The following is a 141,808-nucleotide window of genomic DNA, read 5'->3' on the forward strand; positions in this document are numbered from 1 at the left end:
ACAGACAACAATTTAAGAGAAACAGGAACAACAGTGACACAGAAGAGAGGTAATGCATTAGCAGTCATGTACAGCATGTCTTACTTGGTTTTGCTTTTAAGCCATTTCTAAGCATAAAGTACATATTGCAGAATTATGGATGAGGAAATTAAGTTCTACCTGGATCATGGACTTCCAAATCTGTGTCTGTTCATTGCCTAAAATTTTGAAGGACCTGAACATCTGCAAGCTGGTTTAAAGCATGTTGCAGGTTAACCACCACTGTCAATTAATTGGTACATAAATCACTCAAGATATGTATATCATTTTTAAAACGTCTCAAAAATGTTCTTAAAGACCAGTTTTTTACATTTTTGGTATTAATGTTTTTTTTTTTTTTTATGCAATTCGGTGATGACGTTATGTTGGGGAGAAGTGGAGAAAAGGTAGCCTCAGTCTAGTATTAGAACAATGGCGACTGACTGGGATAAGAAGAGGTGGCGAGAGCCAACATGTATGATGGCCCACAGTTATATCATTTCAAACCTGCCAGACGGGAGAGGGCAAATGAGGAATTGTCAAGAACTGATGACCATCAAAGCCAATTAAATGCATGGTCTGAGGAGAATGAGTGGAGAGTTGGTGAAGTGTCCTGTTGAGTTGCTATCATTTAGCAACGCAGCAATGAGTCACTGAATAGCACCGAGTGAAAAATCTATGTTTTCCTTATATCTAGAGGCAGTGACCATGACATTAGTTCAGATAAGTACCGGTAACCTTTGTCATAGTGTCGTAGTATTGGTAAACTTTGTCTTTGTCATCTAGAAATAGAAGGCATCATCCTAGCTATATGGGCATTTATAAGCGTTTATCTCTTCCTCCGGTGAAAATGTTGTTGCAAATGTAGCCGCGTGTCTGTTGCTGTGTTTGGCAGGTGCTTATGTGGGCATGCTGTCCCATGGAAACGGTGTTGGAAAGCTTGTGCTGTAGGGAAGTGAGTGCGTTTTGGTCTATCTATCTATCTATCTATCTATCTATCTATCTATCTATCTATCTATCTATCTATCTATCTATCTATCTATCTATCTATGTATTTATCTATGTATTTATCTATTTATCTATAATCTGCGCTATCTGAATACTATCGTCTACTACACGTCTCTCTAGTCACTCTCAATGCTCTCAAGGCGGGCTTTGGTAAATTCTCTCTCCAAGGTGACGTAATGCAATGCATTGTGGGGGAAAGGAGAATCGTTGCAAATTGCTGTAAGATAGTACCTTTTTTTTCATATTATATTCCATTTTTTCAAACCCAACAACATAAAATTCAATGGATAACAGTTTAAATGTTTATTACCAACAAGCAAATTACACAAATTCATTGAAAAATTAACCCTGCAACATGGCCTTTAAGTGATTGAGATTAAATGGCTTGCAAGGATGGGAATTGGGTCTATCCCGTGGATGTTAATTGGGTGGCAGATCTGAATTTGCAGTCAGTTGAGTTTGCAGTCAGTTGTAGAAAGGGGAGGGGTTTATGCAGTCAAAATTATTGGATAGGTCTTTTTTTGTTTAAGTATCAGCTTCTGATACTATCCTTACATATAAAATATGCATGAGATTTTGAAGCAAAATAAAGTGCATAAGTCCATCATAAAAATTTGCTACGGAGGGGTGAATAAAGGCCTCCTGAAGTGAATCCGTGCATGTGATATCCATACTTAAAACTTTATAAACAATAATCTCTAGCTTCCACTAACTGCTGCTAACGAGAGAGTGGGTGTAAGTCATATACACCGGAGTAAATCATGAGGCAATTTTAATTTTGGGGCATTTCACCATTCGAATTATTCATAATATGATTTCTGGATTAATACTTTCAGCATTAGCCTAACAAGCAAGAGATTCAATAAAACCAATAGACCATTTTTTGTTGTTATGCACTCTTTACAATGGTTAACCAACGCACATTCTCTAAACAATCTCTGGCTACACTAGTGCAATACTTGGGTGAGACACATTAGCACTAAAAATAAACTTGGACAAACCAGTTTTCAGGCCTCTGATGGACTTCTCACTGATGAAAACAACTAACTAGTTTTTTTGCCAGGGTTAATGACCTATAACATAGAGATGAAAGAAGCACTGTTTGATCAAGCCATTTCCAAGTTATTTGGCCACGTCTGAGTTGCTTCAAATAATCTGGATCATTATGGTCAATCATGTGTGTTCTGTCATCAGCGATGAACACTGTATCCAGAGAGAAGTTTGCTTGTCCTTCCCGGGTCGCGCAAACGAATGGAACAAAAGTAGCACAGGATTTTTCGCCTGGGAAAATGTGAAGAGCTCACTGAGCACTCAGGCTTCTATACAGACTCTTTTGGGGGCCTCTACTGCTGGCTGTGCTGCCAAAAAAACTGGAATAAAAAGCTCATTCTGCCTCTCACAAACAACCATGGAGGGCCTCCTCTTTCCTCAGAGCCCCTTTAAAGCCTGGCAAATCAAAGTATTTCGCTTTATGAAAAGGCATCAGACTCCAAAGCGTGTTTGGCTCCGTAGACGATGGTTAAAGTTATTAACCAGGCTAATATGCTGGTAAGTATTGTGAGCCATTTAGCATGTTTTTAGCTTTGAAATTGCAGTAACACCTCGCCATATTGCATCTGACACCTTGCCATATCTCTAAAACACCTGAATGAATATTATTAATATAAAACATAATATCTATGATACAACACAGCAATTTCTTACATATTAAAATAAATAAACAGGCTTTGACAATAAGAAAGAACTGATTGACATTACAAAAAAACTATACATCATATAGTTGGAAAAGCTTTGAGAATCATGGCAACTGACTCAGTTAAAGTGCCATTTATCTTCATGCTCAAATTTTTATATAATTTATCACAGCTGAACACTGAGCTTGTCTGGCTGTTTTCAATTCAGTTTATTTGCTCATTGTTCAGTGGAACTCAATCTATAGAATAAATAATCGAGGTTTTAAAGGGGCATAATAAAGTGGTCTAATTGGTAATGAACTGTATGACCTGCCTTATTTGTTTTCCTGGAATTCACCTCTGCTGGAGCGAGATGTCTGGCTTCGTAGAAGAGCTACACAAGACTAGACGGATATTAGACTGACATTGACCTGTCAATTACCACAAGAACACTCTGAACTCTCTGGGGAAAAAAAAAAAAACTGGTTGTTTCTGCTTACTGAGAACGTTCCGCATCTGGCTTTTAGGTTTCCTAAATACATAATATGTATTTAAAATTACAGCTTAAATGCAAATAATTTTATTTATTTATTTTTTACCTTTTTTTTATCTCAAGCATGCTCTTTTGCTCTTTGTATGCAGACTTTATGGATTAAAACATTTTGGATGTGAGACACATAAAATATTAATATAATTAAAATTAATATATAAATAATAATATAAACTGAATATATAATAAATTGTTATTATGTATGAAAGACACATTTATAATAATAAAAATGTAATATACATTTGAACCCTAAACCCCCATTTAAAACTAAAATACATGAATACACACTCATTCACTCACTCACTCGCTCTCTCTCTCTCTCTCTCTCTCTCTCTCTCTCTCTCTCTCTCTCTCTCTCTCTCTCTCTCTCTCTCTCTCTCTCTCTCTCTCTAGAAGTGAACACTAAAGGGACCCTTGAAAATCAGAACAGAGCTACTGTCTCTTTTTCAGAACAGGTTGCAGGGGTGCGACGCACGACTCCCATAGGCCCCTGTATTTAGCCGCTTGTAAAGCCCTGTTAGCCGGACATGCCATTTAGACTGGCATGCTAATTGAAAACAGCACCATTCTCCGGTTCCTAGATTTTAGCCCCCTCCAGAAGTCCCACAACACACGCTGTAATATGCTAACAGCCTGAGAACAGCATTGTTATGTACTGTATGCAGTAAACTTGTACTTTATATCCAATTAAGAACTTTTATATATAGAACCTTGGTGAATTCCCCAACCTCACAGTATTCCATTAGTCTATTGTATGTGACAGGTAGAGGGAATGAATGCAGAACGTATTTGCCAGAATCCCATTTCTTTTAACAGTCTGATTATTTGGTGCTCATATTTAAATGCTGCTGAGGTCTGCCAGCACATTGCACCTTTTTGCCCTTCCAAACTGGAAAGTGACACTAGAATTACATTTCCGAAAATAACCATTACTCTTCATTGCAGCAATGCATATTCCAAATCCAATTGAGACAACCTCCCTGGTGCTTGTGAAATGATGCTATATAAAATAATCTTTGTATTTACCTTAAGGGACCTTTTTAGAAACGTTATATTTGTGAATCGTATTGTCATGCATCCACCCATTTCTGCAAATTCTCTTGTTTCATTTCATTTTATGGGCTGTTTTGTAATCACTTTGAGTTATGACAGAGTCTTACCTCTAAATTTCATATCGATATACAACTATACTAATGCATGCCACTTGATTTAATTTAAATAACATATTTAATAAAAAAGTACATTATTTACATATCTGATCTGTTTAATATAAATTTGTGCAATTAATGATGCATAATGAAAGCCAAAAGTAAAGTTACGCCAGAAGTGTAGTGTCTAATCCTTGGAATATCTGAATGCATCACACATGGTATAAACAGTTTGAGAACTACTGATCTAAACAACTTTGAGAATATCTGAAAACATAAACAGGTAAACACTGAGCCATACTGTATGTGATTATTCAAATGTTCCGTTGTGCCGCTCCAACTCTAGTTTGGTTTGTTTGCCTCTTTCAACGAACAAACTAATCCAATTTTCACTGGTTTATAAAGGTAGCATTTTCAGGTTTACAATAAACATTTTTTCTTTCATCTGGGGACCGCAGTTTCGGTTCCATCTCATCACACACAAACACATGTTGTCGCTCAACTTTTCAGTGTTTAAACCATTGCATTCCTCAAACATCCCTCAAACATGGTGCTGGGGAGTTGTAATGCTTTTCTTTAGCCATTCAGTCTATCATGTGACACATGGGAACCGTTTTTACTGCTGCGGAATAAATGTATTTCCTGTTAGAGGTTGTTGGGTTTGAAAATGCTCAAATCAGCACTCTTAGCTCAGGTGGAGAGATTTCTACTGGTGCTGGTGTTCTCCAGGTGTTGATGACATAGTCAATGAAAAATGGGCTGTTGTTATTCCAATTATGTCACCCATGCTGGATCTACGTATGCAAAAGTTCCATACAGGGTTCAGAAACGTAACCTTTATCTGGACCTTTGTAGAACTAAATGGGGCATACACAAGCAAACATGTTGAAAAAAATGCATTCTTTTGCCTGATTAGATTGGCTGGTAAATGTAAGGACATTTTAGTACAGTATATATCCAATGCTTAGTGTAAATTAGTACATAACATTTTAAACAATATCTCAATGAACTCAAAAACCATTTCCAAAACGTTGACAAGACTACATTTTATATAACATCTGTTTAACTTATAACTTAGAGATTAAATTTGCATGGTGCCTACAGTGAAAAATGGTGGTGGCAGTCTCCTTATGTGGGGCTGCATGATTGCTGCTGGTGTTGGGGAGCTGCATTTTATTGATGGCATCATGAATTCACAGATCTACTGCTTTGTACTGAAAGAGAAGGTGCTACCATCACTCCATCTCCTTGGTCGTTGTGCACTTTTCCAACTAGACAATGATCCTAAACACACATCTAAGGCCACTGGTAGATTTCTGAAGAAGAACAGGGTGAAAGTGATTTAGTGGTCTCCTGATCAAACCCAATCGACAAGTTGAGCATCACTCTCCATCCAGCATCAAGTCTCTAAAGAGGTCATTTTTGAAGAATGGAGAAAGATAGATGTTGCAAAATTTTGCCAACTTGTTCATTCCATGCCTAGAAAACTTGGTGCTGTCATTAAAAATCATGGAGGACATACAAAGTACTATATGTAATCTTTTTTTTTTTTTTTTAGTGGGGTTTACTCATTTTTGCATCACCCTAATTTGAGTAAAACTGAAAAATTTGTAATCCAAGTTATAAGTTTCACACAATTATGGTTTTATATAAAATTTAAATGTGCATATTAAGTTGCAAAAATGAAAAATGGACTGGTTCTGGCTTATGCATTGAACAGTAACACTTTTTTTTTAACTGACTAAACCGAGAGAACATCTTGGCCAACAAAAAAAGAACTAAAGAGCTGACATACAACATTTCAATGCAAACTGCAACCCTGCATTTAATGAAGGGTATCATTTTAGGTCAGGGTTTCCAATAAGTCTGGTTAGAAGACATGCATGTGTCCCAGATGAAGCAGATTTATTCCGTGATTTGTGGTTGTTTGTGATTTGTAAATCAATGTCGCGGTTAGCGCTACAGGAAATGCTAGAAGCTCAAAACCTCCACCGGCTCATTTCCCATGGGAAGTTTGAGCCCTCAGCCTTTTATTGAGGCATACGCAATACCATCAAACCACAATACAAAAGACGCAAAGGCAATCGAAGACCACATACAATGTCAGATACTTTCATTTAATATTCAATCCTTCAGTTTAACCACCTTTTCTTAGAATTGGGCACTCATTTGTTCTATTGTGTCACTGTACAACCTCTTTAGTTTGAGGACATGTTAGGATTTTACGTTTAGAGAATGCTCAAGTGTTATTCGCTCACTGGCCCAAGTCAGACTTCCATTGTCTCGGGCCGCAGTGGCATGCTGACAAAGCACTTGTAGAAGAAAAAGGCCTTCAGTCAAGCAGCTGCAGCCTTGCACGGAGGAAGCACTCAGCCCAAGTCGCCTTTCATTCCCCTCCTGGGAGAACGTTCTCCAGGAGGCAAGAGCATGGCAGGAAATCCGTGCACACTGCCACTCTCTCCCACGCTAGGCACTTCCAGCCGTCTGGGCCTCGGAGTTGCCGAGCTGAAGTCAAATGAATCTGTCATCAGTTCCCTGAGCTGCGAGGCAGCAGCTACAATCTCTAAAGAACATCTCATAATTGCCTGCAGAAGCTAGCAGGGCTTACGTACCAAGGCATCCCCGGGCAGGTTAACGTTTAGCATACATCTCAGTAACTTTCAGAGTTTGTATTTGCCTAATGCCCACAGAAAACTCATGAGTGGGAAGTGATTAATTCTGTTATTGTGATCTTTGCATTTAATCATCACGTAGATGGAGTTTTTTGAAGGTCAACTGGCAGAGAATTTATTCTTCCAACAAGTGAATCACGAACCTATTAAAACAAGCATGGCCTGTTTCTCCATGATGAACAGGATGAGGTTGAATAAGTGGGCGTTTGAACAGGATAAGCTTCTACAAACAATCTTCTGAACTGGGCACCCGTTTAAATCTTTCCTTTGGTGCTTACGGAGACAATGGTCTTACTCTGACAGCTTTCTGTTTGGGTCTCATATAGGCAGATAATAATGGATTTCATGTTAGCCTAAAATACATAGTCAGCAATTTTGAGAAAGGGTCTATCAAGCAGTTCACTAACTCTTTTCTTGCCGTCATGTGACATCTGGAAGCCATGGGGTCCCTTCACATGAACCTCACTCAGGACTGGACCCATCTAGGTTATCACACCTTTTATTTGGGCCAAAGGTTAGTGGAGCTAGAAGAAAGCAACAGTTCAGTATGCATGCTTTAACCCTCGTTTCTCTCATCCTCCCTTTCTTTAGACAGGAAGAGGAGCGAGTGACTAAGGATGTCTTTCTCTTGGTAAAGACACGCGGCCGCCCCTCCCTTTCCACCACTCTAGAATCAAGTCACCAGGAAGCTGACCACATATTCTTCCTCAGGTTATGCACACTCACTCCGTCATCTAAGCTTGGTCTCTCAATTCCAGGAAACTATTCCTTTCTCATGTTTAAAAGCTGGAACCACATTATAACTCAACATTTGTAATAAGATATTCTATCATTCTGTAACAGTATTAAATATAAAATACAATAATAGAAACGCATGCATTTCTATTAATATAATTAATAAAACATAAAATGAAATTAAATTCTGTCATTCTACAATAAAACACACGATCAAAGGATCAAATATCAAGTGAAATTTTATTCCATAATTTAAAATACAATAAAAGTAAAAACAAAAATGAAATATATAATTCTACAATAAAACAACAAGAACAAAGTTAAAACAAAATTTTAAAGAAAACAAAATTCTATATTTCATAATATAAAATATAACAAACTAATGAAGGATATAATTATTCAATAAAATAATTAGATCTCACTTATTAAATAAAATAAATGAAATATAAAATATGTTAATATAAAATGTATACAATTTGATAATAAAATAGAAAATACAACTAATGGAATCTATAATTCATTATAGATCTCATTAAGATCTCATAATTCTAAAATAAAATAAATATGATTATATACAATAAAATAAAATTGTATGATTCTACAATAGAAATGAAATATAATTTAAAAATACAACAAACAATAAAAATAATAAAATCTATAATTCAATAATAAAATAATAATATAAATTAGAATATGATGACCATGATGAAAATATAATGGCTGACTTTAGTTATAAAATATGTTAAAACATAAAATTATGTCAAACAAAAAGCTCTAATTTCATAATATGAAATACAACAGTGAACTAATGAAATGTATAATTCTTTAATAAAATAATGAGATCCCATAATTCTAAAATAAAATGAATGAAATATAAAATATGATAATATAAAATGAAATAAAATTCTAGAATGCCATAATAAAATTTAAAATACAACTAGGAACTAATGGAATCTATAATTCATCATAGATATCATTAAGATTTCATGATTCTAAAATTAAATACATTAAATATAAACAAATTTAATTCTATAATTCTATGATCAAATAAAATAAAACAATAAAAATAATGAAATCTATAATTCTATAATAAAAATCAATTAATATAACATGACCATGATGAAAGTATAATGGACAGATTTTACTTCTCAAATTTTGAATCGTTATATTCGAAAACATAAGGTGTTCGGACTCTGGACTGTCTGGAATGCAGAATCCCTTTAAACACACCATGAAATAACTAAATTACTTGTGTACATAACTGGATGATTACAGTGGAGCCAGTGCAGTGTTGATTTTCTGATTCTGGTAAGTAAACACAGAACAGGCGAATGTGTGGAGGGCCAGTTTCAATGGTACGGGCAAGCAGTGTTCAAATGGGCAAGGCAAAAAAAAAAAATCCCTGAGAGACACTTGATTTCCGTAGTATTTCATTAAGTACCCTAGGGGAACTGCAAACCAATCTGCTAGTATAATGCATGAAGGAAAAGTCTTCAAGAGTTGGTTGTAAATCTGTCCCTAAAAATTGCTGTAAATAGACTCTTAAGATTCTTACAAAATAATGAAAGATATAACCTATTAAAGTTATGCTTCTGTACTCCTAGGATGAACTGTGCAGATACTTCCAAACTTTCAGGGACTCAAAACAAGAGAATCTGAAGGTCTCATGTCACTCTGCCCTCTACCGCATGTCGCAAACATTGCAAGCTGTAATGGTGGGACAAGAATCTGAGGCAATCATCAGAGGGCATTGCATATACATGCTCTTACACTGAAAGAGGCTGACCGTGACCACAATTATTGCAAAATGCCACTCATTTGTGATAACAATCACAAGGCCATAAAGCATCTCAATAATGTCAAAACAGTTGTACAAAGAAAGCATCAGATAAAAATGTCTTTTTTTTTTTTTTTTTGCAGCATCTCATGCTTCTTACAAGTGATCATGTGATGTCTGAAATTAAATCTTGACTAATGCTGTAAATTTCGACCAGTGCAAGTTAGTTAGGATGTCTACAATGTTTAGATCCATGCAGGCCCAATAACGCCCCTAATTCCTTTCACTCAGTTCTGAATCACACGTTTCAGATCAGGGTGTCCGTGAGGGCAAGACAAACCCATTGTGACCTATAAATCTTCCACAGTTAGATTAGCACCAATGTGTTGTAATCAGATAGTGTAGAAGTTTTGTTTATGTTTAGGAACCTTGGTAGCTATTTTCTGAGAGCACTTTATATACATATATTAAAATGTATTCTAGTTATTTCAAAAATGTCCTTGTATCGAATAAGCAGCTGTGAAATGGCAATTATTTCATATTTTACTAATAAAATAAGTGCACTGAGTTTCTGTGCACAGCCAACATCAGGGATAAAAACATATTAAACGCTAACCACTTGACAATATCATCACAGTAATGGCATCTAATCAGTGTCATGCTTTTGTTATTTGATTTAAAAGGTCAGACTAAAAGCTGTCCCACCCTGCAACGCTAATCATCAAACTGGCAAGGATTTACAGGAATTGAGCTAAATACTTTTTTGTGAGGCAACATCTTAAGCTAAGTCTAACGTCTGTTGGCAGTTACTCTGATTGTGCACCATGATAACAACTTTTATGGGTAGGTTGCTAAGCATTTCAAACATACAGTTACATCACACACTTTATTAAAAACTAATAATATATATTATATATATATCAATTTTTAACAACCTTGACATTCCTACAAAACATAGCATAAAATAGAACCTTAATTAATAGAAACGTATTTTTGTTTCAATAAGAAATATGCCAAAAACAGCTAAGAAAACTGCACTTTTTAAGTGATTTCAGCAGGCCACTTTAAAGTACCCAAGTTAAATGCAACCAACACCAAGATGATTTTATGTTAGGGAATGTAGGGATATAAAAATACTCTAAATTTCTCTAAAAGAAACACTGTGGTTGACCACATTAAATTGAATTATTAGAGTCATTTAAATGCTTGAAATGGAATCTTTTCCCATTTGCTTCATAATGTCAAATACTTTCACTAAACTGAAGCTGAACTTGACAAATAGCAATTCCAGGGTAGCTCTAGTCATAATCTACTTTTACAAAACAACACAGAAATTTAGCTTACCTGTGTTGAGGTCAACTGCAGCATATCAGATGTCAAGTCAGATGTTTAGCAGCTCATACTTGGCCACTTCAGTCACACACACAAAAAAAGGGGGCAAGCATTAGCATGATTAAAAAATAAAAAATAAAGTAAAATAAAAACTGCAAGGTAGTGCAAATATATAATCAATCAATCACATTAAAGCAACTCAATTCAGTATTGATGTAGACATGGTCAAGGATCTGCTGAAGTTCAAACAAAGCATCGGAATAGAGCATGGCAATAGTTGTTGGTGCCAGACTGGCTGGTTTGAATATTTCAGAAATTGCTGATCTACACAGATTTTTATGCACAACCATTTGCTTGGTCTGGTTTATCTTGATTTCGGGGTTTAGATGGTCGGGTATAAATTCTGGTGGAGCTGATGGTTGTGTAATGGAGTGGGAGATATTTCTTGCCACGCTTTGGGCCAAAAAACCTGAAATCCTGAGAAAATGTTTGGCGTCATTTGTTTGCAGTTGCTACTTGGTTTGATTTTTTATGCAATGGCATTCTTAAACTTACAAGTTATGCTTAAGTGCCCTAAAGCATCAAAACCTTTTTGGGGACCACCAAACAAACTAAATCAAGCGCATTAATAAAAACAAATGTATTTTACAAAGCAGTACACAGAAGTACACTTACTCTACATGACATATCGCACCAACAGAAAAAGCAGTCCTGGTTGATTTAGCTCAGACAAATCTGTTCATCATCATCTACTTGGACCATGTCTAGCTCAGCCTAAACGAATTTCCAGTCAAGTCGAATTGCATGACAGTTCTCCGGCACATTAGTCTCCTAATGAGTTCCGTTTCATGTTGGGGAACACAACGTGATGCAAATCAAACAAACATGGTGCATTCTTGACCCTCAATAACCAGAGTGGGATATCAGAGAGGAAAGTGTGTTGTAGGTCGCTCAACAAGCAGCCAGACAAACCTCTTCGACCCCGATACAGCAGGCAAAAACATGAGAGCTGTGTTTGTTTTCACTCAAAATGAGAGGAAGAGAGAGAGTTCAGTGCCGCAGTTCACTGCCACGCCATACGCCAGCTGCCCAGATGTTAACACTTCCTGTTCCATACTCTATGACTTCGTAGGGACCCACCGCTAATACACCTCTATTAGCCAAATTGTTTGGTGGGAGGAACTTGAAAGTAGTTGCATTTGCATGCGATATCAATGCAGCATGTTTGAACCTGATAACACTGAGGGGGTACTACGCAATAGAATATAATGATAAAGATTATATTTAAAGAAATAACTGCAACTGCAACATCCAGGAGCGGAAATCAGCAGGAATATTTGGTTGCATGCATTTCTTACTCTTTGCCATCATTTGATCATCAGTCAATGAACCACGATCAAAATAAAATGATACTGAACCATGTTCAAAAATGAAATTTTCACCCACTTTGTGCAGACAGTAACAGAGTAACATTAATTGTAGCGGCCAAATAGTGCTTTTGCAAAATATAATTGATGGAAATTAGTCTGATTTACATAATGTAAAATAGTAGCGTGTTTGTACTTTGTTCACCAAATTTAAACACAATGCATCTGTAGTGTACAGTAATTGTGAATTGTGGTGGCCAAGTATGTTAGCCCCCCCCCCCCCTTCCCATTTAAATACAGTGCATCTGTAGCTTATTGTAAATGTTAACTGTTGCGGCCAAATAGTGCTTTGGCTAACAAAGTGAAATCAAATTCACAAAGACATTTAGCCTAATTTACATACTGTACAGGAAAAGCATGTCTGCACTTTTTTTTTTGCATCTGTAGTGTAATTGTGGTGGCCAAATAGTGTTTGCAAACAAAGTCTGAACTAAATTTGCCAAATTTACATAAATGTAGAATGGAAGCAGTTTTTGTAACAAAATTTCACTCTTAATTTACACCAACTTTAAATACAGTGCATCTGTAGTGCAATTGTTAAATGTGGCAGCCAAATAGTGCTGTTGTGAACAAAACAAAACCTAATTTACGCACTGTTGTACAGAAGCGTGTTTGCACTTTCACTGAATTTAAATACAGGGCATCTGTAGAGTATCAGATGAACAATGCCTGTTATATTTCTCTCTCCATGTCTGTTTGGATGTACCCGATTTCACTCACACATGATATGAATCGTGCTGCCGTGCGATGCGAACCCTCACCACCCTAAAAGCGGTTAGTCATCTGGAGAATGCAGATATTTAAAAACACATGTTGCGAACAGGACAGCGCACTGGTCCAACAATCTGTCATTCCCACTCCAACTCACGTCATGCAGTTCCGACCTGTGCTCTTAACAAACAACACATCACTCGATCAATCTATCACTGGAATAATTATCGCCTGAGAAGGACGGCCGCGCATTTGAGCTGAGTGTTTACATCCAGTCGTGCTAGATTCCGCTCCCCTCCTTCCTCGACCTCCAGTATCGAATAATTCGTCTCGCACACTTGAGTTTCAAAGGGACAGATGTTTAATCATACACACTAGCACGGGGCCAGAAGCAGAGTTTTCATTGAAAAGTCTGTAGCCGGGAGGAAAACACCAGCGAACGATCCGTAAACATTAACGCTGGGAGCGCAGAGTTGTTTGAAAAAGACTGATGCACGACATCGCTATTCAAATAGCCTGTCGTCGCGGGGCCAAAACACATTATTTGCCCCATCGGTAATCCAGAGAGCGTTCGGGCATGTGGAATATGCAGCACCTCTAGGAGCTCTACAAAGAGGCCGGATCGCTTGTCACCACATTCGAGATTGGGCCGCAGCCTCTGTTTGTGTGTGTTCCATGGTGATGCTTCCTCAGGGACGAAATCTAGGGGTGTAACATAATGATTAAGAAAATGACAAATGGACCTGATCTATCGCTCTCAGGCGATGTCCCAGGAACATCTGTGCTTGAAACCAGGCAGAAAGGGCGCAGAGTTCATACAGTACCATCCAAATGGAAAGTGACCCGCCCAGGGTCAGAGTTGAGGGGCTCGACTCACTCGCCTCCCCCACCCCTACAGTCTTCTACACGTGTAAACATTTACATATCTGTCTGTGCAAAACACGGGCTAGGAAATAAACAAGACGATTGGCCTTTTCAGAACATTGCACCTCGGCTCTGGTGTCAATTTGTCCCTGTTGGCTTCATGGTGAACTGCATCTTGTACTGGCTGCGCCCAATTGACCATAGCGAAGCGGACTATTTTCAGTGCTCTCTGCGCAAATCCATGTCAGTGGTATGTCCCCCTGGAAAGCATCTTATCCTCTTTGTTTTGAATTATTTCAAGTTTTATGGCTCGGAACCTACGCACATCATTGAAAACACACTGAAAGGAAATGGAACAAAGCAAAGGTGCGTGTGAGAAACTGTAAACGGTGCTAACGCAAACTAATTTGGCCAACATCATCAAAAGCAAATAATGTTGTCGAAAGTGATTACAGATGGACATCAACTCTAAACTCAGTAAAAACTCTTGCGTTATTATTCGAACGCTTGTCTCGATGGGGAAAAAAGGTAGATGGGATAAATAGATGTCAGATTCAATTCCTCAGCTAGGCTCCGAGTTCTGTCTGCTTCGCCCAACATCTGTACAACACATGATAATGTGAGGTATTTCAACACCTCCAACACATTTCTTTTAAAAGGCGGGAGAAAACACACTGAAAATTTGTTTGGAGAGAAAAAATGTCTGAGAGCAATGTCCCAGAATATTTAGCATGTCTAGAGAGGTTGCAAAGTGCATTCCCTCCCCTTCTCTTTAACTTTTATCAGGACTTTCCTCTCACTAAAAGCCAAACTTTGTAGGTGAGTGAATTTTCAATCAGGCTTGATTTACATAGACTGCATCTAAATTAAGCCCAGCTATGCTTAGCATGAAGGTGAGAGATGCTTGGCCCTTGGTGTGATGTGCAGTTATGTGCCATGGTGAAGTGAAGTTAGTGAACACTGGAGGAAATCACTCCACACTCCATTGCATTTGTGCATCAAGGGCTGAATCAAACAGAATACAAAAAGAGGCATTCTTTACTTTGTCATGTTGCTCCAACCCGTATGACTTCCATTCTTTCGTGGAAACCAAAGGGAGAACTTTTGAAGAATACTTGTAGCTCCATGCAGTTATAAAGAATGGGGACTGAGGTTTCATAAAGGATATTGAAAGTATGTGATCAAATGCTACATTCTTTGAGTTTTCAAGACATACCAAAGCTTTGAGAGGGGAACAAATCAAAAAGTTGCTGTTTGTTATTAATCTTCCCCTCCAGAGAGCTGACTCAATGATTCCAACTCAAGAACCAGATCACTTGCAAATGAATCATTCTTTTGTGTATTGAATCAAGTGTTTCGCTGAAAAGTTCTGACACAAATGATTTGTTCACATATCAGGCATTGCTACTTATGTCATGAACATAGAGTGTGCTACAACTTTATATTTTTGTGAACTGTCTCATTAAAAAGTTCTGACTCAAATGATTCGTTCCCGCTGCTAATTTGGGCGCTACAACAGTTTCGGTCTGTTCCTCACAGAAAACTATTGTTTGTCTTAACAAGATTTGGAATACAGTGCACAACTCATATTGACTTTTTGATGCTTTTGATTAGCAACTCTTCCTCAGAATTTCTCTGGTTATGTTTCATGGAAAAAAGAAAGTAAAGTGGGTTTGGAACAATTAGTATTGAAGTCAGTATTTTTGGGTGAATGGTTAATTCTTTTAACAAACTAATGAACAAGAACTGATAAACTGTTTAAACAAAGCACAAAATGTAAACTTGTTTTACCCCATTTATTTCAAGTTTGGAATATGATCTGCCAATGCATTTGAATTTGTTTGAATTTGCACCACTGAGAATGTATACAATCAGAGCGCTGGTGCATATCACAATTTTTAAGTTGTTCTGTACATTTACATTTTACTCAGTCCTGAGTTTTTGCAAAAAAGGAATCTACTTCCTATTCAATTCAATACAACAGTATACTTTTTTCCTACAATTTAATAAGCATTGCTCAAATCATTAGTGAAGATCTCAGTGGGATTTGACAAAGCATGTCGAAAGTGTATCCCAATTATAGTCCATATAATGAAAAGCAGGCCCCCAAACTGTGTTTTCTAAAAATACTAAAAGCACATTCACATTTCCTGCTGGTTCATTATCTACTTATCCACTTACTAAACCTCATGTAATGGGCAAAGGGATGTGCTCTAAAATTAATGAGTGGCGTCTTGGGTTGCATCCCTCTACTTAGAATAAACCATCGCACAAGGCAGCGTGGTGAGCGAAATCGGGATGCGGGATACAGCGAGGCCTGTGTTTGTGCACACAGGCTGCATATTAAAAAGGAAGGACACGCCACACAGGCCAAATTATCTGATTAAAGGAGAGGTGGAACAAGGACAGATGGTCCACAGGCTCAGCTGTCTGGGAAAAATTACCATCAGAGTCAAGAACCACAGAGAACTTGGACAAACAAGACTGTCCTCAGATACTTGCGTGGGGGACAAATATTAGCCTTGATGTCAGTTCACTGAGGAATTCACAAACTGTCCCTGAACTCGTCCGAGAAGAAGCGCAACAGTCATTTGTATGCGCAAAGCCTACGCCTGCAGTCAGCTCTCCTGCTTTTGCAGAGGTTCTTTCGGTTGGATGGTACAGAGACATTTATGTCAGAAGGAAACAAAACATGACTGGACTGACAATAATGACTTTCTTCTTCCTTTCTATTGTGCTGCTGAGGTCCATTTGAAAGTAATGGCTGAAATGCCATCAAACTCCCAGCAAACAAACTCTCTCTCCCTCCTTCTCGCTTCGCTCTGTTAGTCCCAGAGTTAAACCAACCCTGCCTGCCTGAAACGTTGTCTTTGAACTGCGATGCTGGATCTACTCTGAATCATATAATAGCTTATATAACATTCAAAGTCCGCAACTGTAATGCTTAGGAACAGGTGCACAACATCTGAAGGCCTGTCAATGTACATGCAGCACTAAATGAAGTGTGTATTTTTGCAATGTTAAAATAATTCTCCTATATCTCAGCTTAATATGGAAAGACATACGATGACTGCTCACAGAGTGCAAACACTTTCAACATTACTCTGTTTGTGTGAGCAATCCAACAATCCAACCAATGGCGTACTTTTGGGGCAATATTGGGGCATATTAGTACCTCAAGTGTACATATTAGTACCTTTTGAAAGCGGACAGCTTTTGGTTACACTTTATTTTAAAGTGTCCTTGTTGAAGTGTAATTATACATTTAAGTACTGAGTAATATTAATTAACTACATGTACTTACTATATGGTAAGGGTTTGGCTTAGGGCTACTTGCATGTAATTATGCAGAATTTATTGTTATTGTAATAGTAATAGTTTTGACTTGGGGCAATTAGCAACAGCCTAAAGCCTCGTATACACGTGTACTCAGCTTAATATGGATGAATATCGTGCATGCTTATCGTCAAAGTTTTTCGGCGCATATTTTGTGTTCGTAACCAAACGATTTTCACTGGCGATGAGTCGAGTGAATGTACAAATTAGATGGCGCTTAATGAAAAACAGAAATACTCATCGAAATTCCTCTTCTCGAGATTTTTGTAGTCGCGGTCACGTTTGTCATGAAGCCCAGACACCAATGAGAACAGCAGCTCTTAATTAATCTTTCCTCAATGTATCTTCTTGGTCTACTTCATCTTTGTCGTTAGGTATCAAGTGTGCTCGGCAGGACTGTTTTGAGCTTGCGAGCCACCAAGGCGCTAAACTTCAGTGATAATTGCATGCAATATTCATGCCGGTGTGAACAAACCTCAACTTTGGCCTTTTAACAACTTTGGACACTTTAACAACATCACCTGTCAATCATTAAGAATCTTAGCAAACACTGGGAAAAGTTGTCTGAATAGCTCCAACTTGCATCAGAGGTTGATTTGAGTTGCTGTGTCAGGCAGGTTGGGATGCTTTAACAAGCAGGACAGAGTTTTGAACGGTAGTCTGTTAACACTGAAAAAAACGACACACTCTTTAAGCCCCAAAAGGTCTAGACGAAAAGAAATTGAGTGAAAGTGCTGCCATGCCACCTAACTGGCAGTTAAGAACCAATACTAATTTATCCCAGTTCACACTTTCCAGGGACCTTCATGCCCTCCATTTATCTTCTGAACCATGTGAGACTGCTTAACATTTTTCAAGCCGCAGACACATACCTCTGGAAATCCACCATGTGATTAGTCACAAGAGGTAATGTGTGTTTTATTTAACACTATGATCATTTGCTTATTTTAGATTTTTGGCCATTCAATGTATCCTTTTTCTAAAAATAGCAACCTTGGTCCAAGTGATCCCAGTTCCCAAACCAGATTTATAGAAAACTTGTAGCGCAGGTGTAAGAAGAATTCAGCCCTAAATCCAAAGGACTGTCCATCAAGACCCATCATGGTCTGCATCAAAACCTTCAAATTAACTAACAAACACAGCCTTTTCTTTTTCAAATTAGTGTAACTATGTGCATGTGTGGCAGAAAATGTTTTATCCTCTGTCATGGAAAAAGTCGGGGCTTTTTTCTCTGTGTGTATCAGGTTTTTGTTGTTATTTGAATGAATTTCATATGGCTGAAATGGAGCATTTTTTATTACATCTCTCATAGCTATTTCTGGTATGGGGTCAGGTTCACAAGTGGCACGCATGCAACCCTTATAAAATCACCATCAGTGTTGCACCAATAAGTGTCACCATCGCAGTTTTTTAGAGCTCCCCTTAGGCCTTTTCACATAAACACACTGCCAAAGAATGTTTTTTTTTAAATAATAATATATATATGTATGTATATGTATATGTGTGTGTGTGTGTATATATATATATGTGTGTGTGTCTGTGTGTGTGTGTGTGTGTGTGTGTAAACAATACAAATCTTCAACTTTTTTCCTATCCTATAAGCTTTTTTTTTTTTTTAAATTAACACAACACAAAAAAAGAATAATACAATCTAATATTTTTTATATTTTTACTGGAAACAAGATTAAAACCTGCATAAAAACGTTTCAGTGTATCAGGACATGTTGTTCTAATTGTTACATGAGCTTTCCTCTCCTATGAATGGGCCGAGAGCGAGAGACCACCCGCTAAACTGCCCCCAGCTGCAGCGTTTTTCTCACTGTGTTGAGGTCAGATGTGAGTGGCACATGGAGTAAAGTTTTAAAGAGGTCACCGGGCTGACACACAGCTTTTACTCTGTGAACGAGCCACATTGAATCACTCAGTATTTTCTTTTATGCCAGCCTTTTTTGCAAAGAGCCAAACCCTCAGCTTTCTGCCGCACAGCTTCACCGGTGACCACATCGATTTTATAGTATTTCTTGGCTGACTCTAGAACACCAGTCATTTGGTGATGCAGTGCACTAAAGCTTCTCTCATGCCTTATCATCGTAAAGCATCTCCACTACGCTGCACAAACAGGAGCAGGCGGCCAAACCACAGAGGGCCTCTCAAATTAAACGCTTATTTAAATCAAAGTGAAAAGTGAGCGCCGAGCTTTGTTGTTCTGAAAATGAAAAAAGGGAACTTCAGAAATATGTGATGCTGCAGAAAAGGGGGGCTTTCAACACAGACTGCTGCTACACATGTAATGCAGAGCAATAGTATCTTGTAAATGGTATAGAATACCTGTAGAAAGAAAGATCAGAAGAAATCCCATTCATCCTTATGATCAGCTGGTTTGCCATGGCCCGTGGGCACTTCATTCCAGGTTTTTGAACCAATCACCTGAGCTGTGAATGTGTGTGACTAATCATTTTGAAGCTGTAAAAAAAAATAAAACACAACCAATACCATGAGACAATAACCCTGATTTGCTGGTGGCACCACAAAAACAAGGTCGCAAAACTCTTCACTAGCAATTACTGAAAGTGAAAATCATGACATTTTGCCAAGTATGGTAACCCATATTCGGAATTGGTGCTCTGCATTTAACCTATCCAAGTGCACACACACACACAGCAGTGAGAAGTGAACACACCGTGGACACACACCCAGAGCAGTGGGCAGCTATAGATCCAGCACCCGGGGAGCAACTGGGGGTTCAGTGCCTTGATCAAGGGCACTTCAGCCATGGGTATTGAGGGTGGAATAGAGCACTGTTCATTAATTTCATTAAGTTCATTAACACTGTTCACTACTGCCAGCACCAAGACTCGAACCTGCAACCTTCGGGTTACAAATCCAACTCTCTAACCATTAGGCCACAGCTGCCCCACAATTAGGCTTTGCTTTGACATCAAAGGCAACAGACTCATTCAGTACGTGTCAGTAATTCTTTACTTTTTTATTATTATTATTATTATTATTATACAAAGAGGATGCAATAAATTATAAAAAGCGACAGTAAAGACATTCTAAAATAAATGCTGTTCTTTTGAACTTTATTTTTTGTAAATAAATAAATAAAATTAACAACCGTCTTCAACAATTATAATAACAACAAATGTTTCAGCACAGAAATAAATAACTTTTAAGTAAAAAAATTTAAGTATAATATAAGTTGTTTTTCACTGTATTTTTGATCAAATAAATGAAGCCTTGGTAAGCATTAGAAATTAAAAAAATTACAAAACTTCTGACTTCTTTATTTAATTTAAGTGTATTACTTTCAAAGCAGTGCCAAATTATGTTTGCTTGTATAAAGTCATGCAAAATAAAAAAACTTGTGAATTTTTCCTTATCAGGTAATAGTTAACAAAAAATAAAAATACATTTTGGGGGCAGTACACATAAAATCATGTCTGACATTATCAAAAAAATTAAAAAATAAAAAATAATAAATAAATAAATAAATAAATAAATAAATAAATAAAAAACATACAGAGATTTCCATTACCTTTACATTTTGTTTTCTTGTCGATAACATGAATAAAAAGAGAAAAATTGAGCACATGGGCTTTTAACTGTCTCACTTTTACTGTTAATCTGTTGTTGTATAACACCTACAAGGTACCAGGTACCTACAAGGTTTTTTTTTTTTTTTTTAAACAACCGGAACAGTATGTTGGCTCTGCAATAAAACTTTGATTCCAGTAACTGCAAATACATCCAGACCCTGAGCTATAAAATGCAGTGGGCATAATAAAATTGATTCAGTGATTAATTATTGAGCTATTCACAATTTTACAAGAGAACACCAGGTTCTTTTACTGAGCCCTTGCTTATTTCATGTAAGGCCAAAATTCCCACATTTGCACTCCGAACAATACATGATTTCATATAAGAATTTTGCACACATGATGGGAACTAGTAAAAGTGTGCTATTCTTAGACTTTCATTTAAATGAGTTTTGTCAACTACTAACAACAAACATTACCAGAAGAAACTTGATGGGTACTACAATGCAAATGATGGAAACTTGATGAGTACTATTGCAAAGTTTAAAAGCAGTAATAATGCAATGATAAGACAGAGAAGTGGTGAAATGTAAAAATACTAAAGAGTCATTTGAATTACCTCACAAATGTTTCACAACCAATCAGATTCTATATTCAAATGCCCCATATTTTATTTTTGAAAGTGTTTAAAACTTGGACTAAAAAAATGCAATCATAGGTAGGTAATTTTTGTAAATCCATCCTCTTTCTTCTATGCTCCAGTGTAATTTTTGTTAATTTTACAATTAGTGTTTAATAAGTATAATATTTACCTCTAGTCAGTGCCAGACCCTGGTGGACTTATAACAGACTAAAACATGTTATTAGTTGTGTGGAAGTCATGGCCTAAGAGAGTTTAACTCTTAAGGTTGTGGGTTCGAATCTCGGGCTGGCAATACCATGACTTAGGTGCCCTTGAGCAAGGCACTGAATCCCCAACTGCTCCCCGGGCGCTGCGGCTGCCCACTGCCCACTGCTCCTGGTGTGTGTGTGTTCACTGCTCTTTGTGTGTGCACTTTGGATGGGTTAAATGCAGAGCACGGATTCTGAGTATGGGTCACCATACTTGGCTGTATGTCATCTCACTTTATATCATGTCAAGGCCACCAGAATCACCACCATGTTCATCCGACTTCCAAAACACCAATTTAACCCCTGAAAAAGCAGTGCAACACTTTCATTATATTTAAGCGCTGTCCTAAACAGGGAGCGGATTCCATATCAGCTATAAAACAGTTTTGGGATTTATTACCCATGAGCCCTTTCATTCCAGCTCTCATCTGACGTACATGGTGTCATGAGGTTCAGTCAAGGATGGAATGTTGGAAACTTTGCTTTGTTTTTCCAGGATGAATTTTCCATTTCATACTGAATTTGTGTTATTGTTATTATTATTATTATTATTATTATTCAATTATACGCTGTATAAAATGTGAACCACCTGCCGCAGAGCCTTCGGGGGGAGAAGGGATACGTCTGTTCTCAAGGAACGGATTGATGCCCGTTCCCTCCTCCAGCTCCCAACTAAACCCAGACCTCCTTCTTCAGTACAGCCCTGTTAATCATTTGGAATCCATACTAATAAATGCCTTATGTTTGCTAGGGCCTGTCCAGAGACATAAAGGCCTCTGTTTGTGTGGCCTGATACAATTCCAATGATACCCTCAATAAAAAGAGATAAACCTTGCTTTTCCCAAGAGTTGACGGCATCACTCTGCAGGAGGCCCTTTGCTGCCGTTTCTTGCCACATTTATGTGAAATGTCCTAATCAGAAACGGCCATTAGTGGATAACACGAGACCTCTAAAATCTGATGGACCACCTGAGCATTCAGACAACTCTACCAGGTCATAACCACATCCATTGTTTTCTGTTCCAGTTTTACTAGGATCAATGTGGGTCTGAGCTGAATATCGCTCTGGAAGCAATTTGTAGAACTCACACATGACTAATGCTATTACACATCATCATTGTCCATCATCTCAGTAGGCTACAAAAACAATTTCAAAGGCAGATGAAGGAATCGATTATAAGCATTTGCAGATTATGAATCAAAGATGCAGTATCTGATCACTGAGGTTTAGGTCATTGAGTGAAACACAAGCGGAAAAGTTTGGATGCATAACGATTAAGAAGACAGCCGTCCAAAAAACACAGTGTCTACACCACTATAAACAAACTTTTACAATCTATACTGGACAGGGAATTGTTATGTTACAGTATATCTCAGGTCTGATTTCTATGAAAGCCCTTCACAGAGAGCTCACACAAATATAGGAACGTTTGAAAGCAGCTGCTTATCACCGGTTGACCCAGTGATCTGGTATGGTTATATTTGAAAGATTTCACTAATGACTTGGTAGCAAATGACTTTATATAAGGCTATAGACGGTTTCATCGGGCGCACGCGCCTGGACCTAAGTAAATTTCCGGTCTGTGTTGTGTATATCGGTCTGGCTGCGGTGCCATCTACAAACGCAGTTAAAGTCAAGGTGATTAGTAAACTGAAGTTGGGCTCAGGTGGTTGTGCTGCGCTGGATGTGTTTCCCATACATTTATTTATTTTTGGAGACTCGCCACAATTTTAAAACTGATCGATTTTCAAAAAGGCTTCGTTAAATAAACATGAGTAACATAACGTTATGTACTGCACGTTTAATAATAAGAATTCCTTACATTTATGTTTAAATATCAAAACGAGGCACGGGTGTTTTTATATCGCTATATTTCTGAAGAAAGACTTGCATGTTATATGCCTGATACAGCTGTTACTGGGGAAACCTCTATTTCTCGCGCTTTATGTCTATGCTTTAAAACATCTCCTGCTGCAAAGAATTAATTTGCATTTTCATTAAGTCCGCCTGATCCACGCAGCAAACATATTTTGTAAGTTATCAAAAAATATCTACTCTAGAGGGACTTGGCTGTTGTTATTGATTCTATTTGGAGTCTACCGGAAGTTAAGTTAGGTCCACAAAAGCGCACACGCGCAGTAACGTTTGTTTATGTTGATGCTGTTGAAACAGTCTATATATAAAGGTTATACAAAGGCTGAATAAAGAGACATTAAAATGTTTGTTTTCATAAATAAAAGACAAACAAATGTGTTGCTTTCATTATAAAAAAAAGTTCTTATTGCAAAATAAAAATTATTGCAAAAAAATCTGTGCACTGTGCAATGGTGACATCTGAATAGTAATATTCATTTTTCATTTCATCTGAAAATATTGGAAAAATATGTTTAATATGCTTTCACATTTTCATGAAAAGCACTCTGCTTGTGATATATATATATATATATATATATTAACATTTGAAAAAAAAGGGGGGCACAAGTTTTTTTCCATGCTCTATTTTCTTTTTTCATTCGTCTCCATGCATGGAAATGAATAAAATTTAATTCTATACTTTTCCATATACTGCATAGGAACCCTGGAATTATTTCTGACACAGCAGACTGGAGTAATGGCTGCTGAAAAATTAAGCTTAGCCATCACAGAAATAAATTCTATTTATTAAAATAGAAAAGTGGTCATTTTAAATTGTAATAATAATTGAACAATATTACTGTATTTTCTATCAAAAAAATGCAGGCTTGGTAAGCATAAGAGACTTCTTTTAAAACATTACATAATCCTTACCGACCCCAAACTTTTGAACGGTAGTGAACATGTCCCTATGATATCAGGTAATCATCTTTATCCCTATGGCAATACATTCCACCAGCCACTGCCAAAATAAGCTAAGGTGCTATTGCCAACTATTGGGAAATTATGAGACCCTTGGCCTGACTTCACAGGGATTGTTGTTGCCAGATTTTCACCAAAGTAACTGGATATCTTGCTTCACAAATGCACAAGACATGAACAAATAACTTCAAAAAGCTCCTTGAAGACCTCTTCTGTTGTCAGACCAAGGGTGTGAAGCTGTCCCTGTACCCTTTACTCCTGAAAGTTCACTACGTTCTTTTGTTAAAGACCTTTTCACATGACAAAACATAACAAACACAATGTAGCCCAGGTGTCTGGTCTTATCGGATCTGAACAATGTGAAACAAAAGGTCACCAAAGAGGTCTCGGTCTATAAACTGATGTAAAACAGCCCAACAATGACTTAATGTCTGCATGATTTAATACGATTGCTGATTAATAGAGGAGCAGTAATCAGTTTAGCAACGTTTACTTTATATTAAAGTTTGATATTCTGTTGGTTTAGACTCATGTTTATCGTGTGCTTTCTATCCTAATCAAGATTATTTTATGAAGTAACCAACTGTCTTCTCCAAGTAACATCACTGCTTGATTTGTGTCCTGTGTGCTGCAGAGATTTACACTTGATTACAGAATAAATACACGCGTGTCTGACATCATCATCGTTTAGTTCATTTAGACATTTGTATATGCTTCAAAGCACAATGAAGTCCTTCATTAGACATGCATCACCCATATTACTTCAACTAATGGCTGGATTTAATGCCCTGGGAGATGTTTAACACTATTCCTGTGGTTTTGCCCCAGTTCTCAGTAATCTCAATTCATCAGGTAAGCGATTTCCACATGACTCATGATCCACATGAGGTAGAGCAGATGAAGCCCAGGTGATGATTAGTTGGGGGGATTTTAAGCGGATTTTGCCTGGAAACAGCCAGTTGCTTCTGGCTCTATTTATACGTGTGATGCTTAACATCCATCTCAGATGATAAATTCACAAATGCTCAGACAAGATCATGGTTTACACCTGGTAGTAACCAAGGGGTAAAGACTGGACTAGTTAGCATGGTCCGGTTAGCCCTTGCTATAAAATAAGTTACAGATATACTACTGTTCAAAAGTTTTAGGGAGGGATATTTGTATTTTTGGGTCCCCAAGACTGTATTTATTTGATTGAAAATACAGTAAAACAGCAATTTTGCAATTTATTACTCCAATTATTTTCTGGTTTCATATATTTTTAAATGTAATTTCTTCCTGAGATGGAAAAGCTGAATTTTCAGCAGACATTATGCCACTTTTCTGTGTCACATAATCCTTCTAATATCCGTATAATATGTTGATTTGGTGCTCAAGAAACATTTATTTATATTATCGATGTTGAGAACAGTTGTGTCTCCTAGTATTTTTATGAATACTGATTTTTCTGGATTCTTTGATGAATAGAAAGTTCCAAAGTCTAGCCTTCATTTGAAATATAGATCTTTTTTGTCTTGTCAAATACATTTTAATGAATTCCAGTGCAATCGAACTATTAATTTATTTTCAAATAAAATCTTAGGTACCCCAAACTTTTGTATTTCATTGCATTATAGTACGGATTGGTTCACATGAGACAAATATTAATACAGGAGATAAAACAACGTAACATGATTTACTGATCTGTGACTAAAAATGATCAGAAACGATGGGGGAGAAGAAAGTCTGGTTACAATTAAAAAAAAAAAAAAAAAAGTAGCAAGTAATACTCCCTTCAAGTCCTTCTGGAAAGTTCCTACTTTAAAGTTAAGAAGGTGTATAAAACAATGTGATTTTGGTTAGAATAAACAGACACTGAAAACAGAAGCTTGGTGCTACTGTCTGCAATGAAATCAACAGTGAAAGATGGACAGCGGATGTGCATTTGATTGCTAGCCTGTGTACTTAATCATTCTCATGCCACCACGGTGAATTACGGTAAGTGTAGTTGTATCACGCAAGCCTGTCAGCTCATTAACTGGCTAAATAGCTAATATTTCTTTTCTTTATCAACAAAATGCATGCAAACTAATCTGTCAGAATGTACAAATACAACCTAATGTGATCAATGCCACTTCTGTAATGAATCTGGAATTAACACATCCCCAAATCAGAAAGTTGTGGTGTGGTGTAAGCTAGCAACTATGCTAGCATCATAAGCTAACTTTTTGAGCGTGTTTTAAATGCCAATATTAAACTCCATATGTTGCTTGTGCAAAACATATGCTTGCCTGAGACTGAAGAAGGTTCCTGTAAAATGCTCCTTTTGTGACACATTGATCCATCTTTGCCAACTCAGACCACCTTGATTAAAGAGAAGGGTCAAAACATGGTCACACGCCCGTTCCTCGCAGAGATTTGGATCCAGCTCCCCTTTTCTGCTTCTTTATGCATGGTCCACAGAGGCTTTAGTCCTCACAACACATAATGATGGTTTTCTAGCAACAGGCCAAAACAGTGTTATAAAGCTGGGCAGACCAGAGGTACGCTCTTGCATGTTGAGAGAGTCTCCAGCGGAGGGCCGGAGAACAGTTAGCGCATTTCTGTGTGTGGGGAAGGCCTGAGCTTAGCAACAGCTTTGTCCTCTGCAAAAAAAAATCTACCAGTAAGAAACTTTTTCATGAATTAAACATGTGGAACACAAGGTGCCAGAAATATACAAACATTATTTACTGATGCTGTGTTATATAACCTTAGACGAAAGGCACTCTAATGAAGCTGAAATTCTGCCAAAAACAATAACACAAAGTAAAGACCATAAAAAAAAATCATTTTACTTTGGTAATATCACATCGGACAGATAAACAGCACACCTAGATATTAATATATACGTATGTCTGGAACACAAATTTTACTCAAAAGGCACAACTGTGTGTGTGATACTATTTTTATACCAGAGATCTACAAATTATATATTGCATAATATACATTTGAGAGAATAACATCAATGACTGCTGTGCAACCTCAGTAGTGGAAGTCAATGTCTATCTGCTTCATAAAGTCGTCAAATCAATGTTTTTGTTGTTGAGGCATGCAAACCTACCCTCTGGTTTGATTACCCTTCCTTTTTGAATGTGGCAGCTTTGATGTTTGTCACGCAGGGTTATTTTGCGGTTATTACATTTGTGAGGAATCCCTGCATGGTCCCCGACAGGAAATTAAAAAGCAGGTACCCACAGGAATCCATGGGCTCAAGGAATTTTGTAGAACATGGCAACTTCACAGAAGAACATCACAATGGATCATCCATTTATGAGTTTTCCTGTCACGGTTAAAGACAATAATACTGTTTTCAGTTTACTGTGTTCAGGAATTCATTTATGAAAACAGTGCCCCACACTGCCAAAAAAATACATTGTATGGGTCAAAATTATTGATTTTTCTTTTACACCAAAAATCATTAGGACATTAAGAAAAAGATCATGCTCCATGAGGTTATCTGGTAAATATCCTACTTTAAATATATCAAAACTTAATTTTTGCTTAGTAATATCCATTGCTAAGAACTTCATTTGGACAACTTTAAAGGCGATTTTCTTAGTATTTAGATTTTTGTGCACCCTCAGATTCCAGATTTTCAAATAGTTGTATCTCGGCCAGATATTGTCAGATCACAACAAACTATACATCAATGGAAAGCTTTTCTATTCAGTTGATGTATAATTTTGAACAACTGACCCTTGTATGACTGGTTTTGTGGTCCTTGGTCACATATTTGGTCATTGCATTATTACACATTTCTTAAAATGCTAAACATACTCCATCACGGTGAACACTTTTGCATTAGTCTGCATTAGGATTGTCAAAATATTAGGACAGGATTAAAAATTTGCTAAATATTTGGTGGATGCTGCTGAAATATTCTTTATGAAGCACCATTGGTCCTTTATGGCCTATTAGTGCCTGCTCTCATCTGATGCGGAAAAATGCATACATACATGCATTCATTCAACAAACAAAGATCTTATGAAGGGCAGATGGATAGAACATGTGTTTGTGCCTTCTAATGTGGTATAAAGCGATGTGCCCAAGTCCACAATAAAGCACTGAAGCAGTTTGTCCCAACACATGGCAACCTGTCACAATAAAACTGATAAAAGAAGGACCTCTGCTGGAAGCTCCACATTTTCATCCACATCCTGACAGACCTTTACAACATGGAAACAGGGAGTTGCTTCAGGACATTCTCGACTTGGACATCACAAATAGCGTGTGACAAATAGCAAACACCTGACGCTGTCTATCGTGATGTTTGCAAGATCTCACATTTTGCTTTGTGCCAGTTCTAACTGTTCTCATATGAGATCAAAAGGTTAGCTATACACGACAAGTTTTGGAATGCAAATGACTTTCCAGTAACAGCTTATTTCAATTTGAGAGCAGATGATATTTAGCATTGTGATGCTTAGCATATGAATATTAATACAACCTGTGCTTTCAGCCTTTGAATGAGTCCTAAATGCCATTTTAGGCCCCATTTATCCCTCTGGCTATCACAGGGTGATGTTTTACTGTTGAAATTGTCCAAGACCTCCAAACGCTACGGAGAAGCCAGATGACTGTGTCTCTGAGTGACAATCTTCTAACAGTGCCGTTTTATTTTTCATTAATTTGCAGAACGGTTTTGTCGTAGTTCTGCGCACAAGCTATTTCACTTTTATCAGCAGTTTGGTTAATACAAGCGACGTGCGAGGGTGGTAGAAATGTGGGCCTTCAGAAACAAACATGGTCAAAGCTGCGACTGTATTTAAGCAAAACATCCTTGATTATAATCTCGAGATCTAAACTCCATAAAGAGACAATTCTCTCTCTGAAAGTAGCTTCAAATTACACCTTTGTCAAGAGGCACAACAGTGAGGTGGGCCAGAGTCGTATGCCATTGTCCAAAATATCACTTTAAAGTGTAGACCTGTCATTGGGATGCAATGAAAACGTGGAATTTAGTGTGGTCCCACAACCATGTTTGGGGTTTCCCCACTGTTCGAAATTGCAAGTTAAATATGTTTTGTCCTCTAAGGATGCAGCCAGTGCATAATTAACATTCCCTGGCTGTTTACTGTTGATTATTTCACTCGGTGGTTTTCCCTTGGAGCTGGTGATTATGCTGCTGCTGGACTACTAATAAAGAAATCCCTTTGAAAGTCTAGGCTCATATCAGAGACATTTGGTGGAGAGGAACCAGTTATTAAGACGGAGCCCAAAAAATCAGCACCATCCTCACATTCAGCTTAGTGAAGTGAAGCTAAATTGATCATTGGCACTGTAAAACCACATTAAAAAAGATATTATGTTGCATCTCAAAAATGTTATCAGGAGTTTGGTATCGATTGTGGAAAAGTGAATGAGGACAACCAGAAATCTAAAAGTTGAGATAGACAGACAGACAGACTGACAGACAGACAGACAGACAGACAGACAGACAGACAGACAAAACACACAAGACAAGACGAGACAGACAGACACATACATAGAGCCTCCTAACGCTATCTGGCCTCACATAAAGACCGTTTTACAGTTTGGTTGAAGTGTCTATATGTCAAAACATTATCACATCCAGATACAGAAATCTTAAGCTGAGCAGCTTGTAGTCTCATGTTCGCTCTCCCCACAGTCTTGCCACATGAATATACAGGCTTGCTTGCCAGTGTTTACAATTCGATAAGTGCACACAAGTTAAAGGTTTGTGCACATATCTGCTTGTTGGTATAAAACAAGCAAACCACACACAAAACTAAACAGGCACATAGTGCTACTTTTTGCCAGGAACATGCAATTACTTGTAGTTTTCAGATCCAAGCACTTCCTTTTTTTACACATTTTCTTTTCCTCTTTGAGAATCCCATTTGGAGGAATAACCACGTTGCACTGGAAGTGTCTCAAATGTGGTGATGGGAACACAGCAGATGAACCATTAAAATTCCTCTGGGATTGTATGGTTGTTATACACAAAAGCCTTAAGGATCAGTGTCAGTTTTCTTTAAGAGGTACAGTACATGTTGTGTGGACTTCTGAACCAGGAGTCTTGGACACTTTCAACCAGTGTACCAAAAACCATCCAGAGCCACTTCAGTTCCTTCTATTCTATTTAAATCACTTTTTTGTATTATTTTTTTTATTACTATTTATATTATTCATATATTTATTGGTCATACCAGCACTATTCTTCAAAAGTTCTTATGGTTTTGTAAGAGTGATTTTGAGAAATGTGAACTTTTATTAAGCAAGGGTGCATTGAATTGATCAAAAGTGACAGCAAATAATGTTAAAAAAAAAAATCAAATGTTAAATAAAAAAATAAACTTTCAAATAAACTTTCTATTCATGATCCTGAGAAAATGTGTCAGTTTCCACCAAAATATTAATCAACATAATATTTCTTTTCAACATTGATATTTAATATTACGAAATGTGTCAGCAGCAAATCAGCATGATTTCTGAAGTATCGATGCTGAAAATTCAGCTTTGACATCACATGAATAAATTAAATACATTTACAAAACAGCTATTTGAAATTGTAATAATAATCTAATAGTATTCCTTTTTTAAGATTTAATATGTCATAACAGTAAGGAAACAACCAAAACATCCTAGCAACATACTAAAACATCTTAAAGCACCCTAGCAACCCCACTCCAATGTGCTACAACCACCCAGAACACCCTAGCAACCCAAAAGTAAGCTTTTCATGGACAAGTGACAAGCAAACAGGTAAAGAAGAGGCTAGTCTATGAGTTGATTCTAACATGAGAAAGATCATATTTTGATGAATGTGGTCATTTCATTACTCATCAAAAAAAAAAAAAAAAGAGAGAGAGGAGAAATGGGAAAGTTTTTATTCATAGCCAATGCAGTAACAGAAAAAAGTGTCCCAGTGTTGTGAAGCCACATAGGGACAACTTTAGAAATAACAAGCTCAAAATAGACTAGATAATATGTATACACCAACTGCACTTACAATACAGTACAGACCAAAAGTTTGGACACACCTTCTCATTCAAAGAGTTTTCTTTATTTTCATGACTATGAAAATTGTAGAGTCACACTGAAGGCATCAAGGGCTATTTGACCAAGAAGGAGAGTGATGGGGTGCTGCGCCAGATGACCTGGCCTCCACAGTCACCGGACCTGAACCCAATCCAGATGGTTTAGGGGTGAGCTGGACCGCAGACAGAAGGCAAAAGGGCCAACAAGTGCTAAGCATCTCTCGGGGAACTCCTTCAAGACTGTTGGAAGACCATTTCTCCTCTTGAAGCTCATCAAGAGAATGCCAAGAGCGTGCAAAGCAGTAATCAAAGCAAAAGGTGGCTACTTTGAAGAACCTACAATATGACATATTTTCAGTTGTTTCACACTTTTTTGTTATGTATATAATTCCACATATAATTCCACATGTGTTAATTCATAGTCTTAATGCCTTCAGTGTGAATCTACAATTTTCATAGTCATGAAAATAAAGAAAACTCTTTGAATTAGAAGGTGTGTCCAAACTTTTGGTCTGTACTGTATGTACACAGGATTTTGATTCCCTTTGACCGCTTTTAAGGATGTTTAAACAACAAATCACAATTATTTGATGTGCATCAATGACATTTCAAAGCGTCAACAAGTTCCCAGAAGAAGGTTGTAATTAACACAAGCTTGATTTCAGATGCCATGGAATCAAAGCCATTTATGTGAAATCACACTTGGAGAACAGACACGGTTTATTTTTGCCATCTGGCAAACACTGTGCTTTTGATACGACCAACAAAGTAAAAATGCAGCGGGACTGATGGAAGCCATTGAGTTCATCATGAATTATATAATTTCCCCACTTATGGTGGATGAAAGACTTGAGTGTGAATAAAAAAAAAAAAAAGCTATCATGCATGTGACATGTGTAGAGTTTACTTGCTGTTTCTGGCATCCCCTAATTTAATCCAGAAAATTAAATCTCTTAGTCTATTTCATTACCTTCAGATCTCTTGACACTCAATTTGACAGACTACCCATTGCATAACTGAATATAATCTTGCCTTCAAAATGTAGATGTTTGTTCCTTCATCAAAACAAATTTTAAGAAATTTAGCATTACATTTGCATACCACTGCAGTCAATAAATGCCGTCAGAATGGGAGTCTACAATCCATAATAACGCTTCCTCCAGTGGTAAATATATCCCTTGTTGTTTTCTCTCATCAAAAACTATCTACATATTTGTTTACAAATCTTTAAGACTGTTCAATTGTAACCGATGCTTGTCCATATTTCTCTCCTGATTCCGATGAGTCATGGTTTTGGCTTAACAAGACATTTATTAATGGATTGGAGTCATGTGGATTATTGTGATGGTTTTTTATCAGCTGTACTCTCATTCTGACGGCACCCATTCACTCCTGAGCAGCTGATGTAAAGATAAGATTCTCCAAATCTGGTCCGGTGAAGAAACAGACTCATCAGCCTTCCTGATAACGTTAATGGTTCAGACACACTCTCTCTGTTTAAATCTAGATTAAAGACACATCTCTTTGGTCAAGCATTCAAATAATGCATCTCATAATCTTGTACTGCAGTTATATCTGATCAAATGTGCATTATTATTCTTTAGCTTGGGTTAAACTAATTCATTTTCCTTGGTTGGAACAGCAGCTACGCTAATTACGTCTCTATTTGTTTCTCTGTTTTTAAACAAGCTTCAGTCTGGGTCCAGAACACCTGAGAAGAGATGATGCCAACCCTGAAATAACATACAGAACTACCAAATTTTGCTATAAGTTTGATTGCATAATAATAATTGCTGTTAATAGTGTTCGTTGTCTGTTTGATTATGTCTTTAATTGATTTTTCTGTACATTTCTGCCATATGTACATAAACTGAGTCACCACTGGTAAGCTACTAAATATTATAGAAACATAAATTTTCTGTAAAGTTGCTTTGCAATTAATTTTTGATTGAACTAATTCTTTAAAGCTAGTAAAATACTACAATATCTTATCACTGGAGACTGACCAGTCAGAATCAATTCCTGAAACTATTTCATACTGTATATTCCTAAAAGGCACGCTAAAACTGGATGGCCACATTTTATGTCATTTAGGCAAATATTTCCTATTTAAGTGCAGTTCTAGAGCAGAAAAAGCTGCAAAGGACCATGCAGAAATCTGGCTGTTTGAAACTAGTTGTTCATCATTATAAGTAGGTCATTGATTCAAACATTTTATGGGATAACCGGTCAAACATATAACACACCATTTCTAATTTGTCACCATGTCATCTAATAAAGATCATGATGAGAAGAATGAATGACCATTTCTGTTTCAGCACACAACTGTGGCAGTAAATACTCACTGCTCAATACCACATGCTTTGAAATTCTTGACACCCTGTGATTTATATAAGCGCTTGGCTCCAAAGCACATATCTTTGAATTTGGGACCAATTTTCTTTTCGTTTAAAAGAGCATTGTTTGACATCAGCTGGCTCTTCTGACAAATACCAGATAATTGTCAAGCATTTTTGACATTTCTCCAAAAGGGCAAAAACAAGTCATCAAGTCAGGGTGAATCATAGCTATTGACTCATAAGCTCCGCTTCAGCATGATGTGGGCTGAAAGTTAAGCATGTTGGATGGTGAAGGATCTTCACAAGGGGAGAACATGGGAAAGAACACTGAGAGATTAGAGCACACAGCTTATTTGCTTCTTTAACCTCAGTGCACCAGAAATCAAGGTCACACTTGCCAGAGAAACCCTTGTCAGGAAAAGCTGATAACAGGGAAAAGCTGGATAAGACCACCTGTGAGTTTATACAAGATATCAGAAGGACATGCTGATGTGTCACTATAAACAGTATGAGTTTATTTGCATTGCCAGTTGTTACTGTGCAATGGGGAAGTCATGATAATTATTGGCTTAACTGAATTACTTTAATTACACAGCTCTCTGGAACACTTGATTCTGATTGGTCGATTGCATCATTCTGCTGTCAGATACTTTTGTATAATGATGATTAACAGTGTAATTGTTATTGTTTCCAACATAGCTGTGCTAGTTATATGTCTACTGTATCACCCTACAGCCTCTTTCAACCTGGACAACACAAGTATTACAGCTTAAAATCAGTATTTAAGACCCTTTCAGTTGTATTTTATTTTTTGTAAGAAATAAGCCCCTTATAGAAGACATTTTTCCATGAAAAAACTACTGAAACCATAACAAATCATTACTTATCAAATAAAATAAACATTTAATTGAACTGAATATTAAAAATATATTTTTTTATTTCAGTAGGTTTCAAGGCAACAATTTTCATTTAGTTTATGTGCTAAATTAGTTTAAATTAATTACTGTATAACTTAAACTTAAACACTGTAAAAAAAATACAAAACAGCAATTAATTATAACTTTATCTTAAATGAAAACAAAATATAAAAATAAAATCTTTAATACTATGAACTATACAAATATATCAATGATAAAGCAGCACTGCATATAATAATTGAAAATATTAATAATCGTACATGAAAAGTGCAACATCAACATTCTGCGAAATTTCCCTTTCTTGTTTATTCTTTTAAGATGTATGTTTAATTTTGTCAAGAAGAGGAAGTACTGATTTAAAAAAAAAAAAAAAAATCTTAGGCCTCTAACATGTTTTATTTTCACTATTTCAAACAAAGAAAAATTAGAGGGAAATTATAGGGTCAACAAGAGTTTCAGCAGTAATTTATTGCAGAAGAAGAACTGATGAGCTCAACGCTACATTATGAAAAGGCTTCTGTCTTTCTATCTGTAATCACACAAAGAAGCCATGAAGAACAACTTCAGCTGTATCCGATTGTCATTCTTTTTCTAAGATAATAGCAAACAGCTACAAAGCAGATAATAAAAGGACAAAGAACATCATTATTGAAATATCCATACCTAATTCACACAGGCTCACCTGCAAGACTGCGTCTGTACAAATATGAATGTCAGATATTAAAGATAAACTGACAATATCAACATCATTTGAAACATGATCTTTAACAAGAATACATTTTTTTTTTTAATTTGTGACATTGTACTACAATGAATAACTTTTAATGACATTCATTAAAAAAATTGTTTTTATTGTTCTTATTTATTGGCAATAACCTGAACTATAGCATCATGAGAAGACCAGCTGAAAATTATGATATTATGAAGAAGAAGAAAAAAATGCTGACTGTCTGATAGCACCATAATATTTGTCATAATAAATATGTCACCATATTTGTGACATTGCTTGTAACAATTAAAATCAGCCAGAAAAATACACAGTAACTTTTGGATAACTGCAGAAAAAAGTTGTTTTATACATATATATAATTTGCAAATTTTTTAATAAGTTTTGCTACCAAATAAAACAGCATATACCATTCAAAATTTTGGGGCCAGTAGTATTTTTTATGTCTTAATTAATGCATTTATTTGGCAAGGACACATTAAATTGATCATAAGTGACAGTAAAGAAAACTGACAAGCCTAAAGAGAGAAAAAAAAAAAACTAAATTGCGGAGTAAAATTCAAAATACATGTAACGAAATAACCTTAAATTCTGTCACATTAATATGGTACATTAACAACAAAACCAGTCATAAGGGTACATTTTTTTAAAATTGAGATTTATACATGATTGAATAAGCTTTCTATTGATGTGGTTTGTTAGGATATGATAATATTTGGTTGAGAAACAAATATTTGAATATCTGGAATCTGAGAGTGCAAAAAAAAATCATAATATTTAGAAAATCACCTTTAAATTATCTAAATGAAGTTCTTAGCAATGTATGTTACTCAAAAATGTAAATTGTTTTTATTTATGGTAGGAAATTTACTAAATATCTTCATGGGACTTGATGTTCACTTAATATCTTAATATAATTTAAAACACCTTTTGACCCATAATGTATTGCTGGCTATTGCTACAAACGTTCCCCTGCTACTTATGACTTGTTTTGTAGTACAGGGTCACATATGGACTAATTTAGAATCATAAAACTAATAATGATATGGATGGCCCCAAATGACTAAAACACTAAAAAGTTGTTCACTAGAATAGATACTGGGTCTGAATGGGTTAACAAATCTAAAGGTCCAGTGCTAAAAACTGGCTGGTTTTATACCTTCACTTTCAGCAGTGGCTGTATTTCTTCTAAACCTAGAGGACACCCAAGTCGATGCCTTTAAAATGGTCACACTCCGTGTCATCTGCCAAAACAAGTCGTGGACCACGGGGGATAGAGTTGGATGTCAAATAGCCTGTATTAAAAACAGCTTTGCTTAGAAAGTAAATCCAGACAGTGGGTGGAGGACCAGACTTGCCCAGAGCAAGTGGCTGGAGCGTAACAACTCATTCCTGAACGAAAAGCATAAAACCTTCAAATGCTTGAAAAACATGTAGTTCTTCATGCTGGATATGATAATGTAAACTCCAAAGGGTGGTTAAAATGTTAGCTAGGTGACTGTACACATTTGCACACTAACCAGCCCCTGCCATGCAGCTGTAATTGTATCTACTGTAGTGTCCAAAAAATGCAATGTGAAGATCAAACAGGCAGCTATTTAGTTTATTTCCATTTTAGGCCCTGGATTTTTAAATTACTTTCTCAGTGGAACAGTTGTTAGTTCATTTTAGCTAAATGTCATACAATGTTAGTGTTAGATTAACAACAGAAAAGCAATCCCGTTTTGGTTTCTAAAGCAATTAAGACTAAGACAACAAGGATGTTCTGTATTAACTTGCAAGAGCAATCCACAATTGTCTTCACAATTTTCTACACGTTGCTGTCTAAGCATTATCGTACTCCTTTCATACACATGAAATATTGTCCGTCCTTACTTTTTTTTCACCATAAGATGCTACCAAGCAGTCGGGGTTCAGACTATTTTGCCCCTTGTGACAAGTGCTGTAATTACACACTCAATCAAGCAAAAAACATCTTTCTCCAATGATTCCTCTTTTTAAAAAAAATGCTAGGTATTTTGACTAAAATAAAAATGTCAATGTCTAATTTCAACAGTTTGCTACCAAAGATCTCATTGGTTGTAATGGCACATAAAAACATAAAAAAAAGTATCACATTGTCTTGTGTGCACTTGTGTTTACTATAATGCTAATATAATACTATTTAACTACTAAACATCATAACTTAATTGTAATAATTTATTCGATCTGAAATTTTTTTCTAATTTCGGATATTAACAATATCTTAAAAATTAGCTTGTGTTTTACTCACCCTCGAAGCATCCTAGGTGTATATGACTTTCTTCTTTCAGACGAATCCAGTTGGAGTCATGTAAAAAACATATCCTGGCTATTCCAAGCTATATTGTTGAAGTCATGAGGGGTTCTGCAGTTGAACAGTCCACAAGTCTTCAAATAAAGCATGCGCATTCATAATAAAAACCTGTCGCAGGTGGCTCCTGGGCTGAATAAAAGTCCCGTGTAGTGAATCCATGCGTTTTTGCAATAAAACGATCCACTTTCCTCTCACCTCCACTGACAGTCATACACTGAAGCATTTCCGGCAGATGGCGTAAGATGTACAGCGTTGCGTGATTAATGACAAATGCAGAGAGAGAACAAAATGCAAGTGACAAATTAGAAAAACAAACCGAGGATTTGTAAAGAAAAATGTCAGAGGATTTCGATATAAGCAAAGGGGAGACTGGTTTTCCTTTGCTAAAGTAAGGAAACTTTGCTTCTTTTGCTCCTATATATACAAACTCACGAGACTAGCATATCTCAGAGGAGTACTCGCTGCGCTTATTATGTGCTGCATCATCCACCCGAACGGTGAGAGGTGAGAGAAAAGTGTTTATTACTTTTGAAACATGGATGTTTTTCTTACAAATGTGGATTCGGTACAGGGGGCCTTTATACTTTTATACCTTATAGGTAACGCAAAATGAGCAAGCTTTATTTGACAACATGTGGACTGTTCAACTGCAACACCTGCTGACTACAGCTTGGAATAATTTGTAATATAACTCCGACTTGATTCGTCTGAAAGAAGAAAGTCATATACACCTGGGATGCTTCAAGGGTGAGTAAAACACAAGCTAATTTTCATTTTTGGGTGAACTTACCCTTTAAGTCATTTTGCTTCTCAAATATGTACTTGATTTCAGAAAGTATAGATATTAGTACTGGAAAACAAGACAAAGATGCTGAGAAAGATTTTTTCTTTCTTTCTTTTGCAGTTCATGGAATCAATAAACTACTATCCTGTTACATGCAGTGCGCATTATTAAATGGATTTTCGGAAAGGCATGAGAAGTTTGAAGCCTCTGAAATCTCACACCCTCGGGCAGATCGTTTTAAATTGTAATTCCCATGTAAAGTCATTTTCAGCACATACAGCTCGCCGAACCTCCTGGTTTGTGGTCTGCCAGGGATATTTTAGTGGTTACAACTTGTACACAGTTGGCTGTTCCTCTGTATTTACAGCCTCTGTGTTTATGGGGAAGTGCTGAATATGCATATGAGACACAACGGGAGTCTTAAACCTGGCATCATCAAATACCTCCCTCTCAATCCACTCTTTGTACTAGGTCTTTCAATGAAAAGGGATTCACGTTACTTGACTTTAACCAAAATGAAAAACACCTGGCAAGGTAAAGTTTCATAATGTGCTCTCTTAAGGGTAGTTAGCACTCCATCTGTCCAACATTTAAGCCTAATGAGCTGACTTGATGCCTTCTAAGGCAGCATCCTAAACAATGTGGAACATAGGTGGCATGTCACAATGCATTGTGGGATTGTCTTCTCTGTAAAGAATGGATGTCCCCGTGGCCTAATGACACAGTGCTAAGCATTTTCTGAGCAATAAAGCACAAAAAAATGTTAATACTGAAGCATATAAATGTACATGCCAGGTGGTTCTGAGAGCTTGGCTGCATTATTTATCTCTTTACTTTTATGACACTTGGCATGCTATGATAACCCCCGATGGAGTGAAAACAGAATCCATGCTGACTAAATTGCTTCATTATCATGGAGGTGAATCAGGAAAGAAATTTCGAGAGAAGTGAAGCTATTTAAATGGAAACCAGGATTGTCAGGCGTACAAATTGTAATAGATTAGAGATTTCAAACAAAGGCCTGAAAGGCTTCAAGTTATGTAATGAGCCTACAAAACTGAAGAAACAAAGGCCAGATGTGAACATCTTCCCCTTTTCAATAGTGACTAATGTGTTAATGAGGTAGCAGGAGAGCTGAGTGCACTGGAAAAAGACTAATATCATATTTATTGTGAGATATCACACCTTTTGGTGTTCAATTTATTTCGACTTAATACTATCAAATGATTCAAAATCAATTGCTTATCAGAAAAACACAAAAAATATTTAAGTAGACATTAAAAAAGCACTATTTTTAAAAGCATTCCATTTTATAACACTAAAAAGTAAATGCATATAGCCCTTTTTCATTATTTAATTATTTATCCATTCTATATTTAACAAGTATAGCAGAGTGTATGGTAATGAAAATGCTTGTGTCTTTAAAATCTCTCTTATTTGCAAAATAAAAAATAAAAAAAAAAGATTTCTTCACCTAATTTAACCTTTGATTCGGAGCTTCGTGAGGTCATACGTGGCGACGTTTCCTCTCAAACCTAAGACTCCTTGATGTTGAGGCTAAATGTGAAAACGTACCTTTTACTGCCTCTGGCTAGCATATCGTCTATAAGCATTTCCAAGTCTCACCGAGCTGAAAGAAAAGAAATGGATTTTATGTTCTCTTTAAAAAGAACTTCCTCAAAGTGAAGAAAAAGTTTTTCTCCCTGACATCCAACTGGTAAGGTGTGTTTTATTGTTGCAGTTTAAAACGTTGGCTCTAGAACAGCAACTAGTTGCACGATGAGATCATCTGATTTCAATTCGTGTGGTGGAATATGGAAATACTGCACCAATTAATACAGAGAGGCATAACCATTTAGCTTCACTCAATCAAAGATGTTTCGAACAGCAATAAAATGGTCTCTGGCATAATCTAAACTTATCTATTCATTAGGAAAAAAATAAATCTGCTGAGCTCAGCACTAATATATTTTTCTCCGTTTCATTTTGGTTCTCTTAGACTTCAGGATTAATCAAATAATGAGAGGGAACAACAACTATAAAACAGAGGTCCAAGTTCTACATCCAATGGAAAATATCAATTCCTTCCAGGCTTTTTTGGTCCAACTCTGCTGGAAAAAAAACAAAAGAAAATGAAAGACAAAAAGAGAGGGCAAGGGAGAGTGAGTGCACTGCTTCACATCCAGTACCTACCTGAAGACATCAGGCCTGTCCAAGCAAACGGGTTAAGTGAAAAAGTGTGTCAGTCAACCTCGGGTGACTCATACATCTGTTGTTTTTGATTGTTTGTTTGTTTACAGTATGAGCATGTCATGAACCTCACATTCCTGCAGTTCTGCATAATGCTATGTTCACACATGACAAAATATCCAACATAATGTGGCATTTCCAATGCTTTTAAAAGGCTTCACTTTGAACGCTATAACATTATCATCTATCGAAGATTACTATTGATGTATGATTATTAATAAACCCTTCTGGTGCATTGTTATGTTTGAGTATCCTGACCAGACTGACACAACAATAGTGGCTCAACCAATAGCAGGATTGTGTACAAAAAAATAAATAAATAAATAAAGGAATTAATTAATTCATATATATATATATATATATATATATATATATATATATATATATATATATATATATATATATATATATATATATATATAGGTTACTCTCTTATAGCTTTAACTTTAAAGTGAATTGCACAGATTTAGTAGTTTCTAATCCACAAAGAAATTTATTATCTAAAATGGCCATACTTATAATCAGATAAAATCCAAAACCCAACTATATCTTTTTTTCTTTTTTTTTTAACTTCACATAACGCTATTGGAATTATAAGAAAGAAAGAAAGAAAGAAAGAAAGAAAGAAAGAAAGAAAGAAAGAAAGAAAGAAAGAAAGAGTGTTCATTGCAATCTTTTTTATATACTAGGCAGTAGTAACTTTCCTATCACTTGTCTAACTATAATTCACACTGATTTTTGCCATCTCCATAATCTCTCTTTACCAAGAATCAAAGAATGTTCTAATTATGGCTATTAGGAAAGGCTCTTTGATGTAATCGTTTGATGTGAATATTACTGTCTGCTCTCATTAGTCGGGCCTGTCAAGTTCATTCTCTGCTATATGCTCACCTTAATGTTTGTCTCAGTGTAGTTAGTCCTCTTACAGTTACTCTGTCCAACATCAGGTCTGGTTAATTAAATACAGCCTTTTATTTCTCTCAGAAGGCAATTTGTTTTGCAGCTGGCTTAACAAATTAAATCAAGTGCTAAGCATTTAAAAAGCACAATAATCAGTTATTTATAACATCAGCTAAAACAGAAATCACTATCACATGTGTGTACGTGTCGGGGAGAGAGCTGGGCAGCATAAAAATGCTCCTTTTGCAGCTGCATGGGTAAAATCCTCTTCACAACAGACTCAAGGGCATCGAGGAGGACAAAAGTTTCATCTCGCCATGTTTTCCCTAGCAGGTGATTAGGTTTGTAGAAAAACGCTGCCCTTTTAACCCCTTGCTTGTAACAATGCATTGCATTCTGCTCTATGCAACCACATTTTCGACCATCACTTTTATTTAATGTACTGTTCTTGAACAATCTGAATGTCATCGACAAGTGTAATGACAGAATAATCAAGCAATCATCTGTATCTGAACTTTTAAGATCACATTGAGTTCACTACTAATATTTGCTGTGCAATGCTGACCTCTAGTGTTAGAATATGGCAGTGCTCGTTCTAACAAGACATAAATGTGGGCCAAACGACTAAATAAATGCTTCATAAATTTCATTCTATCTGCCAGCAAGCGTTTTGACTATATAAATGTGGCAACATCATAACTGCAAAATGTAACCCAATGACAAATATGTAATAACTGAAAAGTGACATATTAAAATACTTAGTGATAAGTTTAATAATACTCACTTGTTCAAACTGTATGAACTCCAACTGTAATGATGTTCAAATTGGATCTGCTGTTAAAATAGAAGACAAGTGTGTAAGTTATCACACTTTTACTCCAAGAGACATTAATATGGCATTCGTCTGCATGGATTAAGCATTTTGCAAAAGGATTCACATTTATAGAGCATTGTTGCAATACAATATATAATTCCTTTATTTCACAAGAAAAATTTGTCCGATACCAAGAGGGTTAACCAAGATAAAGCAAGTAGGTTGGTCATGTGATATAAACCTGCCACCATGAGGCAACTTGCTCCGATGTAAAATACATTTCTACTACCAATGACAGGATTTGTAATTTCATATGAATTTTTTTTTTTTTTTTACACATTTTGATTATTGAACGCACTTGTGAAGCCTTGGCATGTGACTAGACAAAAATGTAAAAGGATACTGAATATTTGTACCAAAATAATTTACAGAATATACAGTTTACATAATAGAAATATAAAACTGTTTTGTGAGGAATGTTGTCACAAACAATCTATTTATCATATATATTTTTCAGTGTGTGTGTGTGTTCACTGCTCTGTGTGTGTGCATTTCGGATGGGTTAAATGCAGAGCACAGTATGGGTCTGAGTATGGGTCACCATACTTGGCTGAATGTCACTTCACTTCTCCACTTCACTTCTCCATTTATTAATTTAAAATTTGACTTGTAAAGCTTGACTTGTAAAGTTAAACTGATGAATTAGCCATTAAGGTACTGTCAAACGGCAACAGAAAATAATAAGAAAAAATTAAATAAGTAAATATTTTTTGGGTAATGATGTAACAATATATGGCACCTGCCATTAAGATGTCATAAATAGGCCATTTAATGATGTTTTTTTTTTTTTTTTTTTTTTTTTTTTTTTTTGTGAAACATTTCTGAGACACCGCATGATTTTAACATCAGCTACAATGTGAAAGGTAAGATTAAGCTCTACCACACAGCCAGAGTGGTGTTGTTATGAATAGCTTCACATGTGTGATTCAGCTGTTGGCAAAAGGCTGCAGGTCGAAGCAAACGTGTTCGGTAAACTGTATTTATACACAACAGTTCCAGACACAAGAAAATAATATAAAATAACTTACATTTTAGGCTTGATTTGGCCAGTTATTTAATATGTTTATTTTCCGTCCGCGAATTTAATAGTTTCAAAGCAAGCAAAGCCATCAAGCTTTGATGGTGAGAAGAAAACACAAAGACCGTTATGGAGTATCACGAATGAGTGGAACGGAACGACACTGATTTCCCTCGAGCTCTCACAGGCTGAATGGGCTGAAACTCCACTCCGGGTTTTCCATTTCCCGCTCCACGCAGACCTGAAACAATCAACATAAACACCGGTGGATCTACTTTCATGTTGCTAGTGTGAATGTATTACGTTTATTTACATAAATATAATAATATTTCTTTAGAGGACATAATTCACGAAAAAATTCTAATTTACGCTTTAAATCAAATACAATTTGTTTTAAAACGCTATATTTAGTGAGATTCGATTCTGCGATTTGTGCAATAGACACCCATACAAAAAAACACTTTGTGGAAAACACCACAGGAAAACACGCTATTCATTTTTGAGGGCTGGTGTCGCCATATTTCTCTCAATGACCAATCAGGTCCCTCGCTCGTCCACGAAGCGTTTCCATTGGCTACCAGAAACATACTGTTGACAATACACGTGAGCAATCTTACGTAAGGCCACAAAGGACCAATCAGAGGTCTTAAATCCTACAGGAAGTTGTGTAGTTGCGTCGCTATTTTCACTGGTTCTCGTGTTTTGTCTAACACAAGAAAAAAATATCTGACTCATTTTATTTATTCTTCGCATTTTCGCTCCAGCAAAATGAAACACAACTCCAACGTTCCCGCGTTTCTCACCAAGCTTTGGACCCTCGTCGAGGATTCGGATACAAATGAATTTATTTGCTGGAGCCAGGTAAGTTAACGTTAAATGAAAGAAAAGACCCGAATGTTAGCATATTAGCTTAGTTTACAGTGACACAGATATATGTGATCCGGGTCCTATGCGATTAGATGTGTCTGTATCAGATCATAGATGATGTACTATGATGTAAGTATTAAGATTTGCAATATATATATATATATATATATATATATATATATATATATATAATATATACCTTGTATTATAATACTGTAATCGAGGAAATGGTACACTCACATTTTTATAATTTTCTCACCCTAATGTTGTTCCAATCCATACCTTCATAGTATTCTTTTTTATTGTTATGTTTTATTGTAATTTCTCTGAAATACAAAAAAAAAAAAGCATTTTAATGTTTTTTTATTAAAAATAAATAAAACAACAGCACACACAGAGAGAATGTGTTCTACAGAATAAGGAACAGCATCCAAAATTACAGGTCTCTTTTATTTAGTTAACAAGGCTCTTCATTTGTTTTTATAGGAAGGGAACAGTTTCCTTGTACTGGATGAACAAAGGTTTGCGAAAGAGATTCTCCCAAAGTTTTTCAAGCACAACAACATGGCCAGTTTTGTCCGACAGCTCAACATGTGTAAGTGGATTCTACTGCTACAGCTCCACCGAAATTCTCCTCCTACCTTATTGTTCAGCTGTAATTTGAGATCAATGTTCGTTTCTTTGTGACTTTGTTCCTTTCCAAACAGATGGTTTTCGCAAGGTGATGCACATTGACACGGGCATAGTGAAGCAAGAGCGAGATGGACCAGTTGAATTCCAGCATCCATATTTCAAACATGGGCAAGATGACCTGCTAGAGAACATCAAAAGAAAGGTAAACCTCTGTTAAAAATGAAGAAATTAGAATGTAGAGACCTGAAAATAAGATGCAAATGAAAATATTTAGAGAACATTTAATTTAAAATGTAAAATATTGTCATTCTGATTTGATACATTCTTGATATAGGTGTCAAATGCTCGCCCTGAAGAGAGCAAAATAAAGCAAGACGATCTTTCAAAAATTCTGACAAGCGTTCAGAACGTACATGAGCAGCAAGAAGACATGGATGCTAGACTTGCTACATTGAAAAGGTAATGAAATACTCTGTTAGAAGCTGCATTATCCTTTATCATTTAATCTCGTCCATGTGCATTTACCCAGAAGTTAAGGAAACAGACAGTCTAATCACTAGTTGTAACTAATAATGCCCTGTTCAGCAAGTATCAACATGATTAAACCACTCCGAATATCTTCGCAACAACAAAGAACTACGTTCTGACATCATGGCATGTGTTTTAGAAAATATATAACCCTCATTCTCTTTTCTGCAGAGAGAATGAAGCTCTTTGGACAGAGCTGTCAGATCTCAGACAGAAACATGCACAGCAGCAGCAGGTCATAAAGGAGGTACGTTCTACTTGCACGTAGCAGTTTTGCAGACATTCCAATGGTATTTCAGCATAAAAAGTGCATGATCTAATGCACGGGTTGAAATGTTAATGCCACTTTTTGTATTGCTCCCTGCAGCTGGTGCAGTTCATCTTCACATTGGTTCAGAACAATCGTATGTTAAATTTAAAACGCAAAAGGTAAGACTAAAAAGTATGTGTGTGCATCGAATAAAAGCTGTTGAAATTTCAGCTTTGCCATAACAGAGATGAAATATATTTTAAAATGTATTTAAACAGAAAACAGCTATTAAAAAAAAAAAAAAGATTAGTATTGTAAAGTGTGTGTGTGTGTGTATATATATATATATATATATATATATATATATAAATTACTGTTGTCAAAAGATTAATCGAAATTAATTAATTATTGAAATTGGAATTAATTATTCCAAAATAAAAGTTTTTGTCTACATAATATATGTGTGTGTACTGTGTATTTACGATGCATATATACATACACATGCTTGAATGTTTAAGAAAAATATGTAACTTTATTTTTATATATATATATATATATATATATATATATATATATATATACACACACATAAATAATATGTGTATATGTTTATATATATTTATGTGATATAATTTTATGAATATAAATATATATATATATATATATATATATATATATGTATATATATATATATATATATATATGTGTGTGTGTGTATGTATGTGTGTATATCTTCATCTTCCTGGTTCCAATTCTGATTTATCATTAATTCTTTCAGTAATTGAGTAATTTTAGAGATTTTATTATAAGAAATTGAAATCAAATATGAATCTATTTTACACTATTATTAATATGTACCATATGTATACCTTTAGTGATTAATATGTACTTGATATCTAATTTCAGGCCACTTACACTGAACAGTAATGGAAAGAAGTCGAAATTCATCCACCAGATCTTCGAGGATCCTATGGACCACAGCAAAGTAGGTGTAGAACAATCCAGGGATGAATGGGTTCCATGCACTTTTTTTCTCTCCTTGCTTCTAGGAGGAAATGTGTTCTTGTTAGTTATATTGTTAATCTAATGTTGCTATTCATTATCTTACATTTTTCTCTCTTAATGAGATTTAAGGCAGGGTTCACTTTGTGTGAAAGTGTCCTGCCCCTGGATATGAACCTTAAATTGTGAGAATCACCGTCAGTTAATTTCACGTTGGTGGGGGACCAATTTATTTATATAAACCATGATATTCCTCATTAATATTGGAACTTGAAGATCTTTTTTTCAGAGACTCATCTCTTGCCGTCTCTGTTAGTCTGCAGTGAATGGACTCAATGGATTGAAGAACGGTTCCGACATTTCTGACGACGTCATCATCTGTGACATCACAGATGAAGATGCAGAATTTACAGATGGTGTATCCATACCAGCTGACCAAGGGTAAGCATTTAGGTTTTGATTCAAGCCTCTGAACCTCCTTTGCATAAAGTTTTGACAGAAAATTAGAAATGAGATCTGTGTTTTCTTGATTTCTTACAGAGATTCTGAAATTGTGGAAGTTGCTTGTGAAAGCAGCCCGGCTATAAGAAACGAAGGCACAAAGGAAAGCGGAACAAATTCATCCACTCAACAAGAAGCAGTACCCAAATTCATCTCTGACATTTCATCAAGTGCCCTGCAATTGAACAAACCCTCGGCTCTAAGTTCAGAGGATCCAGTGAAGCTGATGGACTCCATTCTCAGTGAAAACGGAGCCATTTCACAAAACATAAACCTTCTTGGCAAGTAAGTAGACCAGTGTTGCCAATATACAATACAAGGCTGTTGAGATCTAATATCTATCCTGTTGAGCTTCTCACTTGCCAAGAGTTTTTTTTTTTTTTTTTTGATATTGAGTAAATAATTATTATTCAAACTCTGAGAACTTATGTAAGCCAGTTTCTACCACATGAGAAAATAATTGTTTTGGTAAATCATAATACACAATTGGACTTTATCTTTCGATTTTTAATCTAATTTATTGTCAGCGTTTAAAAAAAAATATTTTTTTTTTCAGAATTGATTTGATCATATTTATGACTTTGTGTCTGTCAAAGCAAGATTTTTTTTTTTTCTTTCATATGGTGGAAATAGGCTTCCATTCTACTAAATAATCGGTTCAACAAAATTCAGGTTTTGCATTTCTCTTATTTTTTTATTATTGAGTTTATTTTATGTCTATTGGTGAGACTTGTAGTCGTGCAAAAATTACACATTTCTGTTTCAAGAATATTTAATGAACATTTCATTGTAAATGAAATCACTGCAGAGTTGAGTTGATGGACTATCTGGACAGCATTGACTGCAGTCTGGAAGACTTCCAGGCCATGCTGTGTGGTAAACAGTTCAGCATTGACCCAGATATCATACAGGTTTGTTTGGATTTTTCATAAGCCATAATGTGTTTACTGCCTTTTTCTTCTTTTTTTTTTTTAAACCTTAAAATAATTTCCAATGATGCATCACTCAGCTGCTATAATTCACCATGATGACTTGTTGTATTTTCTTCTGCATTGTCATATTTTTGATAAAGCTTAGTTTTTTTTTTTTTTTTTTTTATGCTGTTGGCAGGAAGCAGTCTCGGAAACAAAGGATAGCATCAACAAAGGGAATCATGAGCCTGACAACACAGGTAATTTTTGCATGTTCCTTTATAAATCCGTGTCATTTGTGTTCCCTCACTGTGCTTTGTTTACTAGCGTGTTGGTTACTTCATTCAGATAAGCAGCTGATCCAGTATACAACCTGCCCTCTGCTGGCCTTCCTGGATGGATGCACCCCTCTGGCCCCACCAGATTCTCCAACTGAAAACCTGAGCCAGTCTATCCTGCCCCAGAGCCCTGAAGCACCCACAGACCTGTTGGACAAGGCCCTGGAGACGGAGACTCCTCGCAGCTCTCTGATCCGTCTGGAGCCCCTCACAGAGGCGGAGGCGAGCGAGACCACGCTGTTCTACCTGTGCGAACTGAACTCTGACACGCCACAGCTTGATATCTGAAAGCTAATCAGCCTGGAAAACAGACCTTTTCATTTTTTGTAAATATTCATCAAAATGATGACAATTATTTGCCAGAATTTTTTTGGTACCGTCCTTCCATGAGTTTGACATTCATTCCTTTCCCAGATACACTTCTAGTTGCTGTTCACTAGCTAGTGTCCTTTCCACAATCTCTACCAGGAGATTAGGCTGCAGTTATGTTGCTGGTTTACATTGCAGCTGTTTTGTGATGCACGTGTTTTCCTGTTTTATTATTGAGCGGTTCAGAAAACATTACAGCTATCCTTTATGTATATGGTCTAGAAGTGCCTGGCTGATGTCCTAATGTCACTGTAAGTGGACGTAAAGAGTTTGGCTTATGGTTAGTTCCATGATGCTGGACAATATAAAGTGATTCTTGTTACCGTGAGCTTTTCATTATTATACAAAGCTTTGCAGTAGCATTAAAGGAATTTAAACATTGAGTCTGTTTTTTTCTTTTCTTTTTTTTTACTCCGATAGAGCTGGGTTAAAAAAAAAAACACACATTTTAAATCCCCTTTTCTCTGTCTGTCAGTCCTGATTCTTCAGTAAAACTTAACCAAAATAAGTTTCTGGATTGTAGCGACAAACATTGCAAAGTCTACGCAAATCGATAATCTCTGCCACTTTTAAATACCGTATAACAGGGATAGGAACTCCGGTCCTGGAGGGCCACTATCCTGCAGAGTTTAGCTCCAAACCTAATTAAACACACCTGAACAAGGCAATCAGTGTTTTCGGGATTACTAGATAGATACAGGCAGGTGATTTTTTTTTTTTTTGAGGGCTGAAGATAAACTTTGCAGGATAGTGGCCCTCCAGGACCCTGCTGTATAAAAAAAATATAAAATATCTCGCTTTTGAACCTGGAATGACGTCAATAAATCAACTGTTTGTTGTTGTTGTTTTTTCATTTAGAAAATTGCATATACCTGAATATTTTCAGGTAAATCATTATCGGAAACCTGAACCGTAATCATGATTAAATCGTAAATAAATCTTGAAATCTGTACCAATAACTGGTAATATTTTTATACTCCAATGACAACATAATCTGGGATTTTAAACCTTTAATAAGATGACATATTTGGTTATTACAATGCACTTGTCAAAGGGCAATAAATAACACTGACATTATATATATAAAAAAAGAAGAGAACTGCCATCATGAAATCCACCAGAGTGCTTATAATAGGCTACGATAAATGTTAAAGCAAAAAAAAAAAAAAATCATCTATTCAGGTTTTATCAGCAAAGAATAATATATTCAGTGCAAAACATTGTTCAACACACACATTGGCTACAAGCATAAAATTAAAAGTGTGCAAACAACTAACATGTGCAAGTTGCAAAAGGGTTAACACTAAGTCAAAATTACAGTCATGTTCATGGTGCAAAATCATCGAAAAGCATGACAAAATCTACAATTTTCACATGCTAATTCACTGCTGTATATGTGCGTTCTATAGAAAACTATGGATGTCACAATTTATGGGAAAACATGTCCTGCATTTTCACTACTCTCTACAAATAACTTTCAATACATTCTATTTATTTCTTAAACCATACAGAGGTTATTGATCAAGGTTATATTATCCTTAATTTTGAAGAACAAATTCTTAAAGGAAATATTAACTTCACATCACAGGAAACCCAAGCCATGTTCTTAATTTATTTCAGCTCATATATGAACACTACATAAAAGCATGCAAGGTAAATAATAAAACCATGTAGGGTCAGTTGAACGAAACAAAACACTCGCAATTATTTACATTTAGACCCTCCTATCCCTGTACATGTGGATAGTCCGTCCTCTCAGTCGAAGTCACGGTTGATGAGGACCAGAGGAGCCACCAGGGTCCACACATACAGCGAGATGCAGATCCAGCTGGAGGTGATCTTCACCCACACAGAGGGCCACTTGCTGGTCATAGTCTCATAGCTGGAGTCAGGGCTATAAAATGTAAAAGAAAAAAAAATTAAGTTAAATCTGATTACCTTGTTGAACATAAACATTTAAATATAAATAGTGACAACAAATTGCTAGATGATATTGTATATACAAATTATTTTATTAAATAAGTTTTTATTGAGAGCAGATTTAAAGGTGCCACAGAATGCAAAAATCACTTTTATAAGGTGTTTGAACACAGCTGTGTTTCTGCAATGTGTGAAAACAACCATCCCACAATGGTAAAAATCCACTGTTCACACGAGCGGTTCCAGACTATGATGACAGAGTCAGTGAAAGCCCCACCAATTTGTGACGCTCTCTGCCCTATTAGCATATACACAGCCCTGAATGAGAAGCTGCGGTCCACCTTTACTGTTCTCTTGCTGCAGCTGCTGGAGATACAATGTCAGTGTCAAGCAGCAACCTCCCGCTCGCTCTCGTGAAGCCAACAAGGAAGTAACTAAAACTGCAATTCATCGACTGGCTGCAAAAGAGAATTAGTCCCATAGACCCCCATCTTAAAATGCCAAACTTTACCGCAGAAAAAAAAACATTTACAGCCTGGTTAAAAAAAATTATTTTAGTCTATATAGCTAATTTTGCCCTTCATGACAACTGTGAGGGGGTGAATTTTTTTATAACTCATCCGTTTAAATTATATTACGCCTTAAAGACTTATGCATATTAATGCACTTTTGTAACCAGAAAGATGCCTTTCGAATTTCTGAAATAAGCTCTTGATCTGCTTACAAAATTGGCCTTGTGAAACTAAAATATGATCAATAATATATTGTGAAATTAAACCAATAAATACATCATCACATACCTGTACCAGTTTGTCAGTGTCATCATGATATACAAGGAAGCCAAGAAAAGCATGAAGTGGAAGAAAGAGTAGCTGTAGGTGACTCCATCCTTCTCATTGTCAACGGCACGGTTGGAGCCATCATCACCCACTTCAAAGTTCTCTGGAACGGGACCATCCTCAATCAAAGCAGACTCGTCACTGGTGAGGGTCAGTTTGTTGACTTGGGTCTTGCTTGAGTTTCGGATGCTGAGGAAATAAAAAAGACAGATTTGACTGCTGTGTTGAAAAATAGCTGCAAAAACAGACCATATATTTAAACACATGCAAACTCTCTTACCTGGAGTACAGCACACACATCAGGAACAAGATCAAGCCCACAATGCCCTGGGCATCCCACCACTGAACAACACGGTCCTGACCAGCAGGGGTGGTGCTGTTGAGGCCAATAATGCCAAGCAAGCTAGGGTTGCATCTGCGCTCTTAAAGGGAAAGAACATTATTATTTTAGACAGATTTCATGAACAGAATGTTCCTTTAATCAAATCTCTCTTTTTTCTTTCAATGAGTCCTTACCAGGCTCATTGGTCATGGCAGACCAAGTCAGATACATAGTGTACAGAGTAACAATGGAGGACTGCAAGAGACCAGATCTGGGCTGGGACTCCTTAAAGAGGAAGTGGAAAGAAAAGGACATGAAGAAATTAAACAACTTGATGCTCACCCTGATATGACACATATCCAAAATTTTGAGCAGTAGGAGATGATCACAGTTTCAATACTAGTCATACAAACAGACGTTTTGTATTCGTTACCTGGATTTTAGGCAAGATGGACATGACAGATACACCAACGCACATCAGCATGTTGATGCTGATGAAGACTTTGTTCTCAGTGCAGCCATCAGAGTGAGTGTAATACACATAGAACAAGACCAGAGACACCAGCGACAGAGCGTAGTTGATGGCTGTGGCAGATAGAAGAGCTATGGATGGTAGAAAAAATTTATTACATTAGAACAGTACAATCAACCATCATGACTGCATACACTGTAAGAAGTATCTAAACATAAAACAGGGACAATCCTTCTATAAATATGATGTGCTCTATTTATGACATTATTTACGTTAAAAATATGCACTACCAACTGCCATTGGCAATTTTTAAACAAAAAAAAAGTCTCAGTTAGTCTAAGGCAGTACAAATAGCTATGTTTTTAAGAATAGAATAGAAATGGTAAGTGCTATTATTAGTTGGTCAAGTGCTGGCGAAAAAGATGTCTTTAGATGTTTTTTGAAAGTAAGTAACGACTCAGCTGTTCGACCTGAGATTGGGAGGTCATTCCACCAGCTGGGCACAGTCCAGGAAAAGGTCAGTGAGAGGGATTTTAAACCTCTTTTGGATGGCACCACAAGGCACCGTTCACTTGCAGAACTCAAGCTTCTGGAAGGCGCTTAAGTTTGAACTAGGGAGTTTAGGTATATTGGTGCAGTGCCAGTGGTTGTAGGCAAGCATCAGTACCTTGAATTTGATGCGAGCAGCTACTGGTAGCCAGTGTAACAAGAAGAGGAGAGGAGTAATGTGAGCTTTTTCTGGCTCATTGAAGACAACTCTCACTGCTGCATTCTAGATCAGTTGCAGAGGCTAATATAATCACACAAGTCTTGTGGAGCGCTTTCAGAGTATGCATTTATTTTTTTTTTCATTTCAACTGCTTGGAAACAAAGGACCAGTGACTAATCACATCAAGCTTAAAGCCTCATGTCAGACAAGAACTGAAGTCGACTAGTCGGTGCAACTCCTAACAGTAGTATACATTTATATTTTTTGTTGTGCTACACTGCTGCTTGTTGGAAAAAGTTTTTTGATTCTCATGTGGGACCGAGCAAACAAGTTCTCAATGCATACCTGCATACCAGCAGCGAGAGTTTCCATCCTCCATTTTCTCCACCCAGGACTCGTTCCAAGAATGAGCAAAGTCGATCAAGAGCACCAGCTGGATGAGGATGAAACAGAACGCTCCAGCCATGCCAATGTAAAACCAGACTGGAAGAGACCCAGCAGAAGATCATCATTAGATCCACACAAATAAATCTGAGAAACAACTCAAATCTGCCTAATCTCACTCTCTCATCGCTTAAGCTGGCTAAACACTGTGCTGTTTCTGCTATCTTTTACGATAAATTCCACTGTATAATGTAAAACTTTGTTACACATTCAGCAGTTATTTTTTAATGATAGCTGTTAAACAGCCATTTAAAGTCAATTCATTTCTCCTTTACATTGTAAACATGTAATTGCATGCATATTTCATATTTAATTTCATATTTTATTAAAATACAATTTTACCAGTAGTAAAAGGGCCTTCAGGAATGAAGAAAGCTCCAACTGTAATAGCAGTGGCAGCCGCAAACTTGAAAAACCAAAACCTGTAGAAGATATGAATATTTAGAGGAAGCTCAACGAGACATTTTCAACGAGAAACTATTTTAGTCTTGCTCATAAGAATTCACATCTACAATCTCTGAGTTACAGGTCAAGACTTTAACCATTAGGTCACACCAATGCCAACATACCCGTTATGCACAGCAGCTCTTGGGTCCTGGCTGCTCTTGACCTTTACCATGATGAGCGAGAAGAGCAGAAAGAACATAGCCATTCCAAAGCACACACGATACACAGCCTTATAGCCCACCAGCACATCGCAGTTCACATGACCTTGGACTCCCGGGATGGACGACCCCGTTCCTCCTTCACAAAAGCCTGGAATCTGTAGTGACGTTAAGAATATATGATCAGATTGCTTCAGCTGCAGCCCTGTAAAACTAAAGCAAAACTTTCATTTCCAAGAAACGCTCAGGATTGCTGGGTCACCTTCTTCAGATGGCCCTCCATGCCTGGCATGAGCATGATGCAGGCGATGCCCACACCCAGCAGCATAAAGAAGGCATAGATCAGCCGAGTGACTGTGGAGTTGTTTCCACTTGGGCAGCATCTGCACAGCAGGCAGGGAGCACTGCCACAAAGGCAAGGAATCTGCAAAGAATATAAAAAAAAAAAAAAAAATTACATTATAGGTGATGTAAGCAAATTTCAGATATTTTGTGAACTTCAGCCACAATCTTCCTCTTCAGATTACAAGATCGCTTTTTTGTTTTTTTCAGACCCTAGGCTGTCATAGTTTTATTTTTATCTCAGCATACATATTTCTGTGAAATCTGTCAGGTAGTACACTAAATATATATATTAAGCACCAGATGACTTATAATTAGGCATGCATGGTGCAAGATATTATGACTTTTGGCTATTAATTAAGAAATGACACCATATGTAACAAAAAGAAGCAGAATATTATATAGAAGTTCATTTTGCCATTATAACAGCATAATGTAACTTATTAAAGATGGGCATTTAATGCTTTTGAAAAATGCAATTTAAAATCTCAGTATTCAATTACCAATATAATGGTGATTTATCATCCCTAGACATAAACAGCTTTATTCATCAAAATGAGCAGGACTGGGTGACGCATAAACATGACTTCAAAGTGACTCACATCAGTGTAAAAAAAAAATAGTCTAATTTAAGAGGCCTCATCCTTAATTTATACTCAGGGTAAAACACTAGGCAAAGGTTGGCTAAATTTGTCTGGCTTTACATAACAAGATAATTAGATGTGATTTAAGAGGACATTAAATCCCTCCTAAAATAAATGTCTAGGTAAACGTCTTATAAAAATATTCCCACTGCTTAATATTGGCGTCCTTAAGATTTTCATTTATTTAATCATTTTTAATAAGTCTCTTATGCTCAACAGGGCTACACTTATTTGGTCAAAAATACAGTAAAAACAGTCGTATTGACAAAAAATATTTTAAGACATATATTTGAAATAACGGTTTTATTATATTATATATTTAATATCAAAATATGTTAGATATATTTAGTATTTAATGTAATTTATTCCATTGATGTCAAAGCTGAATTGTTTAGAATAATATCTAGAAATAAATAATAATAATACAAAAAAAAAGGTAAAGTAAAGTGTTATTGAACAGTAAATACTGCTACATAGCCTCAGGCCCCATGTTTACTTATCTCTCTCTCTCGCGCGTGTGTGTGTGTGTGTGTGTCTGTGTCATAAACTGACATCTAATAGGTGTTTTGATGTCGCAACACTTGAAATCCTAACAAACATGTGACCTTCTTTGAAAACCTCGGGTTATCGTGGAAGATCATCTATGTGTGTCCCATTTAAGATCTTAAGCGTGTCCCATTTAAACCCCAAAAAAACATCAAACAATGAGTTTCTGTCATGATCACAATTGCCGACAAAATAGTGTTTATCTACGAGTAACGTTATTTGGCTGCAATTACGAGTTAAAATAGTAATAATGTCACTTGGTGATACAACTACGCAAAACATAACAACACAATTGCTATGCATTAATACAAAAACATTTAGTGCTTCATCACAACATGGGAACCACCCAACATGAAATTGTATCGTTACGTCTAGAAAAGCAAAACAACTGACTGAAATCAAACCAAAACATGATTAAATTAATTATTATGTTGTTGTGTGTCATTCTTTGTGAATATTCAACAGATTAAGTGGGCTTTGTGAATTAAGGGCATCGTGAAGGGCCCAGACACCCTTTTCTCTTTTGTTTTTTTTTTTCCCGATGCAGAGATCATCTGCATCACGTGATAAAACCCAAACCGTTATTTTCCTTCGCACATCTGTATAATTTTATTTATATTTCATCAGTATATTAATATTTAAACTTACCCAACTGGCCATGGAACAAAGCCCGAGCACGGCCCCCATGTTCAGCGGTGATGTGCGAGGTTTCTCCGGACGGGTTTGAAAATGGACGCTTCGTGTTTACAATGTAGCGCCGCTGTCTGCTGAAGCCGGAAACCACAGGTTACTTTTACATTCCACATTTCAAAATAAAATATCGATATTTCACGAAGACAAGTAACTAGACGCTAGGCGCTGGAAAAAGTGATTTTTTTTTTATTTCTTTTTACATTTTAAGTCTCAATCTAAAACAAAAAAGTGAGGAATATGAAACGCAGGTAATTCATTATAAATACAAATGATTGTTTTAAAAAAGCGCGAAAACAATGGAAGTTTGTTAATGTTGACCTCAGCTATCCCTATTCATATTTTGTTTTAAATTGCACAAAGTTATCCTTTCATATATATTAGTTAATGTTAATATATATATACACACACATTATTGCAGTCTGTTACAGAAGTTACATGAGATCAAGACAAGGTAGTCTCTTCAAATAATGTTAACCATAGACCTCATTTTACATAAATGTAGACTTTTTGAAAACCCATAGAAAATTCTCTAAGGAATCCATGGCTCAAAAATGCTAATTCTTTTCAAAGTTTAAGGACACCAAACTGAACAGCTCCTTTCACAGACTAAATCTTGTTTATATGGCCCTTTAAGAATGGAAAGTTCCAGCTTGATTTTCACAGGGTTTATTGTTGTTTCCTGCTTCATAATATTTCTTTCTTTCTTTTTTTTTTTGTATGCTGCTCAATAATCTGGGATTTATGTCCTTGTTTTTTTTATTTTATTTTTTATTGTGCCATGTTTATTTATATAAACATTAATATATATGTATATAATATATATATATAATTTACAGTACAGATTATGATGATACAATAAATGTAATATGTTGTATGATGATACAATAAACCCAACAACACTGTGTTCAGAAAGTGTGCAGCTATTGTACACACTGGGAGAAGAGACAGAGCATTTATGTTCACATTCACATTATTGTGAAATCAAAAGTCTACATAAATAATGCATTGAAAATTATTCAGTAATGAAATAGAAACCAAGGAAATCTGGAGTCAGTTAATGTAGACAGCTGTGTCGTCATGGAAGTCAAGCTGTTGCTAAGTCCAAGTAATAACTGGCAATGAGGCAAATTATTAAATAAAGGGGAGCACTAGTATATCTGTGTTCTGAGAAAGTCGCTCCGGGAAATGTTATTGGTCAACGTCTGATGTGAATGTTGGATTTGCATGCACTATTTTTAGAAGCAGCATATAATTTACAATGGCAGTAATATTCATCCACTTCGATGCTGTTTCTTAACATGAAGTCTTAATATTGCAATCTCGCCTATTTTGTAAGTAGCTATTTGTGAGGATTAAACAAATTTATTTTTTCATTTCCACAGTGAATTTAAAAAATGACTTCCATCTTTAGGCTTATTTGTGAGATGAGGCACAAGTGATACATAAGAGCTATAATTGGTACAGAAATGTCTTATGGAAGGGTCTGTGATACACTTGGTCAGAATTTCTCCAAACCAAGGAAAGTGACAAATGGCAAATGTGTAACTCTAGAAACATTTTCATTTTACAGTTAATATTATGTAAAAAGTTTTCATATCTTTCTGTATTCCAAAAATCAATGCTTATTATGTTAATGGATCTCAGGGATGATTATGACACTGTATTCTAATTCTGTCAAGTCACTGTGAGCATCACATCAGAAACCAGTTTATCTGTCAGTTTTAATCAGTGAATCTAATCATTTGTTTAAACACCTTTAACAAAACCAACCAACATATTATGCAAAGCAATATATTATTATTCAGCTTGGTAGCTGCAATTTCTCCCTCTGGCTCCTGCACAACCAGCCTTTCCTCAAGAGAGTTAATCACTTCTTCTTCACAAAAATCTCTTTAAGTCATTCTTTTAGATCAATACTTAGACATCCTCTATTATTTCATAATTAAACACATGCCCTCTGGGCCACCAGAGTTCGTTTTATTTTTAGAATTGACAAATGGGATGAAGTGTCTGCTGTGTGGTCGTGTGGAGCAGGATTGTACAGAAGTAATTATCCTCAGCCAGTTCAGAGGGTTACGGTTTTGTTTGTTAAAGGGAGGATTGTGGTTGCATAAGGTGTTTAAGGTAGTTGTAAGAAACAGATTACAGTGTGACCCGGAGGGCGGTGGGTCACTGAGTTATCCGGTAAAAATAGAACATGAGGTGTCAACTTTGATTATAGAAGAACCATTAGACATATGCATCTGGGAATATATATATATATATATATATATATATATATATATATATATATATATATATATATATATATATATATATATATATATATATATATATATATATATATATATATATATATATATATATATATATATATATAATTATATAATAATTCCCATTCACATATTAAATACATAATTGTATATGTGCAATTTTTTTGCATATTATATTATATTATATTATATTATATTATATTATATTATATTATATTATATTATATTATATTATAATGATCCAGAATGATAAATATATAAATATACACATTGAATACATTTAATTTGTTTATGGGAATATTATGGTATAATATATTATCATATTACATTATGGTATATTATAAATAACATATTATTTAATATTATTTAATAATTAAAATAGATATGCAAACATAAACTGGATATAGACAAATAACTTACTTTTCTGTGTCTAAATTGCAACTATAAATAAATAGTTTTCTGTGTCTAAAGTATAACTATGACGGGCAGCGTTAGGCTATGCGCGCTCTCGTGTGATGTCAGCGGCGCGCGAGGTAGTGATGCTCGCTCGCGCTGGACTCGACTCAGTGTCAGAGACAGAGATAGAGAAGGAGAATCACGACGAAGATGGTCTCAATACGCGGAGTTCCCCTCGAGGATAGCCTCTGTTGGTACTGATTCGGAGTGTTCTCCCGGATAACTCTGCTTCGAGGAGTTGCTTCACGTTCGGAGTGAGTAAAAGCTCTGCTGCAGGACTGTCTCAAGAAAGACTGAAGGTTAGAGAGATGTGTCAGACGCGTATGTGGAGAGCATCACTGCGCGCTTTGAACTTCTCTGTGTGCGTTGCTCTTTCCAGATGCTCACTGATACATTACAGCTGTCCGTTCATTTACATGCCGTTTAAACGACAGCACAATTACTAAATGAATGAACCACGTGCTTTGAATGAGTATGGATGGTAGTTAAGCAGTCCCAGTTGTCGTAGGGAAAATCTATTGTTCCTATTCGAGTGTCATCTGCCAGATCATATGCACTGTGGTCATGCAATATTCCCTACGCGTCTGACACACGAAGAAATGAACTATATAAACAGAATTCTTGTTTTTATTTAAATTCACTTACTGAATATGAATGATATTTGCATTTGGCTGGTTTACATGTTGAAAAGAGGCTGTTGCATTCTTCACAACGAGGTTTAGAGATAAGGTTATGCTAGAACTGAACTGTAGACTTTTAATTATTATTTGACTACATTATTTATTTCTGCTGTAGCCTGTATGCATCTGAAATCACCATGACCTTTGATTTGATATAGTACAATTAGATCGTTTCTATTATAGCTGGCTTCTAACTGGTCAAAGGTGCTCATTAGGTGGTCCATGCATCACATTAGACTTATGCATCAACAAACCGGCTACCAGTTGGACATATCAGGTTAAGTCAATCAAATTGGTTTTTAGAGCATGATTGCTGGTCAGCCAGATAATGACCAGTTTGGACCAGCTGGAAACAGTTTCGAAACAGTTCAAACTGGATTTTCCAGCAGGGATTATTGCTGTTGCACTTTATGAATTTGTATGTAAACAATTCATGTCTCCAGTAATGATGCTTCATGGTTGTAAAATAATGCACATAAAAAAGCTAATGTAAAACTATTGTGGGCTAAAAAGCACTTTCCTTGTCAAAGTTATCATTTCCAAACACAAATAGACTACAATTAAAATAATTAAAAACAATAATAAATTCAAATGTTTAATTTTCTTAAGTCATTAACATTTTATGACCCCCCCCCCCCAAACACACCACCATTTTTAATTATTTTTTCCATTCCCTGGGTACGATGAGCAGAACAGATACTGTGACATTTGTGATCATTTGATTGCAACATACTAAGTCAAAGGTGGTTAAAGTTGCCTAGGAGACACTACAGTTTCATTATCTTCTCATCTAGAGGGATTTATTTTAAAACGGGCACCATGTCCTATCTATTATAATGAGTCCTGCATTTACAGGCTGGTATATGGTCCGCTTGTCTGTCGTTATGGATGCATCTATTTTTGTACACTACATTGGTGCTGCTGATTGTCATGTTGCTGTGCTGTGATAATAAATGAGCCTCCAGCAGGGTTAAATCACACATGAAATTACACATTGATACGTCCCATCTTTTCCCAGAACAGCTCAGTGACCCTCACAAGATTTACTGATAGAGGGTAGTATCTAGTTTCCAAAAGCTGTTATTTTATTATCAGCACACTTACTGAATATAATAACTAACATGCATGATAAGTATTAAGGCTATCTTTTGTTTTCTAGATTTTTAACTGCAGTTAGACACTTCTATCTATGGAGCATGCATCAAAATTCACGATAAAACTGTTGTGATATAGTAGCTGTTAATCTCAATGGCAGAACGTGTCTCGGTCAAAAAAGAGGTGTGTGAATGTTGTGCTGTGATACATAGCACCCTGCTGAGTGCCGCCCATGGAGCATCTATTTTTAATTGGCCTTGTTGATGATAACAGAAACTTTGCAGAGGTGTCTGCCTGTTCATAAAGTTAATTGTTCTCATGGGACTAGACAGTATCGTTTGGCACATTTTATTTTCTCCATTACCGCTGGTGCTGCATGGTCTCACTTGCTCGTCTGCTTTCACACATATGACACAAGGCCGGCAATTATACTAAAAAAGCAGATTTGATGCCGAGTCTTGTTGTTTTATTTCTTTAGGCTATTTTAGGTTTTTCACGAAATGCTGTAGTTAGAAAATCATAAGCCAGAAATAGTTTAATTATATCAAATCCCAAGTGATGAAAACTGAGTCGTTATGCAATAGCTGTAAAATGCAGCTCCAAGATTCTTTGGTGTAATGTCTAACGTTAGAATAATGTTTCTGCATATATTGATTTATTGAAAGCATTTTAAGCCATTAATATGTCGAGTCCGCAAAATGTTGTTCTATTGCAATCCAGCCACACCAACAATAGTGCAAGTTTGGAGACTGGACCATCTGTTTACTGACCATTGGGAGTGTTTAGAAAAAGGTTTGAAAACATAAGAAATTACGAACTTCTATGTTTTTAGGCTTATTTCCGCCCTAGAAACACGTTATCTCACATTTCAAACTTCTTTTCTCACCATTTTGAGTTGCTATCTCACGATTATGATTTTTTTTCTTGCAATTCTGGAGATAAATAAATAAAATCTGAATTCTGTCTTCATATCTCACAATTTGAATTTTTTTGTTTCCACCACGGAATTAAAAAAACGTAAAGTGCAACGTTTAATCTCACAGTACCACAATTGTATTTTTCAGAATAGCAAATTATAAACAATTGTGAAAAAAAATCCTGAATTGTAAGATAAAAAGTCACAGTTAGCTTTTTTATTTTTGATCCCCTTGCGACAATAAGCTTTCATATATACTGCATTTTTTGTTGATTCAAAATTAGCCTCAGGAGTTTGAGGAGGATTACAGTCAATACATTTTAAAGTGACACGCATTCTAAACAGATTAATGTAATAATGAGTAAATTGAAACATATTATTATTACTACAAAGCACCGGGGGGTTCAGGTGCTTATTTGTAACCCAAAATCCTTTCTAGTCTTTTAGATCAGGCATTTGAAAAGATTAAACTGATTTAAGCTGACAATATGCAGCCGATCAAAATTTGGCCTTGAAGCAGCACAGCTTCTCTCTCTCTCTCTCTCTCTCTCTCTCCCGCTCTTATCTTTTAACAGCTGATATTCATTCTGTTTCAGCCTCCCTCAAAGTATCATCAAGGCTGTAGTGAAAGGCATGACAGCTTCTGTTCTAGTGTTATACTGGAGAGATCCCAAGCGAGCTTAACTCTCCATTCATTCCTCCACTTGGTCCATACATAACATAAATATTCTCCTGTTAATGAACAATAAAAAGCATTGCAGCATGCAACACAAGCAATCATAGATAGTTATTACTTAACAGTAAGTTTTTTGCCAAATGCAGCTTGAAGTAGAGCTACTGCAAATTTTTCCGGCATTTACTGTATATATAATACTTAAACAACTTACAATGTTTTGTGTAGCCTTTTTAGAATTTATGTATCCAAACAAAGATGGATTGTTTGAAAACAATTACTGTTTGTGCAATTTAGCTAGATACCTGCTAGTGGCACAAACATTTTTAAATTAACAATTTCAAATTAAACGAATAGTTATTGTATTCTGTGGCCATCTAGTTGTCAAAAAGATGAATTATATATACATTTAGAATTCTGGACGTCAAATCATGTTTTTTCACAGTAGATTATAAGTTGACTTGTTATTTTTGACTTGGTCAAATTAAGAATTTGCAATTAGGCCTGTTTGAAGATTTTTTTCGAAGTACCCTTTATTGTAACTCTTAATAATATTTTTTTTTCTAGGAGTGACACTGATGGGTCAACGGTGGTTTGTAGAGGTGCACACTGCTAACGATAATTGGGCTTTCATGCATCTCATCATATGGGGTGCATTGTGTGGTGTTTCTCCTTCAATTAGGAGTTAAAGACCACACAGTGTTCTAGAGATAAAGTCTAATCCTAGACTCTACGATACACTGTAGCAGGGCTTGTGTAAAGTCTGGCACCGGAGGGTTATAAAGGGCCAGAGGTCTCACTGCTATCTCTTATCTTAAATCGCCGGATTTAACCACATCATCATATTGGACCTAAAAATACACTGCAGCAATCTTTGGACCATGGTATCCTGGCTTTCAGTTTGATCTTCCCTTGCTAACTGTCAAAATGTCTTGGACCAAGACAGCGCCTTATTTTATTGTCTGCTCTGAGCTGTACGTACCATATGTCAAGTAAATAAAACAGATTGTTGCATGTTGTGCAGCTTTAAAACTCTCACTTTCTGTCAAATAAAGCCTGTGTCTGTGATTGCACTGGATAAATTGCCAGTGACGGGAGAGTAAGGAGTCACATTCACAAGGAGCTCTTATCGATCGTACACTGGAACCCTCGCAGATGTGAATTATTTATGAAAGCATAGTGTCTTCGTGCATGGCACACTATGTGTGTCATAAACCTAGACTGTAGGTGTATGGTGTTGTAAAATACAATCAATGCTGTTTTTAAAGGCCTGTCTTGCTGACATTTTATGTTTGGCCAAGTGCAACATACTGAGAGTATTTTAAATCCTTTGATCCTTGTGTTAAGCCCCTTTCCCATTCTGAAAGTGATTTGTTGTCGTTTATGTCACAAGAATGATTGCTGTTGCTGAGAATCACCATTTTGTTACTATTAATAAATAAATAAAAATTAAATTGGAATGTAATGGCGTATGTTATTAATAATTATAAAAGTAGTAATACAATTTTAGCAAAAAAGAAAAAAAAGCAATTCTATTACCAAAATACATTTTAAATATGTAGCATATGCATATGCAGCCCAATAAATGTGTTTGATATACTAAACAAACAAACCATGTGACAACACTGCATTAATATTGTCGAAATACTGGCAAAACTAAGGTTTGAGCAGTAGGCTGTATGTTTGATTTCGGACTATACTCCATTTGTTCACAAATCGGTCTACACTTTTATTAGAAAAAAATGAAAACTCTATGAATGACTACACTCCTTGCGTTGATTCATAAAAAAAACAATAATTATTAGTCATTATAATGACTAATTGTCTAATTAGCCATTAATTATTAGCCTATATTTATATACAGTAAATACTGTACACACACACACACACACACACACACACAAAACCGCTAGCTTTTCTAATCTTTTTGTAGCCTATCTACTTTTCTTTTTATCTATTATAAAATTAACAAAAGCAAAAAAAGGCCTGTAAGACTTGCTTGTGCTATTCTTTTTCTATTCTATCTGTTTTCTTTTTATTATATATATAAAAAACATGCTATGTGAACTGTGTTATAGTTGCTGAGACTTGCACTTGCATATCATTGGTCTTTTGCTGATTTTGATATATATATATATATATATATATATATATATATATATATATATATATATATATATATATATATATAGCATAAATGTGCATATGTAGTCATGAGGATTTTTGATAGTGTTTCCCCTCTAATTGAACACTTTTAGGGGCTTTAGATTGAAGGTCAAGCTTCTGTGTCAGTTGCTTATGGCTGTATTGCTATTGATCAGTGTTATTTTGCCTTCCTGTCCTTTCATGCCATTTTCTATACAGTCTGTCATAAATCTTTCAAAGGTGTTTTTGTACTGGATAGGAGTGGCGGCATTAACATTTGTGCAAAGTAACAGCAGAGAGCCCTCTAACTCTCTGACTGATAAAATCATTAAAAGAAAAATAGCTAGCATGGACTAATTTAATGCAGGAGCATTTAAGTGTAGCATTACATTGATTTTCTAAATAAAGCTTTAGATAAATGACCCTAATTGATTAAATTTTATTGAAAGCCCCTTTTTGCGAATTGTCTCCCATGCAGATTTGCTCAGATGTTCTTTTTTGAAAGCAAAAGAGCCCATTTACTTTATTGCTCTTGCTTTCTTGTGGTTTGTAACTGCATATACAGTAGAAAACATTGGATATTGTTGGAGTCAGCAAAATTGTTGGTTCAAAGAGGTTATAGAAAACCCTTGAGATGCGTGAAAATTGTTCTGCAAAAAGAAATCAAAGAACAGATAGATTTTTTTATCACAGTGCAACATCCCTGTGAGAATCTGTTCAAATGCTTTACACAACTGCACTGTTTTTTACAACTAAATTTGAACCTTTTTGTATCAAACATTTTAGTGATGCTAGTAGTCTGGGTCACAATAATGCTAATCCACAGTCTTGTTATGGTGGAATGGTCTTTCCTAGGTGGTGTTTGCTAACCGTTTCAGTTAAATCAAAAGAGCCCACCATCTCTATGATCTGGGCCCTAGATCCTTCCTATGAGATTTCTGGACCGTTTTATCATCTTCCTGGTGGAAATTGTAAGTTAGATCACATATCAAAGTAATAGCACACACGCTGTGCAATTTGAGAGACCATTCATGTTTGTAGCACAAGTAGTACTGAATGAAATGTATGAGTAATACTTATAGTGATTCTTGTCTTGGCAGATACCAATAATCACATCAATCAACACTGCAATCAGTCCTTTTTTAAATAAATTGGGAAAGCTCATTGCCATTTCTGATATAATCCATACAATTTTGCAGATGAGCCAACTGATTTGGTTGCAACTAGCTTGTAAAAGCTTATAAATAATATGACTTTGTTTGGTTAAATGCTTGATGCTCTTTACCATCAGTCCAAATATAGATTTGGGAAATGTCAAGTCTGACAGCATATTGTGATGAAGTTCATTATTTTCCGTAATGTAATGATAAAAATTTAACTTTCATATATTCTAGATTCATTGCACACCAACTAACACACCAACCAAATATTTCAGGTCTTTTATTGTTTTAATACTGATGATTTTGGCATACAGCTCATGAAAACCCAAAATTCCTATCTCAAAAAATTAGCCTATCTACTTTTCTTTTTATCTATTATAAAATTAACAAAAGCAAAAAAAGGCCTGTAAGACTTGCTTGTGCTATTCTTTTTCTATTCTATCTGTTTTCTTTTTATTATATATATAAAAAACATGCTATGTGAACTGTGTTATAGTTGCTGAGACTTGCACTTGCATATCATTGGTCTTTTGCTGATTTTGATATATATATATATATATATATATATATATATATATATATATATATATATATATATATATATATACACTGTAAAAAATGTACCGTAAAATTTACAGTAACTTACTGGCAACAATTAGCCAGTAAGTTACTGTGAATACGTTTTACAGTAAGGGTACTGTAATTCTATTTACAGTATTTTATGAATACACTGTGAAATCAAACACAATTAAATACTGTGATTTTAGTTGTATTTACAGTAACTTACTGGCTAATTGTTGCCAGTAAGTTACTGTGAATATGTTTCACAGTAAGGGTACTGTACTTCCATTTACAGTATTTTATGTATACACTGTGAAATCAAAAACAATTAAATACTGTGATTTTAGTTGTATTTACAGTAACTTACTGGCTAATTGTTGCCAGTAAGTTACTGTGAATACGTTTTACAGTAAGGGTACTGTACTTCCATTTACAGTATTTTGTGTATTCACTGTAAAATACAAAAAAAACAATGAAACACTGATTTTAGTTGTATTTACATACAAAAAACAGTTAAGCACTGTTTTTATGTATTGTATGCAATACAGTACTATAAGCAGTAGATAACAGTTAATCACTGTAAATTCAGTTTCTCACTGTACAATTTAAATACTGTATCACTGTGATTTAATATTAGCCATCATTAAAAGAATCACCCATATTCTAAAACCCTGCAATCAACTGCAGACAATAAGAAAATTGTTAACAGTTATTTATTTAAAAACATTTGGTGAACAGGAATGACAAAACAGGTACAACATAAAGGGATAATTGACATTGGACAACATGCCATTATGCCATCCAAAGTTAACGAACATTCTGTGTTTGTAATTTTTAATGGCGTGAAGTCTATTATCTGCGTATTCTACTGTTGCTAAATTTAATTACTGACTTAAGAAAATTTTACAAAATGAGGCTATTTCATTTCAAGTTCATTCACTAATTCCACATGACTGGTTGCTATGGCAGAACAATAACGCAAATTGATACAACACGGTCAAAAAATTTAACTACTTTGAAGCTGTGCAAATAACTGATTATTACCACATTCTAAAGAGTAATAAATAACACTATGGCAATACTGAAATAAAATAAAATATTGAACATTAAAAAAAAATTAAATATTTAACATTTGCATGAACATTTAAAACAGAAAGGAAAATAAACTTCCCCTGCCACTATGGCCTCTTGCATGCCCTGACCTTGGAGACCTAGAATCCTAGTTGGAGCCCTGAAATTAAAGAAGAAAACACATTAGATCAGCTGAATGGTTTCGAAAATGGTAAAACTCAACTGTTTAACTCTGGGGGAGTTGTAAAATGAGCCTATTTCCAAAAAAAAGTGGACTGTTCTTTTAACAAATACAACTTTTTATTTTAATAATGTAGGCTACTAGTAAATAGTGAAATTAACATTTAGAAAGATTTATAAATGCTGTAGAAGTGCAGTTTATTATTAGTTAATGTTAACTAATGTAGTTAACCAGTTTAATAAATGGAACCATATTGTATTAGTTACTATTGTATAAGTGTTACCAATTTGTTATACACCGATTCAGACGACTCGCGAGTTCAGTGTTGGACAGATCAGTTGTTTTAACCATTCATTAAATGTAATCGGTTCAAAAGAGTCATTAGTTCGAGAATCGGACATGTCAGTAGCGGACTATGGCACGCGTTTTATTATCCCGGGAGTTTAGGACATTGCACAAGATTTTTGTCAACACAGGAAACATTTCATCACTGGATAGTTTTTTGTTTGTTTATTGAAAGTGTTTTTATTTCAGCTGATGCGGAACAATTTTCAGAGTACATAAGGCAATGTTTTCTTTAGCACAATTCACACCCAGCGGTAATTCAGGGGAAACAAAATCTCTGAATGCTCGACATGAACTTCGGTCTTCCGATCTTTTACCATCATGTCAATTCTCAATTGATTTTGATTAATATTTAGATTTACATTTATGCATTTAGCAGACGCTTTTATCCAAAGTGACTTGCAGTGCATTCAGGCTAACATTTATTTCCTAACATGTGTTCTCCTGGGAATTGAACCCATAACCTTTTGCGCTGCTAATGCAATGCTCTACAACACTGAGCCACAGGAACATGCCTGAGGGAGCGAGAGAGAGCAAGACAGTTTGACGACTGTGAGAGTGCGTGCGCTGCCAGGGCTCTCTGCTCGTTCTATCAGTAACATGCGCCCTGTCACAAGTGCAGCAGTCATCTACATCACACCATTCAAATGGCTTTGGCGGGACAAAAATTTGTTTTGGCGGCTGAGAGAAATGGAGGGTGAGTTAATCATTTTCTTTTAACAATATATATATTTTTTTAATGAATAATGAAACGCAATGTGGAAACGAATTAGTCTATGTGTGGGAAACACAGATTTTTAAGTTTTATGGCTTTATGTTAATAGGGCTGGGCAAAATTTTTTATTATCGATTAATCGTTTTTTAAAATGTGGTCGATTCAAAATCGATTATTAGGGACCACGAATCGATTTTTTTCCATATTCAGGGCTCTAATTTCGGCGTGGTATTATGCGCATCATTTTAATCATTCCTGTTGGTCTCCCACTTATAATGCGGTAAATTCCTGCAAACACTGCTTCACTTTAGCCTGTAGGTTGAGTATATTAATCCACACAAATTCTAAAAAAAAAAATATCACAGAAATTCAGGCCCTGATATTTATCTATCACCCAGAAGCCGTTATTAGTTTTCCTACACTGTTCATAGGCTTGCAGCCTCCATGTTACAGCTAATGCTGTGAGATTTTATGTATGTAAATGATGTTTGATCAAGGCAAGCGACTGTTCTGACTTGCATAAAAATCCTCTCTATTCATTTGAAATATAGAGTTGGGTTCTGTTTTAATGTACCCAAGTGTACCTAAAATAAAAAGAGTTTAATATACAGGTTTGTGGCTCTTAATTTCTTATTATTAATTTAAAATCAAGAATCGAAAGCTTGCGAATCAAAATCGAATTGGAACATCTGAATCGTTAAGGTTTTAATGGTATTACTACTCTTACCTATACGGCTTCGATCGATCGATCCGATACTTTAACGGTATTCTTGTCGGTACTCTTTGATTATATATATATATATATATATAAAACAAAAGATAAACAATTAACAAAGATACACATTATATAGGCCTACACAGTGCTTTAATTTCAGGAAGGTCTACTACTGTTCAGGTATGGTCTAAACAGAATTCTAGTAAAGCAATCAAATGTAAAATAACGCTGCATAGTTTATCATAGATAGATTAATGCTTATTTAAAGCTGAAGTTATTCATTTAAGCCTTTTTTTTGTTTAATTCACAGTAATGGTGCAATCTTTAGCATGTTTATTAGACACTGACCTTTAAGACCGAGTGCAGATCTAATAGGCGACTGATGCGCTATATTTTCTGACAACTATTTCTATACCTATGTCCATTTTAGACATATTTTTGTGTACATTTGCTAGTTAAGACGTGCACATGAAACTGAAAGTATAATTTGCTCATCTCGTTGCGTGCGCCACCTTGGGAACAGCATCTCATGAGCATATTTTCGTGCTATTAATAGCTCTTTTTATTATTAAAACGTCCCGCAATTTAGCAACAGTAGCTAGACTGCATTTTACAACAATCACTGAATGCTGAATCTGATTCTGTCGGTACATTTAAGTTGTAGGGAAAAATGAGAGCGTAGCCTACTGCTGCAAAGGGAATTAAGTTGCGCTATACAGAATGCAGCTATAGTTTTTAATGGTTTTACCTCAAATATATTATTATTATAATCTTTGGAAGCCAAAATCTAAAATAAAATCAGAGTAATCACAAATCTGAAGTGTAACCAGGCTATGTTTGAATGTTTAGTTCTGTCCTCCAACGTCACTCATTAGGGCTGTCATGTGCGCACTGTGGAGATCTCTCTCTCTCTCTCGGACTGCGAATAGCAAAAATGCATCACAGACAAATGGTTTAATATTATGGTATATAGAAAAGGTTGGCGAAATAAAACGTCTTTATAGCAATAATAACATTACGTGTATTTTTCCAAGTACCGACAGCAGAACCGATAACGTCCGAGCTTATCGATACAGCGGTCTTTCAAAATTCAGCCCCGGGGCCCGTTTAATACCAGCTTTCGGTACCCACCCCTACCCAGCCCTATATGTTAATGGAATATTTTATGAATGAAGGCGTGTATCACTGATATTAGTAATATAGCTACTGATGTCTCGATGAAAATGTTTAAGAATCAGTATCAGTTTTACAAAAATGAGAATCAATTAAAATAAAATAAAAATCTATATTTTTTTTACCCAGCCCTAATAAATAAGGTAACAGTTTATGTTTTACTTACATATATGATTTAGTCAATCAAGAGCAATCAACAAGTCTCTCTCTCTCGTCAGTTAACGTTGATAAGCTACATTGTCTTGTTTGACTTTCTTTGCCATTTACATCTGACCGAACTACAAACTTTCCAATGATGTTTGGATAAATGGATGCGCTCGACTAGCTCACGCGTCTGTCCCGCTGCACGCTCAAGCCACAGCACGTTTTTCTCTTATCAGCTCGCGCACCAAAGCAATGTGTGTTACTATATTTCTTTTAATATTTCACTAGTAAGATAGATTTACTTCATATACTGCCTTTTTTATCCCCATTATACCCTCTGTTGTCAGTGTTTCTTTTTCTAAACACAAACACTATTTACAAGCCTGGTATCGATTGTTGGTATCGGAGTAAAAAAAATCATTTTTACGAGAACATTGAGCTTAGTATCGGCCCCGATATCGATACCAGTATTGGTGCATTCCTAATAATTATTATTATTATTATCAAATTATGATTATATTAAACCCACAGATACCTATATTATTAATTGTATTATAATTATTATTAAAGCTATTATCAGAACCTCACCTGTATCTAGTCAGTTAGCAAATAGAACTCCGTGAAGTCCCTGATGAAGGACATGACATGGGGGTTCATGTATGAAGTCTTCCGCTTCACCACTCTCCCAGTCGTCTTGCTCATCTGCTCCTTGGCAGTGCACTTGTTGGAGTCAGGATTAATCCTGACTAAAAACCTATGAACATGAGTATAGGAATTAGGGGATGGGACAATATGCGCACATTAATGAATAACTGTAAGTGCAGTGAGCAATGTAGAATCATACATAAAGGCCAGCTGAGGCATTTCACATCTCAACAGGAGTTAGTCAAGGCTGTCTACTTTCTCGATTACCATTCCTCTTCAAAGGTCGACAAATCATGCGGCCGACTAGATCATGCGGCAAGCCACTGACAACTAGACTTTGCAGATTATATCACATTACTGTCCCAAAAACACCAACAAATGTAAGAGAAACTGAGAGGGGTAGAACAGAAGTCAGCTGAGACAGGTCTCCACATTAGCACAACGATCAAAGTGCAAACAGAAAGACACTGGCCAGCTTGATGGTTAACCACAAGAATGGGCAAGGCAAGAGCTGCATTTGACACTCAAGACCAAACTACGGCTATTCGACTCAAGCATTAACACCATACTCCTTTAAAGATCTGAGACGTGGAAAACAACAAAGAACCTCCTGAACAAGCTACAATTCTTCAACCAGAAGATATATTCTCAACATCAGATGGCCTGAAAAAAAATGAAGAATTAAGAGCTTAATTACTACCAAAAGGTTTTATGTAAAAAATATAGTGTGTACATGCCCAACAGTCCTCCTAAAGCATTCAAGTTGTTAGGAGGCTTCAACCTACACTATTTAGATACTCAGATACTTTACATAATAGGGCTGGGCCATAAAACATTAACAATATGTATCGCGATAGACATGTAATCAATATCAATAAAAAATGCGTTCGATAAAACGTTTGATTTTTTTCTTTTTCTTTGCATGAACAAAGGCACTCACTCTCTGGTAACCTAGCAACATAGGGAGTAACACACTACCAGCCAATCATGTAACAGTTTAGTTGCACCATATCGTTGTCTCATGTTGGATTCTTCAATAACGTGGAGTGATTAGTGGAAAGCCTTGTTTGATCGGTGAGTGATGTGGATAAGATGACTGACTGCTGCGCCAATTCTGACAGGCAAGCGCATGTTACTGAGAGAACGAGCAGAGAGAGAAAGAGAGCCCCTCCTCCGACATCGCGCGCACACTCTCACAGTCTTCAAACTGTCTTGCTCTCTCTCCCTTCTTCGCGCATATTAATTAAAATTGATATTACCATCAAAATCAATTGAGAACTGACACAATGATAGGTCAGAAGACCGAAGTTTCACGTGAAGCATTCAGAGATTTTTTTCCCTGAATTACCGCTGGGTGTGAATTGTACTAAAATAACGTTGCCTCATCTTCTCTGAAAAGCGTTCAGCACATTCAGCTGACATAAACCACACTTTAAATAAACGACAAACACTATCCAGTGATGAAATGTGTTCTGTGTTAACACAAATCTTGTGCGATGTCCTAACTACTGGAATAATCACACGTGCTGTCACTGCGTCATGATAGGTGCGCATTATATTTTCCTGCTTTTTTGTACTTTGCCAATCACACCTATGAATCAGAGGAAGGTTAAAGGATTAGTTCACCCCAAAATGAAAATTTCCTAATCATTTACTCACCCCAATGCCATCCAAGATATCCACGTCTTTCTTTCTTCAATAGAAAATAAGTTTTTTGAGGAAAACATTTCAGGATTTTTTTTTCATATAATGGACTTCAATGGCAAATAACTCAGTTGGTTGCTATTATTTCCTCAAAAAACTTAAATTTCTTTTCCACTAAGAAAGAAAGAAATTTTCATTTTGAGGTGAACTAATCCTTTAAGTTTAAAATAAAAATGTTTAAATGTAATATATTTTTCTCCTGGTCCTTATTTTAAATAGGTCATAAAAATATCAGTTTTCAGCCATATCGCCCAGCCCAATTACATAACATTTTAAATAGGGGTGTCAAAATTTATCGTTTCTACGATGCAGATGAGGGCGATACGGTATCGGCTCAGTAATAGACCATAACCGATTATAATGTACTGACACTTTTCTGACGTCATTTGTCGCGGTAGCATACAATGGCAGAGGGAGGCGAGACGCGAGTGCGAGTAATTAAAGATGCTCCAACTACTTTTAAAGCCTACATCTGGGCACATTTCAGCTTTTATGAACAACCTGGTAAGCACATCCTGCAGAAGACGCACTGTGTGCGCTCATGTCACGCACAAATAGAATATGCAGGAGGTAATACCACTAACTTGATAAACCACGTTAGCCGTTTTCACCCCGAGCTGTTAACGCCTGGCAGAGTCTGATTGCTTTTAGAGATGCACGGACAAGCTCCAACGCCGAATCCACAACCAAAAATAAATCATCCACCCGCCCCAACAATTTTCTCTGACTTAAGTATCCGCACCCGATGTTCAAATTACTATTATTCTGTGTTGTTATGCGTGATTATAAATGGATGATCGTAACCTTCAACAGCGGACTCAGTGACGGTTGATGCGTGCATCTTTAATGGTAACATAATACACCGATTAATAAACGCTGCTTTTAAATGAATATTTCTTTAAAACAATTTATATGACAGATTTTTCTTTTCTTAATGGCATAAACAAGCTTTACTCCCAACTGGAATGTCACTGTTTGAACAGGCGAGCACACACACGTGCGCACACATCACTTTTGAAGAAAAATGTCAAATTGAGAATGCGGTGCATCGCGATGCATTGTGATATCGAATTGAACTGAATCGATGACATGATAATCGCAATCGAACCGAACCGTGAGACCAGTATCAGTTCACACCCCTAATTTTAAAGGGAGAAGATGATTTTGAACAGCTTTTAAATTGTCAATTTGCTTTTACACTGCAATCAAACTATTTAAGATAAAAAATACCTCTGAACAAACTCCAGTGTTGTGCTGGCTTCCACCTGATACTCTAGCTTGAATACATAGTAACAGGCGAAAAGAGCGGCCAAGGCAGTGGTGAAGTCTGCCATGTGAGCACCAGGTGGGATTACGACCCTCCCCTCGATCGACAGCATCCATTTTTTTGCAGTCAGGATTGTCTCTCCTTAGTAAAGACAAGAGTCATCACAAAAATTATATTTCATAGCAATACATTCTATAAAAGATTTTCTCCACATAAATTATTGTAAAAACAGGGCAGGGAGCATACATATCTTCGAAGCAGTGCATTAAAGGGTTAGTTCAGCCAAAAATGAAAATTATGTCATTAATGACTCACCCTCATGTCGTTCCAAACCCATAAGACCTCCATTTATCTTCGGAACACAGTTTAAGATATTTTAGATTTAGTCCGAGAGCTCTCAGTCTCTCCATTGAAGCTGTGTGTACGGTCTACTGTCCATGTCCAGAAAGGTAATAAAAACATCATCAAAGTAGTCCATGTGACATCAGAGGGTCCGTTAGAATTTATTGAAACATCGAAAATACATTCTGCTCCAAAAATAAAAAAAATTACGACTTTATTCAGGATTGTCTTCTCTTCCGTGTCTGTTGTGAACACGACTGTTGACGTACGACGCTGCTGACGTGTTTTCTGGTGCAACCAATAACAAAGAAAACACGTCAGCAGCATTGTATGTCAGGGGCGTCACTGCAGTGTTGTGAACGCGCTCACAACAGACCCGGAAGAGAAGAAAATGCTGAATAAAGTCGTAATTTTTTTTATTTTGGAGCAAAATGTATATTCGATGCTTCAACAAATTGTGACGGACCCTCTGATGTCACATGGACTACTTTGATGATGTTTTTATTACCTTTCTGGACGTGGACAGTGTACCGTACATACATTCTCAATGGAGGGTCAGAAAGCTCTCGGACTAAACCTAAAATATCTTAAACTGTGTTCCGAAGAGGTCTTACAGGTTTGGAACGACATGAGGGTGAGTCATTAATGACATAATTTTTATTTCTGGCTGAACTAACCCTTTAAAGGATTAGTTCACCTCAAAATGAAAATTTCCTAATAATTTACTCACCCCAATGCCATCCAAGATATCCATGTCTTTCTTTCCTCAGTGGAAGAGAAATTAAGTCTGAGTAAAACATTTCTGGATTTTTCTTCAAATAATGGACTTCAATTGTAACCAACGTTTTGAAGTCTAAATCAATGTAGTTTCAAAGATCTTTGAAGTGCTTCAACGGGCTGTGCAGGATCCCAGCTGAGGATTAGGGTCTTATCTAGCGAAATGATTGGTCATTTTCTAAAAAAAAAAGAATAATAATTTATATACTTTTTAACTACAATTGTTAGGATTGAACTGGGAACTACATCAAGTCGAAAGGTTGCGCTCGATATCGCCGGTGGAAATACGCAAAGATGGCCGGCGAAATGGAGCGCGACCTTTCGATGTGATGATTTAGTTCCCAACTCAATCCTAACAATTGAACTGCATTGATTTGGACTTCAAAACGTTGGTTACAATTGAAGTCCATTATTCAAAGAAAAATCCAGAAATGTTTTCCTCAGGCTTAATTTTTCTTCCACTGAGGAAAGAAAGACATGGATATCTTGGATGGCATTGGGGTGAGAGTAAATTATTAGGAAATTTTCATTTTGAGGTGAACTAATCCTTTAAGCAGCAATAACTGGTTTGGTGATAGAAAAACAATGAGTGATACAGGCATAGCAAGCAATCTGAAATAGCAATCACGACATTATAGGTGGCTACTAAAGATGAGAGATTACTCCACATAACTTAAATTTGGAGTGACTGTGCTGTTACTGACTGGTGCAGAAGCAGAAAATGACACAACACACATTCACTAGTGTTTTCCAGAAACTTTGCTTTGCTTGTGCCCTATACATTCAAAGGATTCGTTAACATTGAATGTGAAACTTACCGAGCATGATGATCCTTGGAGTGACTGGGAGAGACAGCTGGGCCTCTGCGTCTGCGGGAGTGGTAGTCTCCTATGCCAGCAAAGATAAGAGTTACTTGAAACAAGGTAGACTGTATATTATCTCTAGGATAGAAAAAGCTTTTTGAAATTTGTTGATAAGGAAGCAATGAGCAATGGTCCTTTTTTTTTGCTCTGAAGGTTTGTGAAAGGTTTACACAAAAAATTAACTAAGTACCACAATATCTTTATCAATTACAACACTACATCAATTTTCTCTTAATTAAAATATTGTGCTCACAGTGGACAACAGTGACTTTACCCAGCATTTACCCAGGAATTGAGATAGAAGCTTGCACCATGTGGGTTATAATGTGAGGTGAGGTCTATCAAGGAAAAAGTGCTCAACCACCATTAACATAAACCTGACACAAACCTGTATTTACTTGAAAAACTGGAGGTTCGTCAACCTGCATTAACAATTGGGGGGGGGGGGGGGGCACTCTAATCAGGGAAAATGATTCTTCCACAATAAATGTGACAATTAATTGTTGAAAACTCCAAATAAAAGATAATTAAGGAACTTACATCAGCAATGAGAAAAAGTGACTCCTCTTGCTCTTTGAAGTGTGCCAACATCACAAGCATCGCTGCTAGGCCATCAGATCCTTCTCGGCCTTTCTTTATGGCTTCCTTCAGAACAGCTCTTACTTCTTTCCTCCACTTTGTAATCTGACTACTGAAGAAATCCAGGAGTCTTTTACCCTTTTTGTCCATATCTTCATTCAGTCTTGTGTATAGTTCAACATTGGTGAGAGTGGTGAAGTGTGACAATAAAAACTTCTGTGAAAAGAGAAATGGCCACTCTTTACCCACATTCAGAATGCTTGGGGAAGGCTTTGCGTTGATGTATTCCCGCTGTTTGGCATAAGTGATTGCCATTAGGTCTTCTACCCTTCCTCTCTCAGCGCCCTTTAGTCCCTCTCGGCTGAATATATCAATCATCTCAAGCTTCTTTTCCTCTAATGATGCTGATGTTTCCCCATCTGGATAGTCCGCTGGCTGCCAACGAACACACCCATAACTGTCGATTCTTGCACATGTAGCTACTGCTGGCTGGTCATCATCACCATCCTCATCATCTCTCTGGGTGCGTTTGTGCTTCCTCAGACGGGAAAGAGAGTTGCCTCGATTCAAATATTCTACTCTGGTTTTGAGCTGATTTATAATGCTGAAATACCCACATCCAATTAGGTCCCCCTCTTCATTTTTGTCTAAAAAGCTATTTGGATATTTTTGAGTTATAGCTTTAGCCACTACCACACACTCTCTGCGAGTAGGGTTCAAGGAACGCTCTCTCATCGCATCAACAGTGACTTTTATCAAGTGTCTGCGGTCATCCGGAGCTGGCCTCTCACCAGCATCTACTGCTCTTCTAAGAGTCAGCCTCACTTTGTTCCATGGCACCTCAAAACTGTTCACCCATGCAGAGATGGTGCTTACAGATGATATGGGGCATGTGCTGGAATAGGCAACTGACAGTGGCTCAGACGATGAAGGGATCAGCTGGGGATTGGAAGGACCTGCATTACACACTGTGAAAGCACAGAATAGTCAGGTGAAAATAAGGTTTGACCCTAAAAAAAAAATCTAACAAAAGGTTTCTTAGTGGTTTACAATAGTATCAGATGTACTTATACTAAAACTTAAAAAATAAAATAAAATCAAAATGGTGGCCGTCAAGTCCTTATAGGTAGGTCAATATAGGGTTAAACCAACAATATTTATATAAAATGTTTTTTTTTTTGTTTTTTTTGGATTCTGGTACAGTTCAAATATAAAAACTATAAAAAATACTAAATAACAGACTAAAATGTATTTAAATCTGACCTTGGGAAAAGGGTCATTTCAAAAATGGTTGTCATGGCTTCATCTCAATTACTAATCAGCCCAGATGGGTGATTTGAGGTCAACTGATGGCAAACAAGAAAATTATTTTACATGTTAACATTGAAATATTTTTGATGATGTGCTTTTTTTCAGCCGCATTGCAGGTGTATATTAAAATCAATGTGTATAAAAAAAGAGCAAATGCAATGCATGACTATGTGATCTGCATGGATGGGGGAATATGGGCAATATCTTAAATGCTGTTTTCAATTGCAATGCGACCACTATCCTTCTGTACTGTATTGCAGTGTTCTTACATACTTGGGCCTATAATCAAGTGATTAGGCTCTTTGGAAAGCTGTGGGTCTGTAGTTTTGCGTGGAATAACTGTATCTAGTGCAGAGACAGCATTGCAGAGGCAAGAATATAGTTTTTATTTTTCCCGTATATACCATCTTTTTTTTTTTTTTTTTTTTTTTTTTTTAAAGCAAATTTGGCTTTATATGCTGCCATTAGCAAACAGCAAACTGCACATCCAGAAGGGCATTTATTGCCGCGGGGGATTTCAATAATTCTAACCTCAATCTGTACTCCTCAAGTTCTATCAACATGTCACCTGCCTGACCAAAGGGGACAGAATCTTGGACCAGGTATACACTAACATCCACATATAACCACTTTATTTATTTTATTTTTTTACAAAATTATGATTGAATGATTGCGGATTTATTTAGTTATTAATTGTAGTGGATCAACTAATATATGTTAATTGAAAGAACTAATCTCACCTTTCAAGGAATGAATAATTTTTCTGCACTGAATGGGTGTAAGCAGATGTTTGATGTCATCTTCTTGAATAAACTGCAGATCATCTGGTCCTTCAACACCTACTTTCACCAACTCATTGACTAAAGTTTCAAGCTTTGCTTCATCTAGCTGTGGTAGCACGGCCTGTATTGCCTTCTCAATGGAGTCCATTACTCATTCTTCTGAAACACAGAATGATGCAGAGCAACAAGATTAAGACCAAATTGATTATATACAGAAAGAGGGTAATAATCTGCAAGGTTCTCTACAGGCTGTTGGCTTTCCACAGCCTGACAAGGGTGTGGCACTGAACTTTCTTTTTTTTATTTTATTTTTTATTTTTGCTCTAAGTAGTGATGGTAAAGTTACTTACTGATTTTCTGGAAGTCCCGATAAGCAGTCTGTGAAGGATCCGCGATTCCAAGATGAAAACTCCGGCAGAGGCCACGGGTGGGAAAAATACATTAACGTTAAAGCCTGTGAAAACGTCTCCGTCGGATCTCTCACGGAAACGTTTTCGCTGAATTCCTCTCAGGCAAAAAGTGAAAGATATCAACACAAAGACGAAAACAAAATAAATAACTTTACAACCACAAGACAAATCCGTGTATAAAGAAACGTAAATTTGAGTAATAGTCTGTTATTAACGGAGCTTAACGTTAACGGCTGCGAAGACGTCTCCGTCGGAGCTCTCACGGAAACGTTGTCGCTGAATTCCTCTCAGTAAAAAAGTTAAAGAAATCAACACAAAGACGAAAACAAAATAAATACAAGACAAAGCCGTGTGTAAAGAAATTTAGATTTGAGAATTAACGGAACTTGTCTGTCACTGACGACGAGTCAGAAATTCAAGTGCTGCTGCCTCTTTCGCGCTTTTTTCCCCCACAGATACTAGATCGTTCTAGACTGGGTAAACTCCGCCCACTCTGGCGCTTTGATTTCGCCAAACAGCTCTGGAAACTTGCACCTTTATCTCGCCTGCTTCCGAAGAAAAAAATATATATAACACTGATGTTTGTAAAATAAAAATCCCATGGTACGTATTTATGAGTTAACCAGACAGCCCCAATTTTGGCAAGTAATGCACATGACATAGCCTACCCAAAATAAAAAGGCTGCTGCTCATAAGTCATTCTGAATAGACACATAACCAACATATATTTACAAAGCTTGAGAGTTTTGGCTCAAGTTTAAAACTCAAAATTAATCAGATGTTATTAATATTGAGATATATAAGCTCAAAAATAAAAACAACAAATATTAAGATTATATTTATTAAATGTATAAAATATTAATATTTAAATATTAATATACATAATTATGTGAATATACTATTGCAACTATAACCAATGGTCATGCTTCAGTTCAAATCTGAGGATGATATCTCAAAAAATTATGCGTTTATGAAGCCTATATTGTTAGACCATGTCAGTGGAGACTTTGGAGAAGTTTAAGATAAGGCTTATCAAATATTTTATTGCCCTGTTAACACCCATTTACACCCAAACACCCATTTACAGTCACAAAACAAACAAACAAACAAACAAAAAATATTCTCGGAATCTTATGTGAATTCTTTAAAAAATATATATTGTATGGAATAGAAACCTGCAGCAGGTGCATCAGAGTACAAGTTACATGACACATTTTAATTTATTAATATTACACTTTTACTTAAAGCTCACCATCGAGTATTTACATCATATTCCGGTAATGAATTATGAACAACAATAATATGGAGCCGTCCATGTAAAAGGGGTACAAAGAAACATATGATAAAAAAAGGAAAATTACAGTAGTTTACTTTACTATTTACAGTACTATAGTGGCTAAATTGTGATTTTTTTTACAGTAATGCTTTGACTACTGTGATTTCAACTGTAATGCTTGGACTACTGTGATTTTTACAGTCTTACTGTAAACTTTACAATATTTTACTGTAAAAATCTTATACAGTAATGTTACTGTGAAATCGACAGTAAATAACTGTAGATTTCACAGCCATTTTTTACAGTGTAGCATAAATGTGCATATGTAGTCATGAGGATTTTTGATAGTGTTTCCCCTCTAATTGAACACTTTTAGGGGCTTTAGATTGAAGGTCAAGCTTCTGTGTCAGTTGCTTATGGCTGTATTGCTATTGATCAGTGTTATTTTGCCTTCCTGTCCTTTCATGCCATTTTCTATACAGTCTGTCATAAATCTTTCAAAGGTGTTTTTGTACTGGATAGGAGTGGCGGCATTAACATTTGTGCAAAGTAACAGCAGAGAGCCCTCTAACTCTCTGACTGATAAAATCATTAAAAGAAAAATAGCTAGCATGGACTAATTTAATGCAGGAGCATTTAAGTGTAGCATTACATTGATTTTCTAAATAAAGCTTTAGATAAATGACCCTAATTGATTAAATTTTATTGAAAGCCCCTTTTTGCGAATTGTCTCCCATGCAGATTTGCTCAGATGTTCTTTTTTGAAAGCAAAAGAGCCCATTTACTTTATTGCTCTTGCTTTCTTGTGGTTTGTAACTGCATATACAGTAGAAAACATTGGATATTGTTGGAGTCAGCAAAATTGTTGGTTCAAAGAGGTTATAGAAAACCCTTGAGATGCGTGAAAATTGTTCTGCAAAAAGAAATCAAAGAACAGATAGATTTTTTTATCACAGTGCAACATCCCTGTGAGAATCTGTTCAAATGCTTTACACAACTGCACTGTTTTTTACAACTAAATTTGAACCTTTTTGTATCAAACATTTTAGTGATGCTAGTAGTCTGGGTCACAATAATGCTAATCCACAGTCTTGTTATGGTGGAATGGTCTTTCCTAGGTGGTGTTTGCTAACCGTTTCAGTTAAATCAAAAGAGCCCACCATCTCTATGATCTGGGCCCTAGATCCTTCCTATGAGATTTCTGGACCGTTTTATCATCTTCCTGGTGGAAATTGTAAGTTAGATCACATATCAAAGTAATAGCACACACGCTGTGCAATTTGAGAGACCATTCATGTTTGTAGCACAAGTAGTACTGAATGAAATGTATGAGTAATACTTATAGTGATTCTTGTCTTGGCAGATACCAATAATCACATCAATCAACACTGCAATCAGTCCTTTTTTAAATAAATTGGGAAAGCTCATTGCCATTTCTGATATAATCCATACAATTTTGCAGATGAGCCAACTGATTTGGTTGCAACTAGCTTGTAAAAGCTTATAAATAATATGACTTTGTTTGGTTAAATGCTTGATGCTCTTTACCATCAGTCCAAATATAGATTTGGGAAATGTCAAGTCTGATTGATGCCACTTTGCCTTTCTTTGGTATTTCAGCAGCGTCCGGTGCACATCAGTGTTGCGTCAATGAGCACAATCTTTGTTTGGGGAGGCAGATAGCCAATGGGAAAATCATTCCCTGGGGATGCACTGTGCTGGAAACTAAGGTCTGCTTATCAAACGTGAGAAGATGAATCACACGTAATCTGTGTTTTGTTCTAGCCCACACGAATGGGCTTTGCCCTCAAGCGGCTGGCATCTGCTATAAATAGGTGGAGATTAAAACCCTTGTTGTCCGGCTAACCTACAGTTTATCTTCAATTTGCTGCTGCTAAGTTTGTTTCTGATCCCCTGTAGATGATTGGATGTGACTTGGACTGTGTTATTTTTTGCCGTACGTGTGATGTGATGCAGTAAACAGTTTTGGTATCTTCCGGTATGGCAGGAGACCTCGCTGTAATGCAGCGCTAATTTTTCTTTGTTCACCATGCACATATGTGTTGGTGAAGGTGTTGGACTATTCAAAAGGGTGAAAATAAAACCATTAACAATGGAAGGGAATTTCGATGCATTTGAGATGTAGAGACGCTGCAGTCAAAACATCATTTTCAAAGTTCTGAGGTGGAATATAGGCCGGCAGATAAAAAAAAAAAAAGTGTTATCTTACACAGCTGGAGCTGTTTGATAGTTGTGTGGTGGTAGTTCCTTCAAGCATTAATGGTGTTAAATCCTCCTTCTGTAGAAATGTTTTCTTTAAATAACTCTGCTGAAAATGCTAATTTAATCCAGTCTTAGCTAGTTTAGTTGGCCTGCCAGTAGTGTTTAACTGGTTTCCAGCATCGATTCGCTAGTAATTAATTTGTGAATGAATCATTCTTCTTCACTGCTTTTGTAATTTGCCATGCAAAATTTAATTAACAATAATAAGAGTTAACTCAGTCTGTGATTCAATCAGGTTTGGTGATATGATTGGTGATACTGACATAACCTTATTATCTACCATTGTTCCATGTAGCCTGCAGAAAGAATCGATCCAAAAACAATTCAAAAGAACTACATTTTGTAACTAGATACATTTCTTATTAGTGAGGTTTCGGTTGTGAGGAGTGTTTTTCAGTCATGCAGATTTTCAGTACGCTAGCGATGACAGAAGTTAATATTATGTCAAAATACTTGTGTTATTTATTTCCCATTGTGCTATTTAAGTAGAACTATATACGATTTTAAAAAATGTAGCACTTTTTTGATACCTTTTAATGAATTGTTCACAAGGTCACGCAATGATTTGCTTAGCGAATCAGCCTGAATCATTCGGACAGCACACATTTTTAATTAAATAAACTCATTTTAAACCGATTCTCACAAAGACGCCCATCCAGATTTTGCTGAGTTAGATGCACTGTAAAAAGTTTAACTATTATTTACTCAATTTTTTTGGTGAAACATTTTTACACTCAAAAAAATTGAGTAAATTTTAAAGCTGTGAAATCAATGAAATATACTGTTTAAATTGAGTAATTGTAAGTAAAAAAATTAAGTAAATCTGAGTAACTGAATTACTTTATATGAGAAATAAAATTAATTGGATATAATCAAAATTATAAAACACCACAACTGTAATTCTATGTAAAATAAACAAAAAATATTGAGTAGATATAATTGAAATATTGGATGAAATTTTACCAAAAAAAATGTGCTACGTTTACTACATGTAAAAGTGAATTTAACTTAATATTGGACTATAAATTATCAAAATGCTGCATTCACTTTTTTTTTTACACCATTTACCCTTTATAATTAATATAATAAAACCAAATAAAGAAAGAAACACATTTTTTATTGAAAATTTATTTGTCAATTAAACATAAGACAAAGTCTAAAATCAACCTTTGAAACATTGTATCCATTTTAATATTCCAGTAGATTGCAAAAATTAAAAACTGTAAAGTAGCCATAAGGGAAATGATTAAACCTTATGAAACATTTCATCCATCTTAGTATTCAAGTAGATTACATGTAAAATACGATAGCCGTAAGAGAAATGACATCTTTGTTCCTGGTGCATACCAGCCATTTGCAGTCACACTCAACATTAAACCATAAAAAAATATAAAAGCAACACTTACATCAATATTAAAGGGATAGTTCACCCAAAAAGATGATGTTGTCATAATTTACTCGCCCCCCCGGGTTGTCCCAAATCTGTACGAATTTCTTTCTTCTGTTGAACACAAAATATATTTTAATGAATGTTGGTTAACAGATAGTTGAAAGTTGCCATTGACTTCCCTGATAGGAAAAAAAAAAAAAAAAAAAAGTATACTATGCAAAGTCAATGGCAACCTTTAACTGCGTTAACCAACACTCTTTAATACTTGGCTGAATGTCACGTCACTTCACTTAAAATATCTTTTGTGTTCAACAGAAGAAAGAAACTCGTACAGGTTTGGGACAAATTGAGGGAGAGTAAATTATGACAACATCATCTTTTGGGGTGAACTATGTCTTCAAAATAATTAATCAGATAACAGAAACACTTCCATCAGGAATACCCATTCTGTGGGATGACCATGAACCACTACTATGCAAGAAGATAATTTTTTAACCTCTGAACATTAACAGAGTTTTGGAGGATCCAGCTCAAGAAACAGTTTTTGGAACAACTCAAGTGAGTACAGGGTCCTTCTCAAAATATTAGCATATTGTGATGAAGTTCATTATTTTCCGTAATGTAATGATAAAAATTTAACTTTCATATATTCTAGATTCATTGCACACCAACTAACACACCAACCAAATATTTCAGGTCTTTTATTGTTTTAATACTGATGATTTTGGCATACAGCTCATGAAAACCCAAAATTCCTATCTCAAAAAATTAGCATATCATGAAAAGGTTCTCTAAACGAGCTATTAACCTAATCATCTGAATCAACTAATTAACTCTAAACACCTGCAAAAGATTCCTGAGGCTTTTAAAAACTCCCAGCCTGGTTCATTACTCAAAACCGCAATCATGGGTAAGACTGCCGACCTGACTGCTGTCCAGAAGGCCATCATTGACACCCTCAAGCGAGAGGGTAAGACACAGAAATACATTTCTGAACGAATAGGCTGTTCCCAGAGTGATGTATCAAGGCACCTCAGTGGGAAGTCTGTGGGAAGGAAAAAGCGTGGCAAAAAACGCTTCACAATGAGAAGAGGTGACCGGACCCGAGGAAGATTGTGGAGAAGGACCGATTCAAGACCTTGGGGGACCTGCGGAAGCAGTTGACTGAGTCTGGAGTAGAAACATCCAGAGCCACCGTGCACAGGCGTGTGCAGGAAATGGGCTACAGAGAAGCAGCACTGGACTGTTGCTCAGTGCTCCAACGTACTTTTTTCGGATGAAAGCTAATTTTGCATGTCATTTGGAAATCAAGGTGCCAGAGTCTGGAGGAAGACTGGGGAGAAGGAAATGCCAAAATGCCTGAAGTCCAGTATCAAGTACCCACAGTAAGTGATGGTCTGGGGTGCCATGTCAGCTGCTGGTGTTGGTCCACTGTGTTTTATCAAGGGCAGGGTCAATGCAGCTAGTTATCAGGAGATTTTGGAGCACTTCATGCTTCCATCTGCTGAAAAGCTTTATGGAGATGAAGATTTCGTTTTTCAGCACGACCTGGCACCTGCTCACAGTGCCAAAACCACTGGTAAATGGTTTACTGACCATGGTATTACTGTGCTCAATTGGCCTACCAACTCTCCTGACCTGAACCCCATAGAGAATCTGTGGGATATCGTGAAGAGAACATTGAGAGACGCAAGACCCAACACTCTGGATGAGCTTAAGGCCGCTATGGAAGCATCCTGGGCCTCCATAACACCTCAGCAGTGCCACAGGCTGATTGCCTCCATGCCACGCCGCATTGAAGCAGTCATTTCTGCAAAAGGATTCCCGACCAAGTATTGAGTGCATAACTGAACATAATTATTTGAAGGTTGACTTTTTTGTATTAAAAACACTTTTCTTTCATTGGTCAGATGAAATAAGCTAATTTTTTGAGATAGGAATTTATGGTTTTCATGAGCTGTATGCCAAAATCATCAGTATTAAAACAATCAAAGACCTGAAATATTTCAGTTGGTGTGCAATGAATCTAAAATATATGAAAGTTTAATTTTTATCATTACATTATGGAAAATAATGAACTTTATCACAATATGCTAATTTTTGGAGAAGGACCTGTATTTGTGGGTCTTGGGATATCTCAAATCCAATGTGACTCCTGAAAGATGGCAGCAGGCTCTGCTGAGATTCCCAAGATTACATCGCTGACTGCCCCATTATTGTTTCGAAGGATGTAGATTTTTATGACCTCCTCTGCCAACTCTGCTTGTACGAAGACGGGTAGATCAGCTGAACCCTACAGGCAAATTTTAAAGATAACTGGTTAGAGCTAACATTCAAAACTGAATGTTACAAGAAAGTGACAAATACACAAAACAAGTAGCACCTGAAGAAGCAAACATTCTGTTGGACCATATGATAGGTAAAATCTCAAACAAAATTTACTAGGGGGAGGAGTTGCAAAAATTAACAGCATTCTTCTTAACAAGAGGACAGGTTAATTTTCTACATAGGGACATTTATTTTTAACAATAAACCTAGAAGAAAAACGAAAAGAGACCAACTGCGAGCTTCTATGCTGTAAATCAATGCTATAGGCTTTTATTGAGGTCTGCATTATTTCAACCAATTTCTTTATAAACATGTTTAATATTTAAGTAAAATGACTAATGGTTTTGAAACAAAAAAGCTTGTTTAATTGCACTACTTGAAAAAAATATGCATTGCATTAACCCTCACACTCAACCCTTAACCCTCTAAATAATTCTGTGGCTTAGTAAATATTACAGTAATATTTAACTTTATTAACTTAATAAAATCTCTGAATATAGTTTACTTGATTATACAAAAGATGGCTTTCCTGTAGCTCAAACAGTAGAGCGTCGGCGCTAGCAAAAATTGATTAAATTGTAAATGTGTACCTTGAAATGCAATGTAAGTTACTTTGGATAAAAGTGTCTGCCAAATGCATAAATGTAAACATATTAACGGACTAAAAATACAACAGTTTATTTTATCTAAAATGTACAGTTATATTTTATTTTTTCCACTAAAACAATTTAGTATTAGACTAACAAATTGTTTATTTATAATACACATAATATATTTGTGAAATTTCTATCAATTTAAGGATGGAAAATTAAACTGATCTGTTTCAGGGAACAAAAATATTACAAATAATTTCAAATCAAAATGAATATATTTAAACACACTCTTAAGAAATTTAGGAAGTTCACTCAATTAAAACAACGTACCCCTCCCCCAGCCTCCGCTGTCCTTCAATACCCACCAGGTCTGGATTTGTTACATTAAAAAGCTTACGGTTTTCAAACTTTTGACCGATATTGTATGTGATCTAGGTTTCAGTGCACTAGAATGATTTTACAACGGAGCAGGCCTTAAACTGGCTGACTCCCTATAGTGGGAGCTGATTAAAACGCAACAGTCTATGTTATGTCCACACCATTTTAAATACTTTTGCATGGCGTATTTGTAGTGGTGATTTAAGAGCTCATACTTGAGTTCGTGTAGTAATTATGATGTTTTACAACAACGTGACAGCTTTTTACAAGAAAGAATGTTGTCATTTGAAAGTTCATAAATGATTTGTTCCCTTTTGACAAGCCACTGACCCCAAAGGGGAACCTGTACAAAATCGTTTTCCATTGGGCATGTATAGTTATAGTTGCTGGACCACGGTACACTTATCGTTAGACTTTCAAATGGCGGTTGAAATAAACGGTGATCCAAATAGTACGAACGTTAACCCACTCCAAAAAAAAAAAAAAAAAAAAAAAAAAACTAACATACATATGGCTGCCCCACTAACTAACTTCGAAAACTACACTGTTATGTACACGTACACACGGTCAATGTTTAATCAACTTTTGAAAACATTATTGCAAATATACATAGTTATAAAAGGACTACGTTACTTACAGGAAATTCGAGTAATGCTGTTCACGTCGTTGCTGAGAAAAGGAGTCCTTCAGTGACAGGTGCCTCTTGTTTGAGCCGCGAAACTTGTTAAACTTCTTAAGATAACGCAAAATAAAAAACACAATTGTTAGGAAATCCTTAATAATTAACTTCTGAATTAAACATCACAAACATAATTAGTATTAGCTGGCTAAATTACATAACGTACCACAATATGAGAGGAGTGCGTGTCTTGCCGTTGCTGAGGAAAGCCGTCCTTCAGGTGACTTCGATTAAGCTACGAAACTTGTTGAATATGACGTAAAATACAAAGACAATTGTTAGAAAATGCTTAATAATTATTAACTTTTTAATAAAGTGTTACAAACGTAAGTAGGATTAGCTGACTAACGTTACTTACCAGGAGCTGTGAGGTGTATGGCTAGTCGACGTCGCTGCTGAGGAAAGCAGATTTTTTTTTTTCCTGCGGAGCTGCACACGTGATCACTTTAGCCGCGAAATTTACTCAATTTATTTAAACTGTCATTTATTAAGCTGGAACTTTATTTAGGAAAATTGGTTGGAAATACTTAATAATTTTAGTTTCTAAAACAGATCAGTACAAGTAAATAATTATCAAATATTCTATTAGAATTCACCAGAAATATTGAAGGTATATTAAAAATATAATTAGTTAGTTAAATACTTATTTATTTTCATTACATAAACTTAAATAATATATGTAAATTTTAGAGAAATTATTTGTTGGATTTGTAATTATTCTTTTTAATCTGACCCACTCAAAAAATCACTTAAATGATTTCAAAAGATTTTATTAAGTTAATATAGCTCTTTATTTTTGTGAAATTTACTAAGCCACTGAATTATTTTTTACAGTGTGTGTTCCTAGGTCGACATATTTTGTTGACCCTGGAACAAAATTTTACTCCAAACCTTTATTCTTGAACATATCCCTACACCTAAACCTAACCTTAACCATGAGTAATCCCTAAAATCAGAGGAAGATTCTAAGTGTAAACTTCTATAAATCTATAAACCGGTTCTTCAAATCTGATTGGTTAATCACAAAGTTGTTCCAGGGACAACAAAGATGTTGTCCCAGGAACATGTCCCACTTGTAACATGTAAAATCAGGTTCTGCCACAAAGACAGCGTCAGATGAATTCAAATATTTCGGCTACAAATCGATTTAAATCAAACCTGTGTTCTATCGTTTGTCAGTGTTAAAGTTTAAACTGCTTGTCATCAGATTTGTACTGCATGATATTTTCTAATAATAATAATAATTAAATAAAAAAACACAGTTAATGAATGTGCACAGGGAGAGGCACAAAAGTATCACCATGGAATTACCAAGTTTATTACCCTGGTATTTTTTCAAATACCTTGGCATATTATATACCTGTAAATACAACGGCTGAAAAATGGTAATGATTCATGGAACTAAAGCCAAATATTAGCTAAGAGGTGTCCAGATTAGCAATTAGTTTTCAGATGTGCTTATAAATCTGTTACGTAATAAGATGTGGCCTTAAAAAATGTCCTGCTGTTGTATATGATGAATTAATTGGTGTTTTGAACCTCAGGCTTTTATAAATATTCAGATATTCAGTGTAAAATCTAACATTTTAATTAGTCACGACAACCAGCGGCTCCAAAACCCGAGTTATTTCACAGTGTGTGAATCATGTCCAAAGATGGAAGATATCAGTCCATAGGCAGACTCACAGTAGTTTTAAAACCTAGTGAGCTGCCTATCTAGACAACATTTTAAGGAATTGTAAGCTGTTATACCAAATAGATTTAGTAACATCATGCTGCTGTATCAAAAATTGTATATGGCAGCATTGAAGCAGCTCCATGACATTTAGGATACTGTCTGAAAAGGTAGAGCTACTTATGTAGCGTAGCAGCTCTCAGATTTTGGAACAGAGCTGATGTCTTTTGACCTGGGATCTCAGAATCTGCACAGGTAATAGCTGTCATATATGTTACTGAAACTGCACAACAGAGCAGTGTCAAAACAGTGGCATCGTGGCGTTCACTTTATTCACTTAGAATCAATCAAAAAGACAACCTGATCGAGAACAGCTCTAACAGAGGAAATAGTTTTCGTTCTTTCAGATTTATTAGAAGATCCTGAGATGCTGTCAGCAAACAAAAATTGTGCTTTCAAAGAGTGTTGATATTTTCACAGCTGCATTATGGGAATGACAAGTGAAGGTTCAGTATGTTCAGCTGGATGTATTATGTACACCACCCCCATGAAGTTATGAGGTCTTGACCTAAACCCACTCAAGAATCATAGAGCTAATCTCATAGGTCATTTATGTTGTGGTCACATATCATCATTCAGTAAGAAGAAGATTAAGGGTGGGCGATATGACCAAAAGCTTTTGTGTGAGTCATTTCTGAAGATATTATATATAAAAAAATTCATTTATTTTTGCTGGAATTAAAATATATATGCTCAATTTTGTTTAAATGTTTGGGGTCAGTAAAAAATAAAAAATAAATGTTTTCATAGAAAAAACAGTAATATAATAGTATAAAAAAAAAAAAAACTGGATTCTTTGATGAATGAGAGTTCAAGAGTGTACGTTTTTTATTTATTATTATATTCATAATTGCATCCTGCATATATAAAAATCAAAACTATAAAAGTAACATTACAAAAAGTATAGTTGTGACTCATATACCACACAAGTCAGAGAGTGAATGTCAGGAAAATGTCAAGGTCTAACAATGAAAAGCAATGATGAAGCAACTTAGAAGATTGACATTTTGGTCTTTTCCTCACATAAAGCTGTCATTCGACTTCAGAAGGTTTGGATCATAGTGCACATTTCATATGGATCACTTTTGAGTTGGTTTAATAATTAATTTATTGTAAATTCTGGAGCTTGAAACCCCATTCACGGTCATTGCACTGAAAAGAGGCTGTGTTGTACAGGCATGAAGTACCCATATACCATCATCCCCTTCAGCTCTAGTGAAGACCAGTAATGTGTGAAACTTCCAGAATGTGGCCTTTATTATCGCGGTGGAAACAGGATAGTGAAGTCTCTGTAGTGACCATGGTGTTACAGACCTATTCACTGCTCATCCACTTATCTGTGTCAATGTAAGCCTTCTGAGAATGGAAACGCACAGTCATGACAGTCCCGCAGTAAGCTTGTTCAGAGGTCAGGCAGTTTTTTTAAGGATCATTGGTTCCGAGGTTGCTTGGATTTATCTGGGTTTGACACAAATACCCGAATCAATGTTCTATTAGCTGTTGTAGGTTGTATGAGTGATGGCTATGCCCAGGACTTTCATCAGGAGTAGGACAACCACAAACCTCATCCTGCGACCTGTGATAATGAAGGCCTCATTCATATAATTTGACCCCAGGTCTGTGAACTGAAACCATAGGTTACCCCATGTATATGTATATGTGTGTGTGTGTGTGTGTACCGTATTTTCCAGACTATAAGTCGCACTATTTTTCATAGTATGGCTGGTCCTGCGACTTATAGTTAGGTGCGACTTATTTATCAAAATTAATTTGACATGAACTGAGAGAAATTAACCAAGAGAAATGAACCAAGAGAAATGAACTAATAGAAAACATTACCGTCTCCAGCTGCAAGAGGGCGCTCTATGCTGCTCAGTGCTCCTGTAGTCTACACTGAAGACATAGAGCGCCCTCTCGCGGCTGGAGACGGTAATGTTTTCTCTTGGTTCTTGGTTCTAAATAAATGCGACTTATAGTCCAGTGCGACTTATATATGTTTTTTTCCTCATCATGGAGTATTTTTGGACTGATGCGACTTATAGTCCAAAAAATACGGTATATAGATTTTTGGGTGAACTATCCCTTTAAGCAAGGACCCATTAACTTATCAAAAGGGACAGTAAAGGCATTTACAATGTTACAAAATATTTCATAAAAATATTCTTCTTATTAATTGTAAATGTGTCATGGTTTTCAAAAATAGCTGCAGAAAAAAAAAAATTTAACACTGGAAAAAAAGTTTCTTGAGGAGCAATTTAGCATTTTAAAATGGTTCAGCTTTGCCACTGCAGGAATAAATAATATTTTAAATATATTGAATAGAAATATATATAATTGTAATAATATTTTACAAAATTACTGTATTTTAGATCAAATATACTGTATGCAGCCTTGGTCAGCATAAGAGATTCTTTCAAACACATTAAACTAAAATCTTGCCAACCCTGAACTTTTGAATGGTAGCATACAGTAAATGAGAGAAATTAATTAATAAATCAGGATAAATTATGATTTCAGTTTTCTCAGAGTGGTTTGACATATATTGATACCATTCATTTGGAGTTGAGAACTTTTGAGCATTTCAGCTTCATTATAAAATTCTCATTATGGGATGTGGACATGGTCCTTTTTCTGTAATGCACATCTGCAGTACCTTTAACATTCTAGGAAAGTGATTCTTACATAATTGGGTCATAAAATCATGCATAATCAACAAATAAAAGGCATATGGGAAGGAAATGTTGTATTTTGTCAGCACTGTGACAATGGTCAAGAGATGTAAGAGCTTTTGGCTCACAGGACCTAGGTTTGAATCAGGTCATGTCTTGATCTCTCTCTCCCCCTCTCTCCTCTACACTCCAATTTCCTATACAGAATAAAGACAAAAAGTAAAAAAAAAAAAAAACTAGTGTGGCTAAAATCCATTTAGCCACACTTTTGCCTGTTACTTGGCAGATAAAAGCTAGTGAAAAATAAAAGTGATTATGTTCCTTTAGCTCGAAATTATGCTGCTAGCAACAGCAGGGTCATGGTTTTATTTCCCCAGGAATGCATAATAACATAATACCTTGAATGCACTGTAAGATGCTTTTTGGATATAAACATTTACTAAAAGCTTTATTGTAAATTTCAACAATATTCCATATTCCAGCATGGATTATTTTGCTGCAGACATTATGAAACCAAAAAATTTAAGACACTGTTTTCCATGAAAACATTTTCTAGTAAATGTTAATGCAAGTCAGGGTTTTGATTTACTAAAAAAAAAAAAAAAAAAAAAAAAAAGTACATTGTTGAATTGTCACTTGACGGCTAATGACAAGCACTAAAAATGAAAAGCAATGATAATGCAACTTAAAAGAAATGCACACATAGGATTCTTTATAATACCAAATTTAAACCAACATTTTTATTGTCGCTCCACCACAGCAATAAAATATAATTTTGCTATTTAAATGTGCAAATATGCATGTCATGATCAGTCACCAGACACATGAAAACCAACTCATAATGGGTGTCAAACCTGGTGTTACACATTTTGAAATGTCATATTTGAATGTGCATAAAATCTGGGTGCTGCAGACTAATCGAATATTTATTGTATCACAGCAAGCCATATTTTAAACATACTTTTTCATAGACTAAAATGTAATATTTTTCCATCAATGAACAGATCTATGCTGATTCTAAGTAATTTGGATTAATGCATTTGGAAAAAAAAATATTGGTTCATAAGAAAACAGATATCCTGGATGACAAATATACATAAAATTTAGTTTATTAGTTTACATTAAAACTGTGTATTTCTACTGGATGGAAATGTTATGTGCAATTCAGAGACATAAATCTAGCATTCAGACCTAAATATTTTTGAGTGTGAAGCAGAAACACAGAACCATGGTTGTTCTCAATGGGATTTGTTAATACATTACATTTTACTGTAGACTGTAAAAACTTTATGACTTTATGAGTAATGCATTTGTGTTCCTAATGTAAATGTCAACGATCCTCCTAGACCCAGCAGGTCACTGCGCTTGATAAATTGCTAGCTGTCCTTCCAATCGCTTGACCTTACAAAATCCCCAAAAAGGGAAAATGCACTAAAATAAACACCTCCGCATGATGCAGAACCATCAAATCAGACAAGCTGCTTAGCGCACAAGCTTGCCATGCTGTTGTAGGTCATCTGCCACATTGTTCTCACTCGTATTGATTGACAGATACTGTGCCATTAGCATCATTAGCCAGGCTGAACAGATGAGTGGGTAAATAGACAAGACCTTTAAATGTTAGGTGCTGGGAGACTGCGCATAACATGCATGACGTCTCTCCTGCTCAAACTGCTCCTCTGACTCAGTTTTGTTCAGACCTCATGAGCCGTCAAAAGCAATGCTTTTATTACATAACCTAGTGCGACCAATCACAAACAAGCTATTTATTTTCCACTGCCGTCACTGCAACAATGGCACTGAGAGCTACTTTTGCTTCTCGTCAAGTCATGCTCTACAAGGTTGGGTTTTCTTGTTGAAGACTGTCAAGGCCGAATAGAAGCCGAGTGGAATATGAGATCAGGCTCAGGTCCTTGGTCTTCAGACAAAGATTATTTGAAAAATCCAGCTTGTGTTTTCCCAGGTGTGTTCTGTATGCCTGGACAAAGGCCCAGACGGGGCCCTGGGTATTTGGTTCAATAAATATAAGTGTTTATATTCAAGTGTTAATCTGTCTACTTTTAATTATTGATTTATATTCATAATTGTTCTTTGTTATAGAGACGCTCTTAATATGAACTAAATGCAATTTTGATGAGCAATCATAGTATTAAAGTGGTGCTTCATTAGGCAAGATGCTGAATACATATTTTCCATTGAGTGCTTTTGATTTATGATAAATGCTGTGATTTACTAATGCTCGAATAGAGTACAATAAAAAGTCAGTTTGGTTACAGGATTCGGTTGCTCAAAATTAAAGGAATAGTTCACACAAAAATGAAAATTTGCTGAAGATTTACTCACCCTCAGGGCATCCGAGATGTAGGTGAGTTTGTTTCTTCTTCAGAACAGATTTGGAGAAATGTAGCATTACATCACTTGCTAACCAGTGGATCCTCTGAAGTGAGTGGGTGCCATCAGAACTCCAATTTATCATATTATATTCAAGCATTGCCTTCTCAAGCGAAAAAGCTGTCTTTTCTGAAGCAGGAGAAAAATATGCACAGATTTACAAACACCATTTACAAGTCCATATCAGTTCTAAACAAATATGTTGGTAGATTTTTATGTTGGGGATGGACTTTTTACATCATTACAAGAGGAAGCATTATTATGGATTATGGACTGGTATTTTTGCCTGAAGACTAGTTTAGAGAAGTAGATCTTCATGGAGAGTTCCTAAATCAGACATCAATTCTCTCATGAAATTGGCAAGAATTTCAGGGAATAATCTTTTAAATGTCAGACACAAAAGCTTTTGTGTGATTGTAGAAGTCTTGATAATGATATTTATGATGCTTTTTTGTAATTATAGTGGCAAGGATGATCAAATTCACCTTTCGTGTTCCACAAAAGAGAGAAATTAATTCAGTTTTTTAAATGACATGAAGTGTTTCATTTACAAGTAAACTATTCCTGTAAAAAAAAAAAAATCTAAATTTTTTTATTTATTTATATGTATAATCCCTCATGTTCATGTTTGTAAAACAGCCCACCTTATCCATATAAATGCATGCTAAAACATAGGCCTTATAATACCAGGAGCTTTAACTTGACTGCACGTGTTTAACATTTTTGTTTTTATCTCAGTCACGTTTTTGCATTTCATTCATGCTCTTTGCAGTGTTGTCCATGAGAGGGAATGTCTTTTTTCTTTTCATTGAAGCCCAGATTGTATATATCTAAGGCAGAAAATTAGCTGCAAGTATGCAGAAAGGAAAGTAGTAAATGGAAAAAACACCTCAGCCCTTCTGTTAGGCCTATTTTAAAGCTTGTTACTGGGCTGTACATGGATTAAGATGGGATTAACCTTGTTTGTTCTGACATTTAAAGTAATGCCCGTTTATATTTAGCACATTTTTGTGCATGAACTTCACATTTACCGTACATGCTGAATACAAGCATTTTTGCGTGCTGGTATATTTATAATATACTATATATAAAAACACATCTGTTTTTATTGCAATACATGACTAAACAAATTGTTTTGGACTTTTTGACCAGACACAGACATCTCTGTGGGACTATACTGCTACTGGTAAACATGGTAAATGCCTATAGAGACATGGACACAGGTGTGCGTGGTAGCATCTGTGCAGCCTTTGGTGCAAATCTCTGTTGTGGTGTCCAAGAGAGGGCTCAACCTCTCAGAGCAAGCTGCCGCCCTTGTTGCTCATTCTAGTGCTGGTTGCTAAATTGTCTGACTCAGGTGGCACAGCTCTTCTCAGCCGAGATAATTTTCCTGAAGCAGAGCGATTTTGGCTGAGTGAGACATTTCTGGCAGTTTGCCTTTTTGTTAGGGTGCAGAAGAGTTAGCATAGAGGTTTAGCTGCAAAACTGATTCATTTATTTATTATTTCATTTCAACAATCAGGTTTGTATTGTTTTTGTTTTTCAGTTTCATGCTATTTTATGTTGATAAATCATATTTCATTTTAGCAAAATGTTACATTTTTAAAAACATTTTTAAAAGAAATTACTTTTTTGGACTTAATATATGCCATTTAAGTCAAAGTAAAAATGACTGAAAAGACAAGACAGTATATTGACCACATTTCGAGGACATATTTGTCAACGAAAAGTGTGATCAAAACAAAAAAATGATATCGTGCCCAAAACCCATCAACAGCATGCTGAGATGTTATATTTTGGTGGTCTAGTTCAGCAGTGGCTGGTCCAGCCAGCTGGCATCATTTGCATGGAACCAGATCAATTATCATTGCTGTGGAGGCCTGGTGGTGAGAGTATGGTTTCCAGCCAGACGATTACTGATAGAGTCTCCTCACTGAGGATTGTGCTCACAGTGTGAGGAGCCTTTGTACTCTAGTGTCATTATAAGTCACAGTATGAATCGATTTTACTGGCGTCTGATCCTGGGATTGAGTGAGGCAGAGCAGACTTAAGTGTCACAGCCTCACAGGTGACAACAAAGGTGAGTCCATAAATAGATATGGAAAAGCACTCTAAAAACGAAAAAAGTACAGCACACCGATGATGTTTGGTTTGATTAATATCTTAATCCAGCTGGTAAATATTTGCCCCACCATCTGTTTAGTCAGTTATGTCGTAGTTGAGCAGGAAAAAGTTTTTTTTTTTTTTTTGTTGCATATTTGCATTTGTGCATCTATTCCAGCATACTGCTCTTAGAACATAAAGCACTTATTCTGCATGATTTTTTTAATGATTGAAGCTGATGTTAAAGGGTATTTAAAATGCATTTTTACATACTTCTGAATGAAGCACAATTATCAATGTAGATTGTTTATCAAAACTTACAAAAATTATTTGATAAATATACAGATTGAACGGAACCTGACAAATCAGTTTATTGGAGGGATAGCATGGGAAAATTAAGAAAGCTTGGTGACATCAGCCAAAATAATAATAATATTTTCCCTCACCTTTGGAATAACATGTCTTATTTTTTGTCTTGTTTTCCAGTATAGAAAAAATCCTGAATATTCTTAAAACAGCATGAATTAATTGACTTTTCTCACCCCATTTTCCTAATACAGTAGTCATATACTTTTTGTATAGTTTTATATATTTCAAGTTGTTTTTCTGGTTTACATATAGATTTATTAGGAATGAGAAAGGTTGTTATTGGAGGGGAGAAAAAATAGAGGGGTTTGGTGACATCAGCCAAATTTTTTTTTTTCTTATCTGCAAAAGTATCTGAACATCCTCAAGACAACATAAATTAATTTAGATACTAAATGTATTTCGTATATATTTATGTAATTTTTTCTTGTTCTAAGAATAAATCTCATTACATTTAGTTAGATTTATATTTCAAAACAATACATTTGCATATAGATATATTATATAAAATGTAAGTCTTCATGTGCAATCATATGCCATTTTGCTTCTTGAGTGAATGTTAAAATTTTGTATCCTAGACAAGATGATAAAACGCTGTTATAATGGATGCATATGGTCATTCTGAATTTCATTCCGATATCAATTTTAATTGATTTCTTTTAATTTAGTACAAATGATAATTTATTATTTCACTCTGTAAGTCTTTGCTTTAAGTAGTCAGTAGCATTGGGCTGATGCAGTAGCAGCAGATGTCTCTGATGATTTGGTGTCCCACATATCTCGCTGCATCAAGCACCAGCCTAACAATACGCACTGAAGCCATTCAAGTCTGTCACATTTCCTAGCTACAAAAATGTTGTTCTTCATTACTTAACCCCCAGCCAATGCTTTTACTACTACTGACCAAACAGCACAGGAAACATTTACCATTTCAAAAGTCATTCTTCATTTTTCGGATTGCTTTATTATTTTGACTGAGAAATAGACATTAGTCTAGTGGTCAGCCCCTGTTTAAAAGCTGTGTTCAGGTTTAAAGAGAAAGAGTGTGAAATAAGAATGAGCCGATGAAAATATGAAGAAGCTGAAAAGATACAGTTTGATTGATGCTACATTTATTTATGATGGCAGTATGCAGGGGCGTCATGCACATATTCAGTTTTGAGAGGGCACCAGTGCAGTCCTAGCACACATGGTGCCCTTGGCAAGACAAGACATGACTAAAGGAGAAAAACAGCTTTAAGATCATAGGAGTTCTGTGCAAAAGTGTGAGATGTGAGATGTGTAATTTAATGTGCAAGGTGCCTCGGGTTCCAATCCTGACCTGATGTATAATTGTATTAATAATATATCAAGCAAAATTGCAGTGGAACATGACTGTAAATGATTAGCATGCAAGAACAGCTTTGACATTTCGATTATCTATTTTATTCCCCACAGTAAAAAGCGACATGACACTCAGCTTGACTGAGCAATTTTAAACATGAATTTGTGATTTCTGCCACTGTTTTTTTTTATATGACTAAAATTATTTAATTTAATTCAGTGTTGTCATCTGTAAAAAATAAAATAAAAATAAACAATTTGAAATTAAGATCACTAAATGAAATAAGTTTAAGCTGAAGTACTAAAATTGCAAACTAAAAATGAAATGAAATATGAAAGATAGATCAAATTAAATTTATAAAAATGACAAAAGCACATAACAAATTATTACAATAATTAATATATAGTACTATAATATGAATATTATGTAAATAATATGTATAAATTTTAATTTAATATTTATTTAAGTTGCATTTCACTTGACGTAACAGATTGAGGGGAATTTGAAATGACATTGCACTTTATGGGTGCAAAAATAGCCTTGATAGTCCATGACTCAATTTATAGAATTCCTTTGCATCTAAAACAAAAGGTATTTTCATGGTCAGATTGAATATGTAAAGAAAAGCCAGCTTGAATCCAACTAAATAGCTCTCATTAGCAAAAGTGATGTTTTGATTCTATTAAATTTAGCACCGGGGTAGCACGGATGAATATCGATTGGAAATTTTTATGATTAAGCTGCAGTGGTGCCATCTAATTTGTAATAATGGTTTCAGCCAGGCAGGATATGGATTTTTTCTGAGAAAGGAAAAATACTAACAGATGCAGTGAAATATATATTTTTATTTTATAAAGTATTAAAAAATACTGATAAGTTATCAGGACGATTCAGGAGGTTTCTCATAGAATCAAACTGACCCAGAGATCATCGTTTTTTTTTTTTTTTTTTTTTTTTTGTCTGATAAGCAAAGCCATCTGTTTTTATTTATTTTTTTATTTTTTTATTATTATTATTTTTAAGGATACGAATAAAAGTTTTTTTGGTCAGGCTGACGGTGCAGTTTATCAGTCAATCTGTTCCCACATTCCCATCTGCTCTTTCCAGTAGTGAATTTTCCCCCGTGAGCTATGTGTAGAGTCACATCTGATTCAGTGACGCTCAGACTAAAGAATCACTTAACTAAAGGCTAATCAAGTGTTTCTGCTGATTGAAGGCATTGCCTAGCGGTTTGGAAATTCTGTCTTGTACTGCCAGCACAATGAATGCTATTTGCAATCCTCCTTGACACGGTGTACATCGCAGAAGGGACGCTTGCCAAATTCCTGAAAGCCACTCTGCCTTGCATAGTGTGTTCATCTGAATGAGGCGTAGAGAAAGGTAAATATGAAACACAATCCCCTAATAGGCCATTTAGTGACAACGCAATGAGGAAATTATGAGGGAAGTTGTCATGCGGCTGAAGGTAAGCAGGGTGAGTGAGCGGTTTGTGGGGAGGTAAGGAGTAATCAGTGACTCGGTTCAGTCTCTCCCTGGAGAGGAGGACAGTCTCAGTTTAGATGCAGTAGAGAAAAAAACACTGCTTATTTTGTGCTGCTGCTATTTTTGTATTCTTGATCGATTAACAATGATAGAGGACAGCCATCATTGGTTTTGCATGGGAAGCAACGTTTTCATTTTCATTAGAGAGCGTAAAACTCTAGTCCTGATCGAGCTGGTTATCTTATTTTGCATTATGAATCACTCAGAATTGAAAAAAAACAAAAAAAAAACTAACGTAATCATATCTACCAATTACGGGGCTAGTTCACCCAAAAATGAAAATTTACTGTCATTAACTACTCACCCTCATGTCGTTCAAAACATGTAAGACATTTGGTCATGTTAGGAACACAAAATAAGATATTTTTTTGATGAAATCCAAGAGCTTTCTGATCTTGCATAGACAGCAACGCAACTACCACATTCAAGGCCCAGAAAGGTAGTAAGGACATCGGTAAAATACTGCATGTGACATCAGTTCATTTTATGAGCTATGTGATTTTTGTTTGTGTGCAAAGAAAACAAAAATAATGACTTTATTCCACACATTTCTTCTGCTTGCAAACAAGGCAGACTATTTTATCGATGTCCTTACTACATTTCTGGGCCTTACATGTTACGCTGCTGAAAGCTCTTGGATTTTATCAAAAATATCTTAATTTGTGTTTCAAAGGAAGGAGGAGTTTATAAAATTGAATTATTTTTTGAGTTCTACTAAGAAGTATTGTATCCTATGTGTAGAATTTCTAAAGAACTTTCAAACAGTTCTCTAGTTTAACCCTCAGATATCATTCACTGCATTCAGATATCATTCAGTGCATTTTGTTTGGTTTGTTTCAGATGATGCTATGAAGACCACCAGAGATGACTGATGTGGAACCTGTTGTCTCTGACTTTGAAGCCACGGGCAGGACTGGCCGGCGGAATGCATTGCCAGATATTCTAGGTTCCACCGCTGGTCCTGGAGCTGCTGACCTACCCGATAAACTAGCCGAGCTTTCAGTAGGAGGTACTGTATGTTGTCTTTTGGTTAACTGGGTTTGATGTCCATTAGTTTCAATGTACATGCCAATAGTCAAAAGTATGTGCTTGCAAGATCAGCATCATGACTAGGCAAACTATGGGAAAAATAAGTGATAATAATGCAATTAATAAAAAAGAAAGAAAACAAGCCTTGTAGTTCACAAGGATAGGATTTTACTGGATATCAGCAGCTGAAATTAATACTTTTATTCTGAACTATTAAACTTTTAAACATAAGACATTTATAATGTTACAAAAGATTTTTGTTACATCAAATAATCACAAGAAAAGTATCACAGTTTCCACAACAACAACAAAAAAACCTGTTTTATTCAAACATAAAACTGTCAAATAGTAAAAATATTTCACATTATTACTGCTTTTACTGCATTTTTTATCAAATAAATGCTGTCTGATTGAGCATAATAGACCGAAATCTTTGAACATTAATGAATAATGTAAAATGATAATTATGCATAGACTTTTGGCGATTGCGAGCAAGGCAACTTTATTTATATCACACATTTCAAATACTGTAATTTAAGAATAAATGTACTTTACAAATGCATAATTAAGAGAGTAAATATAGAGAATGTAATATCTAAAATGATTTAAGCAATGCATAAGCAGAATAATAACAAATGCATAATTAGCAAAGAAAAAGGAAAAATAAATAAAATTTGAATTAAAAGTATGCATAAAAGTACATGACCTGAATGAAATACTGCAGTGTAATTAAACTGCAAACTTATGCAAGGGAATTACGCAATTAACAGAGCTTGAAACTAGTTCAGTGCATAAGTTAACAAGGCTAATTTAATCTATGCAGCGGACCTCTGATGTCTATAATGGGCAATGATGTTGGCAGAGTCTAATCAAGCCCCTGTGTGTGAGACTTAGCTGTGACTGACAAAAGCACCTCTCTTTAAAAGGTTCTTTTCTACAGAGAAAAGAGCACTCTGTCTTCACATATACACTTTCCTCAACGCTTAAGTGCTTTTGTGTGATCGAGCTGTCATCAGGGGGTTGGCTAGAAGTTAGACTGCCACCAGATGCTGTCAGAAAGCCATTCCTTAGTCATGGTTTCTGTGATAGCTGGTGAAAACCTGTGATTTTCAAAGACAGATGTTGATACATGTGTCCAGTATATCATCAATATTAAACTAAAAAACTTCAGAAAGAGTGATATCAGCGATTTAAACCTCTAGGCAATGACCTTGCTTCAACACATACACTTCTGATAAAACTGAATTCAAAATGCCTTCTTTTGAGGATCAGATCATGAGTGAACCTTCCTGTGCATCAATAACTGCCTGCAGTCAAACACTTTTGATCTGCTCTGTTATCTATAAGCCTCAAAGGCATCACGTGTGATCCCTGCAAATTATATTCCATGAGTGATTTGTGATGATGCTGGAGATTCTCAGCAGTGCTGAATCTGCTGCCTATTCTACATCATACATAATTGTTTCCTGTTTTAAATCATAATAAAGACAATACTGTTTCTGTGCTAGTGTCTTAAAGGGATAGTTGACCCAAAAATGAAAATCGTGTCATCATTTACTTACCCTTATGTTGTTCCAGAATGTCTTTGCAATGAAAGCTATGTTCTGAAACTGAGTCCTGGTGAATCATAAACCTCTTCTGCCATCTTGTGGCCTTTCTTGTAATTGTCCTACAAAATGGAATTGTCTTTTTTTTTAGTACAAATTTTTTTTTGTTTTTTGCCAACTTCAAAGAGTGAAATCTTCCTCTCGTATGAAATAAAATTAGATGGTGATTAATACTGTCCAAGTGCACTGTACAAGTTCCCGAAAGAATGAATGATCACCATGTAACTATAATAAAGTCCTACTGCTAGGGGGTCTGCAGTAAAGTTCAGAGAAAAATAGCTAGTGTAAATAAAAAGTGAAAATATACAGAATTTGGCATTATTGCTGTTTGCTCTTACAAAGACTGATCAGAAATAATGAAAATTAATTTATTTTACAGTCAACATTTTGTGTTTCTCTTCAGATTTGTTCCTAAAAGTGCATCGTAAAGTGCTTTCATATACAGAGACAATAATAGAGACAAAAAAGTTTTAAAACCCCTGGTTTATACAACTTGTACACTATATTTCAAATCTTCTAAAACTATATGGTATCTTTGTGTGAGGAACAAACAAAATGTCCCTTTTTCTTCTCAAATTAGAGCCTTCAAATCTCATTTACACTTGGTTTAAATAAAAAAAATGGTAATATTATTTGTCACAGCAGGTTTGACTATACTAATGCAATTATAGTCATTGCATATGCAATTATAACTGACGCCATTATTTCCAGTATGTCATGAACTGTCATAGAAGACATAGCCAAAAATTAAATTTGAGAGCTACAGACAAAATAATCATTGAAAAAAACATAAATTCCAAATCTTCTGACTTCTATACTGTAATTTTATGTGAGGAAAGAGCTAAATGTATTACATCCATTAAATTTCCCTTTTCGTGGCTCGACATTATAAATCAACATCCACTTTCCTTGAACTAATTTCTTTTGAATTCGCCTAATGTGGTTCTCGTTGTGATTATTTTCTTGTGATTGAATTGCTCTGGATGAACATGTCTGCTAAAAGAACAAATTCATTCAATGAGTATTTTTGGCCTCAATGCAGATGATGGCGAACAGGGAGGAGATAGCTCGTCCTCGTCCGACCCACCTAAAGAAGCCACAGAGGGGGCAAAGACAGAGGGCTCATAACTCGGCAGTGATCTGACCTCATGAGAGACTCACACATGACCTGCCCCTGCTCTTGTCCCCTTGACCAAACAACTGTTACACTCTGTGCTATGCAACATTGAGACCACCTATGATTGGCATTCGGACGTGGGCCAGTGGGAAAGCAGCTCATTCCTATTACGGGAATTCATCTGAAATTGTGTTTTCCAAATACCAACGATTGTTCATTTCATACCTCGATGACTTTGTCAAATTTGACTTTTTTCCCAAAGACTCGCTGTCATGATTTTCCTAACGACCGGCTGTTTTGTGTGTCTTATGAAAACAGATGTGACCTGCTTTCCCATTTTAAAAATGAACATATTGTTTCAGACTTTCCATAATAGCAGTTTTCTCTGAATGTTGACATGTAGTGGCAAAAATGTCTCTTTTTGCACAAAAAAGTAAATACATTCCATTTGGTGATGTAAGTAAAGTTTTTTATCTCACGATATTTGTCTGTCCTTGTACAACACCACATCTTCTGTGTTTTGTATTGTAAAGATATGCATTGCTAACATTCTAGCCAGAGGATAAGAATCAGTGCTGTATAACATGAAATATGAAATGTTCTTCTTGTAAATACAGAATTGTACATTATATTTGCTAGTTTTGAGTAAAAGCCTTCTGTTTTGTGCGTAACTGCTGTCAGTGTTGCCCTGCGTGAGCTGAAATTGGATTGTTAGCTGTCTGATGTATCTGCAAACATCCGTGGTCATGTCATTCGGACGTCATCTAAAGTGCTTGTCTCAGATATTTCATTACTGGTGTCGATGGCAGTGAAAAAACACTATTGTGGAGACTTGTTGTTCTTCCTCTCTTTCATCCTTTCATCATGCTTCCATCAGAAAATTACATTTGATTTCATTTTTTACCTGGCCATAAATCTTGTATCATTTTGTCTGTTGTAAGCTACATATAAAATGCCATTATGCTATGTTTAAAAACTACAATAAATCATGTACTTAGTTTTTGTAGTTTAATTTTTTTTGTGGACTGTGGACCAGTGCTGGTGATTTATGTAACCAGCAGAGGACACCAAAGATATTTTATAATATAAGGGCACACAAATCACAAAATTCAAGTAAATTTTAATTAGGAAAAAAAACAATATCATTACAAAACAAAATACATTTCTATATATGTAAGTAGTTTATATACTGTATGTGTCTGTTATGGTATATGTAAAATGTTGTTGCTCTTAAAGTTTTGAAAATAAAGCATTTGATTTCAACTTTAAAATAGGATTGTAGAACTAAGAGCATAAAAATTAATACTTTTATGTATGTGTGTGTGTATGTATGTGTATATATATATATATATATATATATATATATATATATATATATATATATATATATATATATATATGCGATATGTACATTTTGTTGCTGTTAATGTTACTAAACAAAACATTTGTTTGAATGAAACGCAAATTGGTTTATACAGCGTATGAAAATCTTTTACAAGCTCAGCAGTCAATCAAATGTTTTAGTTTTGACTAACAGCCAATGGGAAGCTTGACTCCTCCCACTCCTGTTTAATCATTGTCTTGGAGCTTGAAAAAAAGCTATTTAAGAGAAAATGCAGCTGCGTTTTCTGCGAGAGTTAATTTAAAGTTTACAATTTGTTTATTGAGCAGAAAAAAAATTTATTTTAAAAAAATGGTAGATGCTTTCTGTGGCACATGGAAACTGGTCAGCAGTGACAACTTTGATGAGTATATGAAAGCTCTAGGTAAGTTTTACCATTATAGCATCAGTAATAATAATTATTAATACAGTTTATTATTTCGGCATTTATTTTTATTTGAATAACAGACACATCCCAAGGGTATTACATACCCTGGTTTCAGTGAACATTGCATGAATTCAATGCATCTGAATTTTCTTTTTTTCTTTTTTTTTAAGGTGTTGGGTTTACAATGAGACAAGTTGGAAGTGTGACTAAACCAATGCACATCATCTCTAAAGAGGGAGATAAAGTAGTTGTAAAAACACAAAGTACTTTAAAGAACACTGAGATTTCATTCACACTGGGAGAGGAGTTTGATGAGACCACCTTAGATGACCGACACTGTAAAGTGGGTTTGGAAAAAAATGTGTAACATAACATGATTTAATGGGAAGTTTTATCACAGGGAACAATACATTCCCATTTCATAGGAGACGTGTTCTGTCTGAAATGAATGCACAGTGATGTGTTCTTTTTACCAGTCCACTGTGGTGATGGATGGAGACCAGCTTGTTCATGTGCAGAAGTGGGATGGAAAAGAGACCACCCATGTCCGGCAGGTCAAAGACGGGAAGATGGTGATTGTAAGGTTCTTTCAGAAGGCTACAGAAAATTAACTCAACACTAGCTCTTCACTGTTCATACAGTGCTATTTGATGACTTTAATACTTGCTGATTTCAATTTTATTTTAGAAACTCACCTTTGGGGACGTGGTGGCTGTGCGTAACTATGAAAAAGCATAAGTTTGGGGAACATTATGAGGATTTGTCCTTCTCCAGGCATCAACATGACAGGCAGCAACGACGTGCATTGATGCTTTACAGAAAGAAAAACTTGGCACTTCATTCCTCCACATCTATAAAAGCATGGACTACAAATGTTTTTGAATCCATTTAAAAAAAAAATTTTCTTTTTTTTACTTTTGGGTCAGTATGATTCATTTGTAATAAACAAACAGACAAAATAAAAATGGCTTGTGTGAACACTGTTATTATTAATTTAGTCTATATAGTAAGATTTTTTAGGTTGGGGCCAGACAGTTGTTTTGTAATTTTCACAATTTATTAATTTAAATATATGTTTCTGTGCTATACTTGTATATAGAGTAAGGTGTGTCGATGATGTGTAGCTATGATGTCCAATCAGTGCGCGTGACCGCAGAAGGTTGCGCAAACAAAGCGTCACGTGAGTGCCGCCAGTTTTTCCTGTTTTGGTTTACACAAGCACGGCTTAACAATACAGACGCTCGCAGGAATGGCTTTACTCGTTTTATTATGTTTGCTTGGTCATGTTTGGAACCTGCAGGTTTCTGCTGCGCCGGTTAATAATGCCTTCAAACACCTGCAGAGCGCACGTAAGTGTTCAGAGTCACGTCAGGTACTTCATGGCTCCTGAAGTTGGCTTTATGTATGCGTTTGTTCTGTGTGGCGCACACAGTTTTCTTGCGTTTGCATTTGCTTGTCTTTCTTTGGATGTTTTAACAGACATTCCTTGTCATTTCTTCTACTGAGTCAGATCCGTATATATTTACAGTGGTCCATCTTAAGGGCCTGTTGTTGTTAATGATGGGTCCGTTTCCCAAAATGAAATGTCGCAGGTTTCGTCGTTACCAGTAATTTTGCGGAACTTTCGATCTCTTAACATAAAATAAAAAGTATTGAGCTATTGTAATATTTGTATATATATATATATATATATATATATATATATATATATATATATATATATATATATATATATATATATATATATCGTGCCTTGCGAAAGTATTCATACCCCTTCCTTTTTTCACGTTTTATGTTTCTGCCTTAAATGCTAAACAGTTATTTTTTTCTACATCAATCTACACACCATACACCACATTGATCAAGCAAAAACAGAACTGACACAACTTTATAAATTTATTAAAAAAATAAAATAAAATAAAAACCTGCAACAAGTGCATTGCATGTATTCATACCTTTAACTAAATATTCACAATGTTTCACATTTTAAGAGCAATTACTGTAAACAAGACTTCTGGTTTCAAATGTCTGCTATATATAAATAATGCTGTTTCAGGGTTTTTTATGCGGGACAAAAAAAAAGTTACTAACATTTACAGTCAGCCAATAATATCTGTCTACTGGTCAAAAAAAAAGATTATTATTATTATTTTTTTATATATTTGCATGAGGAAGTCGATCTAAAGAGTACATAAGCATTCATTAAGAATTAATTATTTCAAGTTCAGTGCACTTTGAAAGCATGTCATGCTTTAGCTTTATAACTGGTTTGCAGTGAAATATCTCCACAGATCCTGAGTAAGACACAATATTTGACATATAAGTGTACAGTGTAAGGGGAGTATTGTACATATCTGTGAAATGAATGTAACACAAGCATCTTAAATTCCAGCTAAATTCTGGCATATCTCAGACCTGCACTTGGATCCAACCTACCATATCACAGAAGACCACAGCAAAGTCTGTTTTTCCTCTAAGGGTGTTCCTGCATTGGACCCAGGAGTTTTTGGTGATTTCCTGTGTGATTCTCCGTACCAGCTCATTCTCTCAGCATTCAGTTACATGAAACAAGCAGACCTGCAGCCTGAGTTCATTATATGGACAGGGTATAAAGCAGTCTTATTTACTGGCTTGCAGCCATTCTGTGATTTTACTTGGTTTATTACATTTAGATTATTTGGGAGCTAATGAACACATCATGGCTTTGTTTCTTTAATATTTCGATTAACTTTTTTTCTTTAAATGTTGTGCCCCTCGTTGCAGAGACAGCCCTCCTCATGTCCCGAAAGAAGAACTGTCCACTGATGTAGTCATTAATGTTATAGCCAATATGACTCACACCATAAATCAGTTCTTCCCACAGCTGCCAGTGTATCCTGCCCTGGGCAACCACGACTACTGGCCACAGGTATTTCCATCCAAAGGGCAACTACCATTTTTGGCTAGTAATTCAATCCAAGACAACAGTTGTGGGGTCAAATAAAGTCCAAATGTTTTGGGTTGTTTGAATGGATAATTTTCATACTGCTTGTGTACACACAAAAAAAACCTCTCTCTCTCACACACACACACACACACACACACACACACATATATATATATATATATATATATATATATCAATCATAATAATATTTGATTAAATAGTTTGTATAGATTTTTATTTTATAAAATTAAAAAGCAAATAAATATGACGAAAAACGTTTAAAACATTCACACTTTATCTGTGGCACTGAATGGCTGCATTTATTTAAACAAAATACAGTAAAGATTGTAATATTTAGATTTTTTTTTCTTTTTGCAATTTAAAATAACTGCTTTCTTTTTGAATATATTTAACAATGCAATTTATTCCTGTGATAGTAAAGCTGAATTTTCAGTAGCCATTACTCCAGTCTTCAGTGCCACTTGATCCTCCAGAAATCATTATAATCTGCTAAGTTTGTGCTCAATTTTATTTTAGTATTATTATCAATGTTGAAAACAATGTTTTTGTTGATTTAATATTTTTATGGGTAGATTATAGGTATATTTATGGGAAGTTTAAGTATTTCGTAACCTTCTTGCTCTGTCTTTTACTGAAATGTTTTTTTGCTGTGTTGAATCTTTAAAAAAAAAATATTTTTTTTTTTTAAATCTTGCTTTAAAACATCTTAGGATCAGTTGCCAACATCTGCAAATGCAATTTACGATGCTGTAGCCAAACTCTGGTCTCCGTGGCTGAACCCAGAAGCTGTAGCTACTTTGCAAAAAGGTAACTGATAACAATGAAGATTTTCCACTACATGTGTGTACTTTTAAATTATTTGATTATTTGGAGATAATGGAAGCCGATTATTCAATACAGAGTTTTAGCCATGCTAAAGTACTTAGATGCAAACAACAGTTTAATATATATATATATATATATATATATATATATATATATATATATGTAATCATTTAAATCTAAACTAACTAAAACTATACATATATTTCCCCCACAAATATTTCTTATTAATATAAGCTTTTTTCTCTCTCTCTCTTTGGGAATGTGGTATGCACACTTAACAGTGGACTTTAGCTGTGAAAATATAGTAAGCTAATGCTTTTTGTATTTCACTTCTTTGCATGTAGGTGGCTTTTACTCTCTTGTAATCAAACCTGGCCTCCGTCTGGTTAGTCTCAACACAAACCTGTACTACAGTCCTAATCAAGTGACAGTAAATATGACTGACCCTGCTGGGCAGTTCCAGTGGCTGCAGGAAACACTTGAGCTGTCAAGACAAAAGCTGGAGAAGGTGAGTATATTCTGTTTGCTTTTACAAGGCATTTTATTTTTAGAAAGAACCCGCTGCACTGATCATACAGGGTCATTTTATTACAAGACTGTAAATTAAGATTTGCATAATGGTATGCCAATGTAAGTGACAGCAGTGGTGTGTGAATGACTGCTGACCTTAATTTCACTGTCCTCTTTTCCTCTGAGGTCTATGTAATTGCTCACGTCCCCATCGGTTACCTACCCTATGCTAAAAATACAACAGCTGTCCGGGAAAGCTACAATGAACAACTGGTCAAAATATTTCGCACCTACAGTGACGTCGTTCAGGGTCAGTTCTACGGTCACACTCATCGAGACAGCATAATGGTTCTGCTGGATCAACAAGGTAATAGAATTTGCCTCAGAACTAGGGCAACAAAACGATTAATCGTTACTAATCGCATTGAAAGTAAAAATTTATTTTTACATTACACAGTATATGTGTGTTTACGTGTATATTTATTATGTGTATATATAGATACACACGTATATATTTAAATGTATGTATGTTTATAATTGTATATAATTTAGATTACATAAGTTATTATTTTATACATTAATCTAACATATTTTTCCTTGTGTGTGTGTGTGTGTGTATATATATATATATATATATATATTAGGGGTGTAACGGTTCACAAAATTCACGGTTCGGTTCGATACGATACACTGATGTCACGGTTCGGTTCGGTTCGGTTCGATACGTTTTAGATACAGCAAAATGTAAAAACATCTCAACTTTTCAGAATGCCGCAAGCACACCGCGGGTCATGTGACAAGAACCAACCAATCAGCTTCATCCTTTCCCGTAACAACGTTGAGAGCTCAGCCAAGATGAAGGAACAGCTGATCATAGTTGTATATGGATTGCAATTTTGAAATAAATTCAGTAGCAGAGCTACTGCAAGCGATTTTTAGAGCTGCAAATCCATTTATCCTTCGCTGAAATTTCCGCGTCTCATGGAGAGAGCACGTCATTGTTGCTTAGCAAAGACAGACGCCTCAGGAGAAAGACGCGCTTAGCGTTTTCCACGCGTTTTTAGGCACGATATGTGAACGGCCCCTAAGGCGCTCGCTCACTCAGCACGCGCTGAAGGCTCGTTGCAAAATGTCTAATGCATTTAACAGACCAGAAATATAAGATCCTAAAATAACCAACAGGTCTGGTGTTTGGGTTGGATTCCCTGTAAGCTATAGTGTCTAAATGCTGCAGGGATAGTTTGCTGCGTGCATGTTTCTCCTTTTTTTCGTCTTTTCCCAGATAGTACTGACGCATATATCCCAGATATTCCCGCTGTTTTTTTTTTTTTTTTTGTAATCCCGCTGGTGTACCCTGTCATGTTGCAGATGCGACATACCGTTGTTTTTTTATCCCCCACACTCTTGCCCTCACCATTATAGCTTAAAGGGAATCCAAAGTGCACCCAAACACCAGACCTGTTGGTTATTGGAGGATCTTCTCATTTCTAGTCTGTTAAACGCATTGGCTATTTTGCAACGAGCCTTCAGCGCGTACTGAGTGAGCGAGCGCCTGCTGAGTAGCCTAACATAAACATATAAGTTGGTGTTTTTTTCTTCTTCGGGAGTGTCAGGGGCGTTGCCTGTTACGTTGTTTGGGTTATTGGGCTACCTTGTTGAACGCATATCATTATATTTCTTTCTCTCTCTTTTTTTTTTTTTTTCAAATATAATTAATTACTCCAACGAACCGTTCGGTATACATAATGCGTACCGCGTACCGAACCGAAAGCGTCGTACCGAACGGTTCAATACGAATATGCGTATCGTTACACCCCTAATATATATATATATATATATATATATATATATATACACACAATATAAATATACACACACATAGTATGTAAACAAACATTGCTCCACTTGCTCTGACAGACAGTTTATTGCTCAGATTGTGGTAGGTTAATCTGATAGCCTATACTATGAATACAGGCCATTGAACATACTAATTAATGTCCCATTCATACTTTTATTCAAGGGAAACCTGTGAACTCCATATTTGTCACACCTGCTGTTACACCTATCAAAAATCTATTGGAGCCATATTCGAACAATCCTGGTGTTCGTGCATATTTGTACCACCCTGAGAACTATGGTTTACTGGTAAGTGTCCACCAGCTAGCAAGTTTAAAGGGGTCATCGGATGCAAAATCAATTTTTTCATGTTGTCTGAACATAAATGTGTATTAGCAGTGCATATACTGTACACATCCACCCAATAATGATAAAAATCCACCCAGTGTTTTTTTTTATTTTTTATAATTCCCAAATAATCATGATAACTTTCTCAGATCAGGCTGTTCTGAGATTATTGGCAGAGTGAGGTAGTTCACAGGCTCCTCCCATGACTATTGACTAACGTGATTGTTTTAATGTAGACCTGCCCCGAGTGAGCAGTCAGAAATCATTGTTTCAATGCCGGAGCAGGTGTAGACAAGTGATTCTAAGTGATTTGTTGTTGAATGTTATAATGAACATAGCAATCATCATTCACTCCCGACGTCTGAGCCACTGTAGACGCAGTGATTTACTTTAGCTTTTGAAGGGAATGCACCCACAATCTACTTAAATGCGTTTATATTTGCACAAATCATTCATGATCCAGCTTAACCTACAGAAGAATTGAATATTTCTTTTTATGAATCTTTGCCAATAGTCTTTCCTTATAATGTACTAGTTAGCAAGTTCCGTAGCTAAATGCAGCTAAAGTTTAGAATCTCATTAAAAAGGCTTGTCATCTCATGGAAGAGAGGGGCGGGTTGAGCCAAGCTCATTAGCATTTAAAAGGGGCATGCACTGAAATGGCTTGGGGTGAATGGATCTGTTTTTGACCAGTTAAAAAGAGTGTTTTACACTGCCATTGAGACATTTTAACCAAAGTATGTTACAGACTTTTCATTAAGACCCTAAAGAATGATCAACTTTAAATTTTATGGATTTTTATTTGATTATTATTATTTAATTTTGCTTTGTTTTATTACTTTTTATAAAAAATTTGGGAACAATATGGTAATGATCTTGACACATAGCCTGGAAAGTATTTCAAAATGGAGGGTATTTATTTCATTTTATTTTGAATTATGGTTTAATGGTAAGTGTGCACCAAATAGAATTTAAGCACTAATTTATTTAATTTGAGCACATTGTCCTTACAATTTAAATTTTATAGACCGCCTGGGAGAGAATATTACAAATGTTGAGTTCAGTTCCATCCACAATTACTATATTTTAATTATATTTTATTTTATTGAGTGTTATGATTTAATTGTAAGTTCAAGCACTGAGTTAATTACTTTTAGCACCTTCTCCTTACAATTATTAGTGTTTTGTGTTCAAATGCATCTTTAAATTCAAATATTTTGAGTTGTTTGAAGCTAAATGTTTGGCTTAATTAACTTCACCACCGTTGTGCAGTTCCTGTTTCTGAATGATTAATGGTAGTGTCAGTTCTAATTACATGGTGTGTTTTAATCAAGGTGCCAGCTCAAAGTGTGGCTCTTCCATTGCATCCCTTCTAATAATCACTTTCTCTCTTTCTTTTTTCCCCCTCCAAAGGATATTTGGCAGTTCTATTTAAATCTCACAGAAGCAAACCTGGAAAAAAAATCAGACTGGAAGCTGGAATACATTATGACTGAGGCTTTTAATATTGATGACATACAGCCCCACAACTTGCATAAACTTGCTCTTAGGTTCGAGCAGCCACAGAGCAAAGACTTTGACAAGTATTTTAACCATTTTATGGTGAGCTACAACTTCAGCCTCGCATGTGAGGGTTTATGCAAAACGATTCAGGTGTGTTCTGTGCACTTTTTGGATCAAGAAACCTACTCCCAGTGTATTGCGAAAGCAGGCATGTAGAGTAAGCTGTTGCAGTTCTAGAGTATATACTTGAATTACTCTTCAAACTTGATCAACTCTCTAAAAATGTGATTTTAAAACTTTTTGACTTAAAAGAAATCAGGGAACCTTTTATTTAAAGAATAATAATACTAGAATGAATCTCAGGAAAACATATCTCACTTCACCCCAAAACCAAAAGGAGAAAAAGCTATTTGAAATTTTCATTTATATAAAGAAAATAAAGCATAATTTAAGACCATGAACTTTGTTTATATATTTTTTGCACTGTTACTTTATATTTATGTCCATTTAAGCATTAAAATTTCCCAACAGAAATTCCCAAAATCATAATAAAATGTTTTTTTGTAATTGCCATTATACTTAATGATTATATTTATTATAATTGTTTACTGTTGTAATTAAACCTGTAATAAAAAGTAATGCTGCATTAAAAAAAAATTATAATAATAAATTTTAAAGGATAAAACAAATAATACTATTATTGAATACTTAATTTTCTTTATGCAAATTATAATTTATTTTTAGTTTTTCATTTTGGGGTGAAACAATACCTGGTTCTTTACTTTATTAGATTTAGTTGTGAAAACTGAACTAATTTTAAGGCACTTTAAAATGTTTTTTTTTTTTTTTTTTTTTTGTGTTTTTTTTTTTTTTTTTTGTAAGTGATTGTAATGATTTTTATTCTTGATTAAATGTGTAATTGCACAAATAATTATACATAATTTTCTAGATACTTTTTGAAATAAACTTGAACTTGCTTCTTTCTGTCCTTTTAATTAAAAAACTTGATTTTTGCCTTCAATATTTTGAAAGTTTGTTGTTGTTTTTTTACGTGATATAACTTGTCATACTTTAATACACCACAGTTGTACTAGAACTGGTCACCTGTGGATCTTTTAAAAAAGAAAACCATGCATAAAATCCAGTCCAAGCCTCCATCCCTGTACTCCATCCAGAGGCCCCATACACACTCGGACCCCTCGCTGCTCACTACCTCCACTGAGGGTCTTCTGAAATGTTCACTAGTTCATTTTCTGGACCCCCTCCTCGTGTGGTCATTGGCATTTGAGTGCTACACTGCCTTTGATGACTCACAATGGTTTGTGGAGCCAGAAAGTTGACACAGAGATAAAGGGGGCACCGTGGTAATTCTGGCAGGTTGTTTTAATGACTGGCGGAGATGCTCTAATCAGCATTCATCAGTGCTCTGCCAATCGTCTCCTTCAGAGTTCCCAATAGACTCCTCTGTAATGGGGACGAGTCAATATATGCCCTGCCGCATTGGCAACGCTGAAGGAGGGATGGCTTTTTTAAGCATGGGCCACACAAGGCTGTGCCAAGGTGGGCTGGAGTTTGATAGGCGCATAAATCTCAGAGAGCTTTTTGTCTCCCATATTGGACTGGTGAGCAGAAGACATTGTCCTGGAAAGGAGAGAGTTTCAAATGCTGGGTTCAGTATTAGATTAGTTTTATTATATTATATTTTATGTTATAATTTTTTTATGTTTATTATTTAATTTTATTTCTATTATAATTTTTTTAAATTTATATATATATTTTTAATTTGGGAAAAAATATTATAGTAATGGACGTCATACATCGTGTGGAGAGTTTTTTAAATGCTGAGTTTAGTTCTGTCCACATTTTATTTTATTTTTATTATTTTATTTTTCATAATTTCCATTGAAATACATTTCTTTTATTCATTTGTATACAATTTTGGAGAAAATATTATATAACTAGACTTTATACATGGAGTGAAGAGTATTTTAAATGCTGGGTTCTGTTCTGTCCATATTTTATTTTACTTTATTTTAATTTTCATTATTTCTATTGCGGTTTCTTTTTCATTTATTCTTTTTTTTTTTCTTTTGGAAAAAAATATAATAGAAATGGACTTGATACACAATGTGGATTGTATTTGCAAATGCTGGGTCTAGTTATGTCCATAAGTGTGTTGTGTTTTGTGAAAAAATATTATGGTGATGTGGTTGACGCCAGGAGAAACAATTGCCAGACATTTTGAAGAATGACCCATGTGTTACGGTATAAACTAACTAAATTTTGCAGTTTGCAAATCGTTCCAGGATGCATTGCTTACTACAAACCCAATTTTACTGCCATAAACATATGAGACCCTGGGGTCTAATCATAACAGATTACTTATTGGCCGATTAGCTAGTTATTGCTGTCACACATACTCTGCTCGGCTGGCAGTCCTGTGTCTACTTTAAAAGTTAAAGAGCTGTAACAGGGAAGGTCAGTGCTAGAGACCTGCATGGGTCAACTCTCCACTGATTGTAGAGCCTCGTTACGCTTGGTTGAACCCTCATCACAGCCTGTTCAGCTTTGATGGGCCTGCTTAACCTACTGCACTATTTAAGCTGTGGATTGTGTAAATATGGCAGCCCGCAGGCAATTGGAATTCACAGAATATGCTGGTTAATTTTATGAGCTGAGGCAGGGATCACATACCAGTTGATTCAGTTCAGTAGAGAAATGATCACAAAACTCTTGAGCTGCTTTCATGTAGCTTGTGTTTTCTACCATTTTATTTACGTTTCAGAATTTTGAAGAACACTATATATGCTAGTCCCAGTGCTGTAGTGAGGACATATTTTTGAAGACCAACCAGGAAGTTCACATCACCCTGGTTCCTTTCACACGGACCAGCAGAATTTTTCCATTGGCTTTTGAATTATTGCAGAAGATAACCTCTGTGACCAACAAAAGATTAAGATTCTAACACCTTTTCACAACCTTTATAAATTTTGAAGCCTAAATACAACCACCAGAAGTAGAGAGCTGAGCATAGGCTACTAAATAAACCATACAAGTCATACAATGTCCCCTTACATTTTGAGATAGAATGGTTTTAAAAAATGTCTGTTTGGTGTAATGGCATTTCATGTCCCTAAAGACCTTTGTAGTCCCATTTAGCCACTTGTTAGCAACCACCTTTTCAAGACAAGTAAAATATTACATTGTTGTATTGCTGATGCTTTTTATATCATTGTGTAAAATGTGAAATACCTTGAGCTTGGGTTAATACCATACATCTTATTCTACCATTTAGAAAGACTATTGATCTCAGAACGGAGGAACCAGAAGTGCTAAAATGCAAATGTGTTTCCCGGTTTGGCCTACAAAAATGCCCCTTTGTTTTGTACTGCAAGCTTTGCATGTACTATATTAACATCTAGCTAAACGGATAGCTACAATTCCTTAGCCTGTAATTACATTGAAGTTTGAGTTCTTAAGTTATAGGATAATTCAAATTTACTAGCCTATTACTCCACTTTTAGATTGATATATTTAAAAATGCTGTGTGAGCTTCAACCTCGCGCAGAACAAAATCAAATAAGAACTCCCACAGTAGCTCCTTATCTTCTGTTTGAGGACGTTTGTTGTTGCATATAAGAGTAATTCTTTGGCTTATAACTTTGTTTTTTTCTTGCAAACTCTTTATATGGAAAGTATGTGAATTGAGACAAGTGTGAGATCAGCATAGCATTAAAAAGAAACCTGTTCAATGCTTAAAAGTGCCCAATGTGTTCCAAAAAAAAAAAACGCTTCTTTTTTGTAGCAGAATATATTTGTTGTAATCCGTCATAACTATTGGTTTTAACAGTTTTCCTCCAAACAAAGTTCTCCTATGAGTGAATTACAGATGATACAAATGTAAGTTTTTTGCTATCATTACTATCAGTTTGGAAACTTCCTTTCTTATCAAAGCAACTTATAAATAAGCATATTTTGTTTTATTATTTATGCAGTCCGTACAGTACTGTAATTGTGCAAACTGCAGTAGTTGATCATTTATTTCATTGGAATATGAAAGCTCTTGGTAGCCCACATTAATATTTCATTGAACACATCGTGTGAAATTCTGCAGGTAGCTGATCTTAACTATCGTATCATTTTAACATGCCTTAGTAAAATCATTAATAAGTTACTTCATTCACATTTTCAACACACATTTGAAGTATATAAGGACAGACTGCTTTTTATCAATCTCTCTCAAAAAAAGAAGGTATGATAAGGGTGATAACCTTTTCAAAAACTGATTTTTTTTTTGAAACTTTTAAGCTCTAACATGTACTTTAGGTACTAATATGTACATTTAAGGTACCAAAATGGATCCTTTTGAAAAGGTACTGTCCCGGTGACAGCTTTTGTACCTTTTATTTCTGAGAGTGACTAATAAATGAAGACTGAAGCAAAACTTTCAGTAGGAAATAGGGAACTGTGAGTCTCTGTATTGTTTAATCTCATGATGCTCTTAAAATCAAATTGATTAGCCAGAAGAAATGAAAGAGACCTAATAATGGAAGGTTTAATCATCATCTAACAGGATGAAAACTCATCTGATATAAAAAATATGTGTTTATTACAGTGCTGCATGCTTATGATAAAAGCTTTATTTTGTGCAAGCTATAATTTGTGGCATTCAAATTTTACTTTTGCACATTTAGTACAGAATGCTATACGCCTCTTCCTCTTTCCTTTTTAGCCGTGAGCTCTTTTGTCTTGCGCAATGCAGAAGTTTACATTTAGAGTGAAATGGCTTGGAGATCTGACACATCAGTCACTGATAAAACCACAGACATGATTCCTAGGAAGAACTACTTTCTGTTTGAAAACTGAGGAACAGTGAATGCACTGTAGCTTCCTTCTGTGTCATGCATTGTCTCAATAACATGACCATGTGCTCACAACAAAGGCTCAGTAGGAACAGTATCTAGCCTGTTCAGTGGTCCAGCCCTTATAGCCGCACTCTCCAGGACACATGGGTGTTTGAACTTAAGAATGCTTGCTTGCTGGATCAGGATTAACTGGCACTGGTGTTATTTCTTGAGTCATACTGCGTTTGAATCATGTTTAGACATTGGCTGATGAGCTCATGATAATTTGACATTTGACACTATGAATATGTGTTATGATTTGAGCCATTAATAATACAGTAGAAAAATGTTATAGAAGCCTGTTTTTGGCACAGCTAAAATAAATAAATAAAAAGGTAATTGTGACTTTTTTCCTCGCTATTTTATCTCAGATCTGAGGAAAAAAGTCAGAATTGTGAGATATAAACTCCACAATTCCAAGTTTACATCTTACAAATCTTTTTTTTTTTTTTTTTCAGAATTGCGAGATGTATATTCTGTCTCTAGTTCTATACTAAAGTTTAGATCTCACAGTTCAGGCTTTTTTTTTCTCTCTGAATTGTGAGTTTATATCTCTTTCTTTCTTTTTTCAGTATTCTGAGAATTATTTTTATTTAGAATAAATTATATTCAATATACTGCAGTATATTTACACAACAGTATATTTAAAATCAATTATTTTAAATAATGTAGTGGTTGTTGCTTTGCAGTTTTAATGTTTGTGCAGTTGTTAACTCTCTGCTTTAAGCCAGGCAAAATGAGAAAGCCTTAACGACTGTGTAATTCCCTTCCAAAACAAGGGTGGGTTGGTGGAAGAGGGAGGGGAGCACACCCAACGCTAGTGTCCTTTATTAACCCGTATGAGGGCAGCAGTAGGGTTTCAAACATCATTGAATCCAAAGCTGATTGTTCTCATGTCTTTGAGAGGCCAGATCAGGCCTTTCACTTTGGGCGTGACATCAATTTCAGTCGATGCCCATGCAAGTCTCACCCTGATTTTATGCTTGTGATTGCAGAAAGGCATTCTGGCTAGATTGAAACCACTACAAAGTCTTCACTGGCCCTTTAGAGATGCTGCCTAGACAAGTCAATACAATGTGCAACAAAGCAAGGCTGAGCAAAAAGGAATCTGTCTGACTCCGAATGTGGCTTGTAAGAATGTTGACAGGAGAAGTCATGCGGTTTGATTTTTTTGTTCATTTATGAATGGTGATTTGAATGGTGGGTTATGTCATGTTATTATTTTTGCTTTTTGGATTAGTAGAGTTCATGCTAATATTAATACAGTCGTGATTATGATAAACACAATAGCAGAGCTGAGAGTGGGACACAGTGTTGTTGACTCATTCCACATGGCCAGATCTGCATTCAGCCGTCACTTTTTTCCTGAGGTGATCTGGAGTTGAAGGTTACGCTGATATGAAAAGGCAGTTTGGCTCAATACATGCTTCTCTTTTATTACTGTCTCACTCTTGAAATCCCTTTCAGAGAAATAATAGTGTTTTTGTGAACCTCATTTATAACACAATATGTGTAATCTCACATCCCTTGTTTATGACTTCAAAGTCTTTGTCTTGTTAAATGATGAGGAGGTTCATTGTGATTTCTACAGTGTTTTATTGTGTAATGACATCTGTTACAGTCTATAGGAGCATCAGCTGACACACGGAGCACATATAAAGAGAAGGTACAGTACAGACCAAAAGTTTGGACACACCTTCTCGTTCTCAAGTTTTCTTTATTTTCATGACTATGAAAATTGTAGAGTCACACTGAAGGCATCAAGGGCTATTTGACCAAGAAGGAGAGTGATGGGGTGCTGCGCCAGATGACCTGGCCTCCACAGTCACCGGACCTGAACCCAATCCAGATGGTTTAGGGGAGAGCTGGACCGCAGACAGAAGGCAAAAGGGTCAACAAGTGCTAAGCATCTCTCGGGAACTCCTTCAAGACTGTTGGAAGACCATTTCAGGTGACTACCTCTTGAAGCTCACCAAGAGAATGCCAAGAGTGTGCAAAGCAGTAATCAAAGCAAAAGGTGGCTACTCTGAAGAACCTAGAATATGACATATTTTCAGTTGTTTCACACTTTTCTGTTATGTATATAATTCCACATGTGTTAATTCATAGTTTTGATGCCTTCAGTGTGAATCTACAATTTTCATAGTCATGAAAATAAAGAAAACTCTTTGAATGAGAAGGTGTGTCCAAACATTTGTTCTGTACTATATATTGCATGTACCTATTTGTTGCCCACACACTATGTTGATCCACAGTTGTAGCACAATACTGCCATCATCTGGTCAAGCAGACAACAATCAAGCAGGCTAAAAGAGATGAGCTTTCACTATTAACCGCAAAATAGATACAAAAGGATGTAGTATACATGCCAGACCAGCATGTGACCAAAAAACGCCAAATTTATGTGTATAGAGCTAATCACTCTTCTGAGTGGACGGGGCTATACGGGGGTATATACAGTGGCTATGGCAAATTGCATAACTTCGACACAGATTTTTGGATATATTTGAGTACAGCATGACATCATGATGTCACAGGACATAACTGTATTTTCTTAATGGCTAATTTGTATTTACAATATACTGTAGGCCCTCTCTAGCAAGGATTTGTGCCTTTAAATAGATAGTTCATCCCAGGGGTGGTTCTAGGGTGAGTGGAGATCCGGGGCTTTGCCCAGAAAATCATCCATGTATGTGACTTTTTATTTTAACAAATCAGAAAGATTTACCTTGTTTAAAATATACAAAAACAATAAAAAAACAAATTTAAAACATTTTATTTTAAAGTATTGAGGAAAATACAGGAAAATACTTTTTTGACGTGGGGGCGGAGTCAATGGACGGGGGCGTGTACAACATGCGTCCATGGAAGTGACGTAATCGGCCCGAGACGCACCTCACTGATCCAGGTCCTGTCATAATGAGCAGAGAGAGACTTTCGAATGGATCGTTTATTTTTATTCAGTAGCATTAAAACATTAATGTTTTCGTTTTATTTACTTTATTAACAAATGTATGTATATTAGCAGCGTTTGCTCAAGTTAAAGAAGTTGTTAACATGAACATCTGCTGTTTATTTCTCTCGATGTGCACACTTTTATAGCATTATGTGTATTGGGATCATGTGAGTCAGTTCGGGAGTTCGTAGCGGGTTCGCGAATCATTTGAGTCAGTTCGGGAGTTCGTAGCGGGATCGCGAATCGAGTCAATTTGGGGATCGCGAATCATTTGAATAAGTTCGGGAGTTCGTAGCGGGATCGCGAATCGAGTCAATTTGGCGATCGCGAATCATTTGAATGAGTTCGGGAGTTCGTAGCGGGATCGCGAATCATTTGAGTCAATTTGGGGATCGCGAATCATTTGAATAAGTTCGGGAATTCGTAGCGGGATCGCGAATCATTTGTGTAAATTTGGGGATCGCGAATCATTTGAATCAGTTCGGAAGTTCGTAGCGGGATCACGAATCATTTGAGTCAATTTGGGGATCGCGAATCATTTGAATAAGTTCGGGAGTTTGTAGCGGTTTCGCGAATCATTTGAGTCAGTTTGAGGATCTCTATTCATTTGAATCAGTTCGGGAGTTCAAAGCGGGATCATGAAACATTTGAGTCAATTTGGGGATCGCGAATCATTTGAATCAGTTCGGGAGTTCAAAGCGGGATCGCGAATCATTTGAGTCAGTTTGGGGATCGCAAATCATTTGAATCAGTTCGGGAGTTCAAAGCGGGATCGCGAATCATTTGAGTCAGTTTGGGGTTCGCAAATCATAGCTGTATATGGATAGGCATTTTTAACTAATTTAGTAGCTAGTTATAATTACGTTTTCCACACGTGTTTAGGTGTGAAATGTGAACTCATATTTTTTGTAATGATGTTGCTTTTAACAGTAGCCTATCAAGTATATTCAAAAACTAAACAAATCGTGCCTAAAAAGTGCATGCATCTAGGCCAGTGATCCTCAAATCTGGCTCGCGAGAGCCACTTTCCTGCGAAGTTTAGTTCTGACCCTAATCAAACACGCATGAGTTTGCTAATCAGTGTCTTCAGGATCATTAGAAAATCACAGGCAGGTGTGTTTAATTGGAGTCGGAGCTAAACTCTGCAGGAAAGTGGATCTCCCGAGCCAGATTTGAGGATCACTGATCTAGGCTAATGTAAAGTTACATGATGAAGTGCGCGTGCACATTTTGAGTGCATTCTTTCACTGCATTATTCGGTGTATTCAAATGCATTTATGAATGCATGTGAATGATCACAAAATTCAAGATATGAACCCTTTGTGCCAAAAGTGTTCTTTCTTGTCATTATAGAACCTTTTTAGCATAAAAGGTTATTTGTAGTTGAGTAAAGAACCCTGGTTCTATATAGAACCCCAATGTTCCCTTTCTTCTAAAAGTTTGTTGGGTTGGTTTTAGGGTGAGTGGAGATCCGGTGCTTAGCCCAGAAAAATCCATGTATGTGACTTTTTATTTAAAAAAATCAGAAAGATTTACCTTGTTTAAAATATACAAAAACAATAAAAACAAATTTAAAACATTTTATTTAAAGTTTAGGCCTATCCCTTGTATCCTGACACATATGCTGATGGTGTGTCTCTATCTCACTTTTTTTTTTTTTTTTTTTTTTTTTTTTGTCTCTGTCTCTGTTTTATTTTATTTTACAATCAAGCCTGACTGGCTACACTCGTCCTGGTAGAACAGGGATAAGAAGCAAATATTAAGCAGTGCACTGACATACTCTTACTCTACAAAGATATCTGGTTAAAGGACTTTATCTCTGTGTTTATGTACACTTAAAGCCAAGTATAATTATAAACGCAGGGCTCTATACATTTATATTTTTGAAGGAGCACTTACAAAGCACTTACAAATTGCATAAATAATCTTATGAGGCTAATGTATCAAATATACAATTTGGAATACAGAAATATGAAATTAGGAACAAAATTTGAATGGTACTTTGCCACTAGGTGGCGGCATGCCACTGCCTTAATGAGTGAGTCGGTCAGTCATTTAATCAATGGATTCCTTAGAAACGGATGATTCATTCAGGAAAAAAAGTACAAAATTACTCAAGCAAATTTATTCAGTAAACACCACTGTGTGTTGCTACAGAGCACAACAACATGATTTGTTTGGAAACATTTCCTTTGCGAAATATGTCTTTTTTTATTATCTTGTTTATTGAATTGTTGTCCTGACAGAAAGGTTTGCCACAGACCTTGCTTAGCAAACATTATAACCGCTTGGTGTGTGTGTGTGTGTGTGTGTGTGTGTGTGTTGCTCATCGATGGTTGGCCAGTTTACATGTCAGTCATAAGCACTAGACTCAGTGGGCGGTTTTCGTCAGGTGTGAATTTCTTCCACTGTCTCTGACGAACGACAGACAGACCGGAAGTCATTCATTTCCAATGGAAAGTAGTGCGGGAGCTGCGTGGAATTCCGATCACATGCGTATACGGAAATTTTGGATCCGATTTGAGCCTCGGATACGTTCAAATATTTGAACTTCTGCGACTAGACCGTATGCGAACGCCCGACCGAATGTGATGTGTTCTAATCAAAACAATCGGTGCGAGGTCAGAATTACCAATATTTTGTTAACTTTAATATTATTCTTTAAACACGATTTCTGTAAAATGGTGGTTTAGAATAATTATGGCAGAAATAATTATTTAATAATTATTAAACCATTATTTACATTGATTAGCCACATAAAACCTACTGTTTTTATTTTGGGGGTCATCTGTTTTGTGACGATGCACTCATAAATTGTTTATATTCATTAAAATTATTAATTTTACCATGGTGAATATGCCAAGGTAGCGGTTGCTGCACGACCAGTTTGAAAGTTCTGCTCGACTGCCGCTAGAGGGAGAAATGCGACAATCGTGTTCGAATGAGGCTTTACTGTCTATGATGACAACGCCTAACTTACTTGGGTAAATTTACAGACACTGTGGACATGAGAGTCGAGAGATATTTTTATTTATTTATTTATTTAAATTCTAATATAAATTACTTTATTGGGCATGAAAACTCATTGATGGCATGGTGGTAATAAAAACATTCGGGGCTTTACTGAAAGCATTCGGGGCTCCAGCCCCCTTAGCCCACCCCTAACGCCGCCCCTGGTTCATCCAAAAAAATGTAAATTCTGCCATTAATTACTCACCCTGAACTGCGTTCATATTCCGAACACAAATTAAGACTTTTTGATGAAATCTGAGAGCTCTCTGACCCTCCATAGACAGAAAGGGTACTACCACAATCAAGGCGCAGAAGTTTAGTAAGGCTGACGCGAATGAGAAGAATTGTTGAATAAAGTGAATAAAATTTTGTTTTTCTTTGTGCATGAAAAGTATTCTTGTTGCTTTATAAAATTATGATTGAATCACTAATATCACATGGACTATTTTAAGGATGTCTTTACTATGTTTCTGTGCCTTGATTGTGGCAGTACCCTTGCTGTCCATGGAGGGTCAGAGAGCTCTTGTATTTCATCAACAATATCTCAATTTTTTTTTTCAAAGATGAACAAAGGTCTTACGGGTTTGGGACAACATGAGGTTGAATACCTAATGACAAAATTTTCATTTTTGGGTGAACTATCCCTTGAAGAATTGAACTGAGAACGCTTTTAGATGTAAAATTAAATTTTGTAATTTAATTGTCTTTAAATCCTTACATTTCTTTTAAAATTTAAGTTCCCTGCACTATATATAAACTGGATTTCTCAACGTTTAGTGTTGATTTTTAAAATGTGCAATAATAATAATAATAATGTTTAATAAACAGTTTATTATTATTATTATTGTTTAATCAATGTTTTATTTAAATATTTAATTCAGTTAACATTATCAATATTTAATACAACTCATACATTTACTATAATTTTACTGATCATGTCAGAATAACACTTAATTTCCCAGAAAGGTCTACTGAAGCATCAATATGTAATCATTAAATTCAACATTATTGCTATTATTATTATTATTATTATTATTATTATTATTATTATTATTATCATTATTATTATTTAATTAAATTAAAACAATATGGTTGACCTTTTTTTGTTGCAAAAAATGATGGCTGTGTTAATTGTTTTGACAATATATTGCTAATTGTTTAATCCGTATATGTATGTTTGTCAGAAAACTTGGGTTGGACTAACAACATATTTTTTTTATTATTTTTTTTAAATTTCTTTTGAATTTCATTTCAGTTCCTTCTGTCTTTCTATTTTATCATCTTATGAGACGTGAACATCTAAAATGCCGAATGTTTGCCAAATTCTGGTAAATATCTCTTACAAAGGTGAGTTCATTAAGGTGATCATTCATTTTTGTTGATACCACACAAAGAGCCACACTGGGGAAATGAACTTCACATATGCATGCAGTAATTAAACATGACATTATTTGTCAACATGTTAAAGGCGTTTTGGATACGGACCAGATTTTTACAGTATATTAATCACAAGTGTATAATTGAACTTGTCTCACCATACAACACACTCTATGTCTGCCCAGATGTCACCATTAGGAGAAATGGCTCATGCCACTGCTAAGAGGCAGATGACCATCTGGCATGTAATCTATTATGGGTTATGCAAGTACTGTAATGTATTGACCCCTTGAAATATTATACACAAACTCTTGAGTATATTAGCAAATACTAGTAAAACAATTGCAGTTTAAGCCATTTAAAGAACAGTCCGGATAAACAAAAGCAGCTAGTCAAGCTGCTTCCACTGAGTGCAGCAGTTTAATCCACCCACACTCTCTCACCCAATCTCATCGCTCAAGTGAACCCATGATAAATGTTTATCAACTTAATTAAAAGAGGATTCCAATTAGAATGAGAGTGAAGTGTTATAGAATTTAACTATTGTTTATGTGATATAGAGAGTTTGACAGACTGAGGGCACAAGCAGTCACCATCTGGCCTGCACGATAAGCTCTTGGATGTTGCCTTGATACGAAGCATTTGTAGCACCAGTGGTTTTCTCTTGTGCTTATTTATATAACTGTTTCTTTAAATAATTTGAAGCATCAAAGCATAGCATAACCCCACTAAATATATAAAAATTAAATTGTAAAGATTTTTGTAATTTGGTGTCTAAATTCTTGTTTCTAAGCTTATGGATGATTCAGTGTACCTTAATTTCAGATACTGTTTCACAGTAGTTGTTTCTAAATGTGTTGTTTTGTTTTTCATATTGCTTATACATTTAAAAAATATATTTATTCATTCTAAATTTGAGATGTCCACTTTATTCAATGAAACCTGCTAAAAATCAGACTGAAAAAAATTACAAACTTGCATTTTTATTTATGAATATTTAATAATTATTAACTACAAATTTTACCCAAATCCAGTACATTCACTGAGGGCTAAAAAAATATTGCTGTCCAGTGGTGCTGAAATCACTGATGACGAGGTTGGGGTTGGATGCCTCTGAGTAATCAAATCAAGGAGAATTGACCCGTGTTATAATGTCGTGATGGAGAGACTTTTCTTCTTTTTTTTCACCTGTTAGTTAAGAGCCTTTTTTCTTTTCATTCAACTATTTGCATGCTGTTTTCTTTGAGATAAACACTGCATAATGCTAAAACGTAATACTTCTGTCAAGATCTTTTTAAACTTTGCATTGTCTTAAAAAAAAAAAGACATAACCCCTTATCTACATCAGGAACACAATCAAGCCAGACCCATTTTAACTGACAGCTGCTCTTCTGCAACAAAGGTCATTTCAAATGCAAGCAGGTCTATTCATTTGATTTCCTCAACATCTCTCAGAGCACTGAATGTAATTATCGTCTCTCCATCTAGAGTCCCTAGAGAGCCCATCCCCCTCCAGGCTCAGCTGTGACCGACCCTTCAGCCCTCCCCCCACCTGAACATGTGACATTATCCTGTCCCGCCTGCCTTTCCCCACCCACCAGCACCTAGCCAGCTGTAGGACTTTTTTAATCTCCACACAGTGTCTGATCCAGGATCAGTCACTATTGACTCTCGTTTTAGCCTTATAATAGAAAAAGTAAAAACACAAAACCAATTGGGGCTTATATAACAACAACAATAATAATAATTTTATAATATTATTATTTAATTGTTTAAACATAAAACAATAATAAAAAAATATATGTAATAATAATGATCATCATAATTCAATAGATAATGATATATTTAAAATATAATTATATATTTAAAATTTTTATAATAATAATAGCATTATTATTGTTAGGCAGATAAATAAACAATTTTGAGATTTTAAAACTGTGTCTCAGTGGGTTAAAATGAGAATGTGATTTTGATGGTAAAATAGTTACTAAAATAGTCACTGTAACTGTTTCTGTAGTAATGAGGGAAATAGACTAAATTAATGTGCAGTAAATGTAATATATTAGGAAATATGCAATAACCTAAATTAAATGAATGGTGTCCAGAGGTGCAGGCCTCGAAAAGACTTCATTTACATTCATATTTTAGGGATAATTCATCAGAATCCATAAAAAAGCCTTGTTACTGAGGTTTTCATTATGAAATCATAGCCAAAGGACAGAGTCAGTCCACTCAGAATAGAAAGAGACTGCATCATCACAGATGGTGCTTGAGGGCCTTGATTGCACTCAGTCAAGTACCTGCCTGTGTCTAAGTGTGTGTGTGCAAGCTTTTGTTTGACCATATGTGCATATATGTGCCCTCAGTGGTGTTTGCATTTAAGTTTAACATTTGTTTTATTCATGTGTTTTAGACTGACTGGGTGCTTTGCAGGCTTGAACTAGTGGATGGTCACAGATAGCCTAAAGGCTTGGCTTCTGTTTCTGAATAAGTGTTTTAATCTTCAGATGGTAAATATGATCTGCTCCACTGCTTTGGCTGTTGCTAGTTTAACCTGTGAAATGCTGCATTTATTTATTTTATGGCAGAACACATCAAAACAAACACCTGCTTTACCTGCATCTAATTTGAATATATATACACACACACACATTAAATTGCAACCGCGACTTTTATTATTTTTATTATTACTGTTGTACTTTTTTACAGAAGAAGAAAAAATGCTTATACCTCTATGTGTGTGAAACATAAAACAATTCTGACAAATGGCAAAAAGAGAAAAAAAAATGGCCAAAGCTTTATTTAGCGAGTCTCTTGGGAATACAGCGCTCTCCCCTCCTCCGCCATGTGATGACGGACAGACTGTATCACCGGAGCGATGCTTGAAGTCACTCTCATCAGCAACAAAGCGAAGCAACAGCAGCAGCAGCACTGACGTAAACCATCCACCATCACCGGAACCATACGGACCCGGACGACATCATATCGTCTCCTCCGAAGGACGTATAGGATGGGAACGGAGCGCTGAGAGAGACTGGGATCGTGAAGATGCTCGGACTCCAATTGACGGCAACATTTGAAATGCGCGTTAAATGGAGACTCATGACAAGAGATGCTGCAGGGTGCCGCATTGCCTGGCCGCTTGACGATGGTAGGATAGAGCAGCGCTTTTAACCGTGATGCTCGTTCTTAGATGCTTTTGGGGTGGGATCTGTAGTCGATTGAATGCTTCAGATTTAATCATACGCAAACTAAGACGATTTCAGCCTGCTTAAGCCATACGTGCATATACACGTATACAATCGATGAGCACGACCAGATGAATGTATGTGAATTTACGTTGCAGAACTAGCATTAATAAACCCACAACTCTGAAGGAGTGTATGAGGTGAACTAACATTGTCGTAGCTTACACTCAGGACCATCTCCAAAGTCAGGTTTTTATTTGCAAGCACTGCAGCGATAGGGCTCTTTATGATTGATATTTTCATCATCAGTCACAATATATAGTGATAGTATATAGAGTACAGTATAGTCAGTCTTGGTCTAGTGCAAGGACAATGACTCATTTACAGGCAGGCCTGTCTCCAGAAACCCTGGAGAAAGCCAAGGTGGAGTTAAAGGAGAACCCCGACACTTTGCATCAGGACATACAGGAGGTGAGGGACATGATCATCACCCGTCCAGACATTGGCTTTCTCAGGACAGATGATGCTTTCATCCTGCGCTTTCTTAGAGCCCGGAAATTTAACCATTTCGAGGCCTTCCGCCTCCTGGCCCAGTACTTTGAGTACCGGCAACAGAACCTAGATATGTTCAAGAACCTCAAGGCCACCGATCCGGGGATCAAGCAGGCTCTGAAGGATGGATTTCCTGGGGTTCTGTCCAATTTGGATAGATACGGGAGGAAGATTCTGGTTCTGTTCGCGGCGAACTGGGATCAGAGCAGGTAGGGTGCTATTGGATTTTGGCTAATTGTGGGTAATGACGCGCACTGTCAGAGCCGTCTTTTCAGCACAAGTCTTCTGTCATTCACTAGAGCGTGAAGTTGAGCCATAAGGGGATGTGAAGTGTTACCCTTTACTTAAATTTAACATTACAGTGTTACACAAATTGCATGTTTCTATTTCTCTATGAGATGTTAAAAAACTAATTCTTAGAAATTTTATGTAGGTTTCATATTCTTTTATATACCATTTAAACAATTTTCTACAACAAATTCCAAAAAACCCTTCCAAAGGATGGTGTCCACCAGCTGAATGAACTTTAAGAAACATTTTAACCATTGAGGGTGTGATTTTCCACAACTGGCCCCTGATTACCTTTGACCTGACCCAGTATTTTACATGGTGATTCTATATGTATATATGTGTGTGTGTGTGTGTGTGTGTCAGTGTCATTATGTTTTTATTTACAGTATGAAAACATAAATGCACTAAGTACTTATGGAATATTTAAACATTTCAAAAAGTATTTTCTCATAATATGTATATAATGATGACATACAGTCATGACAGTTTAAGTGTCTCTGTTTGTCACATGACAAAATATCTACATGGAGGTAAAATACACTCACTTTGTTTTGGCAAATAGGAGGTATTTATGCATTTGTTAATGCATCTTTGAACAGTTGATCCAGAAAAAAAAATTCCACATATACTGTAGCTTCATTTAGTACTGTTTGAGCTTAGTGGTTAACAGCCAGCAAGGGTTAATCTATCGTCTGTGTGTCCTTGAGTAAAACACTTCATCCCAGGTTACTCCAGGGACACTGTCCATGCAATGAATGCACTGTAAGTGTTCTACCAAATGGCACATTACGAAATCAAACAAATAATATTTCTTAAAATGTAATCAAGCTATTTATTTTATCAGTAATGTACTGTGGGTTGTGTGTATGAACTGTAACATAAATACTAGTATGTGAGTTTAAATGTGGCCTTTACTTCCTTTGTAACTCAGAATGATCTTATACCACAAATTCAGTAAATATGCAGTGGCCTCAACAATCTTTGGACACATAAAGGAATAGTTCACCCAAAAATGAAAATTTGCTGAAATCTTCTTCACCCTCAGACCATCCTAGATAGATGAGTAGATGAATTTGTTTATTCACTGGAAAAGATTTATAGAAATGTAGTATTACATCACTGGCTTCACCAATGGATCCACTACAGTGAATGGGTGCCATCAGAATGAGAGTCCAAACAGCTGATAAAAACATCACAATAATCTACACAACGGCTGTCCATCAATTATCATTTTGTGAAGCAAAAAGCTGCATTGCTTGTAATAAATCAATCATTATGATGTTTTAAACTTCAAAAAGTTACTTCTGGCTAAAATATGAATCCTCCATCTGTGATATTGCTTTCTCCAGTGTAAAAGTCATCTTATCTGAGTTAAGATAGGAATATGCACATATCAAGTATACTTACAAGCAAAAATACTCCAAAAGCCATTCTAAACAAATGCTTTGGTGGATTTTAATTTGAGAAGACAACAGGGGATAGACTTTTAGAAGGAAGCTTTATTGTGTACTATGAACATGTTTTGGCCTGAAGCAACATTTTAAAGTTAAAACGCCTTAATGAGAGATTTGTTTCTTACAAAGATACAACATTTCACTTTACAAGATGGACTGGAGTCAAATAGATTACTTGTGGATTACTGTGTTGATGTTTAGTCTCACCTCTTTAGACTGTAGAGTACATAGTGCTCGAGTCCATATCAAACAGCCTTTGAATTCAAGCCTTGGATGGCAGGGCTCTTTGGCATCCTCTCACAGGAACAATGTGTGATGAACACTAGGGTCAAGTCGTGCCCGATTTGCTACATTTATTGCAGCGTTATGCGAAATTGAAAGTGCTGTCAGAGTTTAAATACAAATATGAGTAACCATATGAGAAAATGGCATGTGTCATAAAAAAAGTGCACATTTGAAGTTTGTTTGCAAATCTTCCTAAAGCCTTGTGTTTATCTGCAGGTACACTTTTGTGGATATTCTGCGAGCTATATTACTTTCACTGGAGGCAATGATAGAAGACCCCGAGCTACAAGTGAATGGATTTGTCTTGATCATTGATTGGAGTAACTTCACTTTCAAGCAAGCTTCCAAGTTAACTCCAAGCATGCTGAGATTGGCAATTGAGGGCCTGCAGGTAACACTACTGTCTGTTTTTAATTTAATGTTTATATTGAAAAATCTACATGGATATCACAATGCATTCTTGTACCTTCATGCATCTAAATGGGTGTTCTTAGCAGCAATGGAACATCTAATATGTAATGTTCATAAAGCGTGCTTCAGGCTTGAATAATGAGAACTGCATAGGGAAATTCTGCATGTGTGAGGCTGAACAGGTATCCCTCTCCTGTCAAACATTTGCCATTCTCTTTGTGAGTAACATGAATGGGAGCTGACCCAATGATTTAACATAAGGGAACACAATCTGCATAGAATTGCACCAGATATTATATGCACAGTAGATAATTAAGCAACTGCAGTGTTATGCACACTCACATTGCATAAAATGTACAACTTTCACTTTTTAACATCACTACTAAACATAACTGAGCAGCAAAAGTCTGTTGTGCTATAAAATGGTCACTGTGCATTTAACAATAGCTAATCTGCACACAGACATCATCCATTTCCAGCAGCCTCTTGAAAGCAGCTCTCATTTAGACATCGCTCCTTTGAGGAGGGCTTGGGTCTGATATGACATGTAGGCAGTACAGAGTGAGGCCTGTTGACTGAATATTAATGCAGGTCCATGATGAGCGTATTCCACATTCCAGTGCCTCTTCAGACAGATTAGCTGGTGAATAATTGATCGACGCCATTAGCATCTGGCATCCACAATGTGCTGTTCACATTGAGTGGGACATCGCTTTTGTAGCCGTTTGAAAGGGAAACAATAGCGTTGATTGAGGGAAAACAGCCACAGCTAATTAGTTACAGTTCAAAAGAGTCCTCAGCAGCAAGCTTGTCGGCAGAAGTCAGGATTTACATATGTAAATATTTACACGAATCCAGATTTTTTATTTTTTGATCAGATTTGCATGCATAAATGTACAGAGAGTGACTTGAATGTATGCATTTACAGATGTACACTAATGTTAAAAAGTTTGGGGTTAGTATGATTTGATTAGATATTTTTAAGGAATTAATGCTTTTATTCAGCAAGGATGCATTAAATTTATCAAAAGTGGCAGTAAACATTTCTATAACACACACACACACACACACACACATATATATATATATATGTGTGTGTGTATGCATGCATGTATGTATATTTCAAATATTAATCCAACTTTAAAGTTTTTAAGAATCCTGAAAAAAAAGTATCATGGTTTCACAAAAATATTAAGCTGCACTGTTTTCATCATTGATGATAATAAATATTTCTTGAGCAAATCAGCATATTATAATGATTTTTGAAGGGTCATGTGACACTGAAGACTAGAAAAATGTCTGCTGAAAATTTAGCTTTGACATCAAAGGAATGAATTCTAACGTAAATGTATTACAACAGAAAAAAGTTATTTTAAATTGTAATAATATTTCACATTTTTAAAGCATTTTTGATCGAATAAATGCAGCCTTGGTAAGAAAAGATTTCTTTAAAAAAAAATGAACAAATCTTAACTTTTGAAGAGCAGTGTATGCGTACAGCATTTCCTAAATGCTTGTAGGTCAGAAGATGAATGCTAGAATGAGAGCTGCGATGCCCCATGGTTGTATTTTGACACTGACAGACCCACAGTATGTGCATTGAACATGATGTTTAGAGCCGGAGGGGAAATCGCACAGCACTCCGACCCAAAAGTGCAAGGTCATGTGAAGTGTTACATCAATCTGATGGATGGCATTGTTCATATGGACATCTGCCTGTCTTAATCAACAATGTAATGAAGCATCAAATCCGTTTTTTGATGGCTCAGTGCTTTTTTGGTTTTTTAGCTTGGTTTGTCATATCATTGAGTCCACACATATGACAGAAAGAGACAGAGGGACAAAAACAGAAAGAATGGAAGAATGTGGATAGAAGGAAGAGGAGAGAGAAATCATAAAGTCCCTTATGTTCTCTGTTCATTTTTTTTCTGTTGAATCCATTTGATGAACTAGAATCTGTTGAAATTGAAAATCCCTTTTTTTGTGTGTTCCAGAAACTATCATGTGTTTTAAAAGGGTTGAAAAAAACAATCTAATGGATTCTTCCCAAAAAATCCTTGTGGTTTGCAGGCAATGGCCATTTTGTGTTATTTGAGGTAACGTGTTTATTTTTAAATTTACAGTAGATGCATCTATCATATACGTTCCCTAGCAAATGGTGGTTCAGAAAAGAACACTTGATGCACAGAAAATGGCTGTTCTTAGCCAAATCAATAGACAGAAACATACTCCTGAGTCGAATAGAAGTAAGAGAAAGTGGTCTTGGCTTTCCTGGAGCAGTGCTTTGTTGTTCCAGCCTCTGTTGTATGCTTCTGTGCTTTGAACATGCCTTTTGTCTCTCTTAGTCTTGAGAAATAACCCACGCTTGGCAGCCAATCACAATGGGCCAATCTTCCCCGGCCCACCCCATGCCGAGTTTCCCTGGCAACCTGTCCAACCGCCATGCTATGCACCCTCCAGATGGGCTGTGCTCACAGAGAGAGACGCAGTCATGTCACTCAGCTACTGTGGCGTATGTGCGTGTTTCTATGTAGGGCACTGAAAGTGCATCTTAGAAAGCACAAGAAGTTCATTGTCCTGACAGACTATGCGCATCACATTGTTGCATTCCCATAAAAAAGTCATCTCATTGCACTGTAAAGGTTTTTTACTGCTGAGACTGACAGTTGTTGGAGTATGTTTTGTTTGTTGGTATTAGTTGTGTGTATGCAGTTTAGCTCAAAACTGAATACAGACAACCAGAAACAGTTCATTACACAAAACTTGACTATTTTAATGAACTTTTTGTTTTTGTTTTTATTGACATTTTTGTCACTGTAAGTTTATTATTATTAGGATTGCTTGTCTGGTGTCAGTTTATCAGCAATAATTTTATTTAATATAATAATATATAAAAAAGGGGGAAGTCGTGGCCTAGTGGTTAGAGAGTTTGACTCCTAACCCTAAGGTTGTGGGTTTGAGTCTCGGCCCGGCAATACCATGACTGAGGTGCCCTTGAGCAAGGCACCGAACCCCATACTGCTCCCCAGGCGCCACAGCATAAATGTCTGCCCACTGCTCCGGGTGTGTGTTCACAGTGTGTGTGTGTTCATTGCTGTGTGTGTGCACTTTGGATTACTGTTCAACTGTTCAGTTGTTGGAGTATTAGCAATTATTCTACTTTAATATTACTTAATGTTTAATGTTTACATTTTTTTTCAGTGGCACACCAGCATTACACCTTTGCCACAAGTAATGTCTCTTAAAGAATGTTTATTACTCATCCTCCTTAATTTTTGGCTGAACTACGAAATAAAGGTTTTTAAAAGAACCATTTTGTTCTCATTGCACAAGAACATTTTAGTACTCTAAAGAACATTGAGCATTTTTCCTCTATATAGAACCTTTGGGGAATAGAAAGGTTCCATGGATGTTAAATGTTCTTAAAGGAATCATTGAATAAAGAACATTTGTTTCTAAGAGTATAGTACTTTAAATTATTTCCAACACCAATGCATTCTTCTTGCGCTATCCAATCCAAAGAGATTTCATTCAAGTTTATTGTCTTTGCTTTAAAAGCTATGTACTTAGGGCACAAGGTCTGTGCAATATTTACAGTCGCCAACAGTCTTTGTCCCATGAGCAAATACAGCAAAGCGTGATCCAGGGAAGAGAGCCTTTCTCAGTCCCTGTTTAATCAACAGAGCAACTTGCACATGGAAAGAGTTTGTACTCTCATGGCAGTTGGTTCGACTGGCTCATCTGGATGCTAAGATCCACTGCTGCCTCCCAGAAAGCAGAGAACTTCTATGTGTCTTGCTTATCTGGGAAACGGCACTAGACATATCTGGGTCTGCAGAACTGGAGTTAGACTAATTGTTTTGCTCTCTGCAAAGTGGCACAGTTATGGTCTCGCTCTGTTTATCGCACTATAACGGGACTGTTCTGATCTGTAGGAGAGCTGTCAGCTAGTGAGTGGGGCTTCGTCTTTGTGTTAGCGGCCTTGCGTTTCTAAGCTCAGTGGGCTGGATCTGGCAAGTGTAGATAAAATGTCTCCTGTAGAGCTCAATTATTGATGTGAGCAATGGTATGTGTCAGAGCGTGAAGCTTCGTTTTACTGGTTTGCGCTGTTATGGTTAATTTGTCTTAGTTTTAGACAAAGTATTGCTAACAGGATGCTAATGGTTTGTACTGTATCATGTTAGCCTCAGCTTCAGAAAACACAGCTCATGGACTGCCTGGTGTATATTACACTCAAAAATGGCAAGAATGAGCTCAAATCAGGCTGGGGTTATTTCAGAATGTGCAGAATTTTGTACAAAAAGTCACGGGGAAATAGTGTTGTTGCTGCAATGAACTTGTGCCATGGAGAATTGCTGAATAGATTTCATAGTTTAAAGAGGTTTTCAGTTTTCAATGGGTAAAAAATACTTTTTTCATATAGAATTTTTTTTTTTTTAAATGTAACTGCATCAAAATTAGGGTGTGCTGAATCAATTCATTTTGCATGTTAAATAATGCTCTCAAAACTTGTGGTAACACTTGTAAACAAATCTTTTGTTAAAAAGTAAGCGATTCTTGAGCAGAACAAGCCAGAATGTTTACCAGATTTTATGCTGATAGATTAAAAAATCTGGCTATGGAAGATTATTTGTATTTTAGGGTCACAAGATCAGATCTCATATCCAGGAATCCTGTGACTGAAACTAGGACAGCTCACTGACTCTGACTGATATGTATTATTTGGTAAGGGGACCATGATAAAATACTAGCTTTTTCCTTAGGCTACGTCTTTCAAAAGGACTCCAGCAAATGGATTTTTTCTTTCTTTCAATTTCTTTGCTGGAGTTCAGTCGTGCATCTTCAGTGACTCCAGACAAGAAAAGAGATGGAGGTTTCATGTCAAGCCACTGTAACAAAATGCACAGATGAAATCATCAGTCCATCAGCTTATGCAGAGACTAAAACAACCCCATAAAGCTCTACACAAAGCCATTCTTTGATAAACTGTAATTTAGTGGTGCTGTTTAAAACCGGTAATTATTTAACATTGCAGATTGAGGTTTTAAATGGTTCCTGATTTCACGATGAGGCACTTTTAAGAGCAATTATCCTGTGGCTGTACTCCTTTCTAGTCAATTTGACCTGCTGCCAGAATCTATGTTAGCTGCTTGATGGCTTTGAATTCAAGGTAATACAAGCAAACTAAAGCCTTTTCCAACAACCCATTTGAGTGCATCACTTGACCAAAACAGGAGCTTTATGCATAAAACCCAGATCACTCCCTTTTATATTTTTGTGAGTAGTTCATGTAAAAACCTTGACATTAACAAAAATCTGTGTTTTTTTATTTTTATCTGCATTCCGTTCTGTTGTGGTGACCTTCTGTAAAAAGTATTTTATGCAGGAGTGTATAGAAACAATCCATAACGAAAACTTTTAAATCCCACTCCTGCATTTTTGTTTTTTCAATAATTTTGGCTGAAATTTTACAGTGACATTTATGCATATAAAGCTGAAAATCTTTCTCAACGAATACTTGAGTTAATGTTTTGTCAGTAGCTCAGTGCACAAACTCATGAAGCTGTAAAGCAGCGCTGCAGAAGGCAGTAGTGTCTTTATTGGGCTCACTTTAGTTCAGTGTTGTTTCAATTCAGTTTAATATCTGCTTAGGTTCATTAATTATGAAAGAACAACCGTGTGAACAAATGCTTCATTATTCAGCTCATGTCAGTTTTTGTATGATTTGTATTGGTTGCTGCCTATGAGATTTTCCATTTCTCTAGGGATGCTGCTTTTGAAGTGAGCTTTCTAGAATGTAAACTGTAAAAAAGAGAAAAATATATTTAATTCAAAGATTATTGGAGTACATATTTCAGTCTTTCTGCTTTAAAATTTCATGTTTAATTCACTTTTTTGCAATTAATTGTGAAATTTACTAGCATTTTTGAGTAAAATTTTTTTTTTACACCTTTTTAGTGTAGATTGCAATTCAGCACACTCGGTTGTAATACTGAGCCCCAGCTTAATCCTGAGAACTCATGACTAACATTTAATAATGCTTTTCAGCATTGCAGGATCAGACGATGTGAATTCCGAATTCTAGAATCCAGCAAAAGTGAGCATTATGGCAGCTTCCCCTCCCCGTTACCTCTGTCTCCTCCCACTGTCACACTACAGGGACACAGATCAGTCGGGCTGGACCAGCTCACACTAGAGTTTAGCTATTCATGTTTAATGCAGCTGAGACCTTTATCACGCTCCATAGCAGCAGGGTCTCAGAGCAGAGTTATCATCGTGTGATACCACACCACCTGCTGGCAAATGCCTTATAGCCCCTCCTCTGAAGAACCAGCCAATCGGCATGCATTTGCACTATCACCTGCTTCTGTGTCAGATCCAGTGCCAGATCTAACGCCCACAAGCCTGCGGTCTGCTGCCGGACACTGGCCTGGGGCCCGCTTGCCTGCAGCTGTCCATCATCAGCATTACGCTAGTGGCACCAACAACTCAGTTCTGTTACGATATGAGAGTCAATGAGAAGCAGTAAACTGTCACTAAACATCTTGAGCACCAAGTCTTCATATGTGACCCTGGATCACGAAATCTGTCTTGAGTCGCATGGCCGTATTGGTAGCAACAGCCGACAATACATTGTATGGGTCAAAATTATCAATTGTTTTTTTATGCCAAAAATCATTAGGATATTAAGTAAAGATCATGTTCCATGAAGATATTTTGTAAATTTCCTACCGTTAATATATCAAAATATCATTTTTTTATTAGTTTATGCATTGCTAAGAACTTAATTTGTACAAAGTTAAAGGTGATTTTCTTATTTATTTATTTATTGCACCCTCAGATTCCAGGTTTTCAAATAGTTGTATCCCAGCCAAATATTGTCCTTACAAACCATATATCAATGGAAAGCTTCTTTATTCAGATGATGTATTCATCTATGTATTAATGACTGGTTTTGTGGTCCAGGGTCATATATTAAAATGATTTCTGAAGGATCGTGCAACACTGAAGACTGGAGTATTGATTCTGAGAAATTCATTTTATTTGACATCACAGGAATAAATTACATTTTGAAATATATTCAAGTAGAAAAAAAGCCACAATCAAATAAATGCCGCCTAAGCGTGAGGGGGTTCTTTCTCATGACTTAGCTAGACACAACTGTACATTCTGTAACCTGGGACTTGTAAGTCTTTACCGTCATTACGTATGTCTTGATTTTTGAACGAAAGCAGGACAGCATCATTATGCAGCTTCCCGGAACCCTTGCAGTCAGCTTTATGAATATGGATTACTGTTCAGGGCAGATTAGTGAACACAGCAAAGTATTTATCAACTTCAGCAGGGTGATATCGGGAGAAATGGGAATTTTGCCCACTTCTGGTGTTATCCTCTGTGGAATCATGAACTTGTCTACAAATGAGCATCAGAAACAGGTTGTAGGGGGAGAAGTGGTCACTGGAGTCATGTAATCAGATTTTTTCTCTTTACAAATTCTTGCAATTACAAAATATGCACAAACATTTATTTACATAAAATTGCACACACTTTACATTTTCAAGTAGTAAATACAATAAAGAGTATATTTTACAAGAATATACTATTTCTGTTTCTCTACTTCAAAATTTCACATTTCACACACAATTCTGCTTGTTGTTTTTTATGCACTATTAGCAATTTCTGAGTAAAAACTGTTTATATCACCATTTATTTTTTCAGTGTACAGTCTGGTTTCATGTTAAGCAAAAAACAGTGAATTAGTTATTTTTTATTTTATTTTCATTTATTATATATTTTATTTCATCCTTTATTTTCAGCTTTATTTCAGTTACTCTACACAATTTTTAATAGTTTTAATAATTATTTTGAAAGTTGTATAAAATCTATGTATGTTAAATATAATAATAAATGTAGTTTATTTATTTATTTTCTCTTCTACCCACAGGATAGCTTTCCAGCAAGATTTGGAGGGATTCATTTTGTCAACCAACCTTGGTACATCCACGCTTTGTACACAGTCATCCGGCCTTTCCTCAAAGACAAAACAAGAAAAAGGGTGAGGGTATTTTTTAATCTTCAGACTCTTCTAAAATACATTTGATCACATATAATTGTTAACTCTTCTGTTTATGTACATGTGATGTGATAAACACTCAAATATACAGGCTTTTGATGTTCATGCAAAATAAAAAAAAGCACAATGCAATGTCACAGATTTTAGTGCAAACCACTGAGTGAAAAACAGTAAAAGCTGTAGCTTAATGAAAAAAAAATAATCAAGGCAAATAACAATATTTTTATGTGTTGTATATTTAGATTTTCATGCATGGAAACAATCTGAACAGCTTGCATCAGCTGCTCTTGCCTGAGATTCTGCCGTCTGAGCTGGGTGGCATGCTGCCCCCTTACGACATGGGCACCTGGGCCAGAACGTTGCTTGACCACGCATATGACGAGGAGACGGACTACTGCCCCGAATCCTATACGTTGTCTGTCAAAGACCTGGAGAAAGACCTGTCCCCCAAAACTATGAAGAGGTCTGTTACTTGACGTTCTAGCTTTTCACTGCATCTATTTATCTATTTTTGCAGTTGTATTTAGCACAGTGAAATGTTTTAGTATTATTTGTTACCTTAGTATTATTTATGTATATTATCATTATATATTATAGTATTTATGAATATATAAAATTAGCTTTTATTTATATATTTTCAGTTTTCATAAAAAAAAAAATAATAAAAAAAAATCTTGGAATTTATTGGCTTTGTTTGTTAATATTTTTATTTAGCTTTGTTTATTTTATTTCATTTTTTTAGTTTTAGTAAATGTAATACTTCATCTTATTTTTTCAACTTATTTAACTTTATTTCAGTCAGTTGCTAAGGCAAAATGTTTATTTATGATTATCTTTTAATTATAATTTTTTTGTTAACATTTCATTTGATTATTTTCAATATTTTATTTCATTATTTTATTTTCGACGCTTCAAGTTGAATGAACGAACAAACACCTAACATGTACGTGTATTTGCATTGCTTTGATCGTTCTCTGTAGATCTCACCTTCTCACATGCCACGATTGGTCGATTATGTAACATAACTGCATGTTATGTTTTAGGCAATATAGAAATCCTGGCAAGGAAGCGTCCTGGGAAAATGGCTCATATGGTCACCCTACCATATCATGGATGTTTTGGTTTATTTCTAATATGCTTGTTGAATGACATCAT

At 35.8% G+C, this 141,808-nt stretch overlaps 7 protein-coding genes and 1 long non-coding RNA gene across 9 annotated transcripts in view; 5 read left to right on the top strand and 3 right to left on the bottom strand.

Moving 5' to 3' along the window:
• Positions 1–38,654: 38,654 nt before the first annotated feature.
• On the bottom strand, positions 38,655–43,829 carry LOC113120699 (uncharacterized). The gene is made up of 3 exons (XR_003294651.1): positions 43,694–43,829; positions 42,576–42,622; positions 38,655–40,271 (listed from the first exon to the last, which is right to left on the bottom strand). It is a non-coding gene; the product is annotated as an uncharacterized LOC113120699 (long non-coding RNA).
• A 505-nt stretch (positions 43,830–44,334) lies between these two features.
• Positions 44,335–49,465, top strand: LOC113120697 (heat shock factor protein 2). Its single transcript, XM_026290663.1, has 12 exons — positions 44,335–44,544; positions 45,037–45,145; positions 45,258–45,385; positions 45,518–45,642; positions 45,883–45,958; positions 46,079–46,140; positions 46,868–46,946; positions 47,280–47,404; positions 47,504–47,749; positions 48,273–48,375; positions 48,575–48,635; positions 48,724–49,465. Exons 1-12 carry the CDS (start codon positions 44,452–44,454, stop codon positions 48,999–49,001), a joined length of 1,485 nt encoding a protein of 494 aa, XP_026146448.1. The 5' UTR covers positions 44,335–44,451; the 3' UTR covers positions 49,002–49,465.
• A 612-nt stretch (positions 49,466–50,077) lies between these two features.
• On the bottom strand, positions 50,078–56,716 carry LOC113120698 (serine incorporator 1-like). The gene is made up of 10 exons (XM_026290664.1): positions 56,574–56,716; positions 54,656–54,817; positions 54,358–54,551; positions 54,131–54,210; positions 53,690–53,827; positions 52,597–52,766; positions 52,358–52,448; positions 52,122–52,263; positions 51,803–52,030; positions 50,078–50,976 (listed from the first exon to the last, which is right to left on the bottom strand). Exons 1-10 carry the CDS (start codon positions 56,610–56,612, stop codon positions 50,838–50,840), a joined length of 1,383 nt encoding a protein of 460 aa, XP_026146449.1. The 5' UTR covers positions 56,613–56,716; the 3' UTR covers positions 50,078–50,837.
• A 2,695-nt stretch (positions 56,717–59,411) lies between these two features.
• Positions 59,412–105,411, top strand: LOC113120701 (cAMP-dependent protein kinase inhibitor beta). The gene is made up of 3 exons (XM_026290667.1): positions 59,412–59,601; positions 101,499–101,667; positions 104,337–105,411. Exons 2-3 carry the CDS (start codon positions 101,523–101,525, stop codon positions 104,420–104,422), a joined length of 231 nt encoding a protein of 76 aa, XP_026146452.1. The 5' UTR covers positions 59,412–59,601; positions 101,499–101,522; the 3' UTR covers positions 104,423–105,411.
• On the bottom strand, positions 67,220–80,813 carry LOC113120700 (sterile alpha motif domain-containing protein 3-like). Of its 2 annotated transcripts, none has more exons than XM_026290665.1 (7): positions 79,542–80,809; positions 79,150–79,350; positions 77,060–78,066; positions 76,475–76,544; positions 74,501–74,678; positions 71,510–71,675; positions 67,220–67,808 (listed from the first exon to the last, which is right to left on the bottom strand). In XM_026290665.1, the coding sequence occupies exons 2-6, from the start codon at positions 79,337–79,339 to the stop codon at positions 71,516–71,518; spliced, it is 1,605 nt and encodes a 534-aa protein (XP_026146450.1). In that variant the 5' UTR covers positions 79,340–79,350; positions 79,542–80,809; the 3' UTR covers positions 67,220–67,808; positions 71,510–71,515. The 2 variants fall into 2 exon arrangements, with proteins under 2 accessions (XP_026146450.1, XP_026146451.1); XM_026290666.1 differs by lacking the exon at positions 67,220–67,808 and adding an exon at positions 76,908–76,941 and having other exon boundaries at positions 71,518–71,675; positions 79,542–80,813.
• A 617-nt stretch (positions 105,412–106,028) lies between the features above and the next one.
• On the top strand, positions 106,029–107,158 carry LOC113120704 (fatty acid-binding protein, brain-like). Its single transcript, XM_026290669.1, has 4 exons — positions 106,029–106,177; positions 106,351–106,523; positions 106,657–106,758; positions 106,868–107,158. The coding sequence occupies exons 1-4, from the start codon at positions 106,105–106,107 to the stop codon at positions 106,916–106,918; spliced, it is 399 nt and encodes a 132-aa protein (XP_026146454.1). The 5' UTR covers positions 106,029–106,104; the 3' UTR covers positions 106,919–107,158.
• Positions 107,159–107,308: 150 nt separating this feature from the next.
• On the top strand, positions 107,309–114,605 carry smpdl3a (sphingomyelin phosphodiesterase acid like 3A). The gene is made up of 8 exons (XM_026290668.1): positions 107,309–107,529; positions 108,573–108,786; positions 108,944–109,088; positions 109,838–109,934; positions 110,297–110,460; positions 110,649–110,829; positions 112,483–112,607; positions 114,060–114,605. Exons 1-8 carry the CDS (start codon positions 107,430–107,432, stop codon positions 114,363–114,365), a joined length of 1,332 nt encoding a protein of 443 aa, XP_026146453.1. The 5' UTR covers positions 107,309–107,429; the 3' UTR covers positions 114,366–114,605.
• Positions 114,606–129,242: 14,637 nt separating this feature from the next.
• Positions 129,243–141,808, top strand: part of clvs2 (clavesin 2) — a 19,137-nt gene continuing 6,571 nt past the window's right edge. Inside the window, exons 1-4 of the mRNA XM_026290670.1 lie at positions 129,243–130,347; positions 132,385–132,559; positions 140,525–140,635; positions 140,896–141,116. Coding sequence (XP_026146455.1) covers positions 129,959–130,347; positions 132,385–132,559; positions 140,525–140,635; positions 140,896–141,116 — 896 coding nt within the window. The 5' untranslated portion in view covers positions 129,243–129,958. The remainder of the gene's footprint in view (positions 130,348–132,384; positions 132,560–140,524; positions 140,636–140,895; positions 141,117–141,808) is intronic.

This window comes from Carassius auratus, chromosome 20 (assembly GCF_003368295.1).
Source record: "Carassius auratus strain Wakin chromosome 20, ASM336829v1, whole genome shotgun sequence".
Classification (NCBI taxonomy): Eukaryota; Metazoa; Chordata; class Actinopteri; order Cypriniformes; family Cyprinidae; genus Carassius; species Carassius auratus.

Coding starts and splice junctions, on each gene's coding strand:
- LOC113120697 (XM_026290663.1), top strand. CDS start 44,452: ATGAAACACAACTCCAACGTTCCCGCGTTTCTCACCAAGCTTTGGACC. Junction 45,959..46,078: donor AGCAGCAGGTCATAAAGGAG/GTACGTTCTACT, acceptor TGCTCCCTGCAG/CTGGTGCAGTTCATCTTCAC. Junction 47,750..48,272: donor AACATAAACCTTCTTGGCAA/GTAAGTAGACCA, acceptor AAATCACTGCAG/AGTTGAGTTGATGGACTATC.
- LOC113120698 (XM_026290664.1), bottom strand. CDS start 56,612: ATGGGGGCCGTGCTCGGGCTTTGTTCCATGGCCAGTTGG. Junction 52,449..52,596: donor CCATCTTGCCTAAAATCCAG/GTAACGAATACA, acceptor TTCCTCTTTAAG/GAGTCCCAGCCCAGATCTGG. Junction 52,031..52,121: donor ATGTGTGTGCTGTACTCCAG/GTAAGAGAGTTT, acceptor TTATTTCCTCAG/CATCCGAAACTCAAGCAAGA.
- LOC113120700 (XM_026290665.1), bottom strand. CDS start 79,339: ATGGACTCCATTGAGAAGGCAATACAGGCCGTGCTACCACAGCTAGAT. Junction 78,067..79,149: donor AATTATTCATTCCTTGAAAG/GTGAGATTAGTT, acceptor GTGCTTTCACAG/TGTGTAATGCAGGTCCTTCC. Junction 76,545..77,059: donor CACTTTTTCTCATTGCTGAT/GTAAGTTCCTTA, acceptor TTGCTGGCATAG/GAGACTACCACTCCCGCAGA.
- LOC113120701 (XM_026290667.1), top strand. CDS start 101,523: ATGACTGATGTGGAACCTGTTGTCTCTGACTTTGAAGCCACGGGCAGG. Junction 101,668..104,336: donor AGCCGAGCTTTCAGTAGGAG/GTACTGTATGTT, acceptor GCCTCAATGCAG/ATGATGGCGAACAGGGAGGA.
- LOC113120704 (XM_026290669.1), top strand. CDS start 106,105: ATGGTAGATGCTTTCTGTGGCACATGGAAACTGGTCAGCAGTGACAAC. Junction 106,178..106,350: donor TGAGTATATGAAAGCTCTAG/GTAAGTTTTACC, acceptor TTTTTTTTTAAG/GTGTTGGGTTTACAATGAGA. Junction 106,759..106,867: donor AAGACGGGAAGATGGTGATT/GTAAGGTTCTTT, acceptor ATTTTATTTTAG/AAACTCACCTTTGGGGACGT.
- smpdl3a (XM_026290668.1), top strand. CDS start 107,430: ATGGCTTTACTCGTTTTATTATGTTTGCTTGGTCATGTTTGGAACCTG. Junction 109,935..110,296: donor TGTAGCTACTTTGCAAAAAG/GTAACTGATAAC, acceptor CTTTGCATGTAG/GTGGCTTTTACTCTCTTGTA. Junction 112,608..114,059: donor CTGAGAACTATGGTTTACTG/GTAAGTGTCCAC, acceptor CCCCCTCCAAAG/GATATTTGGCAGTTCTATTT.